The following is a 144,179-nucleotide window of genomic DNA, read 5'->3' on the forward strand; positions in this document are numbered from 1 at the left end:
TTTTATTAAAAAGTGTTTAAAAAAAGTGTAAACAAATTGTTAAAAAAAAAGTTTATAGTAATAAACAACCTGCAGTTTAATGTTTGCATTTCTTTCCCTTACTGTACCGAAAATATACCGAACCGTGACTTTAAAACCGAGGTACGTACCGAACCGTGATTTTTGTGTACCGTTACACCCCTAGTATATACATGTAGAAAAAATAAAAGATGAGCAAGACGAAATCTAAAGACAATATCTTACCTAAGAAATGTCAGGCCTCGCTTTGGAACGATATAAAAACTCTGCATTGGTGAAGCATCTGCCACACTCTGTCAATATCCATGTCTACTGACAGAAATCAAAGCAAATGTTTGAGTATTTCCACAAGCTTCGGCACAGTGTAAGCACCAAAGATAAATAAGATTTCTCATTCACAGAAGCTTAATTTGAATGCCGATTCTTGGGTAACTGCCTAAAACAGAGCTTATGTAGTAATTTCAAAACATTTCTGAAACATACAACCCCTGTTGCCATGGTGCAAAATCAATTATAATAGTATAATTAAAATATATAAATTATATATAAATAATATAATTTAGAGAGAAAGAGAGCGAGAGAACTTGGGTCTCCATTTCACCGTTTTCTTTTTCTTTTCTTTTTTCTTTTTTAGTTAAACAGCACAACTAGCTGGTGGTGGGTTTTAATTTCATACTCTGGTTGTTGTTTCTATAAAGGCTGTTTTTGAAATAAAACAAAGCAAATACATGTATTTGCCAAAACAAATCATTAATACTTCCATGATTTAAGTTTGCAAATGGCAAGAAATCTAAAAAATTGATTAAAATGATCCCTGCACACAAATTCTTTCTGTTCTGATGAACATGAAATAAACACTAGTAGCTCACAAAGCTCGCTTTCCTCTCAGTCCTCAACCTAATAGCTTTCTACAGACCCAAAATATTGTCGACAGGTAACATCACAGACTCTGGTCATTAAAAGCAGCACTCTCACCTACGTCCTTTTCAGGGTCACAATTGCGAGCCAGCTTCCCAGACAGTCTAATGAGGCTGTGCCTCTCTTCCTCCCTTTCTCATGTAATGACATATCTATCTTTGGCCCTTTCAATCCGTCCGTTTCATTATTTCTGTTATAACAACACCAATGTTCCCTCCAATTCCAAATGTGAGGACAATATCTTTTTGCCAAAAAAAAAAAAAAAATCTATCATTTACTCACATGCATGCCTTTTCCAAACCTGTGTGACTTCTGAAAATAAAATAAAAAAATGTTGTCCATACAATGAGTCAGTGGGGTCCAATGTTTTTTTTGTTTTTTTTTTGACCCCCTTGACTTTAACTGTATTGACAAGAACAGTTTATACATCAAAATATCTTCTTTTGTGTTCCACACAAGAAGTCATACAAGTTTGGAACAACATCATGTCAGAATTGTTATTTTTGGGTAAACTGGTATTCCTATTGGTATTTGACTTCGTAAAGCTTTTACATAATGGGTTTGTTCATATTCTGTAAATCAATATAAATGTGACTCAGAGCATGAATTTAGGAGATGACTGGCACATGTAAGAAGTAATATGTTCTAACAGGATTAGCCATTCAATCTGGAACATTTCTTGATTAATGCAGGTGGCTAGAGCACCTCTCCATAATTCAGCAAGGTAATTAACTTTCGAGACATGTCTAAACCAAAGCAACGGTATTAATTCCAACTCAGAGAAAGAGATAGAGCAGTTGAGCTGTGACATTTTGCCACCAAAACCAACTGGAATAAAGTCTGAGAGGAACAGATCCTGGTTGACAATTGACAGTGAATTACCACCATGACAGCAAAGTCCAATGACGTGGTGAAGCTTTCCTGAAGCTTTCTTGACACCCCTGTAGAGGAGGTAGGTTTATGGCATGTCCACTAGCAACAAATTAATCTCACCTGTACCTTCTCTTTCAAAGAGCCCACTATAGGAAACTGGGAAAAAAATGATGAAAGAACAGAGACTGGAATCAAAGACAGACAATTTGGTGACGACAGATGGACAAGTCCATGATTGTGGAGTATTGATTCCACTCAAAGACTGAGGATAATCTAAAAGATAGAGGCTGTTTTTGGTGTGATGAATGATGAATTAACTCTGTATTTGTCACTATTTTTCTGATCTTTCTCAATCCTAGAAGCTCTGAATGTGACTGCAGAGATGGCTCAGGTGGGGATTCAAAAAGGACCTGTGAGGTATTCACAGCCTGATCAATTCTTAATTAGACAGCACCAGCCAGCTGTCAGGGTATTTATAGAAAAACACTTTCCATCAGGTCAGAAGGTGGTGGTGAAAACAAGAGTTGCAGCAGAAGCAAAACTGAGTTATATGCAAGCTTGATAGTGAGATGAGTGTTGTGGAGGTTTATTGTGTTTGAAGGCCAAAGAGTTCCGTCATACCTGGAGAAATCTATATGCTGGTATTCCCATTTAGTTAATGGTATGTGACTAAAGGTGCAGTCACATTAGTGAAATTTCATGGGCAAAGAAGTTCTAATGTCTATTGTCAGTAGTGTGTAGAGATGTGAATCACAGCTTAGAAGTTTAAGCAGAAAAATCCCCCATTTTTTAATGGGATGCAGAATTGTTCCTCTAGAGCCACAGGAAAATTAGCCTACATTATGGCAAAGGTGATTGGCTGATGGCACACATACAGAACAGTCCCAAACTCTGCACTAGCAACTATCCTGAGCCACATCCTGTTTTTGTATTAAATTTATGATAGCTGTGACCTTGATTCTTTGAAGAGGAAGAAATCCAGTGAATAAAATGGTATGAGTGATTATCGTGCTGGTTTTGTTTTTGACCAGTGCTATATGACAAGGGTATGATGTAAAACAACTTTACAAAGTAACTAAATCAACCTTCTCAGGCAGCAAAATGCATTAAGCCTTCTTCAACTTTGAGTCTTTGTGCGATGAGGGAGAGAGCTGTAATTGACTTTTATTTGTTCCTTCTCTTATCATTGTCTTGCTTTCATGGATAACTTCAAACTAATTAATCAGGCCATGAGAATGGTGGAAACGGTCATTGTACCCTCTTCCCTTGTCTTTTTCTCTGAACATCTCTTGCAGTGCTGACAAAGGCCTTTTGAAAGACAGTGTTATGAGAAGATAAACTGTAGGGGGGAAAATGTGAATATTCAATAAATATATCTTTAGTAAAGATATTTAGTGTGTTCATTTCCACAACCACAGTTACATTCATGTTGTCTTGCGCTGATTTTGTTTTTATATTATCTCATCCAGGTCTCAAGCTGTCTAATTTTAAAGCACATTTTCACATTGTTTGAATTCCTTATCACAAGATTAAAATAAATTAATAAATGTTTAATTCTGTGAATTTAATTTTCTCATATTGTGCAGTGCAAATGCAGGGAAACAAAACATTATGATTTGGCCTCTCTGACTCAAGAATAATAAATAAAAAAATCCTAGGCCTAATTTGATTGCAGAACATAAGAGTGATTAAAAACATGCAACCCAATTAAACCGCCTTTGCTCTCCTCAATCAGCCACTCTCTTAAGAAAACATCAATGTAATATGCATGTTTGACACAAATGTAATGCCAAGGGATTCACGTTCAGATGTTAAGTACCCTAAATGACCAAAAGTAAGTGGACACCCTCTAATAAACAGATTTGGCTATGCCAGTAAGTCCAGTGTACTGTAGTGAGTAAAGAACTTCAATGGCAAGAAGTGTCTTTCTATTGAGTCGTCCTCACTCGCTGCACAAAAACAAACATGCAACATGACCAGTATAGTACGATTTTCAAATGAATGTCTCTTATAAACCAATTATATTTAAAGAATATAAAACATACGGCAAAAACAGTATAGCTTTATTCCTGAAACAAATTACTCTTATGTGCTGATTCAGAGAGAGAATTTCTTTTAGGCTAGGTGTCCAAAATATATATTATGACTGAAATATACCTAACTGAATCAGGAAATCTGTATCGATATCCAAAAGGCATCCTCAATGCTTTCGGCCATAGTAGTGCTAGTGCATGTCATATTGGCGTAATGTCCCAATGTGTGAAATTCATTACACAACTAGACAAATTTTAATTTTCCAATTCTGTAGGATTTTATTTTGCATGATATGATACAGATATCTTGGTATACTATAAATGGCTTGTGCTGTAACCAACATAACATATGACATACACTTACGTCATAAACAATCAAACATTCAAAATTAAACAAATCACAGAGAAATCTTCCGAAAAATAATTCAAGGGTGCTTTTATACTAGCACTGTTGCTGCACCCAGGATTGACTGACGTCAGAGTTCAGTTCATTTGAACGGGCAACAAGCTACTGCCTTGATGATGTAAACGTACCACAGTTCGGACTCAAATAATATAATGCGAACAGAACACAGTCCAGGGGGCAGGGGGGAGCACTCAAACTCGGGTTCGGACCAGGCAATGGAATCAAGTGTGAAATAACCCTAAATGTCACCACAATTAAAAACTGTGAGGAACCTAAGTATTTTGCCCTGAAAAATATTATAAAAGACATTTCGATTTCTCTGATCTGAGTGTGTGGTGGTCTCTTAAATGAGGCCTGCTTGCTGTCAAACTCTTAAGTGGATCTACGTGGGCTAACTTCAATGATTTAAAAATCCCAGACAAAAGTTGTCATTATCACAGCATAAATCTCTCATTTGATGCAGTCGCAGCAGGCTTTGAGACATAATGACTGCTGCTGGATTTACAGGCACTGCATGCTGCCCCTGTAAAGTGGCTTAACTGCTGGCTGCTTTTATAGCCCCAGTGGTTTATTTTAGCAGGATATTAAGGTAGCAAGAAAGGCACACAGGTCTAAAGCAATAACTCTTAAGTTTATAGCAGTGGACCATGACCACATAACCTAACAAAAGCTAGGACAGGTCTTCCACAAATCCACTGAGGAAAGAAAAGGCCATTTCATTGTGCCTTCTACAGTATGTTATTGAGTTCTCCTATTCATTTTACAAATCAGGGATACTGACTAAAATAGAATAGCAAATATTCAAATGAAACTTTGATTTGAATAAAAAAACAAGAAGGGCAAAATCACAAGAATGGATGTAACAATCTCAGACAACTAAAGCAAGTCAGGTGTTCATCTGCAAAACAATCTCTACAAATTCTCTGAGAGAGCATCTGTGAGACCGAACCCATTTGTTATGCTGTCTGAAATAACCAGGAGGTAAGTGATAACCTGTAACAGACTGCATGTGAAAACAGCTTTCTCTGGTTTCCCCGAGCTAAAATTTAGGAAACATCAGAGTGACTAAACGAGCAGCTTTTTACAGAGCTTTGCTTTCTCAATGGGGCTAAGAGTAGCAATGCTTGCAAGACCTCAGCAAAATGTCTGGATTTCTTGCTAGAAATAGCAGTATTCGATTCCAGAGGGTATAGTGCAGCTCATGTGCCCACTGACAAATGGCAAAAAAAAAACAAAAAAACACATTACAGAAGAAAAGCGAATATGGAGGACTCCAAATATCATGTGCATGTTGTTTTTACAATAAATGAATATACTTAAAAATATGACATGAGGCAATAAGACTAACAGATGAACATTGCTTGTCATGTACTTTAACACACTAATGCAGAGTTTGCAGTGAAAATCATTTTTGATTACTTTAAGCCAGCTTTATTTTTACAAGCATGGCAAGGGTGCAAGTTTGCTTCACATGACTGCGTAGTTTTCATGCATACATGATTAATGAATGTTTTTTTCTGCTGAAGTTAATATTCAACAATCAAATAGGCTTAATCAATTAGTATTTAGGGATGGCAGTGGCTCAGTGGTTCATGTAGGTTGTCTACAAACTGGAAGGTTGGTGGTTCAATCCCCGGTTCCACCTGACCAAGTGTCGAGGTGTCCATGAGCAAGACACCTAACCCCAGCTGCTCCTGACGAGCTGGATGGCGCCTTGCACGGCTGACACCACCGTCGGTGTGTGAATGAATGGGTGAATGTGAGGCAATATGTAAAGCGCTTTGGTGGCCATGGGTCTGTTGAAAGCACTATATAAATGCAGTCCATTTACCATTTACCAGTATTTAGATCAGTATTTAGAGATGCACCAATATAAAATTTCTGGTCAATACCGATAAGCAAATTATTATTTCCATGTTATGGCTGAAATTAAAATTTTATATTTTTTCTGTAAATGAAAAATAAAACACTTAAAACTAAAATTGCTAGAAGTGAATTCAGGCATCATCATTCTAATGTACGTTATGAAAAATGGATATTCATTTTGAAATTTGCCAAAGATTAGAATTAACAGTGACATTGCATTATTAAAAACTATAAACAGTTTAATTGATTAAGCATTGATTGTTAAATAATAGACTTATTCAACACAAATGCATTCAATAATCATACATTTTAAAGGTTAATTTTGAGTGTGTTAGATAACCAAAAGGGAATCTAAATGTAAAAATAAAGAAAATGACCGTGCACAATTAAATATCAAATAGACAAATTAAAAAACAAAACAATTAATCAATCATTGATAAATAACACATTTCTGTAGTGCACAAATGGCTCCAAAACATTCATTACAGAAGTTAATCAAGAACGCCGCATATAAAACAGGGGCTTGTTCTGTGTAAATAAGCAATAAAATTATTCTCTGTGTGATCAGACAGGAGAACTAATCAAGAAGGCCTGTCTTGTTTAATCTTTTAACTACATTTCAAGTTCAGTGGTCTATAAAGCCTGTGTTTCCCCAAATAATAAAGCAAAAAGGAATAAGGAACAACAAACATGAAAGTGATTTCACACTTCTTATCGATATGTGCCCAGAATTGGTGATGCATCCTAAATTTTAACCTTTAGTTTACAGCAGGGATGGGGAACGTCAGTTCTGAAGGACCGCTGTCCTGCAGAGTATAGCTTCAACCCTGAAAAAAAAGCAAAAAAAAATTAATGATCCTGAAGACATTGATTAGCTTGTTCAGGTGTGTTTGAGTAGGGTTGGAACTAAACTCGGCAGGACAGTGGCCCTCCACAACTGACGTTCCCCATCCCTGGTCTACAGGATACAGTATCTAGTGTTAAACCAGAAACATATAACAAAACTCCATTTAGAGCACAAGCTTCCACTAAAAAATCTACAGGGAAATTATCCCAGGGGTCTCATTAGTTTGGGTTTGGTATCGAGAGCTGAATATATCTGGGAAGGTCTGTGCTTTAGCCCACTTATCACTGAGTCTCACAGAAATTGAGGTCGAAGCCTGTGAGATGCAAGAAAATGTGTTTTTATTATAGTAAAAGCTGTAACCGTTTACAACGGCAAATCCGCATATCATGAAATATGACTAAGCACGTGTGCATTTAGATGCTTTCAAAAAAACATTTCCCTCTCAGTTTACTCCCTTTTGTTCACCAGTGATTCCTGTGGCCAAACCTCAGGGGACAATTAGTGCTAGGCTAACATTAAAATGTAATTATCACGGCAATAAATTATGATTAACTGCAGGGCTGTCATATTCTCAATGGACCTGCTACCATCTCAGAGTGGTGCTGGAGGTACACAGTCGTCCCTCAGAGGCTGCAGTCAGCAGTGCAGAGCTGAGGGCACAAAAGCTTTGAACAGCATTCATCCAACATCAGCCAAGCACTTCCTGTGTGAAAAGGACTGCAAAGTTTTTCAGTTTATTTTCAATCCAGCTACTGATTCATAAAATCACAGAATCTATGTGATCTATGTCACTTTTGAATGTCACTTTTATGTCAATTGAATGTCCTTGCGGAATTTAAATTCTTCACAAAAATAAAATCTTACTGACCCAAATCTTTTTTTCTGAATTCAATACAATTTAAACTGGAATCGAATCAAATTGAGAGCTTGTGAATCAAATCAGGAAATCTGTATCAATACCCAGTCCTACTTTTCTTGCATTCAAACAATCAAACATACACAGATCTGGAACCATCCAGGAAATGGTGTCAATGTCAATGCAGCCTGTATCGTAATTGCATACTGGATTAAATCCAATATAGTTGACGTGTGATTTCCTCCCAAACCAGTTAAGTTTAAGGGTTAGTAGTATTTGTTGTAGCATTGTGTAGGCCATCAGCACTTTGATTGACATCAGTAATGAAATCTTTTAAAATCAGCTGCGGGGCAGAGATTGCACTGAACTGCTTTGAGGAAAAAATTACACTATGTATTGGATTTAACCCACTACGTCATCACACTACAGGCTGCAGCAACAACAGTCTCCTTTGCTCACGCAAATCAGCTTGTAATAAAAACAGTGGCTATTACAGTGAATGTAGTGAACTCCATTTCTGCATGTGAATTTAGCATGCAAAAATTCTACGTTTTCCCACCCACTTCAAGGGTCCCACCCACCCATAGTCTCACAAAATTCTATAGATACTCTCCCAGTCTAGCAAGTCCGCCTGATAACTACCCATGTCCACAATGGCCTTTCCTCAGACATGCAGTCCACCCCGACTTACTCCCAAAATAAATTACTCGTGCTAAAATGTGCCATTCGTCCACAAGAATCAGATGCTGTATCGCCTGCCAGTGCTGCCAGCCATTGAAACCCAACTGCACAGCTCCAAATGAAGATGTGAAAAGCCAATCTATGTTCCAGCAGGAGAGGGAAGTAATTTTCTCTTCCCGCCTCTCTATTGATCTCAGCATGGCTGATTCAGAGCCCTGCTGCTTTCTGGGCACAGGAAGTAGAGAGAAAAGGCATCACTGGGAGGAGAGGGCAAACAATTGAAGAAAGACATTTTTGTCTTATCTTCAACGCACATTTAAAATCACATAAAGGACAAACAAGCCACAATAGACACCAGATCATGAGGTATCCATTGTATTACATGCCTCCCCTCACTGAGAGACCACCTCAGTGGGCACCAGACTACAAGATGAATGGCTTAATGTCCTGATACTTCGAGCGAAATCAAAGAACAAACTTGATGTGACATAACTTCGTACAAAATCAGGTTCGTTTTGGGAGTTCGAAACAGCTTGCAAAAGTTAACTTTCCAGAAAGGTTCGCTACAGCTGGTAAAGATCTTTGTACTACCATTGATACGTGGCGATTACATAATAGATGTGGAACATTAGGGGTGCGCCAAAATATCGATATGGCGATATCTCGCGATATTTTCTCCCGCGATCGATTCTCGATGCGCTCTTGCCAAGTATCGATATTAAAAGCTGTTTGGGCGGGCGTACACGGTGCGATTTCGGACACTCGGGAGGTCGTGAGATCAGTTTAACTGATAATCGCGTCAAAGCAGCTGGTACAAGGCACGACTGTCCTGCATGAATTTTATCCCAAGCCGGCAGCAATCACGTGGGCTTTCGCGCTAAACCGTCATGTTGCGAATGGGAGAGAGAGAGAGAGAAAAGTGTGTGTGTGTGTGTGTGTGTGTGACAGTGACAGTGTATGCGCACGCTGTATGGTTGCTGCCACTGAGGTAAAGCCCCATCGACGTGGTTGTGTATGATTTGGCAATAGGGGACAGCTGGTGAAAAAACATGTTTAAAAATTATCGGGAGGTGCTTGTAACGTGCTCGGCTCGGCTTGTAATTCCTCTCACACACTACGAGCCGCGACCATGCGAGCATCACCGATTCCACTCGATTTCTCCCGAGTGAAAAAAATCATCTGCAGCAAAACAAAAATAGTGTCTGTGACTGTTTTGTTGCAACTGATAAGACACAAGTTGTTTTTGTTATTGTGTTTCATCCAAAAACGAAATGGAGATTCATTTTCCTAATTAAAAAAAAAACTTTTTATTTCTTAAAACATGATATATTGTGAGTTATTACTGATAATATATCGATTATCGCAGTATCGCCATATCGTGATATTATCGGTATCGTGAACAATGTATCGCGTATCGTATCGTATCGTGAAGTACCCAGTGATTCCCAGCCCTATGGAACATGATGCGTATGTGGAAATCTTTACCCGTTCTTTTCTACTGTTCAGTCCGTCGAGGTCAGACGTCCGCGAGTGAAAACATGAACACACTGGAGAGCTGCTTTATAGTAGAAAGTTGTACGTCTGATGAAACAAGACACTGACACAGTTGTTTCATGTTTAATACAGTAAAGCTGCTTGATTTTAAGAAATTTAATGTATAAAGTGCTATATAAAGTAATGTGACGTGACTTTACTAGAGTGCCGAATTGCAGAGATCAGATGCTTTTATGCTTTATTAAAAAAATGCTTGCTGTTTTCTAATTTTTGTTGTGCGTTTAATTTGTTATTGAGAGGGAAGCGCGCAGCACATATTTACATATTCATCTAAACGGCGATCTCAGCAGTGTGGGCGGCATCGGATCTTCACTAACAGTATATCGCTGGTCACGTATTTCGAACTTTAACCCCTAAACAAAGAACGAAAAGAACTTTGCCGCAAGTATATCGGGGCCTTTATTGTTTAAGAGAATATCCTTGGTTGCTTTCTTAGGCATGTACAAAAGCCTTTGCTGGTTCCACAAAGCATAATGCGTTTTTATACATACTTAAGGAAAGTCATTTCAACTGCTACAGTAATTTCTGACTTCTGTGCTGAACTCTTAATCACAATGCACACAATGCAAAAGAAAAAAACCCAAGGCTGGAGCAACAGGTATACACATTAAGTAGCACTTTTTTAAAGTTTCGAAAGTACTTACTAACTTTCCTCCCAGAGATGACTGGAAGCACACAAACAGTCTTCACGTATCAGTGTGTAGCAGTAAATCTTCAGCTCACTGCCTGGGGGAAACAGCACCTTACCTCAGTGACAGATGTGTTGAATAACTTTGGTAAAATGAAGCGTAAACAGCCAATGGGCTGGTGCCACATTAGAGACGAATTATCAAGGTGCCAAGCTGCAGGGAAGTTAGTCCCCGATGAGAAACTGTTGATCCAGTCATAAGGGGTCAGTCTACATGCTTGAAAATAAAATCTATAATCTTTAGTTATTGCCACACAACCAGGGCTATGCGAATTGGCTTCTGTTTATCACATGGACAGACACCCTGGAACAACAAAGGGTGAAGTGCTTTGCTCAAAGGCACACGGTTATTGACTCTATGGGGCATGAATCTATGGGGTTAGAATTGTTGCTCTATTCCAAATAAATAGATTAAGATCCACAAATAAATGTAAAGAGTTTTACAAAAAATGATAAAATTCACGAATAAATAAAATGAGATTTGCAAATAAAAAAAAAATATATTTACAAATGTGTTTTATGTCACAAACACAACTCTGCCTGGCATTTATTTGTGAACCACTTTCTGTGCATTTGTAAATCGCTGCACACATTTGTAAATCCCCTCACGCATCTATGGATTTTGAAACACTTCTAGCGTTGACGTAAAGACAAATCCATAAATAAGTGGACTCCACCCACCGTTTACTCAAGCCAATCAGATAACGGCCACACTGAGCTGACCAATCGTAGCACATTCTCGCTACAACCAATCTTGACAGGGGCTATAATCTATGGGCGTTCATTCAAATTGATTTTCAAATCAAATTTGAAAATCAAATTCGATTTGATTGAGCTGTTCAAATAAAAAAATTTTGATGAGTGCCCGATGGCCAAGAGTTGTCCCAATCAGGCCAGTGCTGCATCGTCATGAAAGTTTATTATTTGCATGTGTTTTTAAGCCTTGCCAATTTAAACATTTATGCACAAGAAGATGAGAAAGAGAACCCAATTCCGTACTCACTGTGTTTTGTGTGCACACACATTTAAAGCATGTGCCCAAAAAATCAGCAAACAGCATGCAAATACTGAATTGAGTTCTTATCTCTTACGTCTTGTGCTTGAAAACTAAAGATTTTAAATGTTACTGTTAAATGCAATCAAAGACCCCACGACCAGTTTTTTAGTGATGTACTGGATAAGGATTAAGGATAAGGATTATTACAACAACAAAAAAATCTAAATTTTCAACACAATAAAATATTTAGAGCTTGGCATTATAAGATTAGATTTATGTACATTATTTAATTCAGGTATAGACATCTTATCACAAAATGAGGCTACCTCATCCATTCTGTTTTTTTCTGGAAAGTGGGAACCCTGGTGAATTAAAATAAGAAATATCTTGATTTTTCTTGATATTAGACTTATTTTAATGCTTGTTTTGTATTATTTTAATAATTTTAAGTCAACACTGGAAGTGTGCTGAGACCCCCTAATGGGCCTTTAGCCCTCTGGTTGAAAACCACTGAAAAATGGTACTGATATTGTGCATACCCATTTTTTTTTTTACCATGGAATAACATGAGGACTAATTTTAGAAAAACATATTCTTAGCACAAGCAAACAGCTTCAATCAAGTACCAGATACTGAAGTACACATTTGACTCTGCGGTACTCTGCCATCCCACTCACTCTCTATAAGAATAAAAGTGTGTCGAAGAGGGCATTTGTATACATGATCCATTAAATTATACATGGTGCCCCCCATCGAGCCAGGCAAAGTTAAGGTTTGTGTATCACTGCCTGAGGGTCTCTAGGATACTGATGGAGGTGAGGAAAGGGGTTATTTTGGCACCTGGGGAACTGTGAGATAGACTGGACTCATTTGCACCAACCCTTCAACGAACACTGTCGACTGCATTCCAAGTGGAGCTGTGCATCGGATGTGTCAATGTGAGCTCCCATATGACGACAGGCCTCTCTCTGTCCTGCCTCACACATTCAGAAACTCTCCCAATCCACGCTAAAGGAGCAAGTGTCAAACAGTGAAGCATGACCAACTGTGAAATTGTAACAGCTCATATTGATCTGAGAGTTGAGAGTGACCCAAAGTTGTGCAGGGCTCAATGCTGACACCTAGTCTTTCATTCCGCTTTAATGGTGCCTTTGGGTTTCTTGTTGAACCTGCACTTTTAAGTTAAAATGTTCAGTGCTAACAAATACACCTGTACTGTGCTTGTCGATATATTAATTTAAACTTGAGTGTTCCCAAAGTGTAACCATCTCACTGTGAGAGGTTACCAACAAAAATATATCTTTTTGTCTCCTCTCCGTATCTTCGGCAGCGATAACAGATAGGGACAAAAATATGCATCATTAAATTGATAATTTAGGCTAATAGAAAACAAAATGAAGTAGAACAGTAAAACTAAACTTTTAGAAGTAGTAAAATGTAGAACATACAATATATATATATTCAATTTCAAATAAATGATGTTCTTTTAGACTTTCTATTCATCAAAGAAAACTAATCATATTTTATGATATTACAGTTTTTTTACTGTATTGATCAAATAAATGCAGCCCTGGGAAGCATAAAATAGCCAAATAGCAATAATTGAATTTCATTCAAAAACATAAATGAAGTATGAAAATGTACTGAACCTTTGAACAATATAAATATAATGTATTGCTGCATATAAAGAACATTTTCTTCAAAAGACAAAAATTATGACTAAACCAGAAAACCTGAAGATTGCATTTGTATTGTTACACAGATGGGGCTTAGCTTACAGCAACAATCTATCAGACTGCCCATAGTAATAATGTACCTTGTCATTAGCATAAACAAAACCACCAATAGGACACACTATAATGAAAATATTCCACAGTATAGGCATTACAGATTCAGCAAAAGGCTTTGATGCTTTAAGAAGCTAAAGGCTCATTTAGATATCGCCGTGACCATTTTGCTGCACTCAGTATTTTTAAAGATACAGTTATATATCCTCCCACATCCCCTGCTCCCTCAGGCTGGCAGCACATAGATAGAAGAGGTTGTAGAAGTTGATTAAAAAGGCATAACCCAGGGAGAGTAGTGTGACTGCACTGTGACCCCTAGAGCTCAAACATGGCAAATTGAAAGCTGATAAACTCCAGCAGAGCCCCTCCACAATAACCAGCAATGGAAAAAGAGGGTCAGCGGTTATGATGGTGCCTGAAGTGGAATTAACTCCAAGTCTGGGTGGGTGTATGTCGAGGCATACGCATGAGATGCCACAGTTCACCTTACTCACCAATGAAAATGGATTCTGTTAAACCCAGATCCCAGTGGACCATTGACTGCCAGTATTACAATCAGAGGGATGAGAACTGAAACATGAAAAATGCCAAAATACTATTTCCTGAAATGACTTACTAAGATAATGGGTGATAATTAACTTAAATTCAATTTAAATAACCTCAGTTGAATCAGTCAGTAGCTCAGTACAAAAATGTTGGATATAGTATAAAGCGAAGGAATTAAAAGCTTTAGAGAATTGCTTAGGTACCCTTCAACTGTAAAACAAAGTGAAAGTTCAAATAAAAAGTTACAAGATTTGAAGGAGACCATGTAATTCCCTAGACAGAAAGTACAAGCTCGACGAGTGCCAACTAGTTTGGCAACAAACTGATTTAACATGCGGCTATACACTATGAAAGATGACAGGTGGAAAGGGAAGTGACAAGGAAATAATTCACCAAAGACATGGGGCAAATCCTGTATACCTTGCACACTGTATAAACAGCCTGGTTCTGTCCTAGTTCACTACACTGCATACTACCCTGCATGCTAAAGGCACAATATGAGAGTATCAAATGCATAATGTGAGGCTAACAAACAACTGAGACTTAATTTACTCCTTTGATAACTGATATGCATTATAAAACAGTCTGGAGTTTGATGGGTCACAATGTCCGTAAATCTACTTTTGAGATCATTAACGTTTGAACAGCTTAAGAAATAAGTTAACTGATGTGAGTGAATAGAGGCGAAAGGTGACTAATGGACTTCAGTCACAGCTAATTCACCTGCTGTGGCCTTAATCATTATTACCATAGCTACCAGCTAAAAAACCTAATTTAACAGTCATTTGAAATCACCATGGGTGATTCCCAGTCATGTCTGGTGCAGAAATGCAGTAGCATGTCACACCTGAGCCCACGAAAACATACTGCATGTTATATCATGAAGTATTTAAAGCTACAAGCCTAACCAAATGTCACTTTAAAGGTGACATACAGTATTATGCCCCTTTTCACAAGATGTAATATAAATCTTAGGTGTCCCCAGAATGTGTCTGTGAAATTTCAGCTCAAAATACCCCCTAGATCATTTATTATAGCTTGTCAAAGTTGCCCCTTTTTGGGGGTGAGTAAAACACGCTGTTTTTGTGTGTGTCCCTTTAAATGCAAATGAGTTGCGGCTCCCGCCCCCATTCAGAAGACAGCCGATCCTTTACACGAGCTTCGGATACAATATATATATATATATACACACTTTAACAACTGTGTCATGTGTCAATAGTTTAATAAAAATGGATGTTAATCAGGAAGAGAAGCTTCTTGAATGTGTCAAAGCAATTTTAAAGGTTCCTAATGTTGTTTTGATGGTCTCCTACAAAAAAACAACACTTTTCAGTCAAAAAACACTTTAATTTTCTCATAATATACATTACACATCCGCACATTTTTCATTGATTCTCTAACGATTTGTCCGAAGATTCAGTCTCAGATACTCTGCTCTGATTGGCCAGACGGCCCAGTCTGTTGTGATTGGTCTACCGCTTACAGTGCGTGTCGGAATCGAAATGCCCATTATTACCATAACTTCATTTCAGCGTCCGGAGGCTTCCTAAAGATCAGCGATTGTAAAGGCAGTAACAACTTTGCAGACCGTTTACATTCAGACAACTATATTACACACTGCATGAAAGGTAATATTCGAAAAAGCAGAATAGTGACACTCTAAGAGAGTTTGTCATTTGAACACCTTTTTGTTTTATTATTTTATTATTTAATTAACTCCCTCCCTCCAGCCCCTCTCTTTAGGTGGGAAAACATAAAAGATAGACATTCAGCATAGAAGAACAGGCTATCGATCTTTTTCAGTGGTGAAAAATGATGGTAATATATCATTCATTTAAAATGGGATTATCCCGGTTTATGTAACATTTGGTTCACAGGTCAGTGAAGATGTGCCAACATAGAGAATTTATCCAATTTAATGAATTTCTGCTCCAAAAATGGATCATAAATTCCAGTGTTGTGGCAAACAGTCAGTTAATTATAAATCAAAACCAGCAGATGCTGACAGGAGTAGTGTCGAAAAGCTCCCACTAGTGCTAGTCTGTCTCAGTTACCTTCAGTTGAAAATGTTGCTCAAACCACAGAACAACTCTCTCAAAATTTACCCTGTACACTACAGGCCCAAGAAAATGACTACTGCCATACTGACCAGTGGGGAAAGATCAAGACTAAAACTTGCAGTACAATTTAACACTAGCAATGGAAAAAGAGAGAAATAAACCAGTTCATCTAAATACTCAGATACTCTTATCTTGACTCTATTATAAAAAATGGCTAAGGCCAATTCCAAATACAACAACGAAGGTGAATGCTACATTTCTTTTGCATTTGACTCCATAGATTCTCTACAATACAGTCTAGCTTGTGTAGAGAAATATGTGAATTAGCTGAAAAAGCAATGGACATTGAAGTGCACAGCAACATTCTTCCTTTCAAAAATAAAGTCCACATTCTGTCATTTTTGGGGGGGAAATACAATTTCTAATGAAGAGAAGTTTTATAGTTTTTTTAAAAATAATAAATTACATTTAAATTACGATTTTATTCACATTTAAATTTTAAAAATAATCATTTATGTATTATTTAATAATTATTTTCAAAATATTATTTTGAAGAATTCATCAAATTTGAGAAAATATAAAATCTCCAATATAGGTTAGTTAGTATAAAATCTAACAATATACCATTAATATAATACAGAAAAAAAACACACAAACACAGTAAAATAATGGCATAGCCTACATAGCAAAATGTTAGTACTGATTGGTTTGTAATGTTTAACAAACATTGTTTTTACTTATGCTACCAAGACTAAAAACCTCACATGTAAAGGCCCTTGCACACTGAGTCCGAAATTCGCGTCCGAAATTATCGCATGTTAAAAAATAAATACGACCTCACGTTATGTCAGTCACGCTTGCGCACTGCCTCCGAAACTTTCGTCCGTCAAAAAAAAGTCAAATCAGGTTTGATTTTCTGCGTTTTTCGCATTCGTAGCAAGCATTTTGAATGGTGTTTTGACAATTCAGAGCCACCGAATCACGAATGCGATAATTTCGGACTCGGTGTGCAAGGGCCTTAAGCCAGTCAGATCATAGATCATGAACCCTGCTCCTGAAGACCCACTAAGTTCACTTCCAACCTGCTTCAACACATCTGCCAGCAAGTTTCAAGTCATCTTTCTGAACACCTTGATTAGCTGGTTTGGGCCTGTTTGATTTTGGTGCTAAACCCAGGAGCAGATTGAAGACCTCTGAGTTAGATCATTTTATCTACTGACTAAAACATTTTACAAGCAGAATTTACAACTAAAAGACAGGCATGAAATTAATGAACATGGCATGATCACGGCATGATCACAAATACGTAAGATATAGCACTGGCTCAAGTCAATACAGCAAGAGACAGTTCCATCAGCTGGCCCAAAACACTCTCACTAATGGTCTCCTGGCTATCCTCATTCACGCCCACTAAAATGTATTTAAAATAACTATCCATTTGCAGTGCAGTTTTTCTTTACACCCTGTTATGGTTCTCTTGCTATTGCTTAAACAAAACCACAAAATTATCCTTTGTCCTTCTCTTTCACCTCTTCTACAGCAGACAAAAGGCGACATGGCTTGTGACTGAGGATGCCTGCCTCTTAATCACAGAGGAGAGAGGCCATTAGGGAGGCGCAGCGGTGAGCAGGATTCCACAATGGAAGTCATTTGGTCATTATCAGGGATGAGGTTAAATGAGAGAGTTGGGTTTACTAATGAGGTGGTCTTATTACAGGAGAGACACGAGGCATTAGCATCCCATGGATGGAACTAGGTTTGCCAATCTCCCTCTTTCTTTCTCATCCTCAATCTAAAATGTATCCTGCCAAGACAGCCCATGCAGCCCCAAAGCAATCTCAGAGGTGTGCTGTCATATTTGCTGTCTGATGGAAAAATCTGTTTAACGCCATAAAACATTACATTTATGATATTTACAACCTTGCACAGAAGGCAAACAATTATTGCATGCATGGTAACAGAAATTCAGCTCCAGTGCTGTCTGTTTAGGTTATTTCACTGTAAGTGCCTCTGAGTGGCATAAATGAAAGATGACAGCAAACTGACTATCAAACGAGTTAATTATACACCTTAGATATGAAAAATGAAGTGCAGGGATCAAACAAATTTGTGCAAAAAGTTTGTCAATGCTTCTGAAAATATCAGGGCATCTGTCAGGATTCTCACATATATGCACATCACATGTTGTGTGCAGTACAACAAATTACTCAAAATGAGCAGGAGCAGAGCGCCATGTCTAATCTAGCAAAAGTGTGTGCAATTAGTCAGAGCTGACTGATCACCTCACACAAATTAAACAATTGTTAACACATAGTTAATAAAATCCCCGGTCATTCTGTTTGAATGCAGTGACATGATATGATCAAATCATTTTGTCTTATATGATGATGCATAAAAGGGATATCCAAAAGAAAAGATTGTCTGGACTAGGATTATCAATGGTTCATGACCCGTCCACCCCCTTTCTCGTCTTTTACCACCGTTTTAATGGCCTTACTAACTTGCAATTCAGTGCAGTTTTGACTCTACATTTAGCTGAGGTCCCAACTGTAACTGATTTTTCAAAGGTAGGCTACAGTCATTATGTTTTTGCTTAATGACTAGTTGAAGCCAGTGGTTTTGGACGATTTTTTTTTTTTTTATTATTTTTTTTTTTTACTTTTATGTTTGTATATAGCCTCGAAAGCACTTTACTAATCCAACCATATACAACCATACCACGACTGTCAATTTAAAATTAAATAAACACTGTGAACGTAAAAAATATAGCCTAAATGATTATGCTTACAAATTATAAATGGCAAGTGTTTACTTTGACGCCATTATAAAGAGTTATTTGAATATGTTTAGGTCAGACAAAACATTGCATCTTTCACGAAAAACAGACAAACTAGGTAAACCGGAAAATATCGTGAAAATTTACCTTTACTAACATTTTGATCAATTTAAGTATCAAACGTCACTAAATTTCAAATCAAAATAAAATAGGTAGCCTACCTTACTTTCTTTTAAGTGAAGGCGTCTTTTTTCTGAACTTCAGGCTTCAGCATCATCCGATCCGCGCTCATTTTTGCACTGACGTAGCTACCTTGCAGGTAGCGGAATAAGCTGATGTCAAACTGAAAGTCCCACCAAATGCTAAAAAACAAACTAAAAATATGAACAAAACAAATTATGTCACTAAATCACATAATCAAAAAATAAAAGATTAATTGAAGTAATTGTTTTCATGAGGTGTAGTTCATATCGGAACGCTTATAGCGACCAAACAAACTTGTAATGCGATCTGGGAAAACGGATGGTAGGCCTACGTTTTCAGTAAGGTCTAAAAAATAGGTCGAATGTCAGTTTTGTTTTTTGTTTTTTTGTGTCAAAATTGAGTTTTAATTAAATTATTATTCTATAACATCTTGTCTATCATCTCTGAATATATCTTGGCAAAATTCACTAGTTAAGTGCAGCGATTTATAGTGGCAAGCTGAAAATACTGTGTCTTTCTCTTTAAGAACACGCACGGCGGAGGTGCAAAAAATATATAATAATTCGCCCATAGCTCTCTTTCTCTTAACACAAAGACAGTTCACCTATCAAAATACACCACATAACATCTAGAATAAAGGTAGCCTATATCAATGCACATTTCCCGCCAGTCCTGTGTAAACTACAACTGCATGCAAGTTGTTGTTTTTTTGTTTTTTTATCCAACGTTATCGTGAGTTGCGGAGCGGAGCACAAGAGTCTGAAGCTACTTGCTTAAAATATCTTTTTTTTTTTTTTTTCATTTGATCTTGAATTTCAAAACGGTTTTCACAGGATGAATTTTGAGTTCGTAAGCTTTCGAATGATACCTAATCTATGATGATTACTAAAATATGTGATATGAAAAAAGCAGGCAATAAAAAAAGACTGCTAGCACGTGACTATTATGTTAATTAAACCTGTTTTTCTCAAAATTCCGTTCCTGAAAATCATAGCGATCAGCCGACTTCAGATAACCATAACTTTTGTTACCGACAAACGATAAAATAAATAAAAACAGATTTGGAAAGGGCTTGAAACCAGATTTATCATCCCAGCTAGCAGGGAACGTTCTCAGAACTTTCGCTAACATTCCCTACAAGTTTGGTTAATGTTCTAAAGAAAACATTTGAATGTAATGTTTACCGAACATTTTAAGGATGTTTTCTCATTTAAAAAAATGTTCCTATAACGTTATATGAAAACTAAGATATAACATTTTAACTGCAACATTCAAAAGATGTTTTGGGAATGTTTCTGAAATAACAAGTTGTACTATGATCTCAAAATATCATTGTCCCTATGTTTCATTATAACGAAAGAAGAACGTTCTCTCTGTCACGTTAGGAAAACGTTTTGAGGATATCATTGAGAGATGAGATGTTGAATGTTCTTTATAAAACGTTATTTTAATGTGACGAGTTAACAAAATTATAACATTTTATTTGCAACATTTTGAGAATATTTTGGGAATGTTGTTAAAGTTAAAGTTTGTACAATGATCTCAATATAACATTGTCCCAATGTTTCATAAAAACAAAAGAAGAACATTCTCTCTGTCACATTTATAGAATATTTTGAGGATATCATTGAGAGATGAGATGTTGAATGTTCTTTATAAAACGTTCTTCTAATGTGACGAGTTAACACAATTAGAACATTTTACTTGCAACATTTTGAGCATATTTTGGGAATGTTGTTAAAGTTAAAGTTTGTACAATGATCTCAAAATAACGTTGTCTTAATGTTTTGTCATAACAAAAGAAGAACGTTCTCTCTGTCACGTTAGGAAAATGTTTTGAGGATATCATTGAGAGATGAGATGTTTATTGTTCTTTATAAAACGTTCTTCTAATGTGACGAGTTAACACAATTAGAACATTTTACCTGCAACATTTTGAGGATATTTTGGGAATGTTGTTAAAGTTAAAGTTTGTACAATGATCTCAATATAACATTGTCCCAATGTTTTGTCATAACAAAAGAAGAACATTCTCTCTGTCACGTTAGGAAAATGTTTTGAGGATATCATTGAGAGATGAGATGTTGAATGTCCTTTATAAAACGTTCTTCTAATGTGACGAGTTAACACAATTAGAACATTTTACCTGCAACATTTTGAGCATATTTTGGGAATGTTGCTAAAGTTAAAGTTGTACAATGATCTCAATATAACATTGTCCCAATGTTTCATGATAACAAAAGAAGAACATTCTCTCTGTCACGTTAGGGAAATGTTTTGAGGATATCATTGAGAGATGAGAGGTTGAATGTTCTTTATAAAACGTTATTTTAATGTGACGAGTTAACACTATTAGAACATTTTACTTGCAACATTTTGAGCATATTTTGGGAATGTTGTTAAAGTTAAAGTTTGTACAATGATCTCAATATAACATTGTCCCAATGTTTCATGATAACAAAAGAAGAGCATTCCACTTGCAACATTTTGAGCATATTTTGGGAATGTTGTTAAAGTTAAAGTTTGTACAATGATCTCAAAATAACATTGTCCCAATGTTTCATAAAAACAAAAGAGGAACATTCTCTCTGTCACGTTAGGAAAATGTTTTGAGGATATCATTGAGAGATGAGAGGTTGAATGTTCTTTATAAAACGTTATTTTAATGTGACGAGTTAACACTATTAGAACATTTTACTTGCAACATTTTGAGCATATTTTGGGAATGTTGTTAATGTTAAAGTTTGTACAATGATCTCAAAATAACGTTGTCTTAATGTTTTGTCATAACAAAAGAAGAACGTTCTCTCTGTCACGTTAGGAAAATGTTTTGAGGATATCATTGAGAGATGAGATGTTGAATGTTCTTCATAAAACGTTCTTCTAATGTGACGAGTTAACACAATTAGAGCATTCTACTTGCAACATTTTGAGCATATTTTGGGAATGTTATTAAAGTTAAAGTTTGTACAATGATCTCAATATAACATTGTCCCAATGTTTCATAAAACCAAAAGAAGAACAATTCTCTCTGTCACATTAGGAAAATGTTTTGAGGATACCATTGAGAGATGAGATGTTTATTGTTCTTTATAAAACGTTCTTTTAATGTGACGAGTTAACACTATTAGAACATTTTATTTGCAACATTTTGAGCATATTTGGGAATGTTGTTTAAGTTAAAGTTTGTACAATGATCTCAAAATAACGTTGTCTTAATGTTTTGTCATAACAAAAGAAGAACGTTCTCTCTGTCACATTTGTAGAATGTTTTGAGGATATCATTGAGAGATGAGATGTTTATTGTTCTTTATAAAATGTTCTTCTAATGTGACGAGTTAACACAATTAGAACATTTTACTTGCAACATTTTGAGCATATTTTGGGAATGTTGCTAAAGTTAAAGTTTGTACAATGATCTCAATATAACATTGTCCCAATGTTTCATGATAACAAAAGAAGAACATTCTACTAGCAACATTTTGAGGATATTTTGGGAATGTTGTTAAAGTTAAAGTTTGTACAATGATCTCAATATAACATTGTCCCAATGTTTTGTCATAACAAAAGAAGAACATTCTCTCTGTCACATTAGGAAAATGTTTTGAGGATATCATTGAGAGATGAGATGTTGAATGTTCTTTATAAAACGTTCTTGTAATGTTATGTGTTAACACAATTAGAACATTTTAATTGCAACATTTTAAGGATGTTTTGAGGATGTTGTTGAGATAACAGATTATATAATGTTCTCAGTAAAACATTGGCACAATGTTCCATAATAACAGAGGAGGAACATTATCAAATCAACGTTCGTAAAATGTTTTGAGTATATCACTGAGACCTGAGATGATGAGTGTTTTTAAAAAAAAATCTTGTAATGTGACGTGTTAACAAAACTAGAACATTTTAAATGTAACATTTAGCAATCAAACTACACAATTATTGTTAAATTGAGCTTGCTGGTCAGACAGCAGGCCAACAGGGTTCACGATGGAACATATGGTGCATTTAAGTCCTCCTGGGAAGTTTGTATTCATGAGGTTTTACAATTTTGTTTAATGTTTTAAATTAATGAAGCCACTGTAAACTTTATCATCACATATTATACTGTTACATATTAATGCTATCATATTTTGTGCAGGCATTAGCTTACTTCATTGTCACTGCTGAATACCTAAGTATAGTGGTATCCCACAATGTTTCCCACTGACACACCCCTAACTCTTCAAGATCGGGGTTAAAGAAAATCCTGAGCTTCCTACTCATATTCTCATCATTGTGGTGGCGTTCAACTTGTAAATACGATCTTTATGACATGACTTGAATGCACCAATAGCTCTAGCTTAATTAGGGACAATCCATACAAACACTCTTTGCTAAAATACATTACAGACTGTCACAGTAAGAAGTTATTCGTCCTGTATCAACGCTAAAGGCCTAACCACTGCAGTCAACACCTTGGAGTATCCATGCTGTTAAATAAAAGTCTGTAGACAAGGGTTAGGGTTAGGGTTAACCTCAACCCTTAATTTCTAACCCAGACCCGGTTTCACAGAGTTTAGATTAAGCCAGGATTAGGCCTTAGTGCATTTAATTAGCTTTTAAAAATGTGCCTTAGAAAAAAGAAAAAGAAACATTACTGGTGTGCATCTTGAGACAAAACAATGGCACTGACATATTTTAAGATTTGTCAGTGCAAGTTGCTTTCAGGTAAAACAGCTCAAACGTGCATTTTAGTCTGGGACTACAGGCTTAAACCTTGCCTGTGAAACCCGGGGTATATGTTGTAACTTGTATAGAATTATGCCAATGTTACCAAAGTGTTGTGTTGGACAGAGGATTTACCCTAAACCAACAGGTTGTGTAACTGTGCCACACAGGGTGAAAAGCAAGTTGACATTATTAGGCATAAGAGTGTTTCTAAAGGAAAGGTCAATATTTTGTTAAAGTGCAAAAGGATCATTATGGGTCACATGAATGTAACTCTAATGTTACCATGATACCAATCCATTAGTTTTTCATGTAGGTAGGTATACAGAATTGTATATGAATAGCCTACATATGCAATGTTTGCTCTGTTTAATATATAATATGTTTGCTCTTTTAAACTGCTGTTTGGCAGAGCAGTGGTAAATATATGTTGTTATACATGGTATATATTATTTGTGTAATTTATTATTATTATTTATATGTTATTGTAAGTTTATTTTTTTTTTATCATGCACTGCAATGAAGACACCATTTAACCAATTGATTAAATATAACAGCCAGCTTACAAATACAACTAAATAAATAGCCGTGCACATTTTTTTCATATTCTTTCTTTTAAAACATGTAATCTTTTCCTGTAATTGCAATGTTACCACATTATTGGCTGTCTCTTCGAGTTGTTTTGAGCATGATTGGCTATTCAGACTGTCATCCAGGAATCTGGCCAATGGCAGCTATGCGCGCCTTTTACTGGTCAAGTTTGAAGTTTGAATATTCGTCTGTTAGAGTCTGTGTGTGTGTGCGCGCTGCTGCTGCTCGGGAGGATCTTCAGTACTAGCCTCCTTCGGTTCTGTGGCTTTTACATTGTTTAAAACATGGATTATTTTGCATCGTACTGTTACATTTTTATTTTGAGCGAGTTGCGGGATGTAAATGGACAACGAATTTTAACAACGTAGCCTACGTGTAACGGACATATTGCAATCTGCGGAAGGTAAATAACTTTATTTTATATAAAAATACATTCTGCTACATCAAAATATAGTGTGTTAAATTGAGAAGCTAATTTTAAATGCGACTAGAGCAATATCGATATTATGTCAATGTTTCAGGCTGCATGTGTAACGTTAGGCTAAATATTGTCAGCTAAGTTAGTTTTTGATAAAAATAAATAAAAATAAACCTCAGCATAGTCTGAGCTTTACAATGAGTGAACTGAGAACATTGTGTCTTTATACAGAGAGGAACTCGAACCACACTATGAAAACTAGGCTTTTGAATGATCGCGGGATATCGGCCTAACGTTACCGTCAAAATGATGAGTCATCATCATAATATGTTTTTGAGCTGGTGAGTAAAAATTTGCAAGCTTTTTATGTCTCTTTTAGTAAGTAAATACAAATAGCTAATAATATTGCTGTATGTGTGTGTTTCCCATTATCCAGGAATTTTGGGAATAAATTATCCAGCCACATGATCTTCAGTTGCGGTGAGTATTGTCATAGTAAAATACACGTGAAATAGAGGCAGAACATGTAAACTCTGCTCAAAGGCACACTGGTCCAAACCCTCCAGTCAAAATTGTACCTGTCTTCTTGATATGAGTTTTTATGGGCCTAGCTGACCCAAACATAAATGTCCTTTCAAAATGAAATTATTTTCAAACCTGTATGACTTCTGTGAAACACAAGAATGTTGGGAATAAAACAACATTGGAACCCATTTTATGGAAACAAATGTTCCCAATGTTTCATGATAACAAAAGAAGAACATTCTACTTGCAACATTTTGAGCATATTTTGGGAATGTTGCTAAAGTTAAAGTTGTACAATGATCTCAATATAACATTGTCCCAATGTTTCATGATAACAAAAGAAGAACATTCTCTCTGTCACGTTAGGGAAATGTTTTGAGGATATCATTGAGAGATGAGATGTTGAATGTTCTTCATAAAACGTTCTTCTAATGTGACAAGTTAACACAATTAGAACATTTTACTTGCAACATTTTGAAAAAATAAAATAAAATAAACCTCAGCATAGGAGCTTTACAATGAGTGAACTGAGAACATTGTGTCTTTATACATAACATAAATGTCCTTTCAAAATGAAATTATTTTCAAACCTGTATGACTTACTTCTCTGAAATACAAGAATGTTGGGAATTAAACAACATTGGAACCCATTTTATGAAAAAAAAAACAAAAAACAGCGAAGTCATTTCTCAAGATATCTTAATTAAGGTTATACAAAATAAATTCATACAGTTTTGGAACAACATGGAGTACCGGTAAATAACGATAGAGAGTCTATTTTTTGGATGAGCTGTTCTTTTTAGGACATGTTCCCAGGGTCCTTTGCTAAATTAACCATGGTTTTTATTATAGTAAAGTGTAGAAACAATATTTTTATGGTGGATTGATTACAATAATTTATTACCATTTAGTTAGTGTTGCAAAACCATGGTTAATGTTAGTAAGGGTTCTCCAGATTTATATAGCCTAACACTTAAGGAAAACATAAAAAATGGTCCTATGTCACCCAGATCAATAGTCTGTTAACACACATTAACACACTTTTTACATTTTCTTAAGATCAAGCATTGGACCAATGTTTACGGAGCAGAACAGGCACCAACAGAGAAACAAGTCCATCACTAGTAAGTATCCACTGCATTTTATAAAACCGTAGTCAATTTTAAACGCACAATGCACTCCAAAATAAAAATGATCTATTTTTTTCTCCCTCGTGCCAGATTTATATCTGACTTTCTTTCCACAGAGATTTTTAGAAAAATTATCATTAAAGAGAATCATATAAAGAGAAATGTGGGAGGAGCTTGAATTTATTGCCTAGCCCTGTTTGTTTGAACCGCGAGAGCCGTCAAAGCTTATGCTACTCCTATGTCATGCACCGACAAGAGCCTTTTATAGTCAACACGTCGGACGCAAGCAACTTGCACTTTTGCCCCCACCAACAACGCATAGTATTGCATACAACGGTGCGTCGCGTATCAAAAACTGGGACGACACATTTTTCTACTCATAGACGCATATGGCGGCCGAAGTGTAGCGATGCGTAGCCTTGCAGGCACATATGCGTATCGATGCGTTGACTAACTCTTTGGGCGTAATTTGACTTGCATATGGCTGTCTGCTGGAAGCTAGTTATTTAAGTCGATAAAATTATAAATATGGTAGGGCTGGGGGAATTAACACGTTAATCTTCGCGATTAATTTGAGATGCTTAACGAGTTTATAAAAAAAATGCAATTAACGCAGCACTTTTTTTGCCTCATTTTAATGACTTCCTGTTGCGGAAAAGGCTGCAAAATATGCCGTCCCGCCCCTCCGTGTTTGGCGATCAGGTTTTATTCTCGCGCAGCTTTCATGAGCGGGTCTTTTCCGCTCCGCGCTCTCCATTCCGTGTGTGTGTGTCGGCGCACTGACACACACACACAACACTGAGCAAACATTGAGCTCTTTGCTCAATGTTCTGCTCTGTCGTTAACGGCCCAAACGCTCCAATCATGTACCGATCACGCACTGGAAAAGCAAAGTCAAATAACGTGAAATTTCTCAGTAGTAGACTTCTGTGAAATAGCCCTACTGAGCTGGTATAGTCATGCTGACAACAATGGTAAAATTACCTGCTCTGATCACATGCTCTTGTAATAATAGCTTTGTAGGACTATGTTTTATTTTGATAATTAGAAAAAAAAATTTATAATAATAAATTGTTAAATTTATTATGTTGATTGATTATTGAAAATAATAATATATTGATATATTGATGTTTAATATTATTTTAATACAGGGCTATTTTCTGTTCCTTTTTTTCCTTTTTGTTGTTTAATTAGGTTATTCTAAGTTTAAATATTGATGATTACAAGCTTGGGGGAAATGCAATTAATTGCATTTAATTACAGCAAATTGTGTAAATAATCAGTTACTTTTTTTAATCGATTCCCAGCCCTAAAATATAAAATATGGATATGTTTCTTACACAAACGCATCACTTCGCTTCACCTTTCGCCTTTATTAACCTGCCAGAGCCGTGTGGAGTACTTTTATCATGGATGGATGCATTTTTATGGACTTGTCAAAAAAATCCCACAGGGAGCTACAGAATAAGAAATCTTTGAAGTCCACTGTTTTACTGTCTGTTTCAATCAGTAAAATTACAGTTGTTTTTTTTCTCTCAGAATTGTGAGGCAAGAACACACAATTGCAAGAAAATATCAGAATTGTGAGCTGTCTTTTTTACTCCCCTCAGAATTCACCCTTCGAGGGAGTTTGATTGACAGGTATTTTTTACATTTTTATTTTACCAAAAATATTTTTTTCTAAAAAAATTACACAAATTAAACGTTGAGACTTTGTTTCAACTTTCATATCAAAAGTAACCTGCTCTGTCTTGTCTCTGCGTTTAAACGTTTCAGCGTTTTTTCTGTGATCCGCAATGTATTTTTCATTGCGTGACAACATGATGTGTGGCGTGAGAGCGCCATGGCTTGTTGGACATAGCAACAGTAACTAAAGGGGGCGGGTCTTTGCAAATTGCATTAACCATGGCTGCCTGTTAATTATCACTGGACTACTTCGCTCTCGCATCTCCCAAAAGTAAATTTTTTTTTGTTTTCTTGATTCCATTTGAATGGTTTAATTAAATTGCTATAACCAATTATTTAAAATGTAATGATTTAAGCAAAACGTTCTTCAAAGGTTAAACCAAACTTTTATTTGACGGATTGCCGTGTAGACCTTTGAGTTTCTCTGTGTTTTATGATATGATGATAGTTTTTCTCAAATGAAGCTAAAATGCTGCTGAAGTGACTCTCAGAGCAGCTGTATTGATGAAGTGCATTAATGTTCTCATATAGAAACGACAGCAAAAAAAAAATAAGCCAGAATTGCTTTTTTTTCTCAGGTTTTACTAATTTATCCTGTGATTCTGACTTTCAAATGGCCAATTGCGAGTTTATATCTCGCACTTCTGAGAAAAAAAAGTTTGAATTGTGATTCGCAATTACCTTTTTTAAAAATTGTATTCCATGGCGGAAACAAGCTTTCATATGCACAGACAGTAGCTCACATTTAACATGCAGATTGTGCGCACACAGAAACCTACTGGAGCACAAAAAGTTAGTGTCAACACTGTCCTGTGATTTCTCAATAAGAAACAGAAGTTATAGCATATTTTTCTTTCTGCTTTTGAAGTAACTAAAACTTACAGCTTAGCTAATAGCAAAGAGACGATTCACAGGTATGATTAAATCACACTAGAAATTGTTCTATCTCAAATGCAGTACTACTTTATCTGTATCTGATTTAAAACAAGCAGAAATCTGTAAGAAATGTAACAATCCATAGACAATATAACTGATGAAAATGAGCTGTTACATCAGAGCAAAAGCATCGTGGGCAGTGCTGTGACATGCTGCAGCTGTGCTCAAGGCTACCTGAGTTCGAGGTTCACACTTCTCAAGCCAAGTTTGTAGTTTGTTAAAATAATTTAGCCTCTAGTTGTGTTATTAAAGGGATACTCCACTTTTTTTGGAAATAGGCTCATTTTACAACTCCCCCAGAGTTAAACAGTTGAGTTTTACCGTTTTCGAATCCATTCAGCCGAGTTTCTGATATTTGGAAGAATATCAGTAACCAGACAGTTTCTGGTCTCATTGACTTCCATAGTAGGAAAAAATATATACTATGGAAGTCAATGAGACCAGAAACTGTCTGGTTACTGACATTCTTCTAAATATCAGAAACTCGGCTGAATGGATTCGAAAACGGTAAAACTCAACTGTTTAACTCTGGGGGAGTTATAAAATGAGCCTATTTCCAAAAAAAGTGGAGTATCCCTTTAACATGTATATAATGGATTAAGTATATGTTTTAAATTACAGAAACAAAATAGATACTCATAAGGTATCATATTTATACTTTTAAATAAACTAATCTAATTAATTTCTGATTAATAATTAGGCTGGCTAATTTTGAAAGTTTTCAAAGTCAATATTGCTTGTGATCTTAATATGTAATATGTATTTGTATTATTTTTGTTTACACTGTTGCATGATCTTCTTTTATAGGCTATGAGGAAAAACTCTACCATGCACACAGAGAATGGAGCTCAATTCTGCTAACTGGGATAGCAGCTGAAAAAGAAGAAGAGAAGAACAGTAGAACACCTATTAATGCAGATGACTTTATTCTTTTTCTGCAAGAACCAAGACAACCAAAGACTGATGATGAGCGCTCTGAGCAAACAGCAGTCAAGACGTGTGATTGCACATTGGACTTTACTGAGTTCTTCATTTAATGTTGGGCATCTACTGTACGCAGAACTTCTAATAATTTATGTGAATGCCATTCATAAACCTGTTAGATTTTTGTTTTATTTTAGAGATTAATAAAATTGTATGTTTTAACAATGTTATAGCTAAGCATTTTTTATGTTTAAGAGAACATTTTGGGAACAAAAATAAAACTTCCCACTAAAAAATTTATAAGAATGTTAAGTAGTATTTTTAAGAGTATTTTTAGAGAATGTTATCCTAACTTTTAGAAGAACGTTCTAAGAATAAAAATAAAACTTCCTGCTAAAAACTTTATAAGAATAAAGGGATAATGTTCTAAAAATGTTATGATTAAACATTTATAGAAGGTCATCATCACAAAACATTTTTAGAGTGTTCTTAGAGAATGTTATCCTACCTTTTAGGAGAAATAATGTTCTAACAATATTATTATTAAACATTTTTATAATGTTGTAAAAAAAAATGTTATCTGAACTTTTAAAAGAACATTCTGGGAACAAAAATAAAAACACCCCCTGAAAACTTTCTAAGAACGTTAGAGAATAATGTTGTAAGAATGGTACACCTAAACATTTTAATAATGTTTTTAAATAATGTTATCCGAACATTTAAAAGAACATTCTGGGAACAAAAATAAAACTATCCGCTTACAACATTATAAGAACGTTAGAGAATAATGTTATAAGAATGTTATTACTAAACATTTTAATAATGTTTTTAGAAAATGTTCTCTAAACATTTAAAAAAACATTCTGGGAACAAAAATAAAACTACCCGCTGAAAACGTTCTATGAACATTAGAGAATAATGTTATAAGAACGTTATTACTAAACATTTTAATAATGTTTTTAAAAAAATGTTATCCGAACATTTATAAGAACATTCTGGGAACAAAAATAAAACTACACGCTAAAAACATTATAAGAACGTCAGAGAATAATGTTATAAAAATGTTACTACTAAACATTTTAATAATGTTTTTAGAAAATGTTCTCTAAACATTTAAAAAAACATTCTTGGAACACAAATAAAACTACCCGCTGAAAACGTTCTGAGAAAATTAGAGAATAATGTTAAAAGAATGTTACTACTAAACATTTTAATAATGTTTTTAAAGAATGTTCTCCAAACTTTTAAAAGAACATTCTGGGAACAAAACTAAAACTAGCCACTGAAAACTTTCTAAGAACGTTAGAGAATAATGTTAAAAGAATGTTACTACTAAACATTTTAATAATGTTTTTAAAGAATGTTCTCCAAACTTTTAAAAGAACATTCTGGGAACAAAACTAAAACTAGCCGCTGAAAACTTTCTAAGAACGTTAGAGAATAATGTTAAAAGAATGTTACTACTAAACATTTTAATAATGTTTTTAAAGAATGTTCTCCAAACTTTTAAAAGAACATTCTGAGAACAAAACTAAAACTAGCCGCTGAAAACATTTATAGAACAATACATGATAATGTTCTTAGAACATTTTTAGAACAAAAAATTTCTAGCTGGGATGATATCAAAACCTGTAATAGGTCAAATTTCACCATGTGATGGGTTTTCCCAGATCGGATCACAATTAATAATTTAATGTAATAATTTAAGAATCTATTGGGAAAAACAAACAAACATTTAGCCATGTAAACCACTACACTGAATACTAACACTGAATACAATTATAAATACTAACCTCTATTGATTTCGTATCTAAAAACTGTAGGCCTATGTGGCATTAAAAATGTGCATTTTGAATTGGAAGTAATAATATTCATTTATAACAAGTAATATGGGGAATTCCAGTAAGAGGTTGCAGAAAGGAGAACTCTGTAGCTCTAAAAAATAATAATGCTGCTCCTAAAAAAGCCCTCCACTGCCATCTAGTGCATCTGTACATAAAGGCATTCTCTTCTTCTGGATTTTATGCATGACGTGCAAAAACTGAAAAGAGGTTCACTGATTCAATCATATAAGTAAAAATGAAACCAGAAACAGGAAGAAAAGGTTATGCTCTAACTCTTATGAATTTTCTATCGTTTTCAATCGTTTTGGGGATGCTTATGAAGATCTGTTGTTCTTTTGATCTATCCATTAAAAAGGTGCAAATTCAAAACTGACTCACAGAGACGTGTTTATTTCTGCAGATTTCTGGCATCCATAAAGAAAAACACTCCTTAATTCTGATGCTCATCCCTGAATGCTTGGCCTGTCAATTATTTTCATGCTACTGTGAGGTAACACAGAAACACAAGACAAGACAGATATCACAATGTTGATGAATCACACATCACACCAGCAAGCTCTCTCACTCTCATTTGCCATTTTTTAAACCAATTACACATTGAGAAAAATGTCAAGCTGATAATTTAAACATGCAGGTGCAACTTTTACTGGGCCAATTTAAACAACAGTTTCTTCTCAAAGGCTGTTGGACTAAATTATCTGCCTAATCTGAAGTCAACATATTTATTTTCAGAATCAACCCCAGAGCATCTTTGTTCTCAACTCTAACAGAGATCTTTATTAACAAATTAACTCAACACTAGGTGGTAAAGTTTCTAATACTTTATAAACATTCACCTACAGAGAGAACAGTGGGCATAAACCATATTTTATTGCACAGAGCAATTGGTCTCATACATGAGATGCTCAACATGATTAAATGAACAAAATTCACAGCATTGTGCTCATCCAATTCAGCAAAATGATCCAAGGAGCACATTGTGAACTTGTGTAATTTTTTAGACAAGTTAACCCGAAAGTTATAGAACACCATAAACGTGAAGCTGAAAATAAAATAAAAAAATCAGCTAGGTAGTTGAAGAACACAATCTTCAGCAAACACTTCAATAGTATCAAGTCAGATTGTCAAATATTTACACCTTTAGCAGCAAGAAAACAAAAAAATACATGTGTGAACTGAATCATGGTCAAAAACAACGTGCAAAACCGCAACAATTCTATAACATTCAATTGTGAGAAATCCATTTTAAATTGGCCACAAAGTTTTCCCGAGCAGAGATCACATTCAATTGTCAGTATAAAAATATATATGTATAAAAGAAGAAATAAAGAACACTCCAATGTAAGAATTAAAATAATATACATTTTTGTTTAAGAAAATCCTCAACTGACTTTTTCAAATGGAAAATTATAGAATAAAACAAGTATAAAACAAAATAATAAAAATGAAAAAGACCCAAAAACAATTAAAAAGAAATAGACAAGAAAATAAAATGAACCTAATCAGACCTTAGAACTAATTTAAATTGTAAATACTTGGGGGTGGGGGTCAGAAGAGAGCCTGATAGTGTCTTTGAACTGCCTTTTGCCTGGGGGCCATCAGCACTTACTGTAGGTGGACACAAAGACTGTCTGATTTCACACACACGCAAATGTCCTTGAGCTAGAACCAAGTGGTCAAATAAAGGAAAAGGGCAAATAATTAAGATGCATGAACTGCAATTATGCGGGTGACTAAAAAAACAAAAAAACAAACAGTCAGTCTCAAAGAAACATTGCATTGTGAACTAAAAAAAAAATAGTGTCAGTTTTGGATGTAATTACTGGACTTTACAGTGGTGAAGAAAACAACAGCATTCAGCCATGAATTAATGGCACCCCGTGATGCAGAGCCCTTTTCCACATGTAGTAGGTGGAACGAGGAGTAAGAGGAAAGTAGGACCGGAACTCTTTGAATGTGGGAAAGGACTTCTCTTCAAAGCGTTGTTGCAAAAACAGCTTTGCTTGGGCCTTGAAATTAGCCAGTGCCACGACATCCATTACAAACATATGTTCATTATTGGACTGGTCAGGCAAAGTGTATTCAGGCAGTGTGAATTCAGAGGGACGAACTGTCTGTCCATTCAGGCAATCGATGTTCCCATCAAAAGTAAACATTCCTGGGGTTTTTATCTTTTCGAAGACCTCTGGTGAGACAGCCAAGCTCTGGGATTCCTCCGTCTCAGACATCATGACGGGCCTCTTGGTTTTCCCTTTCAAAGGATCTCTCCAGAGCCAGTAGAAAGAGGAGGAAACTGAAGGGAACTTGAGTTTGAATTTAATGAAGGACATCTTTGACCTCCGGATGTGCATTTTGGCTTCTTCCCTTAACATTTTCCTCTGGTGGTATGCCAGCCTCAGGTTCCTTTGTTTGCGTCTGGAGATCTTCACTCTTGGTGACAGTTTTTGTCTGTCTAACTTAGCAATGGACACTTGACTTCTGGGACTCTGGGTTTTATCAGCGTCTGAGCTTTCCTCGCTGCTACCTGAGAGCTCTTTGAAAGGTGTGAACAGCATGGCTTCCCTCCTCCAGTTGTAGTATGTGGATCTGGAGATGCCTGGAAACCTTCTTTTGAAAATTCTGTAGGGGAAGGAGGCGTTCGCAATGATACAGTTCTGCAAGCTCTTCTTCGCCTCCTGCATCAAGGCCACATTTTGGGCCCGTTCTCCTTCCAGTTTCTCGCACTTGAACGCCAACATGCTAGCAAAGCTCCCTTGGTTGGGTTTCTTCTTGACTTCCGGTGAGGACCAGTAGTCCTGTTCAGTGCTGTCTCCAGGACTCAGTTCCCCTGTGGAACCGCCCGAGATGCTGCAAGTAGACACAAGCTCTTGCTTCCACGCGTAATACGTGGATCTTGGAATTTCTGGGAAAAGCCCCTTAAAGTGGCTGAGGGGAATCAGCTTCCCTTGCTTGTAGGATGTCAGGAAAAAGTGTTTGGCCTCATACCTGGCCACCGATTTCTTGTGGTACTCGATGCTTTGCCTCTTCCAGCGGTAAAAGGTGCTCTTGGTGATATTGAACTTGTCTTTGAGGTTGGAGTACGACAGCTGGGCATCCTGATTCAGAAGCTCCAGGGACTTTACCGAGGGCATTCGCTGCTCGCTGTTGGGACTCCCAATTTTGAGGTCGCTAGCATGAATCAAAGCTACAAAGTTGAGGGGTTTGAAAACAGAGCCTGCCTCCAGGTCGCCCGACCACATGATGTGAAGGGTCAAGGGCTCAGAGTCTTTCAACCATGTCCTTGGGCGAATGAGTCGATTAAAATAGGGCCGAATCTTTAAATTGAACATGGGATAAACCGAATAAATGTTGCACTGCAGGACAGACGCCAGCGCATACACGTGCCACATGTTTGCAAACGAGCCAGGGAAGCAGGAGGCCTTGACATCTGCGTCGAAGATGGCCTCCAGCACCTGAATCGGCAGATTGAGCATGTCCTGAGACTCCTCGGTGCAGAGGGAAAACCTTACAGCCTGCAGCATCACCTTAGAGTCGATCATACCACACAGGTAGTATCTCTTCCAGAGAAGCATCTCCACCACTGTCCTGACCTGCAGCTCCAGACTCAGGCACGTAGAGCCCACTAGAAGCATGCTAGCTGCCTCAAACAGCATGTTTCCTTCTCCTTTGCAGACCAGAGGGAGCAAACCCGCCGGGGCGTCTGCCGGATACAGTCTGTGAGCTAGTGCGTCGATGCCAAGCCATGAGGAGATCTCAGAGCAGAGTGCTGAAGGAAGACAGAAAGAGGCCAGGGCCTGTTCCACCTCCACAGCAACTTTAGTGAGGGCATCAAGACCCATGCACTCTGTGGCCTCCTGCAGCTCCCCCAAGACTGAGAGCACCACCTCCATCCTCTGAATCATGCCTACACAGAAAACACATGAAGAAATAACAACAAGATTAACATTAGCAGATCTATATTTTGAGGGGTTGCAAAATGTGCATATGTTTTTTTATAGACAGATGTAAAATATCTATGAAGAGAGATGTCTACTTCAGCACTGTGATGAGAAAAAAAAATCTAAAACATTTGTATGAAATGAAATTTGTTTTTTGCATAATACAAATAGTAGTGATAATAACAGGAGGACCTATGAATCATAATAATATACGATTCAATTTGATCAAATGACTAGTCATTGCATCGTCATTTTAAAATATAATGCTGAGTAATGCGTAAAATGACGATGCGATGACTTGTAATTTGACAAAATTTAATCGTTAACCCATTTCTGTGACTTTTCGGTTTGAACTGTCTAAAATAATTACTAATAATTATTTCACACAGCATTGACAACTAATACTGTCTTGATTTCATGTGCACATTTTACATCATTGTTTAGTTCCAGTTTGCCCCTCTTAAAATTGCTGAAGCTCTAGAAAAAGTAGAAGCCTATTGCATATAACACTTATAGGGTGTATCTGTCTCATAGAAATAATGATACATGTACTCATGTCAGTAGTCACAGAGCCCCGTTTTGAATAAGAAACTGATTGATTCACATCATAAAATGGCATATTTATGTCTTGTTATGTTAACTGAAAAAGTAAATATGCATTTATTCTCGGTTTATCAATCCATTTTTCCACAGCTGTGTGGAAAATTAAATATTTAATTGTTAGTTTATTTGCAACTTTCCATTAAGTTTGATTTTTTTTTACTGTAGATTCCCATCCATACTTTCCCTGACTTATATGAAACCCTTGTTTTAAACAGAAATTTGTATGGAGGCCATCAAAAGAGTAGGCTAAAATAGATAGGTGAATATGTATTAAATGGAAACAAGAAACGGCAAGCCATTACACAGAGATTAGTAACAGATACACTTAACTAATAATACAGTGAAGCCTAAACTCAACAGAGACGAGCCTACGTTGACAAGGCGAAAAAACACAATTCAGTGCAAAACTTAGCACTTTCGTTACTTTTTAGCATGCACGGTAATGCATTAACTACATTTTGTCAATTTCCTTTGAAAACGACAATTAAGTTGGCCTAACTCAATTAAGTAAATGAGAAAATGAGATAAAATAGGCCTACACTTGAGAAAACAAAAGTGGATTAACTGAATTATTCCGAACAATTACAAACAATTTCGTTCAGAGTAAACTATTCAAACGGACAAAATTATCGCGCAAATAGGCTACCTTACCTAGCTTTTTACTGTTTCCTCCCTTGAGGTTTAAATCCGTTCGTAAAGCAGTCAGGAATTGCAAAACTGCGACCGTCTCACAACTCCAAGTTTAATCCATTGTGTGAGGTGGACAACGTGCTCATCATAGGTGACAACGAGCGCAATCTGAACCCACGCAGTGGAAATTTCACATGATAAGGGAGGGACCTCCCTCCAGGAAATTGTCAATCACTGAGTTGCGTTGTACACACACACACACACACACACACACATAATATAATGAGGACTTCTCTCTGACACAATGGTTTTTATACTAATGTTTATTATAGGCTACCCTATAAACTTCACAAAACGGTTAATAGCAGATTTAAAGTGAAACACAATTTGACTCATTTAGTGGCCTTACAAATAGTGAATTCCACACATTTCGCCACTTCGCTATATCTGTGAGGATGTTTTCCAAATAATGCTCTTACTGACATAGACAAACCTGTCCAAACACACAGGCCCCTGGAAGATCATTTTCAATGTGAAGTGTAAACAAAAGCCAACTTTTTTTTATATGGCTATCAGTACCACCAAAATTATGTAAAAGTGCTGCATTTTAAATTACATAATTTATTGAGTTTAATTATATATATATATAAAAAAGTATTGATCATTTATGGTAAAGCTGCATTGTTTGCAAATGTTGTCACGTTTTAATTGTATTCATTGTTACTTTAATCTGTTAAGTAATGTTACTTTAGAAAAGGCCTATACTAAAAATGAACAGTCTCTCTACACAAAGTTTGAATGAAAAGTTTGTTGCAAAGTTCAGCCATATATGTTTGCATTTTTATATTAGCAATAACACTTCAAAAATGAAAAGATTTTAAATGGACAACAAAGTTTGAATAGGGTCTATTGCTTCCTTAGTAATTAAAGTTAAGCTTCACTGCACTTTTGGAGTTAGCCAATTATCATTGAGGAATGCTGGAAATTTCCATTTCCATAGCTCAAAGTGAACTCCCTCAGACAATGGCTTTGAAGTATTTTCTTTCCATGCCAAAAGCCTGGGGTCCAGTTTCAATCAGATAGATTTTTCTGTATACCCGGGGATGTGTTTAGTTTAGTGTTCTCTTTTAATGGATTAGAAAGACCTTGTTTTCCATTTGAACCCCCTGAACACATTCTCAGGATTCCATAAATTCAGCAGGTATGCAATTTTCTAAAACCATTTCCCTTTTAGTCATAGTGCTGCTCCAGTTATCTCACTAAAAGACAAGTCAGACCAGCAGGAAACACAAGGTCAAGCTCACAAATTTGTTGATTGGAGTTGTGCTAGAGCAGACAGTATGTGCAAATGGCAGAGAGAGAGAGAGAGAGAGAGAGAGAGATCTGGGAAGGTGTATATCTGCCTCATGTTTCTTCAGGGTATCACTTTTAACACTTCTGCCTGTCCACCTTTTGCACCCTTTCACAGAACCTTTTGTTTCTACTCCTTCAGCCACACACCCCCTCCACATCAGCCTGACCTCATCTACCCCTACATCTCTCCCCCTGAATTTATCCTCTCCAGTCCAGTTTTTTGAGGGGAGAGAGCTTGGTGTCAGGCTTAAAACAATGCGGAAGATCCCTCTAGCGTGTATTTATTTATTATTATGCCGATTATTGGTTCAGTTGTCTTAAACGGCCAGTCCGAAAGTTGCAAGTCAAACAAACTTGAACTCTAAGTCAAGCATCATGCTGTTATGGTATATATGGGTGAATCGTGCCTGGAGTTGTAATGTAAAAACTCACTGAAATGCTGAAATGTTGATGAGCCGTTGTGTGCTACAACACCTCAAGTGTTCTCTTTCCATCCTGTGCTTAAAATGCAAATGGAGCAACATTGGGTCGGCTCCGGTAGTCTGCCTCATGCTGAGGTTGTATGTATGTGCTGGGGTATGGGCCGTGCTTGTATATGTTGGGGGGTTGAGGGGGGTCGTCAAAGATCTGTGGGACACAGACAAGGAGAGTCTTGCAACCCTTTGTTCTTGAGCTTGGCCGTGTGGACTCAGGCACAGTCAAGAGCAGGCCCTTGACACCTATTGGGGCATCTCAACATGGGTTCTGCTTTCGTGAAAGCACATGAAGTCAGTCAGAGTTTGCTTCTAAACAGCGTTTCACCTCATTAACTGACAAATACAAACTAAAGGTGCGTAGAGATAAAGGAAACACATTTTTAGATGCCATTGTTCCTTATTTTCTAAAATTCTGGTTAAGAACTTAAGTTTGCTCTGGCAATATTAAAATGTATTTATTTATTTGCATTTCAATGTGATTTTTTTTTTTCAAGGAAATAAACTATTAAGATTTTTTTTTCTTTTATGAAAATGTATCTGCACTTTCTTTACTTTTTTTTAGCAAGTAAAAAACGACAATTAAAGGGATAGTTCACCCAAAAATGAAAATTCTTTCATCATTGACTCACCCTCAAGTTATTCTAAACCTGTATGAGTTTCTTTCTTCTGTTGAACACAAAAGAAGATATTTTGAAGAATAATGGTAACCAAACAGATGATGGACCCCATTGGAAGAAAAAATACTATGGAAATAAATGATGACAGAATTTTCATTTTTGGGTGAACTATCCCTTTAAGTGACTTAATATCAATTGAGTTATTTGATAAAATAAGAGAAAACACACTAAAGAAAAGAAATGTACCCTTGTGCTAATAATGAATATAGTGCAAAGTAAACTATTCAAACAAACAAACAAGCTTAATTAAAATATCAATTGTTTTAAATTAATTTGCCGTTACTGTTTTATTTGTTGTCATCAGATTTACTCTTACATGTATAGGATGTTGGTCTAGTGTCTTTAACCCACACACAATGTCTTCACAGAGGTCATTATTTCCTGTAATGGGGGTTTGTTTTCACGCATATAAAGTACAAACAAAATAAAAACGTGTTTTAAGCCATAGAAATGAAGAACACCTTTTTGTGCAATTAAACCGTTTGTGAAGATTTTTTTGCATGTAGTATCACAACTTCACCCTGACCAAGACAGAAAGGCACACTTGCTAAATAAGGAATACCAAGGTGAGTTCATGCTCGAGGAATTGTAACTGCTTTAGTCCTTATTTAGCAACTTGCTAACAACTTACATTTAAAAAATAACAGCTTCAAAATCCCCAAGGAAGGAACCCAAATTTTTGCTCTTTTGGGTTAGCCTGCAATTTGACATCATGACTGGATGGCTCTAATGGGAAGTATGACACACTGCTGTTGTGAAAAGTTTAATGGTTGTGGTTACAAGGGTGTAGCTTCTAGCAAACTGAAAAATGGGTAATGTGACATAATTCTCCGTCTTCAGATTTTATCCCACACTTAGTGGCTTGCAACTAAGCATTTACATTTACTCAGCCGAGTCCACGTTACGGAGGTTATAGTCCTGAATACTTGTATAACACTAACTCGAAAAAATAGTCTGTTATTGTCCTGCATTGCTAAAAGTCAAGCCATCTAGTGGCAACACTTGTCCTCAGTTTTTCTCTATTGTCTGGTTACTGGAGAAAAAAAGAGAAAGAAAATCTCCTGTGTGAAAAACATGTTGAGAGGTGTCAAACGGACAGTAAGTAAAAATGACAAGCTTGCTTTGGGAGTACACAGAATGAGACGCATCAAATCTATCTTCTCTCCAAACATCTTATATTCAGACAATCAGATATATTGTATCATCACAATAACCAACAGCAATTATGGTGTACCTTGTTTGACCAATAAATTAAATATTGACTTGTAATATGCTGAACAAAAAGAAAAAAAAATCAGTAATAGTGCAGTGTAGCTGTTTGCCCAGCTGGTGGCATCAGTTCATTGATTAATATCCATGAATAATGTGCCAAAACAAAGGCACTCAGTACAACAAAAGCAGTATTTGACAGAAGTCATAAACCATTCTGTATCTGAAATGGCCAAAAAGTGTTTGTCCTTTAGACAGATCCGGTAAAACCTTTGACTAGTTTCTAAAAAAAAAAACCTCCAAATTAAACTATTCAATATAATAGCCTATATTTTTAAATATAGCCAATATGAAAACATCTGTCCTGCCCCAGGGTTTCTAAAACAGGATAGAAAACTATTAATCGAATCAAGACCGGTGACAAAGAACTGAAATTTGTAAAAATGTCTATTTGTTTACAGTTGTTGGTTTATAAAGTTGCTAGAAATGTGTGGTTGACGCTAAGTTTCAAGCAGAGACAGTGTCCTGCAAAAAACAGAATTGCCCTACCTATTATATAATTATTTATAAGCGAATTGATAAATGCAATACTGTTCAAATGTATTTGTGGTCCCTTTAAATGTAACTATGTCCTACTTGTCAGCTACCCAAACACAGTCAGGGGGATTCTGACAGGATGACGTTTAGCTGTGGGCAGCAACTTGTTAGTGCGCACTAGTAAGACCCACCTCCGTTCATTTTAGCTGTAGCATAAGGTCCCTTCAGTGCACAAACACAGAGGCTGTCTGGATGTCAGTTCTCATGTCATTTAGCAGATGAATCCCATCTCTGCTCTGGTTTAGACATAGTTAGATTGGTTTAGTTTACCGGTCATCTCTGCATGGAATAACGACCACACGCTACTGTCATGCTGGAAACATCTCGCTATTGGATCGGATTTGCAAGATTGGAGGAATGATGAATGAATAAAAAACAGCGACGTGGATAATCGACAAGCGCTGTGTTTTAAACCGTCAGCAGTTCTCTTGAATTAGTCGTCAATAACAAGCGTTCAAGACGGACGGCGTACTGGAGCACAGAGGGAGAATCCGCACGAACATGAGGGAACGGGACTTTATGCCCAACATGGAACGGGGCAAACCGGCTACATACACGGGAGATAAAAAAGCTAAAATGGCTGCTAAAACCAATAAAAAGTGGGTGAGACTGGCTACTGTATTCGCATATGTTTTGTCAGTGTCTTTAGCTGCTATAATACTGGCAATTTATTACAGTTTGATATGGAAACCGACGTCTGCCTCTGTGTCTGTACGGTCAGATGTGTTGGTGACGGCCGCAATGATGCCCATAAACACAAGTAATATCACAACAAGTGATGTACCAACAATTAACAAGATGAATAATACACCACCGGTGAGCTTGAGATCAACACAGACTCCCACCTATGCCCACTCCACTTCTCCACAGGGACAACTGCACTTGGTTGACAACAAAGGTCATGAAGGCCTTCCGAATATCCCCACAACAAAAACAGAGAAAACTGACCAAATAGGAACATTTGACCCAGTACACATTCACGAAAAACCATTTAGTTTCAGTACAGCAGAAGTTAGCGATGAGTCGAAGACTAGTATTCTAGTAGCAGGTGCATCAATTGAACCTCCTTCGGCGCATGGAGCCACATCTTCGACTAAACAAAACGTCTATGGCAGTTCTAGGCTCGGCACCCCTGTGAATCAGCCAAATATTTGGGATTCAGCCTCTCCCACAACTGACCACGCGTCTCGGACAAGCTACAGTACAAGACCTGACGTCTCGTCTTTGACAGAACATGGTCTAGAATTAATGGAGGGTTCGTCGCCGTTGCAAGAGGAGTTGGTTACCAAGGACACAGAGAATGCAGCTATTGGAGAGTGACACCAGATTATTTGTGTGGCATCACTGGCATGTAATTATATGACATTATCGGCGATGACTGTGCAGTGAGAGAAATAACAACTGTGAATGTCATACAGTTTCTATTCATTTTGTTTCTTTTTCAAGGACAGAAACTGTGTTGACCTACCTGTTCTATACCCGGAAAGCTCTTATAAAGGTTGTCACAATTATAGAGTGCAACAGTCAGGTTCCAGAAGTAAAAATCTTATTTATTTTCTCCAAAGGGGAATTCATTTTGAATTGAAACTAATAAACATATAAAGACAGACTGTGAGCTACGAGGTTGTTAATTAATGGTATGTGTTTTTATTTAAGCTACCAGCCCGCATTATTTATGATCACACATTATATATATTTTTAAATAATAGTGTTTAACAGCAGAATTCCTGTTGAAAAAACAACATTACTTTGGCAGATTCTGCTGTGTTTCATGAGATTGTATAGTTCTAAAAGCCATTAAGTACACAGTCATGTACCTTGATCTTTTTTTCTGATTTTCACATCATATTTAGCTTCAAATCAAAGTTTGTAATGTGATTATCTCATACCTGGTTTGGTTCATGGCTTACAACTCTTTAATGGAGTATATATATAATTTTTTAAATCCTATGCGAAAAATACATCCAGAACCATCCAAGCCGTTGAAAAAGTGGCCGGGCACTGCTGCACTCTATAATTCGTTTGCAGGTAATCACAGCCACGCTGATATTCAGAACAACAGAAGGATTATATTGCTTTTATACAACAGTTCTATAAACATGGAAATGAATATCCAGTAACTTACATGTTAGACAAAAATGTACCAGTTAGTTTGTATATTTCTTTCCAATGAAAATAGTTCCGAGAATAGTTCCAATAGTTTTTAGCATCCTTGTTAGTGCACCCGCCTCCCACGCCGGAGACCTCGGTTCGAATCCCGCTCAGAGCGGGTTGAGTAAGACCAGTTACATTTGGTGCCGTGACCCGGATGGAAGGGAGGTTTAGGGGGATGAGTGTAATGGACGTAGGTCAGTAAGAGTTGTGCATGTAAACCTCACTCCCCTGACTCCCCTCAAGAGATTGCGGTCTTTAGCGTCCTTGTTAGCACGCCTCCCAAACCTGAGACCCCGGTTCGAATTCCACTTGCAGCGGGTCGAGTAGGACCGGTAACACATGTCATGAAGCAGCACAGATTAAGCGCCGGTCTGGAGCAGCATACACAGATTTCCTAGCCCCGCTCCACATTCACTTCAGGTTTTCCAAACATAGACAAATTAAGTTAAATCATTTGAGAACAAGAACTAACTGTTTTATAGTGGATTATAAATCATAATAACAGCCTTTACATACAAAGAGCGACAGGATTATGGTTCCTTTGGAACAACATGATGATGTCCTTTGGAACAACAGGAAAATGAGCCATTCATATCACCAACATTGGACACACATCCTTCAGTAGCATCTATTTCATCGTGTAGTAATTGTGAGCAACACTGTTTAAAGCAAGTTAAAACACTTCGCCAATAGAGTTCAGGAATGCTCAGGAATGAAATATCTATCTGAATGCAAAATACCTGGCTAGTAGGAAGAATACACTGTGCAAACTCACCCATGTTGAAAGGGGTGTTTTATAAATCAGCGTGGGTTGAACAAGATAAGATGCAAAATATGATGTATGAATAAACAAATATTTTCCTTCAGTCCAATGTTTTTCAACTTGATTATAATGTGTCCACCTTATGAACTATAAAGTGATTAATTATCTTATAAACAAAATAGTCCTGCTTAAACACCAGATAACATTTATATATCAGTTACACTGTTTAAATATAAACCAATTTAAAAAAAAAAAAAAATTTTTTATGAGGTCTTTGTTTTAAACTGGCACATATTTGGGAATTAAGATCTTCCTGTAATTTTATTATTTTTTATTTAATAACATGATTAAATAAATAAAAATGTGCAGTCATCCTTATTGAATAAAAGACATTAAATTTAAATCTAGTTGTAGTACTAGTATTAAATGACTTTTTGGTCCATATTTTATACCAATATTTTTATATTTATATTTTATATAAACAATAAGACCAACTTGTCAGGTTTTATTTCTCTTAACTAGACTCTTAGCATAGAATTATTTTATAATTATTTAGTTTATATGTATTTAATCATTTTGGCTATAGATTTAACCCAGATAACTCTAACTTTGAAATATGTCAGACTCATCAAAAATGTCAGATTTATGTTTAGAACCATTCCGTTTAAAGCACTTGAAGATAGCAGCAGGACAGTAACCAGATGTCTGCACAAGTGTCCAATGCTCACAACTGAAGCTTATTGCCATCTCTGAATCATCAATCTCTCTGAGAATGCATGAAATGTAAACCAAACCCCACAGAGGAGTCTCAGATAACTATATATGCTTAGTCTGTACAAATACAAATAAGTTCATAGTAAGATGTCATATTGTATATGGGGAATTCAGTTCGTTTGTTACAGGAAATGAATGGATCAAGGGATAGTGCATTAGGGACATGATGCATTTAATCAGTGCAGTTCTGTCAAAAGGGAATGGTTTGCCTAATTAACACAGACTTTAACATCATACTCTTTCAACTATCTGGCATCAAACCAAAGTAGTCCAATAAACAAAAATCTAGAAACAGTTCTAGAAACAAATTCTTGAACTCCTGTTAGACAAGCCATTTGTTGCTGCTGGTTTTAAAGTGACCTGAAGTATCTCTCGCCTCCAGCCATCAGTTCTCCATGGGGACTTCTTCATCACATTAAGCCTCCAGTCGACCAAACTGCCTCTGAGCAGATTCCCATTAGCTTTAGATGAGCAAAGAGTGTTTACGCCATAGCAATATCAACTTAAAATGGGACCTCACTATTTTTTTTCCCACCTTTTGACCCATTTAAAACGCAAGGAACTGTATATTCCCTGCATTTAGATCCTGTGGGTAAACTTAATAAATAGAAACATACACTGAAACCATTAATGGAACACTTTTATGTAAAGGTTTATGGTGGATTTTGACAGTCTTTATCAAAAATATAAGTGGAGGAAATCTAGCACTATTTATAAAATCTAAATAGCAAATGGTCTTTTAAAATAGACTTAACAACTGAACAAAGATCATCTAACTACCTGGCAGTGGTTAAAACTGACACAGAAGTATAAATTGGGCTTCAGGCAGATCCATAGACCACAATGCAACATGACTGTGGTGACAGCAGATGGTGCTTAATTTACCCAGACCCCACACAATCTAGTGTATTATATTAGAGTTATTTTGACATTTAACCACATAATACTTGTAGCTACCTTAAGCTGACTGTTAAAGGCCTGCGCCCGGTTGCATAAAGCACCTTAAGTTTTTCCCTTAAGTATGATACTTAAGGGGCGATTTCCCCTTACCTAAGAGAATAACTTAAGGGTGTTGCAAATAATCTCTTAAACGGTTCTCCCTATCCCTAAAAATTATTCTTGGCACAATGATCTTCAGCTGGTTCCATAAATTCAGCCATGTCGTCTTATTTTTGTCCGCGTTACTCTTAAGGTTACGATTTCCAAACCTTAAGTTATACTTAGGGAAATGACCGTTAAGGGGTTTTATGCAACACTTGACGCTTTTTAAGGGATTACTTAAGTGAAAAAACAGCGTTTAAGGGAAATTCTAAGTGTTTATGACGTTTCACTTAAAGAAACCCTTAAGTAACACTTAAGGGTTTTTTCTGCAACACCCTTAGGTTTAAGGGAAACATAAGGGAGAACTTAAGGGAAAATTACACTTAAGGTGCTTTATGCAACCGGGCTATTGCAGGCCTATTTTTATCATTTTCGTTTGTGTATTTTTTTTTATTTTGTCCAACAGCCCAAGCATACATACAGTTCTATAGAATGGTGTAAAACAAATTCATATTTAAAAAACTAAAAAGAAACTATAAATAATAAATCAGCTTCATTGCGGATTTCAAGTCATCAAGGGTTTGGGGCGTTCCATTTAAAAACATTGCAAGGGATCCGCCTGTAGTGGGCACTCGTGCAACGTAAGCAATGACGCACATCCAAGTAAGCAAGATGAAGGGAAGTTAGTGAGGGAAGGGCCTCAAAAATTGGACTTAAACAAGGCCACTGATGAGCCAAAACATTCTGACCAGTCTAAGGTGAAGTGAATATCGTTGATAATCTCCTAACAAGGCCACATAAGGTCTGGGTATTTTAGATGCTAATCAAACAATCAGTTCTTGTAATCAAAGTGTAGAGTGCAGGAGAAATGGGCAGGAATAAAGTTCTGATTGACTTTAACAAGGGCCAGATTGTTATGGCAAGGCACTGGTCTGAGCCAACAGAAGGTCACACACAATTTTAATGATGGTTATGGGAGGAATGTGTCACAACACAGTGCATTGCACTTTGTATGGGGCTGTGTAGCCGTAGACCAATCAGAGTGTCTATGATGACCCCTGTCCACTGCTGAAAGTGTCGGAACTGGACCTTGGAGCAGTGGAAGAAGTTCGCCTGGTCCGATGAGTCCTGTTTTCTTTTACATCACATGGACGGTGTATGTGTGCCCTGTTTACCTGCAGAAGTGATAGTACCAGGATGCACTGTGGGACGAAGGCAACCTGGTGGAGGAAGTGTGTGATGTTCTGGGCAATGATCTGCTGGGAAACCCTGGGTCCGGCAATTCATGTGGATGAAAAGTTTTCCAAGTGCCACCTACCTAAACATTGCTGCAGACCAAGTACACCCCTTCATGACAATGGTGTGGAAGTGGCTTCTTTCAGCAGGATAATGCACACTGCACACATTGTTCAGGAATGGTTTGAGGAAAATGATAAAGAGTTCAAGGTGTTGATCTGGCCTCCAAATTCCCCAAATCTTAATCCAATTGAGCATCTGTGGGATGTCCTGGACCTATACAAGTTTGATCCATGGCGGCTCCACCTCACACCCTACAGAACTTGAAGGATCTGCTGCTAACGTCTTGGTGCCAGATACCACAGGACACCTTCAGGGGTCAGCTTCATGCCTCAGATGAGTCGGCAGCACGCAGAGGACCAACAGCATATTAGGCAGGTGGTCATAATGTTTTGGCTCATCAGTGTATATTTAAAAGTGTAAAGTGTAACCACTAGGGGCAGTAAACATGATATTGTACTTTAGATTACAATCTACACTGAAACTTCAGTCTTAATAGGCAATCAGATTGTTTTTGCTAAGAAAAAATAACATGCCACACAGATATACAGTAATGTACAGAAGATGCACATTGTTGACCATTCAAATGTTTGGGGTCTGTAATATATATATATTTATTTTTAAAGGATGCATTAAATTGATCAAACGTGACAGTAAAGACATTTATAATGCTACAGAAGATTTCTATTTCAAATAAATGCTATTCTTTTAAACTTTCTGGAGGATCACGTGATACTGAAGACTGGAGTAATGGGTGCTGAAAACTCAGCTTTGTCATTACAGGAATAAATTACATTTTAAAATATATTAAAATAGAAACTGTTATTTTAAATGGAAATAATATACATTTTACCGTTTTACTGGATTTACAATCAAATAAACGAAGCCTTGTGAGCATACGAGACTTATTTCAAAAACATTACAAAATAATACCAACTCCAAAATTTTGAACTGTCATGAAATTGATTGTCCAATTTAATTTATACTCCTATAAGGCATGTATAGTGTATCAGGGTGACATTGTGTATGAAATCTCTGTGGCATCAATCATGTTGATCAATGTCACTGTGTGTAATTTCACCTGCAGCAACATTCTGTCCATCCTCTTCAAAGATTAAAGTCTTTTTAATCTCAAAGATTAAAATGATTTGTTCTTTGAGTCATAATTCTATTATGGTATATGTTCCAAGAGTTTGGACTGTGAAAGTATTAGTTCACCTTGATTGGCCTCTTTTATCTTTTGTGGATTAACTGAAGTTCCTGAGGATTCGTTGTCTCTGGTTTCTATCTGACATTTCACAGGGGTCCTCACAGGACAAACCACACAAATACCGTGGGTGTTTGAAACACTAGGGGAGCAAGACAGGTGCCCTCAAACGAAAGCATTTGTATATCACCCATAGGGCTAGAATAACTGACATATGTCACCTCAACATAATTAATATTAATTATTATTATTTGAATAACAGAAAAGGAAATGAGGGCGAAAGGTAGCAGAGAACCCATTTTGCGGTTGGCTTCATCTCTGCATGTATATCTTTCAAAACAAATACATCCACCTTACCCTTCAAAGGTTTTGTAACACTTGGAAACTAGTGTCCCAATCTGACCTTAAATCATACAGAGATTGAGAAATATAGAGACAGAACTGTGCACGTCACATAACCAGGATTTGCAGGATCCAACCTGCATTTGGTGATCAAAAGTAATTGTGTTAACAATTTTTAGTCAAGGTTATTCACAAAGGGGAGGAATTGATTTGGTGACGCACACATTTAATCTTATCAAATACCATCAAGAGCCAACCTTGATTAATATCTACACTCGTTAAGCAGGCCAAAATACAGTTTTAACACTTTTTCCTCTGCCAAAAACTGATACAGTGGATGACTGTGAAGATGTCATTAAATAAACACACAGCCAACATGTGCTGTCTCTTTCCCTACATCATTACGGAATAAATTTATAGCCCACGTTTTTTTTCATCATGTATATTGTTTCCCCAGCAGCTGAGGTTCTTGGCAAATAATGTCAGCCACATTTTTAACCAGCATGCAGATTTAAGGGACCTATGGGTCAGTTGTCATTTTGAAATATTTCAAGTCCTTTTACGGCATGAGGCTCTAAAAGCTATATCTCACATATACAGAAGCACAGAAGCTATCTGTAAACATTCACGGCCAAAAAGTGTGTCAAGAAAAAAAAAAAAGACAAGTTAACTCGACATACAGTAGGCTATATTTTTATTTTATTTTATCTAAAGGCCATTGAGTACATGACTCAGCTACATGAGTCCAGTCACAGCTTTTCACTCTAAGTATTTTCAACTGCCTCTTGTGTGAAAGGACAGACGGTGGGAGTAACAGATAAGGAGAAAGTGGAAAAAGCCAAATAAAAAGTGAACCTATTTGGGGGTTTTCTAGCATCACATGCAATTGGTGTAAATAAATAAATAAAAAGTTGTGTTTTTCCTTAGTCATTTGACATGATGACCTGGGTGCCTGTCTTAAATATATCCACACATGACACATTAGAGCGTGGGTGGACTGGAATAAGGAATCAGCAAGAAAACTAAAGATTTTATAAGGTCAGCCCAGATCGAACGAACAAACCATAGTCGATGAACTCATCAAAGTTCAATCTTAAGTCACTCTGGACAGAGGCATCTGTTGAATGCCTAACAAAATGGCTAACTAGAAGTGTCCTGTGGTTTATCTGAGCCTATAATACTCATGAAAGATTAATTCGGTAAAGAGGAGTGACAGCCAATGTCTGTGCTAAATGACAAGTAATGAAGCAACTACAAAAGGACCAGGTGGCTGTAAAGTGCACCTTCAAGAGGACCATGCCTGTAAACATATGACTGGAGTGGGTGGATGATGTGTTATGGAAACTCTCCATTACTGAAGTCGGCATGACCAGCTCCCATGAGGACCAGACACCCACAGTCGTGACAAACAGACCTGCCTTAAAAGGACATCATGAAAACCAGACTAAATCAGAGGGGCACGAAATGAGACGGGCTCTCTGGGTCCGTGATCCAAGGCAGAACTCTGCTGTTTTGGAACATATAATTAGGGATAATGGAGAAGAAATTCAATTAGCTGGGTGTAACGGAAACAGACTGCGGCGTCAAAGATAAGAAAAAATCATTATGTAGTTTAAGTCATTTCTGGTTTTAAGCAATTCTAAAGAAAGTTTTCTGAAGAAAGTCTTCATGTTATAAGGGTTGAAATATACTTTACGCAAGAATAAAAACCAGTAATCATTTATTTGTCATTCTGTCATTAATCTGGATGTATTTTCTTAGTTAAGTTGCAATAAACATACGGTTCCTACTGACTTTCTCAGCAAGGTTCTCTTCAACCTGTTGCTCTGCCATGTTTACCTGATACTAGAGAAACTCAGAGGCGGCGTCCGAAATCACATACTTCCCTATAAAATAGTAGACGAAAACTTGAAAAAATAAGTATGTCCGAATTCACAGTAGGCTACTCATAAAAAAGTGGGCAAAAAACTACCCGGATGACCTAATTCTTCCGGCGAGATTCTGAAGTGTGCATACGAAGGACACTTTACTATCCCATGAGGCCACGGGAGGGGATTTATTAATGGCAGTGAAGTGACGCAACTGACGCTGGGATGCAGGGTTGGGGGTTACTCATTACAAGTAACTTGAGTTACGTAATCAGATTACTTTTTCAAGTAACTAAAGTAACGCATTACTTTTTCAATTTACAACAAAATATCTAAATTACTTTTTCAAATAAGTAACGCTAGTTACTTTTACACATTTATTGACTGACAGCTCTCCTGTCATCCCCATGTTGAGAGAAATAGTGAGGAGGTGTTGTGTGCGCTGTGTAAACATGATGGTTATTTTAGTTCTAAACTAATTGTGAACATTCATTTACTCATCTCACTTGCACGAAAACATTCAGTATTCCTCAAAATGAATAAAACCAGTAACATGCAATCTCAGAATTGTACGCAAAACTTTTATAATTAACTATATTAAAGCTGCATTCCGTAACTTTTTTGGGTTAAACATTATCCAAAATAAATTTTTGAGCAAGTACTTAACCAGCCAGTCTTCAAAACGATCTGTTTGCCTTAGCTTGATTCAAAACGGTAAGCTTGTAATAATGTTTTTAATTCCAGTGGTACTGGTGGATTTCCGCAGGAAATTCGAGCATGTCTTTGCGTCATTACGTCACATCTGTACACATAAGAAGGTGTCCCGGCTAGTATGCTGTATTGTGTGTGAGGATGTTGGAGGTGGAGGTGGACATAGCCTTTTCTCACAGCACTTGATATAATTAAACTTCGGATCCAGAAAGGTTCAAACGACAATCACCAGTGACAACTGGAGATTCACCCGTTGTAAAATGCAAAAGACTTCGTTCAGACTTCGGAGTGGCTACAGAAAAAAAGAGACTGCAACCGGGCCCATGCGAAAACAAGGTTAATATCGGCATTAGGGCATATAAGGGCATTAAATTTAGTCAGGCAATGCTAATGTTGTTAACATTGACAGTTTGAGAACAAGTAGAATTTGCACGGTTTGACTTGATATGATAAGCGATCGTTAGATTTAATCAGCGCGATTTACTGCAATGCTTTTTTTCCCTTAGTTGGTCAGAACAGAAATGGATGTTACTTACTTGTTCAGATGACATTTTCCGGTGAAAATTCTTATGATGGTCATACTTCCAAAAAGTAGAATCTGTGATTCCGATTGACCAAGTGTCCACACCGGCACGGTGACTGACAGCCGCACATTCTCCTCAAAACATTGGATTCATCCGTGCTGTGCCATGCCGAGGCACAACCGACAAAGTTGATTATACTGCGAATAACTGTAATTGCAGATTTCGAACAGAGATGGCGACAAAGAGGAAAAACTACAGACTGCAGCTTTAAATTACACAAATATACTTTATGTATTTAATCTCACTTTATTAACCAATGTCTTTGCTGCTGACCTTCAATGATCTAATTCAACCATAGTAATAACGAAAAATTACTAGTTCTTTAATCCAGAATGGCAGCACAGCTGAAATGTTTGTTTGAGCTGCGCCCTCTACTCTTCAGGCATAAATATGCATTTCCTTCAGCCTGAGGCTTATTCATTTCACTTTTGGTGTGAAAGGGCCTCAACAATTGCCAAAAATAGAACTAGTTTTTTTTTGTTATTATTAAAAAGCAAACAAGCAAGCCCAGCCCAGGTGAGAAAAAGTAACACAAAAGTAATGTAACACACAGAATAGTACAGTATACTAATGTAGAATAGTATAGTATACTAATGTAACACATTACTTTTCATAAAAAGTAACTAGGCCCTGTTTACACGAGAACGCTTGCGGGTGAAAACGTAAAAATATTTTATCAGATGTGCCTTTCGTTTAGACGGCGACGGCATTTTTGGGGCTTAAAAACGCAAAAAAGTGAAACCACCCTCCAGAGTGGAAATCTTAAAAACGCTCTACTGTCGCATTCCCGTCTAAAGGGTAAAAACGCAAAAGTCTGCTAGACAGTGAAGGCACCGATCTGCTCACAATCTGCTTCACATTGCCACCTAGCCGCCTGGAGTGCATACTACATCGAATTTCACACACTTTTGCGTCACCATTTGCACGCAGATTTTGCGTTTTCTCTTCAGATCGTTTCCGTGTAAACATAGCCTAAGTAACGCATTTAGCTACTTTTTAGGGGAGTAATGCAATATTGTAATGCATTAGCCTACTTTTAAAAGTAACTTTCCCCAACACAGCTGGTAGGTCACATGATAATGACGAATGTAGTATGTCCAAATTATATTCATACTATATAGAACGTACTCTTTTAGCGGTCGTGAAATAATGGTTAATTAATTCATTAAATAACTTTAAGTATTGTGGTATACCGCCATGTTTCTTCCCACTCGTATTTACGACATTGTGGTGGCGTTCATGTGCATTACTCGTAAATACGATACGAGATGACTTGAACGCACCATATTTACTTATTAAAATATGTACCTACTCAAGAGAGTATGCGATTTGGGACGCAGCCGCTGTAAAAGAAAACAGTCACTCTATAGCGCCCCTTGCGGCAATGCTAAGAAAGCATAGCTCATTTAAATGCGTCTGTGTTTACGTTTGTTCACGTAACAGTGAATACCGCTGTTACCCGGTTAAATATTACAGATAATGTTTTGTCTGCCAATAAAGAGATTATAGTAAACTGACCTGAAAATCGTTTATAGATTTAAATAGAAAAATAATATTCCAGCAATCATGTCATGATTATTTGATTTCTAGTTCAGAATCAAAATTAGATTCATTCAGACAGTTCACTCACGCACTGAATCGTTTGCAGCGGCACTCCGAAATAATAACGGGTTTCTTTGACAGAAAACAAAAATAACATTGAACGAGGTGAATCCATGTAGGAAACAAAAATGTTTGTCAACGATGAAGCAGCTCTTAATTGCGCATGCAGCTTGTGAACGACTCTGAATTTCAGCAGTTCTATGACAGTATAAAAAAAAGAATGTCAAATATTGAAATTTTGTTTTGTTTTTTGATGGAGGGCTTGTGCCCTTGACTGTAGCCTACTGTTGAAAGGCTAGAAATGGAGGCTTTAAGCTAGAGGCTTTTAACTCACTCACAATATATAATGTAATCTGAATACACACAGCCAAGACTTGTAATATATTACTTATTTAGTAGACTGAATTGTGTCAGCCAAGCAGACACAATAAGCTGCTTAAATGCACTCATTGGGCATGAGTACATAACCTGTTCATAATGTGGTATAAAAGTTACAAACGCATTGATAAGAATAAACAGTGCCACCAAGTGGATAATAAAAGAATAACATGAAAACACATAAACAAAAGCAGACAGCGTGTGCTTTGTGCTTCCACTAAACAAACATACTGAGGAAATACAAGCTAAGCTACATGATGACAGGGACAAAAGACATTAGGTTCACTTGCCACTTGCCAAAAATGTCTCTTAATTAAGAATTTGAAGGTAAGCCTATAATACAAAGAGTAGAGTTAATAGAAAAGTAGCACATTACATTAATTTACATTAAATACAAAAGGCAATATACTTTGAATCCTTCACATTTGTTTGGTCTGAAATATAGAAGAATTCCACATCTCTAATCAAGGGTCTTTTTATTAAACACATTCTGCCATCTTAGGTATTTCCCCAAAGAGAACCAAAAGTTCCTTTCCATGCTACACTAATTTGGTTGGACAAATACAGAGTTTGTATGCGTCACAGTGAGCACCGCAAGGCATCTAGAGATGGTTTCCAAAACCACAAGCTCATTGGCTGTAAAGGCAGTCAAAAGCTGTTGGGGGAACATGTAGGCATTAAAAGGCTTTTAACCAGACATAAACTCATTTGAAAGCCTGAGATAGGGCCTGTTTTTATGCAGATAATTATAGCAAAATACAGGCTATGTATGCGAGGGATGGTTTTGTGCTTATCTAGAATTTGGGATAGAAGTGGCCTAATAACATTTAGGATTACAACCCAAAAGGAGATGTCTAAGATGATTTTAAAAGATAATTTAAAAGCCTTTTAATTCCTCCATGTTGTAACAGCTTGACTGCCTGTGCAGCCAATGAGCTTGTGGTTTTGGAAACCATCACTAGACTGCCAAAAAAGATTGTAATTCAGCTGTATAAAATCCCTAAGATCATCTCCCCTAAACCTAACCTGTAGATTGTGGTAGGCTATATGTATAAAAAGCACCTCTAGAACGTCAGGCCGAATATTATGACAGAAATGTCACCATCTAGAGGTTAGTGATGGCACTACCCTCCTGGAAACAAACAAACACTGTAAATGCTCGTTCAATTTGACCCGTGTGTTTGATTAGTTCAATATGTTTTTACTTTACATACCTACACAGATCACTCCTTGTTTCAACTTTGCACCTTAATTTCAAAATAAGAGTCGTGACTTTCTACTTTTCTTTTGGACACACTTTTAGATGACACGGGTAGGGTGATTGGTATCAATGCTAATGCACATGAGCTAATGGTGCGTTCAAGTCATCTCGTGAGTTGTGGGCGTATCACTGAGAAACATGGCACATGCAACATGTAAGGATTTGGCAATGGCTTCATAAATTAATTGAAAACATAAAAAACAAAGTAGGCCTACACCTGATGCACATTTATTTGTTCTTCATTTTCTAGAACAAGAGTTCAAGAACCTTACTGTATATTTGTGTAATTAATTAAGAGAATGTACTCTTACTCATCTTACTCCGACGAAAGTGACTTGACCTGCCGTCGTAAACACGACTTCCTTCCCACCTCGTAAGTACGAACTTCCCAGGAGGACTTGAACGCACCATAATACACGACTTATAATGATATATTCCATTGTCACTGCAGACAATGTAGCCAAAAGAAATCAGCAAAGCAAGCCATTGACATACACAATCCAGAAAAGTGATATGTAATCTAAAATGCATGTTGTTGATCTCGTATGTTAAATTTAACAAATGAAGCTTGCAGTTGTAAACAAAGTTACATAAATCTCACAGCAAATAATGCACCAAATTATAATTCGACCCTTTTAAAACAATTTTGTGGATTTATCTTTGCAAGTTATTGTGTTTGATATGGTTGGTTAAATAAAGGGATAAAATATCCCAGATGGGTTTGGAGTGATAATTTGCATGGCAAATATTACACTGCCATTGTTCAACAGTCAGACGGCTATAATAATTCAGCAGTCAGCCTGTATCTGTCTACAGTAAATACTTAATATGATAAATGAATCATTGTCAAATAAAACAGTAAATACATCCTATACAAATATGTTTTGCATTCCTGTTTGCTATAATTTCATGTCAATTACATCAAACAAATCACCAATTTTTAAACTTTTATTTAAATCCATCCTTTTTAATCCAAGAAAGTATGAAACACTGAAGGGAAATTTTAAAATATTAACAAAAACCAGTATTTGCATATATTCCTTTTAATATTTCTACCACATTTTCTCACCATAAGCTTAGATCACAACACAACTCAAATACACAGCTGAAAAGCCTGTGCAAATGTTTGAGCTGTTTGTCTGTACATGTATATTACTTGCTTGCTTTGGTCCTTATACTCTATTTGTTTGATAACCCTTCACAAACGTGACTACTGATGAAGAATAGATGTGATCTGCATAAACCCCACTGTAACACAGTCTTGATATACTTTTACAAAATCAATACATCACGTCATTAATTTACCTTAGCCTGAAGAATAGGCCAGTTGACTTGAATGTGGCAACTTATTTCAAACAGAAGCATGGAGCACCAACTGTCCAAAATTATCCAGACTACCTGCTCTTAATCCAATCATTTACTGCTCCTAGATTAATCTGTATAATCTCATGGCCACGTTGATGGTTCTCATTGATCGCAGCTCCAAAAATCTGCACTGTGGCCTGTATGAACGCCATGTAATTCAACTTTTAAAAACACAAAAACAAACCAACCTGGTTATTTCATAGGACATTTCAGACAAGATAACGATTGCAGAAGTGCTTGTTTATTAATACAAACATGTAATAATTTACCCTACACCCTTGTGCAAGCATTATATTGCATTTTCACATACTTCACATCAAGCCACAATAACTCTACAAGGTGTGAAATATTTGAAATGTTAAGACCTCTTATAAGCCGAGTTAAGCTTTATCTGGACCCTAAACAAAACCACATAGCTCAATTGCTCTGAACAATAGTCACATAGTCCTTATTAGAAACAGATACTGTAGTTTGCGTAAAAACTGAGAGACTTTATAAATCTGTTTATATGAATATTACATGAATATCTTTGGGATACTGAAATAACTACACACAATAAATGTTGATTTAATCCATTAAACTCTGTTCACATCAACTCTGTGAATGCACAATAAATTAGGGTTGAACTTACAATAGTTTGCATAGATTCCTGGGTTTTGTATGAGTGACGATTAAGCATGGACAGCTAGCTGAAAGGCATCAACAAGAGTGTTTTTCTTTGCTTTTTTATAGTATTTTTAGTGTTCTGGTGCAAGGAAGGAAAAGTGCCCGCATACTATTAGCAATCTATTCTCCTTATTAAATCTGTGCTTTAAAGGGATAGTTAGCCAAAAATTTAAATTCTGTGATCATTTACTCACCCTTGAGTTGTTCAAAACCTGTGTGACTTTTTTTCTTTTGCAGAACACAGAAGATATTCTTAACAATGTTTTCATCCACACAATGAAAGTCAATGGGGTCCAAAACAAGATTAGACCCTGTTGACAAAAGCCGTCTGTAAAAAGCAGACATTTTTCAAGCTAAACTATCTTTTTAAGGGCAATTGTATATGGAGCATTATGACAGGTAATGGCACCAGAGCTATTTGAAATAATGATGAAATGGTAGCAGTATGTGCTTGAATCTATGCATTCACAAAAAAATAAAGAGCACCACCAATAACATAAAAAAAAACAAATGACCCCTTTGACAAAAGTTATCAAATACTAAAGTTAAAATGTTGGTAAACTTTAAACTTTAACAAGCCAATGTGCACCATCATTAAAGCTTTATGAACAGATATTATTAATTGGATGTAAAACTAATAGCCATGGGTTTCCTAAGTACAAACCTATATAGCATTTTCAACTGAAACACCACTGATAGTGTGATTTAGTCGATATCTAGACTTAACTAGTGTCTGGATATCCATCCTTAAGTATAAGAAAAGGAAAACAAAAGCTTGAGGCACTATATCCCACCAAAAACATTGAGCAAGACATCCAGAATTTGCATACACATAGAAAGTGCAGTTGTAAAGGTTACAATTGGTGTCTAAGTGCATAGATTTGTTCTCACATTTACAGTATGGCTTATTTCAAAGATTCAATGGTTGCAGAGAGAGGCCTCTCATTGTCTCTTGGTGTGCTTGGAGTTGTAGTGGCTCCGCATGTCTTTCCGGAGGCGGAACTTCTCTCCGCAAACGCCACAGATGTACAGATGCACATCCATGTGCTTCTCCAAATGCTCGGCGCTGGGGAAAATCTGGAAACACACCTGGCAGATAGTCTCTCCGGCAGATAGGTGAGAGATCATGTGTCGCACATGATCATGTTTAAGGAACGTACCTTGATCGCACACAGGGCAGACGTACCGCGCCATTCCCTTGTGCATGTCAGTGTGCAACCGAAGCTGTCGTTCGCGCAGGAACTGTTTCCCGCAGGTCTGACAGGTGAACTGCTTTTCCTTGGTGTGCACGGTGTAGTGCTCTCGTAGGTGACACCTTTGGTAAAAGCCTTTGCCACAAATTGCACAGAAATGCTTGCGCCGATGGTCTGGCTCGCCGCTGTCTTCCAACAGAACGGGCCGGAAGGGCTCCTGTTCCGGACAAGACAACGTATGCTCCACTGCAAGACTTTCACTTTCAAATATCAACCCACAGAGCGGACACCGAAAGCCCAGGTCGGCTCCTTCCAGCAAGCTTTCATCCATAGCCTCGGCATCTTCAAGTAGAAGTGAATCCTCACCTGGGGAGTCCGTCTCGGCTCCTTGGGGTTCACCACAGCGCTCTGCGTGCTCCTGCAGCTGCCTGCCTTTAATGAGCACTTGGCCGCACCTTCCACAGGCACAGATATGTCCCATGTGGCTGGAGATGTAATGAGCAGACTGATTCTCCTCCGTCAACAGGGTTCCGCACAACTCGCATGGAATGGACGCACCATCTTGCTTTTCCTCTTTGATCCGCTGCACCTTTGGATCCGTCTCTAACCCTGTGCTTTGGCCCTCCAAAGCATCCATGGCGGATACTCCAGCCTCTTCCTCGCTGTCAAACTTGATCTGGTCTGCAAGATTGTCTTTGTATGCCCTGGTACGAAATTTGCAGCTCCCTACGTTATGGTTCCCTACCTTCACGACTTTTATAGTTTCCAAATCGCTCTCGGAGTCATTGTCTCGTTCCACTTTAATGGTTATATTCCTGGAGAAGGCAGCTTCACTGTCCATGCCAGTGGCGACAGACCTAATCACGGTCTCTGCATCCAGCTTGTGGTCTGTCCAGTCCTCTTCGCCCTTGCAAACTGCTCGGTGTTCATCCGTACCCTCGGAGTTCGAACTCTCGGCTTTGCCAGCATCACCGTTACCATCTTTGCCGACTTTGGGCGTCTGGAAAGCTTTGCGATTGGTGCATGTGAGGATGTGTTCGATGAGCAGCTTTTCACAGCTGAACACAAAGCCGCAATCGTCGCATGTGTATGTGCGTCCAAACCGAGGACGTTCTTTCATGGCAGAGCTTCGGCCTGAAGTTCTCTTCCTCAAGTCACACGGCTGGTCTACAACAGTCTCTGAGTGTGGCTGAGGGTGTGGAATTGCCACATCTTCAGAAGGCCTGACAGTTGAGATGTTAATGGTTTGACGAGCAGTTGTGGTTAAGGCTTTTGCTGTGCGTTCATTCTCAGAAGGGCTTGGTCGCTGCTGCTCAAACATTCGAACGCCAAACATCATCTTGCCTCCAACCACACTGGATGAGGACGAGGAACTGGACGATGAAGAGGACGACGCAGATGACGAGGGAGTCAAATTGGACGTTCGGATGTCTCGGAGGTCCTCGAGAGAGTCTGGGATGTAGTACATTTGTAGGTAGGTCATAGATGATTTCAGCTCCTCAAACTCATAGTGATCCACAACGATTCGGCCAAGGTACATGAGCTGCAGGATGAGATCGAAGCACTCTGCGCTGATATGCATGTTGCTGAGATCAAACCGCGCAGTCCCCTGCTGATCCCGGATGAACATCATTCTGAAGTAAGAGCTGCAGGCTGCCAGCACGGCCTTGTGGGCCCTGAAATAAATGTCCCCTATGGCAATGCAGCAGTCACAGAGGAAGCCCCATTCCCTTTGGTTGTTGAGCTGCTGCAGGACATGCTCACTGTGGCTTGGCCTTGCCATTACCCTGTGAACAATCATAAAGAAACACATAGTAATTAGTAAGACCCAAGTTTGAGGAATCTTCTTTTTCACAGGTGCCCTTTGGCCATGACCATCATGATAATGTATTGATTTGCAAACTAATTGTGGATGTTCAAAACAGAGAATGAAACATGGAGTTCAGGTGTCTCTAGATACGTTTTTAAAAGTTGAACTATTTTTAACTTGAAATGTCATGCTGTCAAAAAATTATAACACTCATCATGACAAGACACCCAAAAACATACAAAGACAAGTGAATGCGTATGCCTGCTTAAAAACAGGAAGAAAAATAGAAAACAACTTCTATGAGAGGGTTTTATTATGCATATTTTCAGCTGAAGAACAGCACACTAATTCAAGCACCGACACTAAAAAAAGCTTTTTAATGGTTTTGAAATGTATTTGATCAAAAACAGAGTAAAACATTTTAAATTATGAATAATTATTGCAATTTAAGATAACTGTTTTGATTTTAATATATTTTAAAATGTAATTTATTCCTGTGATGGCAAAGCTGAATTATCAGCATCATTACTCTTTAGTGTCACATGATCCTTTAGAAATTATTCTAATATGCTGATTTGGTACTGACCCCTAACTTTTGAACAGTAGTGAATATAAGAAAAATATAGATAAAATAGTCAAACTCACTAATCAACTAGATACATAGTCAGTATCGAACACCTAGTCGACATTAGTCACTCACACCTAGATGTAAAACTAAAGTAATGGCCATTTGGCAACATTAAACAAATATTTGCACTATATTGTAACCAAATGGACAACTCACCAGGTAAAAATTCCCTAAAAGGAGCAAACTTGGTCAATAAACTCAATTGACCTGGCTATAATAATTAATGGAATCTACAGTATAATTAATTAGCTTCAAATTTAGCTCGTTTCCGTCGTTCAGCTCCATCATAAAGCCAACAGAGAGGTTTACATCCCGCCCCCGCGTTCTCATTGGCCCATTTTAGAGACAGAATCATGCGGGCGTTGTGGCTGTCAATCATACACCGCACTTAAAAGTAAAATCAAACTACTTGGACAACACATAAAAGATCTGACCATACGATTGCCCATAGTGTCAACATTAAGTTTTAAAAGGATCTGTTACTACAGAGACAGCAGAACAGAATATATCTGACCGTTGTCGTAGGGAGATCTCTCACGCAAGCATGCAGTGCCACCCCCGCGCAGCTTCCCGCACATACGCTATGAGCTTCACATTACTGCAGCTCGTGTTTACACGCAAAACACACGGAAAATACTCACCGACGGTAATGGGCGCTAACTTGTAGCGAACGACAGAATTCAAGTTAAAACACAGAGCGAAGAAGTTCCACCTCTTCTGCCTTCGTCCAAGCGAAAACTTGGGACGAGAATAGCTAATCTCGAGGGCGAAGCCCCTTCTGTGCAGCGCGGATGAAAGAACTTCCGCACAGCCGCTCTGCGAGCTCTATCACCGCACTGAGATCCGGCCCCGCTCACGCAAATCCAGCCCGCCCCAGCACGCGCAGCACAGTGAAAATGCAACCAAACCATGTATGAAAATATGCTCTTCAGGACGAATGCGTTAACACTTGTGTTGAAACCGAAAACGAAATAATGATGTAATATATCTTACATTTTGCAATTTTTTTAGCAAGAACTAGCCTACTTATTTGGTAGTAGTTTTATATAATGCAATTTTTATATAAACAATAAAAATCGCTACCACCATGCCAAGCATTTTGGGGAACTGAATTTCTTCAGAATAAGTTTTTATTTGATTATAATTGAAATGAGAAATATAACTATTTTTGTAAGCCTACATTCATTTAACATCACATAGCTTTTTAGGTTATTTATAAACATGTTGTTTACATTTTTACATTTGATATAATTAAAATTCTCAAAAATTTAAAAATATAGGCAAATAAAATATTTGTATTCTAGCTATTGTGTTGTTAAGTCTGTGTGCTACGTTTTTACACAGATGAGTTTAAAGATGTAGGCTATGATTTTTCAAGTAGGCTATTTAAGTTGTTAGAAGTGTCCCTATGTATGTGTGTTAAACTAAAACAATTTCATGAGCGCCTTATGAGCGCTGTCACTTTTTTGCTAACCTGCATTTGCTCTCTCGTCCATGCAGGGATTCAAATGTTTATTCTTTACGCATTTTCGTTTAGCGAGCTCACCACACTAGACTAGCATTGTCTATAGTTATACCTGGCCTGAGTGATCTTTCGACATAAAAGAACAAAAATGTAACGAACGAGCATTTAAATACAAGCATATAGCGTCTGCTTTATGTTTTCACTATGCGTGCGTCTGGATCAGTTAATGTACAGTACGGTCACGTGACGGATAACAAGCTAAGCCGTCAATCGCATGAAGAACCGCGAGACCATAAGATAATTTTCCTGCTGCAACAAACACGAAATTATTATCCGTTTCTCTCTTATAGTTGGTAAGATTGCATTTTTTGACCGCGTGAATGCATTTTGTCTGTGCTTTGGTTAATGCATGTTTTGTTGGCCAAGGTGCATGAAAACGGACACCTTTTCTTCGACAACACTTGATCGGTGTAGACTAGACGTGTAAAAAAACCCATGATTCTATCGCGGGCAAATCTGCTGGGAGTCAGACCATGCATGTTACAGAAGCATGAACTAAATAGCTCCTACACGATATTTTGTGTTATATCCATTCGTTGACATTTTCCTATGCGACGTTTGCTGTTTGAAAACGTCCTTTTGTGCAATGAAATAGGCTATAATAATCACTGTCAGGTATTGTCTGGTCAGGTCTGCATGCAAAGATTTTAAAATGTTGCACTAGTCTGTAACCGTTAAATACAATCCAGTCGTTGCTGCTTATCCTTAGGAATTACGTAGGCTATAATTGATACAATGATTCAAGATGTCATTCTTCGATTAAGTTATAGCTTATATTAAGAAGAACGTGCCGCTTCAGAAGAAAATTCTTCCTATAAAATCCCCAAATAGTAGCCTACCTATAAATTATGTAAGAATGTAATTTACACATGCGTTTCAATGTAAAAAACAAAAAAGCCAAACCTCTCCAGATGTAAACATCTGGTATGTCTCAAAATTTGTTAAAATAATATGGCCATTTTGATCGATAGAGGTCGCCAGTTACTCAGTAAACTCAGGCTAAGAGACTCTTCATTGCTTGTTTCTGGCACTGGTCTATCATGTATAACTATGCATCTGCGGGACAAGGAAAAAATTGAAAAAGAAATATAGTTTAAAAGTATGTGCTGAGTCCTTTCACATGTAATCTTTGTATTTCTGTTGGAGTCGTGCATTTTGAAAATATTTTTCATGCATTTTTTTATTTTTTTTTACATTTTTCAAATATTTTGTATGATATTCGTTAATATAAAAAAGTTTTCTTAAGGTTGCTGTATTTGACATGACAACCCCCCCCCCCCCCCCCCAGCTTTTCATAAAAAATCAAAATAAGTGATAAAAAAAAAATTGACTTAAAAATTGACTTGACTTTTTTATATTTGTAAAGACATGAGACAGAAAATAGATGTAAAATATTACTCAGTAAATACAAAAGATACAACATTTATGTTGCTAGAAATGTTGACTAAATACACTATATTAATATAGGTAAAAGCCATTATTACTGATCCCATCATAACAGTAGGCTATTCAAGTTATGCATAGGGATTTATTTGGTTGAAATCTGTCTTCTACATATGTCTGTTCTATGTAACAGGTTGAGATGGACGTGTCTGGTCATAGTCTGTTCCTCCTGCAGCAGCTGAACGTCCAAAGGGAGTTTGGCTTTCTGTGTGATTGCACTGTTGCCATTGGCAATGTATACTTCAAGGCTCATCGTGCAGTCCTCGCTGCCTTCTCAAACTACTTCAAAATGATCTTTATCCACCAGTCCAGGTTAACTAAAGCTCTAAAACTACCACTTTTTGAAACTACCACCTGTTGACTTTATCTTGAACTGTACCAACATAACAGTACTGAATTGAAGGGTCACCCATCATGCTTAATAGTCTGATAATCAAATAAGAATGTGGAGGAAGTCAAGATAACTTGATTGATAAACAATAAAAGTTGTTGCATGTTAATAATAATATTAAATATAGACCAAATGACAATTATTAAACAATTAGTAGAAAATGAATACATTGCTTATTGTGTTTTTAATTGACTGTCTTGCTTTTTTCAGTGAGTGCATCAAGATCCAGCCCACAGATATCCAACCAGATGTCTTCAGCTACCTGTTACACATCATGTACACAGGCATGGGTCCAAAACAACCTGTAGACCAGGGCAGACTTCAGGAAGGCATCAAGTTCCTCCATGCATACCAGCTCTGCCGTAAAACAGGCGAGGGTGGCCCCGATGCATCCTCTGACCCCATCCGTATGTCCAATCTGTATGGCATCCAAATCTCTTCGCAGCTAGCCAGTAAAGAGAACTCAGGCCTGAAGGCTGGTGGTTCACGGGACCCTGAGGACAGCTGCTCCAGCACTAGGGCTGATCGCACACATGGCCGTTTAGCTCTCGCTGTAGGGCTGGAGGGCATCGCATCTGAGCGACAGCCTCAAAGCTTCCGTGCCGCGTCCTCGGTGGCCTCGGGGGATGAATCTGACATTTCGGCACGGATCAAACAGGAACGGGTAGAGGAGGAAGAACAACAGGACGGCGACAAGGAGCTTTGCTCTCTCTCCCCAGCCCAGGTGAGCCCCTGTCAAGCCAGTCTATTCAAAGATGGCCCTCTAGCGCTTTTGTGCCCCCGGTGTGGTGAACGATGTCTGTCACCCGAAGGCCTACAAGAGCACCTTTTTACCCATACAGCCTGTGCCCTCGAGACTAGCGGTCTGATGGAAGGCCCTTCAGAGGACAAAACTGGGGAGCACACGTCCCTGGAGGAGAGGCGGCTTCATAAGGAGCGCATAGACTCTGGCAGTCTGGAGGAGGCCCTACGGCAGAGCCAGGCCCTGGCAGATGAGCTGGCTGTGGAACTCAGGCGAGGCGGCGGGACCGGACGGAGCGGAAGCCCATTGGGAGCCTTCACGCGAAAGCGCAAGATGGCCTGTGCCGTCTGCAATCTTCGTTTCTCGCAGAAGAGCCAGCTGCAGGAGCACATGTTCTCCCACGTGGGCAAGCCACTGCGATACCATCGCTACAGCCGCTTCTGCGGGCAGCTGCTCCATGGCTGCGAGGGCCAGCCTGATATTACCGCAGCCACGGGAGAGGACGCAGCCAAAGACACTCAGGATAATGGCAGCTCCTGCTACTCACTGGACTCTGAGGTCTCTCAGGAGAGCGTGGACGCAGTGACTGTGGAATGACGTCGTGTTTGACATGTATTCATGTGAACACACAATGTAAGGTAAAGGAACGTTCTGGGTTCAGGACGTTAAGCTCGATCGACAGCTTTTGTGTTATAATTTTGATGACCACAAAAATACATTTCCACCTGTCTCTCCTTTACTCAAAAACAAAAGAGCAAAAATCTGGGTTAGAGTGAGACACTTTGGAAGTGAATTGGGTAAATCGCTAAAATGTTTAAATGAGCACTGTTTCAATAGTACAGCCACAAGACGTAAAATCTTTAGTTTGAAAACAAAATCACTTACTATCCTTTTCTGTGTAAAGTTATACTATATCCAGGCCATTTGTTTTAAAGTCGACAACAACAGGCGCACATGTTGACGAGCGCTTGTGTGGGGTTAAGAAATACCTGCAACCCAAATTAATTTTTTTTTACCAGTCATAACTTCTGGAAAGAAATAGCGCAGACACTGGAGGGATAACATTTTCTAGTATCCTTAGAAAGGCTGTGTTCAGCTTTATATATACTCTAGTGAAAAAAACAATACCAAAATGTATTTAAAATACATTTATTTCACACTTAGTACAAACCATTAACATATTTACTGACATATCACTTGATACTTGCTGATATAAATATTATAATTAAACTTTATTTGGAGTACTTCTTTATTGCACAATGCACATTTCTTAATACTAAGCCTAAAAAATGTGTTTTAATATCACTATTAGTAAGGATAGTATGATCTCTGTATAATAACAGTCTTTAAATGCAAGATATAAAGTGTACTTAAAGTATACTTGCAATGATTCCACTTTAGTACAATCAAATATACTTAAGAATATCTAAAGTTGGACCTGTTTCCAGATAACTGAAGTGTATTAAGTACAAAATTAGTTGTTCCAATTTAGCAGACCATAAGTATATCAATTTAGTAGACCAACAGTACAATTGCAGGGTATTTATATTAAGTATGTGATGTATTTGTAGTATACTTAGCAAAAATACAGTTTGGTATATTTAGTTTTCACTAGGCTATACTTTGTGCTTAATGCTGTAAACCCTAAAACTTTCAAACAACTTTCAAGTTTCATTCCAAGTGCCTTACCATAATGTAGATTTTTGCTTTTTTAAACATGGACAAGTCGGAATTATGGCTTGTGCAAAATGCCATAAATGCTGTCGATTGAGTTTAACTTGTATTGAACACAGAATATTCTCAGACTCAGCACTTCTGTCCTGTCCCAAAAGTGTCTGTCAGTGTTAAAACATAAAATAATTTTGTTTAAAACTTAAGTGTTGATGATTGTAGTGTTGATATATAATGATGTTGCTGACTCTTGGATGACTGAACACTGTTGGATCAATTATATAGTCAAAGAAAGTATTAAATCGACAAGCACATACGCAGGAAATTCAAATATCATTATAAAGTGGCACATCTGACAAATGACCGTAATCGTAATATTTGTTTTTAGAGGCCAGTTTAAGCTAATATAATATGTTATTATTTCTTGTTTATTTTTGGGTTGGGTGGCCTAATGAGTGAAACTGACTGTGCAAAGAGTCTAAATGATTTCTTCCCTAAATCGAATTTCCTACAAAACGGGTTCAGTGCCTTAGAATATATTTTGCCAAACATCTCTGTAAAGAAAAGCACTTAAACTATTGCTCAGCCTGTTGAACCAAATCCAGTTGTTTTTCATTTTCAAGTTAACAGTGAACAGTGCCTATTTGTGCAAAGTTGTCCAAGACTTCTACACAATCAGAATAATCTATCAAATGAATGTGAGCAACTGGTGCTTTTCTAAAAGCTTTTTGATGCTGAAGGACTTTCATGATTATATTGTGTATGAAACAGAGTATAATCCAAGTTTGCTAACAATCTTACTACATAAACTGGGGCAGTGCATAACTAAGATGGGACAATGCCACTGTAAATGTCTAACATAACAATTCTGGACAAAAACAGCAATGGCACATAGTTTCCAGTCACGTTTCAAACACCGAGACATGACAAAACGTTTTATTTAGAATGATTGATCAACTTTAAGACATCACTGATGGTAGACATGGTTTCTTTGTGCTGTATTTGAGCTGTCAAAATCACCACTTTTTGCAGTTATATTAATTGAATACTCAAATTGAGGCTGGTGTACTGTGATGAGTATTTTAAATCAGCAAAACTTGCATTTGTGTTATTTGTGTGACTTGTGTAGTGCATTTAAACAGGCCATTTAGTTTTATTCATCATCAGCACTCAGTGCCATTGTGTGATAATGTGTTTGGTTATTTATTTATTTTTTTTTTTAAATAAATGGCACATTGAATAAACTGTGATTTATAATGCATCTGCTTTGTCATTGGTTTTAATGGTTCACCTCTAAAATGAAGATTCTATCATCACTTACTCATCCTCAAACCCTATTATAATAAACCTCCTGCATGACTTTATTCTATTACTTTTAACACAAAAGCCGCGTTTCCAATGAAATTACCCGGAACAATTCGTCCAGGAACTTTTCCCCCCAGACCTGTTGCTGTCTGCGTGTCAGTACCGTTAATATTAGGCAAATTAGTCCGGCGACGAAGTAGGACTACAGGCGACTTTCCAGTTCCTGCTGGATTCAGCGCCCAAGTCCCACCCCCGAAAGTTCCTGAAATTTGAAAAAGCTACTACCTTTCGAGCAGGGACTTTCTGAGGGGGACATTTTTATCCAGAACTTCATTTAGACCCTGGTCCCTGCGGTCGAAACACCCCGAATACCACCCCAAAGTCCCTATAGTTCCCATGGGGAAAGTTCCTGCGGTGGAAATGCGGCTAAACATTTTGGACCCCATTGACTTTCATTGCATGGACAAAACAATTGAAACATTGTTCAAAATATTTTCTCTTTTGTTTCGCTGATGAAAGAAAGTCATACAGGTGTGCAACAACATGAGGGTGAGTAAATGATGACTGAACTATCCTGAAACTGACCATCTTGTAGTAGCATCTTAGTGCCACAAGAGAGTAGCATGTAGTCACAAAAGCAAACATCTTCCCTGCTGCCAAGCTTGTCATGTATACAGTCACTTATAACATCTAACAACTTCAGTGTAGGCTTCAGTCAGGGCTTCATTTAAATATGAATTGAGCAACCGATACACACACCTGGGTTCTTAGACCAATTATTATCATAAAAACCTTTCCTTTACTTTTACACAACATAAACATATGGCTCAGTGCCTTCTTGGAATCATGTGTGAGATATTCATTGCTATAGAAACTAGACTGCAGTAACATCGGAAATAATATTGCAGTATAAAAAATATGAACAATAAAAGGCAACATTAAATACAAAGTGTAAATAATCATAAAAAGAGGTTAATCATGCAAACAAAATTACAGCATTTAAATCACACAGTGAATACAAACTTTTCCACAATCTGATATCAATCACATTTTCAATGTGTTTATACATGCGTCATCTTACATTTAATGAAATTCCTCTCCTCTTTTATGCAGCTTGTTTATACCATCTCAGAGAAATATTCACTCGCTAAATAAAGAATGTGAATATGTGTGGTTACACATGGTCCAAACTTATCTGATTGTGCTGCTGCTCGACTGTGAGCTGTTCCACAGCGCCACGGATGGCTGCTCGCACCATTGAAATTGCCGTCTGAATCAGTAAGGTCTCATTACATTGGCCATGGTCGTGTTCAGTAGATACATTTAGGTCAGAAGGATGTAGTGTGTTTGTTATTTTTAAATGTTGCCAGGACCCATTCATTGTAAGACCATCAAACTGTGGTGCCTCATACATGTTCTCTTCCTCTGATAAGTATGCATGCTCTATAGTAATCACTGGCCTGCATTTTGTATCATTCTCTATAGTCTCCTTATTTAAGACTAGCAGATCTGATGTTGTGGCCTGAAACTCAGAGTCGAAACTACAGCCACTGCAACATGACAGAGGAACCGCAGAATCCAAAATACCACTAGTTTGTAACACCTGATGATCTTCATTCATACTCGCATCTTGGTCAGGACACATTTCCTGCTCTTCATCCATGTCAGACTCCATATTTATGTTAATGCTCACATCTGCACTGAATGTAAATGTCTCTGGAATGCTTTCTGCTTGTATTTCTTGTTCTTCCTTTTGGTTCTCTTCTTTCTTGATACCGGGAATGTCCATAACAGCTGCAGGGGATTGATTCAGTTGATCAGCTAGGCCTACTTCTTTTTGTGTGGGATTGTGAGCACTACACTCAAACTGATCAATAGGAGGTGCTTTCTTCCTTCTTGGAAAGATGCGATAGATCTTTTTAAATGTCAAATCTTTTGGTGCCGTTATCTCCTGAAGAACCATGCCACCGCCTTGCTCTTTACATCCCCTTCCTAGACTGACATTGGATGTGGCTGATCTCTTAGAAATGGGCCACACTGTGAAGAAAACTCTCTTTTTACTTTTTCCATTAGGAACTTCCTTATTGTTTGCATTACTCAGTTTATTCTCACACACAGAGTTGCACATGTTGTGTTGAGAGTTGTTTTTGTCTGATTCCTTCCTCTTGCCACACCTGAGGAGTGAGGAAAATGTCCTTTTAATGGATGTTTTTGAAGTGCTTCTGGTCATGTCCATTTTACTTTCCATATTTTCATCTTTGCTTTCACTCTCCTCCAGTGTTACACGAATTCCTGAGGTATCTCCTGGAGCATCTGGCTGGGGTACCCTCTCCTCTGAGGCTTTTTGAGGGCTGTGGTGGGTAATAAGTGAGGATTCATGGTCTTTGCCATCACTGTTCTCTTGATCATTATTCTCCACTGTGCCATCACAACATTTTGCTTGTCTTTGCCTCCTCTGTGATTTACCTTCCAATCTCTCCTTTGATTTTGACTTCCCCAGCAAAAGCCTGGGTGGACCCGTGAGTTTTCTCTTTAAGCCCCCCTTCTCCTGACAGTCTGGTAATTCAGTCTCTTGTGTGGACATGGTTAATCAAACAGTAGCCTACAACAGTCAATAATAGTTCTCACTGGCAATATTGGATCAATTACATGAACGGGTGGTTTCTCCACTTAAATATCTGTCTGCTTAAAGATGTGGAAATGCTGCAAACCAACACAAAAACATTGTATTACTGAAGTTAAAGGCTGTATTTCACTTGTTGGTTGAATCATATTCAGTGACTCATTTGTCTTTTTATATATCACGCATTTAAAATGTGTATTAAATGCGTTCAGAGACGACACGGTGCAATGTTTACAGCACAAACAACAAACTCGCATACTGGGTGTGACACCAATGCGAAGTCTCTTTATATGAAAACATCTTAAATAATTCAGGCTAGGCGTTTTGCTAACCGGTTCTAACAGTAAAAGTTAACTATAAAAATATCATTAATGGCAAATAACAACTTTATTTATTCATGTCGCATATAATTTAAAGAGATAAAGATATCTCAGTATAATGTCACAACTCGACGACTAACGTTACTCCGATTAAAAAAGTATTTTTGTTTGTGACAAATGTAAACGGTCATTACTTTTGCATCTTAATCTTTATGATGACAGATATAACTCATGCGAAGAAAAACATGTGCTAACTTAGATTTAAAAAGTGGTACAACAACGTACTCATTATTAATGTTAAATTAAAACACCTACCTCAGGCTACCTGCAAAGTGAAGAGCACGACTTAAACTTGTCACTGTTGTGGCGTTTATAAATCCACTCGCAGAGTCTGTTGATCTGCCGCGCGCAGAGACTTGCGCTGACACTCAGCACAGCAGGTTACACGCCTATCGGTTTCCATAACGACCAGCTGATTGACGCTTTATGTGCGCGTGCCCCTCATCCATCCAATCAACACGGCGGAGGCTCGGCTAATGTGAAGATTGATATCCATCATTCCGACCACATACACAATTTCCTGAAACAATTACTATTTTGCCATTTTTGTCCACACTTAAACGTCGAAAATACACTAAACTGTTTATTTATTCAACTATTTTTGGCCCTTGAAACACTACTTTTAATTGATCTACTAACAATGTCAATGATAGTAGACATTATTTTAACACTTTTTGAATATCTGATAAAATTACAACTTCATTGGAAACGATAAATTAAATATTTTATTCATGTGATAAGTTGATAAGTTGTTTTTCACACATCCAATGTCTTTATTTCATCTGATCAATTTTGTCTCCTTGGTAACCAAGTACCAAGATTTGATTACTTATTTTATGGGCAATGGTCTTGATTAGATGAGATGATTGTAAAACTGAGGGACAGTTTTAATCTCTCTCTCTCTCTCTCTCTCTCTCTCTCTCTCTCTCTCTCTCTCTCTCTCTCTCTCTCTCTCTCTTTTAAATTCAATTAGGTTAATAATGACATTGGCTCACCTTGGACTATATACTGTTAAAAATAGGCAATATTCACTTTATCAGTTCAGTGACCCTCAAATGATCACAAACAAAAATCTTTAATCTGGCATTTAAATGAAACGTGCAGATGGCAGATGAGCAGATGGCACACAGAAATTAATTCTCATTTGGAAGCTCGCTTGATGTTTGCAAAAGACATGTGCAAATATGACCACCGGTTATCTCATTTTCCCAGGGTCTTCTTTATAATTATGTCTGTAGCAGACATTTCCATTTTTTTTTTTAATCATTCAGGCATGTTTTAAACTTTGTTCAGAAGAGGGATTGCCTCTTTTATTCAGGATATATGACATAAATCTTGATATCTCATTCATGAAATGTTATTTCAGACTCAAAGCCACCAATGCTAATACACAGTGACTTGAGGTCCTAGAGGTCTGAGGAAAATACGCCCTTGGAAGCCTGTGTATGCATGTCGGTTTTCCATGAAACCTATAACATTTTAAAACATGAAAACAAGAAGGCAACAATTTGTTAAAATAAGCCCATAAAACTTTGGGTTTAGCTTTAGATTATCTCATTTATTCAACAGTTTCAACAAAACAATTAATGGAACCGTTTTTTTGGCTGTTAATGGGCAGATACAATGCATGGAATGTATATAAATATGTACTGTGTACACACACACCAGCATACACACACAGTGCTGGGTAGTAACTGATTACATATAATCTGGATTAAGTAATCAGATCCCTTTGTATTTTAATATTGATATTGTCCAATACTATCCTAATTCAATTAAATATGTTAAATATTTAAAAAAAATAATCAAAAAGTCAGATTATATTACCTAAAAATGTGTAATGTAATGGATTACATTACTAACTACATTTTTTGTCATGTAATTTGGAATCAGTAACAAACAATTTGTAAGTAATCTACCCAGCACACTACCGTTCAAATGTTTGGGGGGTCAGTATGATATTTTTGGACAGAAATGAATACTTATTTTCAGAAAGGATGACTTAAATTAATCAAAAGTGACAGTAAAGCCATTGATAATGTTACAAAAGCTTTCTATTTCAAATAAATGCTTTTCTTTTGAACGTTTTATTTTTCAAAGAATCAAAATGTATCACAGTTTCCACAAAATATTAAGCAGCAGAACGGTTCTCAACATTGATAATTTCTTCATAATAATAAACTAAATAATAATAGTTTCTTGAGCCCCAAATCAGCATATTGGAATGATTTCTGAAGGATCATGTGACACTGAAGACTGGACTAATGAGCTTTACCATCTCAGGAATACATTACATTATAAAATAGATTAAAATAGATAGATATTTCATATTATTATAGTATTTTACTGTATTTTTTATCAAATAAATGCAGCCTTGGTGAGAATAAGAGACTTTAAAAAAATATATTTTAAAGTATCATACCGACCTCAAACTTTTGAACGGTATACAGTATAGTTTCATCTAATAAAAACTGAATGCTTTGCTAGCCACACAGAACCAGATAACTGGAGACATATGTGATCCTTGAATACTGGACAGCAGCAATGGCTGCTGGGTAACATGTATAAGTGGACTAACAAGCTGGACAAATATACAATATATATATAGTTTACAATCAGGCTGTCAGCTTAGTATATATAGCAACTGGAAACTTCATTAAAGGCCAAGCCAAGACTTTATTTAAGTCATATAAGATAACAATGTGTAGACATGGAAGCTATCTCATAAAATCAATGTGTCAACTATAAAATCAAATGGGACTTTCAATAATACTGGCAAACTGCAGCGTAAACGTGCTAAGAACAATACTGACAGACAATTGGTTATATGCTCAGTCATGGCTAAATATATCTTATGGTTCAAGGAGCCAAGTGTATTAACTGTGAAATCTGGAGTGAATTAAAATACTGTACACAGCAACATCATTTGTCAGTTTACAAGTAATATGCAATGATTTGACTGTCTTTGTAGGTTTTAAAAATAATTTAGCCATGTTAAAAAGAAAAGTGTCTCTTTCTTTGCAGTTATTAAAAGTTTGATTGACCATTAATTAAACCAATTTAACAAAACCAATTACTTGCTAAGGCTTTCCCACCTTAGCAAGTAACCACTGAGCTACTTGCTGTCATGGTAAAGGTTGTTGCCATGGAAACAGGGCCACATGGGATCATCCATTTCTGCATTTGTCTGTTGGAGAGTTCGAAGAAATTAGTCAATCTGGAAGGAGACTATCTTAATAACACACCCCATTATGTTTTGTTTTCCAGAAAAAAAAGGGAAAAAAAAGAAAAAAAAACCTAGCTCAAACAATGAACAGAAAAAATAAAAACTGTCCGACAAGCTAAAGAAAACCATCCTGAGCCAAGTTAACTAAAAATGGAGAGCAGTTCAACAAATTGACTTGCATTTGTAATCTGTAATGAACATAAACGTTGGATAAGGTCACTTGGACCACCAGTGGATTTTGTTGAACAGCTCATGTTCAGCACAGCATGCAGCCTAGCAACGTGTCTGGATAAAAATATCCACAACAAGTGTGACCAAATATTCTCTCTTTCTTTTCTGCAATGTAGACTCACCCGATGAGCGACTGACTAAAGGGGACAGAAATGAGTCAATGACATTATCTGACTAGAGGTTAACCACCCTAGTGTTCATGTAATCTCATCATTTAATCTTCCATTAGTATGTTCAGCCAGTTATCATAAACACGGTTGACGACAACACTTTCTGTCACAGACAATCACTTTACTGTTGTGTTTTTTCCTTCTTCAGGCATGGGAAGATAGTTTAATGTGACTGGGCTCATTTGATGTAGTGTTTTAATGTACACCACCAAGGTGTGAGAAATATAGCCTTTACATACATTACCATTCAAAAGTTGGGGGTTGTTAAGATTTTTTACACCAGTATGAACGTGATCCTTCGGAAATCATTCTAATATGCTGATTTGGTGCTCAAGAAACATTTCTTATGTTGAAAACATTTGTCCTACTTAATTACTACTACTTAAATTTTAGGTTTCTGATATATTTTTAAAGGAATCTTTGATGAATAGAAAGTTCAAAAATATATATTTTTTGTAACATTATAATGTATACATGTCTTTACTGTCACTTTTGAGCAATGTAATGCGTCCTTGCTGAATAAAAGTATTAATTTCTTTAAAAAAAACAAAAAAAAACCTTGCTGACCCCAACATTTTGAACGGTAGTGTGTATATATAATATTGCTGCAGATAGATAAAGTACTATAACGCTCACCGAGTTAGTCAGACAAGAGAGGAAACCTGCTCCAGCATTGGCCTTGATATCAATTATGGGAAGCGTGAAGTTGGTGGGTTCTTCCTTCATCATGGGGTCATTACTCAAGGACAGGTGTGTTTTGGCTATGCAAACAGGCAAATTCCCAAAGCCCTTTAAGAGAGATTAAAGAGATAAGTCGAATAAGAGAGAATGTTACACTCCCTCAGGCAGACAGGGATACATACATTAAATACTGTAATGCAAGTTTAGAGCTTCTGGAAGTAGAATGAGTATGTGTTAAAGAACACATTGAAATTTCCCAAAAGTCCAATAATTCCCCAAAATAACAAGAACCCCCTTCTTTTTATACACACAAAATACAACACACACAAATTCACAACAGTCCAACCTATCTCTTCAACAATCTGGTACACAACATTTTCCACTTAAAGTATCCACAATATGTCATACCATATGTTTTTAAACCTCTCATTAACTTTCAACAGCTGCTTCCACTAATTATAACCAACCCACATTAATTAACCAACAGTATTAGTATATATTGCATTTGATGGAGAACTTCTCATTAATCCAGTTCGTTCTATAACTAAGCAAATATCTTAGAAATGTATGTGAATCACTGCATGTATATGTAATTAAACACCCTTTTTTGCTCTGAAAAATGTGAGATCAAGGCAATGAAATTGGGGAAAACACGCAAGGTCTCGAGACAAGTTTTTTTTAAAGTTGAACTGATTTTAACATGAGCGCCACGTTTTTAGAATGCTATGTCATGCGTGAGACGCTGCAAAAGATGCAAGACGCGAAGTGCAACGGTTATACACGTCCGTCTAGCACGTTTACATAGAAAAACAATGGAAAAGTAGCGCATTGGAATGGAAAAACATGTTCTGTGTGAACGGCCCCTGAAAGCTCACCTGTTTTGTATAAAGTGCAAGCTTTTCCTTTGCTTTTGGAGAGAGCTCGATATCTTTCGCTCTGTACATCTTCTGTGCCACAGTCCTTAAATTACCAGCAGCTGGAATCTGGAGGAAAAACAACAACATTTATTTGTGTTTAATAATGCATTAGTTTGAGTAATGGATTTTGGCTTCATTCCATCAGTGGAATCTTTCTGTACTTAATACACACAGGCATCTTTCTAGCCTTAATTACTGTAATGTGTGATGAACAGTTTTTATACTGGTTATATTTAGACCTTGTCAATTAAAAAGATTTCATGCGTGATAAAGTAATTGGCTGGTAATGAAACAGCTCTATATATAAAGTGTTAATTGATCTCAGAATATGTGTGGGAAAGAACTTCACAAGGACCGTGGGTAGTGAAAAAAAACTGTACTGTATACTTGTATAAGGCATTTAATGATGCCGCTAACAGATATCATTTCAGTGGTAAAATTAGTGGATGTTCCCTTGTGGGATTTAAACCTTGGTTACCTTATTTGTATTTTATGTTCTTCTTTGGATAAAAGCGCCTGCTAAATGCATAAATGTAAATGTATCAGAGCAAATTTTACCCACTCTGCCACTTCTTACCTGCGAGTCGTACAGGAACCTAAACCGTCCAGGTAGTTTTGCTGCTCTCTGAACAGCTTCGGCCAGAGCCAACGCTCCAGCGCCCCCCTTAGACCAGTTAGTGCACTTCACTGCATCAAAGGCACCAGCCTGCCTCGCCTGGCCACACACCAGCTCCAGCTCAGCGTCAGTATCAGAGCTGTGCCAAATACAATCAGAGGCCATATTCACACACATTCACTCAGAGTGGGAGGGCTGTGTGTGGTTCAGATTGGCTCGTGAGCATACGATTAGTGTACAATGGATAAAAACCTAAGAGACTATTTGAATATAATTAGTGATATTAGCGATAAAATGGTACATATTTATAATGTATGAATAGTTGCAAATATCTTGACGAGAAGAGGCACAGACAACACTTTTTTGTTGGCTGCTTGATGTCGTACCTGAATTTGTTGACAGCTACGATCACTGGCAAACCAAAAGCTTGTGCACATTCCACCTGTCTCCTCAAGTGACAACAGCCTCTCTCCAGCTGCTTGAGGTTCTGCATTGGAGAAAACACCATGTGTCATGTGGTATATAAACTCATCTAATCATAGGCATGCATATAATTACCTGACTGGTAATTTTACTTCCACCTGACTGACGATCATCAAAATTTAGAGCTGAATATTAAATGGTTGTCAGTAAATTATAGCTTATAAACATATTTAAAATATTAAGAGATTAAAAATATGCCAGAAAGTGGCAGCTGAAAGATTGCACTACCTCCTGTGAATACTCTTTTGGAAGGGGCAAACCTGCTTGGACCTATAAACAAGAAAGAATAGAAGCATAAAGACAATGTGAGCTATTGCCTCTGTCACCAGCACAAGATAGATCATTTAATAAACAGTTGATGTGTTATTGGTTCAATTGAACCCATAATGGAAATCTATCTATAGATTTGTGGATATGACTCACAGAGGGGGCGCCGCCATGCATCTTCAAGGTCCGAACAGTGGCCACCATCACTACCACATCTGGCTGCAGGCCAGAGTAGCGGCATTTAATGTCAAAGAACTTCTCCAAGCCAATGTTAGCCCCATGACCAGACTCAGTAACTGAAAAGACAGGAAAGTAGCTTCAGATTAGCCAGAGTTTGAATATTGTGACAGTTTTATTTGTGCTTGCCATTTATTTTCCAGAAACCTAGACCATGTGAATCATTGTACATTAACGTTGAAAGACGTCTCTTATCCTCACTATAGGCTGCATTTATAAGATGATAAATTCAGTAAAAACAGTGATATTGTGAAATATTATTACAATTTAAAATAACTGTTTTCTAATTTAAAAAATATATTAAATTATATTTTTAAAATGTAATGTATTCTGGTGATGGCAAAGCTGAATTCCAGTCTTCAGTGTCACATGATCCTTCAGAATTCAGTCTTATATGAGGACTTGGTGCTCAAGAAACATTTATTATTGTTATCAATGTTGAAAACAGTTGTGCTCCTTAGGATTTTTGTGGAAAACAAATGTGATGTTTTTTTTTTTCAGGATTCTTTGTTGAATATAAAATTGAACAGCATTTAAATAGAAATCCTTTGAACATTATAAATGTCTTTTTTGATAAATTGAATGCGTCCTTATTGGGAAAAAAAAAAATTTCTTTAAAAAACTTATACTAGCCCAAACTTTTGATTGGTAGTGTATTTGTGCAGTATTTTTTCTAACATGAGTGCACAGCATTTAAAAATTAAGAATGATAAAAAAAAAACTTTTTAATTAATCATATAAAGTGTATTTCTTCTTCACCTACAAATCCTTTGGATCCGACCATTTTTAAAGCCATTTTGTCTGCCAGAATGGAAGGACTGCCTTGGGCAATGTCAACTAATGGGCTGGTGTGAAGAAACACCGGTGTACCCTAGAGAGAAAGATGTGCTAAGACAGAATCTGACAGAGCTGAAATAAATAAGAATGATTCTGTGTGCAGTGATTCTAAAATATTTATTCTGAAAAATGACATTGACATTTTCATGGTCATGCAACATTTTTCACTATTAAATCTTACCTCTACAGTTTGCATCAAGACAGGTTTAAGGGCATCTTTCAATAGCATGGCCAATGGACCACTGACATTCTGTGATGACAAAGTTGTGTGCATTAGATCACACGCATAATACAGACACACACAAACACATGAACACATACTGACTAAATCCTCTGTGGTGACAGGATCTCCAGATTTGTTTGTAGCCACTACTATCTTGGCCAGTCTCTGCTGCATCTCCTCTTCACTGCTGCTGAGTGACAGTATAGCCATGATCTCGTTTTCCAAAGAGTCAGAATCCTGAACAGCACAGATACTTAAAGTAAACAAATCACCCTCCAATTTTTTTTTATGTGTACAAAAAAACACTATGTATATATATATATATATATATATATATATATATATATATATACACACACACAACATAATACAATGTGAATTACATTATCAAGAAAGGCACTAGGTCAAATATAGTGACAAAATGACATTGTGATACTGATACATACTGCTGTAGTTTCTGGGTCAATGTCCAATCGGACAAAACGTCTTATCTCGGTCCCTGTGAAGGTCAAGGGGTCAGATTTCTCAATGCCCAGTTTCTACAGGTCATAAAGGACAAAGTGACCATGTCATCATACTTCTGCAGTGGTTTTGAAATTAATATTTGACTCTAGACTGTGTTTTCTATGACTTACCTTCAGCCGGCTAAGCTGGGCTGGGGAGACAGATCTTTGACCCTCTTTGAGAGGAACCAATAAGTCAAACAAAGCCTGGAAGATACAAGCATATGAGATCATACCAAATACAAGCCATTCAAACACATGAGTATAACCACACACATATCAAACACAAACCTGACCTTCTCAGAAAGCTTGGTCTCATAGTGAGCATGTGCTTTAATAGTGTCCATCACAACTCTACTGGCAGCAGAGATGAGCTCATTCTGGCCTGAAGGCTGAAGGCTGACCTGGGATCAATGTGTTAGAAGATATTCACGTTCCATTTGATCAAATATGCTATCGAATCTGCGCTTCAAGAGGAACTCAAACATACCTCCTCCAATGGGATAATCTGAGAGTATCCACCTCCAACAGCAACCCCTGTAAACAAGAAGCAACCAATAAATCTTTTGAGCCACTTAAGCTATAAAAGCCTGTTTTTTTTTGTCTCAGAGTCTAAATTAAAATGGGTAATTGTGAGTTCTGTAAATTAAAATAAGAAGTAAGCCACACTGTGAGACATTATGTTGCATGGCAAGAAATTATGAGAAATGTTTGTAATCAATTTGCAATTGTGAGATATTAAGGGATATTGGTGACTTTTAATGTCATAATTATAACTTTTAGTTTTATTTTGTCAATTTCGACTTGAGTCATAGTTGACTTTATATTTCATAATTTCAACTTTGTATGACTTTGTCATAATTGTAACGTTTTATCTCAATTTGATTTATGACATAAGTCAAAATTATTAGATAAGTCATAATAACATAAAAAGTCAAAATTATGTAATTATCATAATTATACATTTATTTAATAATTAAAACTTTTTGTTATTATTCACTTTATTCACATCTTCATTTTTTATCTCATAATTATGATTTACCAAAGCATGATTTTTTTTCTTATGTTGCGGAAATGAGCTTCTACAGTAGTTATCTTGGAAACTTCAGAGAAAACAAATGTTTGTCCCTCACCCCTAGCACCAAAACAGGATCCTGGGGAAGGCTCTTGCACACAAGCAAAAGCGTTGATATTCAGGAGGGCCCCGAAAGCCTGAGCCAGTCCGAGAGCGGTGGTGCGCTTTCCCTCGCCCAATGGAGTAGAAGTAATTCTGGTCACAGTAACACAGAATGGATTGACTTTGAAAGCAATGCATTTAGTTTGTTTGGCGAATTGCTCAGAGACAGAGGTTAAGCTGGATGTGAATGCATTGTGTGACCCAGGCTTAATGGAGTGTTGCAAGATCCCATTTGGTGCTTGTGGAAAGTTACTACCCTATAAGATTATGCTTATGTTCATAATTCTATTTCAAGATGCATCTTACCCAGTGACAACCACATATTTCCCATCAGGCTGTTTCTTCATGCGTTTCAGAACATCTAGTCGTATCTTAGCCCTACTTCTGCTATATGGCTCCACTTCCTCAGAAAACAGGCCCACCTCTCTTGCAAGCTGACCGACTGGTTTGCTTTGGCATGAACGTGAGATTACAGCATCACTAGGAAATGCAATAGGCATCACATGGATCAGCAAGAGTCATGATGCACTTCACAGAATATGCTTAAATTAAACAATCTTTATAATAATAAGCAGGCAAGCCATGACAGTACCTCGGCTGAGGGTCTTGGGGTTTCTTCTTTGTGAACACTATGTTCCACTTCCCTGGAGTGTATGCCTGCAGAAACCGCTTTGCACTTTCAACTGTATTCTGATCCAAATCCAAATGAGAATAACAAACAAATAAACAAATAAAATCAGTTATCGGCCGATATTACACTTTAAAAAAATGTATTTCCATTAGTCAATATTTAACTCAGCAAGCTCACTTCCCCATATTTTTAAATGTAGATGACATTTTGTCATCAAATGTTTACTTAAAGCTCCACTTTAAAAATGTAATCTTTAGCTCCATTTTCATACTTTACACTACTGTTCAAAAGTTTGGGGTCATTAAGATTTAATGTTTTTGGAAGAAGCCTCTCAAGCAGTCATTACTCCTGTCTTCAGTGTCACATGACCCACAGAAATCATTCTAAAATGCTGATTTGGTGCTCAAAAACATTTCTGATTATCATAGATGTTTAAAACAGATGTACTACTTGATTATTTATTTTTTTAACGGAAACACATTTTTTCTTTTCAGGGTTCTTTGATGAATAGAATGTTCAAAATAACAACATTTATTTGAAATAGAAATCTTTTGCAACATCATAAATGTCTATACTGACACTTTTGATCTATTTATTGCTGCTAACATTTTGAACAGTAGTGTTTTTATAATGTTGTGATTCCCTTGGTTTTAATTTTTAGTCAATGATTTTCATTTTGTTATTTATTTAAGAAGAATTTCAATATCAGCCATAAAATAAAAAATAATTATAAGTTTATTATTACTGGGCAGAATTTGAATAATGACTCATCTCTAATACAGTATCTACGGAGCCCCTAAAGGGACATGGTGAAAATATTATTTGCGTTCTCTCGCAAATTTTCTGCTTTCCCTGAGAAACTTTGCATTCGCTCAACAACAAAAAGAACAAGAACAAAAAAAGTTTTGCGAGTGAACGCAAAGTTTCTGGGGGAGCGCAATACATTTTTGAGAGAACGCCAAAGCAGTGACTTATTATTTTTCTTTCCATCTCAGATTTTTTTCCACCACCATGTCCCCTTAGGGGCTCCAGAAACATCAACTATAAACTTTTAATTTGTGACATATTGTTCAGTACTTTACGGAAAGCTTGTTCAAGGAAAGCAGGTCCAACTTTCCACTAATTTTAACAAGTGAGCATGAAATAAACAAGACTCAAAGTGACAGTCTTTTTCAGTTACATGACTCAGCTGATTGCAATAAATACTCTCTCCAAAAATCTCTCTAGTCTTTGCATTTGTTTGGGAAAATGCAGAGTAGGCCTACATCTTACTGCATTTATTTGTCTGTACTAGTAATTGTCGTTGGCACAATTGCTGTTCACTTTACAAACAAGTCAAACAGAGTCATTTGCTCCTGAAATGATACCTTCATCAGCATAGCTACAGTCATGGGTCCGACTCCACCAGGCACTGGGGTGATGTATCCAGCTCGCTCTTTAGCTGAGGAGTAGTGTACATCCCCCACCACTCGTTTCCCACTGGCTTTACTGCGGTCTGTGTGTGAGTTAAATGTAAACACGTGAGCTAAAACCAGTAGCTATTTAATATTCCGTAACTGCTTTAGACAAGTAGATACAGTCAAGCAGAGAGACCTGGTATATGATTGATACCGCAGTCTATGACCACCGCCCCCTCCTTCACCCACTCTCCTTTCACCATCTCAGCTCTGCCAGCACCCACAACCAAGATATCTGCTCTGCCCACCTAAAGAAAACAAGACACTGAAAGTTACTCCAGCATTCACTTCAGCTCTCCATTCATTACACCAAACTGCACAACAAGTAAAGGTCTGTACTCAACAACGATAAAGCAAACGATAAATACATCTCACTATTTTGTAAAACCAAGAACCGAGTCATGAGCTATTCTTTGTTGTAGAATCTAGATGAAGAAAGTTTAAGATTATGCATGTAACCATGGTTCCCTGAGGAGGGGAAGAAGACACTGCATCCTCTAGAGGACACTTCAGGGAATGCCTCCAGCGTGACTGGTGTCTGAAGCATGTGTTTAAACGGGACAATGTCATTGGCCGGCGACAGTCTGTGATGTCACAACTGGTGTGACAGTGAGTATATAAGGGCACCTGTTATAGACATCATCAACTTCTTTGTCTTAAGGAGACGTAGACAGGCAGACCCGACGCATGGCAGAGAGACGCAGTGTCTCATTCCCCTTCTCAGGGAACCATGGTTACATGCGTAAACTGAGACGTTCCCTTTTGAATTGGAACTCGTCCTCTAGAGGACGCAGTGCGAGTTCCCATTCGAAAAGGAATTGCTCATATTCAAAACTGTAATGGGAAAAGGCATATAAAATAGAGCGTGAGAGAAGCAAATGAAACCAACATGTTCAGCAATGTCGAGGGTCTTTGAATGACAGGTGGTCACTGTGGCGTGGTTCCACAAGAGCAGATCGTGCATTGGAGCTCCAACGATCTTACTGCGGCCGATCACGACAGCATTCTTTCCCATCACACTCACACCTGCACACATGAATCACACTTGCAGAGAGGCAGCATTTTCTGAAAATTCTAAAAGCTCTTATCTTAATTGTCCTGCCTTGTTTGAGTCAAATTATAAAGCAGCAACACATGTATCCTTTGTGGAGAAGGCAGAATGCATTGCAATATGTTATTTGTTGCACATAAAAGTGTACACTACCGGGCAAACGTTTGAGGTCAATACGGGGTTTTTTTCCAGCAATTAAGTGACAGTAAAGACATTTATTATGCTACAAAATTTCTATTTCAAATAAATGCTGTTAATTTTCACTTGTTTCACATTTTCACATGTTCACTTTCTATTTATCAAAAAATCCTGAAAAAATGTATCATGGTTTCCACAAAAATATAAAACTGTACAACTGGGCAACAAAGGGCATTTGTAAAGTAATGGATCTATATAAGGAAAGTAAACTAGCTTCATTTGAGGAACTTAGAAATGAATATGATATACCTCGGACGCACTTATTTAAATATTTACAGTTAAGGAGTTTTGTTTATTCACAGACACATTCCTATATTATATACAACCCCGCTTGTCCATGTTAGAAAACCTAGCTGTGAATAATTGTACTGGCAAGGGTCAGATATCTTTACTCTATAACATCCTGGTGAAAAACCATAAAGACTCTACTGAGCATAAGAGAACTCAAACTGATTCAATATAATTGGATTATGAGGACTTATGTTACTCCCGAAAGACTGAATAAGATGAATCCTAATATTCCTGATATCTGTGTTAAATGTAATGTCGAAAAGGGCACTTTATTTCATTGTCTGTGGGACTGCTCAGAGATACGAAAGTTCTGGAATGAAGTTATAAAATGTATTTCTAAGATTACCTTAAATCCAGTGCCTGACAATCCTGCACTTTGCATTCTTAATTTGTATCCAAAGGACTGTATGTTAAACCGCAAAGAGAAGAAAATTACAGACTTATGTTTAGTACAAGCTAGACGCTTGATTTCTCTCTGTTGGAAAGATGTCAAGAGCCCTTCTGTTGGTCGCTGGATGAAAGAACTATCAGCATGCCTTATCCTTGAAAAGTTAACATACACAATGAAAAAGAAATCAGCCGAATTCAGAGAGATTTGGAATCCTTTTCTTGCAATCTTGGAGAACTTCCTCGAGAACAGTCGAGGAAACTCTGGAAACTTGAAGGCTATATGTCCCTAACTGTTGATACCTCCTAAGCTGTGTATGATTATATAATGTCGTTACCCAGTTTATTTTGTTGTTTTTTTCGTTTGGGGTGGGGGGAGTGGATTCTTTTATAGTTTGACTGTTATATGTTTTTGTAAACTGTTAAAATTCAATAAAAACATGTCTATAAAAAAAAACTGTACAACTGTTTTCAACATGGATACTAAATAAGAAATGTTTCTTAAGCAGTAAAGCAGCATATTAGAGTGATTTCTGAAGGATCATGTGACACTGAAGACTGGGATAATTGGCTGCTGAAAATTCCTTGCCATCACAGGAATAAATTACATTTCAAAATATATTAAAAAAGTGTAATAACATTTCAGGACATTACTGTTTTTACTGTATATTTGATCAAGTAAATGCAGCCTCGTTGAGGATTAGACTCTTCTTTTAAAAATATTACATTTTACCGACCCTAAACTTTTGAACGGTGGTGTATATTTTATTAAAGACTGCAAAACACCAATCGATCTGTATAATTAAAATGGAATATTTTACTAAATATTTTTGGAGTATTTTTAAGCTTATCATTGGAGATGCTGTCCATGTAGACAGTAGATAATAAGGAAGCTCACTAGGTTTTGGATCAGAGCTCCTTTCTGACTCATCTAGATGTGATGCAAAAAAAGATTGTTCTGGATCCTTCGTTCCTTTCCTTAGGGTGACAGCTCATTTCACCACCCAGTCATCAGACGGCATTGCTCTCTGTGTGTATATATAGATCTCACACCTATCCAATGACACTGCACACTGATTGTGCTGTAGAATGAAGGCCCCTTAGACAATCATGCTATGATTCTGACTGATGAGAGCTAGAGCTCATGGGTAAAGGTTCACAAGATTTCCACCCACCGGTCTGACTGATTAGCTCCATGCAGCCATTAGGAGTGCAAGGGATGAAACAGTCGCCCAGGTCTCCACGAGACAGCTTCCCCGCATTTACACTGGTCAAGCTGGAGGGGAAGACAAATCAAATAATATACAGTTACAATGTTCTGTGGAGGGTTTGTTTTTTAAAGATACCATGCATTAAGGAAGTTTTTCTGAAAATGTATATCGAGCAGGCATGAATATTTGCTGCGCAATGCATACAAAATACACTATTTTACAGTGTGAAAAAAGCTACATTTATGATACCATTGTTGTGAGTTTGTATTATTGATTTGAACTATAAAATCTTGACAAACGGTTTTGAAGATTTCTGTCTTACTACATCCCCTTTTCTCCCTCACCAAGGTATTGAAAAGATTATTTTTGAGCCCAAAAAGCTCAATATAGCTCAGTTCTCCTGTCAGTAATCACAGTAAACACTGTGAGGAACACATTTGAAATCACATACGGTAACACAACTGATCTATGCTTGAGGCTGATGAAACTATCATGAGGATGTGTAAAGATCCTGCAGGTGGATATTGCTTATTTGTGCAGATTTTAGACTCAGCTGCCCCTCAAACTTTACTCAGAGATAACTCATCTGAAATCAGTAAAAAAAAAAGGCCAATATTCACAGACATCTACAAAGAGGACATTCGCTCTCTGACTTTGGGTGGAAAAATACAGATAAGAGAGCAAAGTGATTAGACCTGGAAACTAGAACTAGCAGTGGCTTAATAAATCAACTACCTGTCTATTCCAGTTAGTTTAATAATAATAAAATCCACTATTTCCCCCATACTCTACTCTACATACTGTACTCCTCAAACAAACATTTCAAGCATGTCAGTTTGACAGCTGCACCGTATCTTTCTTGAAAAAAAAAAAAAGACTTCACCTACCCATCAACATCTTTCTCTGGGGCCACAGCATTGGTCACTTTCTCTGTGTTTATTGGGTTGATGGAGTCAAGAGGTAGTTGTACGATGAGACCATGAACCGCAGGGTTCTCATTCACTGCAACTATGCTTTGTAGGACCTTAAGAAAATCAGTGGGATCAGCCTTCAAAATACTACTCACAAAATGAAGTTTCATTTGCTGTGTGCCACATTTTATAAACAGTTTAGAATGCTGTTGATCTATGACCAAAACAAGATGAGATTGAACTGCATGGCTCAAAGTTGATATGAACAGAAGATTTCCCACAGCTCTAATTTTCTTTCTAATGAATTGTGAGCAATGGCGCATGTATATATGAAAGGAGAAAGGATAGAAAATGAGATGAGGTGAATCACACATTTGTTATTGTTTGAGGCCCGTTTCTCTTACTTCATCTTCTGTGGCTGTTTCGGGAAGCCTAATGTGGTTTGCATTGATTCCAATCTATGTAAGGGAGAGAGACAGTGTCAGCGAGAGGTTTATGTTAAAAATTATTTCTGTTTATTAAATCAGCTCACTGAACCTCAGCCGCTGCCTTGAGCTTCATGCTAATGTAGAGGTTTGAGTCATCTCTGTCCCCGACCTAGAACAAACCATAGGCTACATGAGAGTGCACAGAGGATAGTAAAATATATATATATATATATATATATATATATGCGTGTTTATGTCCTTAAAAACAGAATCAGCAAACTCACTGATCTAAAATGTCTAATATATCTATGATCTCTCACAATACTGGTAAAAATGTTGCTAAATAATGCTGTATTATCTGAATATTTTAATATTTCTGAGAAAATGTTTTTATTTTTGCTTAATATTCTATACTAATTTATAATACGAATATATAAATATAATGAAAAAATATTCAAATACATTAAAGTATAACTATTTTGCATGTTTTTTTTTTTCATTTATTACATTGAATATTTGTGAAATTACTGTATATGAATATTTAAACAAAAATATTTATAATATATACATCTTGATCCTGAAATTTAAATGTATTTTATTTATTTATTGTTTTAAATATAGTTATTTGCATATAATGGTCAAATGCATTTATCAAAACAGACCGCAAATATTTAAAAGAACAACAAAACAACGTACAGCAAGCAGTGAAGTTATTATGAATCAAGACATGAGTCACACACCATATCAATGTTATCTTATCCCAAAGACTTTAAACTAACACACCTTTCTTTCACATTGCACACTTTTGCATTTATCAGCGCATGACCATGAAGCCATAGAGAGATTATCTATTTTAACAAAACACCCACAACCGTGAGAGAGAAGAAAATGGCACATTACCAAATGACCATCTGGAGTAGAGTGAGAGAAAAAGAAGAAAGATGAGTCAGAATATCAAGAGAGATGAAATTATAAAGCTAGCTATCACCACAAGGTGTATTATATGGACCAAAATAATGAGCAAGAGGTTCAGAATGACCTGCAGCACAACCAGGCCGGGCCTGAAGCCTGGGAACTGAGTCTTCATCTCTGCTACCTCCTTCTTCAGCCGCTCCTTCACCTGTCTGGACATACAGAGAAGAATGGCATTTGATCTACCTCCAGGGTCTTAAAAAGGGGGATTTTTTCATATATTGTTCGATCAAATTATTGATCAAATGATATAATTTTTAATATTGTTTTATATTTTTAAAATGTCATTTATTCCTGTGATGGAGATTTTCAGCATCATTACTTAATACATAAATACATTGTTTTTGTATTTATACTGTATGTGGACTTGGGGTTGGTAAGAAGTCTTTTATGCTTACCAAGACTCCATTTATTTAAAATAACTGTTTTCTATATCTTAATTTATTTTAAAGTGCAATTTAAAAGCTGGATTTTCAGCATCATTACTCCAGTCTTCAGTGTCTCTAATATGATGATTTGATGCTCAAGAAACATTTCTTATTATTATCAATGTTGTGATGCTTAATAATGTTGTAGAAACTGTGATAGGCCTACATTTTTTTCAGGATTCTTTGGTGAATTTAAATTTCAAAAGAACAACATTTATTTGAAATATAATTTTTGTGTAATAATGTTTTATCACATTTCAAAAATGTAATGCATCCATACATTAAATCTTGCAAATAAATCTTACTGACCCAAAATTTCCGAACGATTGTGTATATCTATAAATAACAATAAATGAATATATTAATTATTATATTACTTACTATTAATACCTGCATGTAGTAATTCAATTATTATATTATGAGCGTATGGTCTGGCTTAAAATGCAATAATTGTGTATATCTAAATAACAATAAATACATACATTAATTATTATATTACTTAATATTAATATGTCTATAGATATATTAATATTAAGTAATATAATAATTAATGTATTTATTTATTGTTATTAGGGTTAGGGTTAGGGTTAGTTGCACAATTATTGCATTTTAAGCCAGGCCATACGCTCATAATATAAAAATTGTATTATTACATAACGATATTAATATTAAGTAATATAATGTAATAATTAAATTATTATATTATGAGCATATGGCTACCCTTACGAAAAAGAAGTATACTTCAAGTTCATTTTATGAAGTATACTTAATGTTCAAGTATATTTTTAAGTATACTTTATGTAGTAAGTATACTAATATCAATGTGTACTTGTAGTAAATTGTAATTGTACTATTTCAATACTGCTTGGAACTAAATTGGCCCACTTTTAGTATATAAAAGTATACATTTAAGTGTACTATAAGTGTAAAGAGTAGTAAACTACTTAGTTTACTATTTTAATACAAGTAGTACATTTTTTGTTTATGAAAGTACACACTGAAGTGTACTCTCAGTAAACTACTAGTTTAGTAGTTTATACTGCAAGAAGTATACTTGCAAGTTTTCTTTAAGTGAACATAACATTATAATTATAGTTTACTATTTATATATTATTTTTGCACTTGCAGTATACTACTATGTTCAAATGTAGATATTACTTTTTATACTTGAAAAATACCTTTAACTGTACTTTAATTTTAAAAACATTTTATTAGCTTCATGCATCCTTTTTTAATCAACACTTGAATGTTGGGGGGTCTTTGAGCATGAAAATGATTTAAAAAAAGGGGGGGTCTTTGGCCTGAAAATGATTAAAGACCCCTGATCTACCTGAAGGGCCCCTTAAACACACTCAAACTTACTGCGAGGTCTTGTTTCCGGACACAATGGTTGCCATGGTGCATTGGCTGTCCCGGTACCTCAAAGCTCCTCGCCGGAGCACAGAGGCAGTGAGGGCAAACATATCCAGCTGCTACTGAGCAAAACACAGAGGCAAAGTTAGTAGGAAAACACTATAGAGAGAGAAAAAAACACCTAAAAATCAAGCTGCTTCGGTATTCTACAGATATCAACACCTGTCCTGTGTGAAAACGGAGCCTGCACACCCACTTCTGCGCGCTTCTCCTCTCCTCTGCTGTCACGGGACACTGTGCAGTGCGCAGCTCCCAAACCAGAGTGTTATCACTGGGTCCAGCTGCGGCATTCCACACTATTCCAGTATGAGTGGGGAAGTAAGCTGATAAAGGAGCCCTGTCAAGGCTGCAAAGCTTAGACAAGCTCAAACAAACAAATAATCACATGGTGTGCGGAAAAAGCTTGCACAGGGCCAAAGAGGTTAAAATACAACTGCTGGGCTGTAAAGGAAGTGGGATGTTTCATAGAAAGAGCCAGGCAGCCAATCAGGGATCCTTTGAGCTGGGAGAGGAGCATTCTTGGAACTCTGAGCTCTGTTCCCCTCCTCTTCTTTCTTGCCTGCGAAAAAACTGCAGCATGTGATCTCCAAATCAGAGCCCCCCCCTCCTCACGTCTCTGTAAGCTTCAAAACAGCTGTCAATCATACGGTTTCTGGGAGGAGTCGAGTGCAGAGAAGTCTAACACTTGTTTTTTGTGTTCACAGTTTGTGCTGCCTGCAAACTCGTAGAAGTATTTGTTTGTTTTAAGGCATATCTGCCACGATGCTGAAAATGATATAGATGAGGTGTGTCTTAAACTTTCACTTAGTAAGTTTGAAGTGCTACAGATTTCAAGGGCAGGCTAGTCTTTAAAAAAATGCATTTATGGCACAACCAAAGAAAAAATAAATTGATTTGAAACATATGCATATGATATCACATGATATGTCACATACCTTGTTCGATTAAATAAATTGTTGACAACAGAAAACTTGAGAACATCATGACACGTTTCTTGGTTAACTTTAGCGCCCACTGGTGAGAAACTGTTGCATAACAACTTTGAGACGCTTGCTCTGTAGACTCAATCATTTATTTTTTTAATTTTAGATTTTAGACTCAACCATTTACATTTAGTCTAAACATATGGTATTCATTATTTGGGTGTTTATTCAAGGCATTTTTGGCAGATTATTCTCTTTTTGTTAGGGGGTCTATATATGGGGTGTATATATATATATATATATATATATATATATATATATATATATATATATATATATATATATTATTCTTTTTTTTTGTCTATATATGGGGGTCACTCTTTTAAAAAAAAAAAACATGCCTTCATACTTCAAATGTACAAATACATAATTTAATTTAAAAATATATATGACAGTTGCCCAGATGTGGTGTAATTTGTACGTCAAACGAACAATTTTATCTCTAATTCATAAGTAATAATAATAATAATAATAATAATAATAATTTCAATTAATTGAAATTCAAACCATGTATTTGACATAAATGTGGAAAATAAAGGGAAAAAAATCCCCTGAAAATTATGATTTTGAACTGCTACTCAAAGAATCATGAAAAATGTATCACCATGTAATCATGTAAGCAGCACAACTGTTTATAACACTGATAATAAGAAAGGTGAATTGATCACCAAATCAGCATAGAATGATTTCTTAAGGATTATGTGACACTGAAGACAAAATTCAGCAAAAATATGTATTTTTTAAACTGTAATGTCACAATGTGTTTTTAAATAGTTTGAAAATAAATAGACAAGTTTGTAAATAAATAAAAAAATCTTCCAAAACATTAGTTGTGAGAGCAAAGATTGCCTTTTAATAAAAATAATAAAAAGTTAATTTCTGCTCCTGCCACCACTTAAACTAAAGCTAAAATGTATATGACCACTAGGAGGCAATATTGTGTTAGCTTTCAATGTAGCCTAAGTGACCTCACAAACGAGTCAGGTGGTTATCAGCTCTAGAGTCAGTGCAAGTTCAGTTTTGACAGCTCAAACACTTTAGTCTAGGACTATGCTTAAGCCTTGTCTGTGAAACTGGTCAATAGTGATGAAATATAAAATACAATAAAACAGTCATATAACAGTCAGTTTTAGTAAAACAGTCAGCAATGAAACACTGACGAACAAAACACTGCAGTCTACACAGAAAAACAGTCTGATGAATGTTAAACTTTTAAACCGCAACTATGCTTTTCTCATGTACACAGTCCAATCTCTGGTGAATCCCCACAAATGAACAGTCTGGCTATTCACCATGCAGATCCGCCAGGCTCTCTCCAGAACACCATTAGTGTCCTATAAGCATTAAAATCATTAGGATTATTTCCTGCTTAAGGGACATTAGAGTGTAATTGCTCTGGTCTGACTGGGCTTGTTAGCTAACTAATATAAGCCCGACTTCCTTCTGGTGCCGGGGAGAAAATGTTTGAAGAGTGATTTTACATTTACACACATTGCCAGAAGTAGGTCCATTACATCATGCCACATGAGTCACTGAGACGCCACTGACCCAGAACTCCTGGCTGATGATCAAACCAGAGGTGGATACTGGGCATTCAAATATTATTAATATACAGTTAAATACAAACACACAGTTAATCTAAAGCTAGAGGTGTAGAAGCAGTAGTCCCTTTGCATTGGCTAGCTGGTATCAGAACTCATTGAAATGGTTTGTATTGATTTTGTACTCCTTGTTTGTCTTCAAAACCTGCTGAACAGCCTGATCAAATCCCTAAAGACTCACACAAGTTCACTGGCATTGGTAGGTTATCAGTTTATAAAAGGAGGACAAAATATGTCTTGCGGCTATAAGTTACAGTACATACAGTAAATACAGCTTCCTTTAAACTTAAAGTGTCATGAAAGCCCCGTTTTATCACTGGTCGTTCACACTGTCGCTTGTATCTGATGACATCAAATTTCTCAAACCTTGTTGCTTTCGCTCTTATTTTGGAAAAGCACTTTCAACTTTTATTGTGTCTGGCTGGCTCGTGAGCTTTATGCTTCTATTTCTGTCCACAATCTAAAGTGAAAATTATATCTGTAAAAATCAAATAAATTCAGTTCTTTTAAAATTCAGCAAAATCAAGCAGCACGAAAATGACAATAAATAAATAAATAAAAAATCAGCATGATTGTGTCAGAATGATTTCTGAAGAATCATGTGACACTGAAGACCGGAGTAATGATGCTGAACATTTTCTGTCTTAGTGAGCATGAGACTCTTAAAGCATTAAAGATTCTTACCGACCCCTGTATGTGATCTTGATGCATAAATCATCAACTGAGACTGCGTTACTGTCGGTCACAGAAGCCTTACGGATCGCAAAATCTGCTTCCAAATCTTCAGTTCTCATTCTCCTGGATCTGTCTGCTGCCTTCGACACTGTGAATCATCAGATCCTTATGTCCACCCTCTCATCACTGGACATCACAGGAACTTCCCTCCACTGGTTCGAGTCCTATCTCACAGGTAGGTCCTTCAGGGTCGCATGGAGAGGCGAGGTATCCAAAGCACATCAACTGACCACAGGGGTTCCTCAGGGTTCAGTTCTTGGACCCCTCTTCTTCTCCATCTACACCACATCACTGGGACACATCATACAGGCACATGGTTTCTCCTACCACTGCTATGCTGATGATACACAGCTCTTCCTCTCATTTCAACCAGATGATTCCACAGTAGCTGCACGGATCTCAAGCTGTCTGGCGGACATCTCGGCATGGATGAAGGAACATCACCTGCAGCTCAACCTGGCAAAGACTGAGCTTCTCGTCCTCCCTGCCAATCCGTCTCTACAGCACGACTTCACTATCCAGCTAGATTCATCATCAATCACCCCATCAAGGTCGGTCAGAAATCTTAGAGTAATATTTGATGACCAGCTGAACTTCACAGACCACATTTCAAAGACAGCTCGATCATGCAGGTTTACACTGCACAACATCAGGAAGATCAGGCCTTTCCTAACTAAGCATGCAACACAACTTCTCGTCCAGGCCCTGGTCATATAGGCTTGATTACTGCAATGCTCTTCTGGCTGGACTTCCATCATGCGCAACTAAACCTCTACAAATGATTCAGAATGCTGCAGCTCGTCTTGTCTTCAACGAGCCAAAAAGGGCCCACGTCACTCCTCTGTTCATCTCTCTGCACTGGCTACCACTCGCTGCTCGCATCAAGTTCAAGGCATTGACGCTTGCTTACAGATCTATCACAGGCTCAGCTCCAATCCTATTTTCACTCACTCCTACGAGTCTACATCCCTACCAGAAGCCTACGATCGGTCAACGAGCAACGGCTCGTGGTTCCATCACAGAAAGCCACAAAACCACTTTCCAGAACATTCTCATTCACGGTTCCATGCTGGTGGAATGCTGTCCCCACCCTCATCCGGAATGCAGAATCCCTGGCAACATTCAAAAGACAACTGAAAACTCATCTCTTCCGTGAGCACTTAACCTCAAAAAAATCTTTCCTTTTCCTTTAATCCTCCCTTATCGGGCTTATGCTACTCTGAACAATGCCTGAACTTCGTATTTTGAGCACTTCTTGCGTTGTTTTTGCCTCTTCACCATGACTCACTTAATTTAGTCCTAAATTGTAAGTCGCTTCGGACAAAAGCATCTGCTAAATGACTAAATGCAAATGTCAATGTAAATTAATAGGAAATATTTATAATTATTTATAACTTTTTATTGGATATATCTAGTCTAGTGTGTTATAATGATGTGTGTCTTCAAATAAACCTTGAGTCTGACAATTAAAGTTGATCTGAACAGATTTCTCACAAAGTTCTTGAAATTCTTTTCTCAGTATAATTATACATCTGTTGACGTGGCTGACTGAGAAAAGCCCTGTCTTCCTGATGCACAACATGAAATCTGAGGGCACATCATGTGATCTTGATTTACAAAGGGACTTCCTTTGCCCATGACGATGACGCCTTCCTTTGCCCTCCTCCTCCACCACCTCTTCCTCTAGAGCCTTAACATTCCTTCTTTGCTGACAAGCTCAAACTTGCATGACATTACACTAATAGTACTAAGAACTGTGTGGGAGTATATGTGGGTGTCTTGCTTGTTAAACAGATTGGCCCGTATGAAAATGATGTCCTTATCAGGGTTGATGCATTCCCTGGAGAAACATGAGCTAGCCAAAACAAACAGAGAGAAAGTAAAAGGGATTGGTACATGTTTTGCATATATATAGCAGTTAATTTAATTATAATACTTGGAGACACATGCATATACTCATTGCAATATGCAAAGATGGTCCAATTATCTCTCCTTTTCTGAGTTCTTTTGACCTTTCGTCACTTTTTTTCCTTTTCCTTTCTTCTAGTCTAAAGTAATGGACTGGAAATCACAGAGTGCTCCATTTGCACTCTGCTTTTACATTTTAATTCACTAAGGACAGAGAATTTTGTGACTCAGATTGCTAATAGGGGTGTGAAAGCAAATTTACTTTGTGCTTGTTTCTGGGGAAGTGAAAATCACATGAATTCCTGAGTATGGACGGTCACCTCTGTCCCACTTATGTCCTCAAAAAACAGAGTAAGCAAGACAGCGCGATAAATCAGCTATGGTGATCACCAGTGTAAAAATGAAGAGATGAGACATGGTGATTTAGGGGCAGCGCTGTGCTTTTTTTTCTCCCTGGATGCCAGCCTGGACTCACTTGTGTCAAAACGCGCATGTAAAGGTAGGATGCACATCCCTAAATGGGTCATTGAACTGGGACAGTGTGGGATATTTGCATTCGAGATCAACCTAAATGCAGATTCACGTAAATTAGACTTATGCTTATGAGAGGCTTAATAGTTTGGGGTGCAAACTGTTTGGTTGTTGACTTTTTGTGGAACAAAATGCTTTTATTGCTGATCCTATACTGTGCATAGAAATTAAACTTTAACAGTCAAGAAGGTTTACAGTTATTGTACAGAGACAGCGTTCATTATCGCTAAATAAACAGCGACAGATCAAGAACAAGATGAACACAGCAACAATATTACAGTAATATTAATTCTGAAGTGGTGCAAGCTTATTTCCCCCACAATCGATAACTGAGAGACACAATGGTGCCAGTTGCATTGAGTTAATGACGAATCATAAATGTATTGGATTATTTGCTTGGATTATTATTGGACTATTTGGATTATTACAGAAAATCCATATTAAATCCATTTATCTGATAAAGGTGTGTTTTTTCAACTTTTTCAATGCAATAGCATTCACTCAAAAACATTTGCAAAGACATTGTCTATCCCATAGACCAGGGATGGGCAACTTCGGTCCTGGAGGCCCACTGTCCTGCAGAGTTTAGCTCCAACCCTACTCAAACACACCTGAACAAGCTAATCAGCTTGTTAGGATAATTAGAAAGCTACAGGCAGGTGAGTTTTATCAGGGTTGGAGCTAAACCCTGCAGGACAGTGGCCCTCCAGGACTGAAGTTGCCCATCCCTGCCATAGACAGTATATAAACTGGACACAGCGACCCCATAGGTTTCAACGGAGAAAAGTCAATTAGAAGCACTCACTTCTTGATGGCTGAGCGCACTGCGCAGACTCAAACTGAGCTTGACGACGTAGATGTGACGTGAGCAACCCGTCTGTCTTCTAGTAGCTGTGCCAAGAGAAATCTGAATCATTCCCTTCCGAAACTTGCAGAGACGGAGAGTGTGAGTAGGAGGTGTCCATGAGCTAGGAGGAGGAGCAACTTTTGCTAAGTATTCTGATTAATTACTTTGTCATTTTGCCTCCACATCCCCCCGATTGCCCGCGAGCTTCTCCTCCTGTCCATACGGTAATTTCTTTACTGTGCGACAGAGAGTCGCATGGTTATGATGCAATTGTTAGCATATTTTTACAAAAACAGCTTCTACGGGGCCATAACGTAAGATACAAGGTAATGGAGCCTTTTATACATTTTTTTGTTTCTTTAGAAATAAATAATGGACAAAAGTCTTTAAACGCCTCAGATGTAAAGTTATTCGCTGTCAAAGTGACGCCAAAATGAATGGGAGTCAATGGAATGCTAACAGCAGGTGATGGTCCGCTAATCAATGGCGGCACCCGGGGAAGCTTCACTGTTTTCCGGAACATTGCCCCCCTGGTCTATCCTTTTTTTTTTTTTTTAAGTTGCCAGCCACTGCCAGGATTTTTAATCATTTTTCAAAACATTTCATGGCCCCAGAATAATTATTCCAAGATTAACATGGCTTCCAGTTAGACTTCGTCCATGAGTGTTCCTTCAAGTGATGAGGTTACTTTAGAAAACTATTACAAAGTGCATTTAGTTATTTAGTCAGTTAACATGTAATACGTCTAATAACAATAATACGTCTAAAATGAATAAAACTACAGGACAGATGTCAGGAGGTAAACGTCACCCTTGGAATCGGCTATCCAGCATAATCAGATTAGGCTAACGTTACATTGTGTACAAAGTAAAAGCAATTAAAAATAACTAAAATTTACAGTGTCCTTTTTTTATATAGCTTTAAAAATTGCGCCTTTAAAACTATTCATCACCTGTGATCCGTCGCAGCACAGATTTATGTTACAAGGTAAACAATACTTTTTCACCATTGACGCGAGGAAAAGTAACGCAAGTTATACTAGAGGTCGTTCTGGCGTTATGCATAACCATGCTATGGTTAGACAAGCAACTATTAAACTTAGGCTAAATTACCTGTCGAGAAGAAAGCAGGCAACTTCGGCGTCCTTTTTAAAATCTTTGCTCCTCATGAGCTCTTTCTATCTGGGAAAAGTTACTCTAATATTGACTTTGGTCTTGCTGATTTGCCTGTCGCGTTGACGTTTTAATACTCTCTTTCGCTTCCTTGGCGACTCTGCTACATGTCCTCAAAAATAGGCGTGATCCTCCATCTTCAGCAATCTTTCAAATCTGCCGGCAGTCGCGAGTAATCTACCCCTCGCATTCGTCACGGTGTCACTGAGTGTAAAACGCGAAAGGCGAAGCTTGAATTTCCAGGTATGTCCCTCTTTGGCGAAGGTATTTTCAAGATGGAGGCGCAACATGGCTGCCGCCATTCGAGCGACTCGCTCGTATGTATTATAAATGGCAGATTTTACGCTTACGGGAATACTTGATTAGTTGGTAGAAGTAATTACACATTAATGAGCACATATACTTTTGATAGAACAAAGTGTTTTTTGCTAAGAATCAACTTAAAAAGTTACACAGTGTAGCTTTAAAGGTAAGGTAGGGGTTTCATGAGATCCTACCCTCCCGTCAGAGCGCTCTCCAAAGCCTCACCTTCCTCAAAACACATGAACGCGACACACAGTTTGCAAAGCGTCTTGCACGAGACAAGAGACGCTATTACATGTCTCAAAGCACATAACATTACAATAATAATGAACATAACTTACAGAGCACTGACCTGTACCATCCGTGACCTACTGCTGCTGATTCATTTTGGCGTTGATAGTGTTGCCATTGAAACGCATAAATTGGAGTCATGAACCGCTCCGAGTATAACGGATTTCCATCTCTTCCAAATTACAGTAGTTGTGTGAACACTGCATAAGCAGGAGGAACTGTAAAACGTGGCTGCTGCTGTTTGCGGTGCTCGGGTGACTGACTTCTGTCTGGTGACTGTGCGAGTAGCAAGTGTTGAGGTATGGAAATACATACGCTGACAGGCAGGTAGGACATCGAACCATAATGCCTTCCACAGATGATATATATACAAATAAATACATTTAGACCACTTAACTTATGATTGCTATATCAGGATGTGAAGAGACTTTCAACCAGCATAACAAAAATGTTTCTGGAACAAATGACCTATACCCTGACTTACCTTTTGTGACGTATATACAAGTGATTGTTACGATCTCACTTGAGTGACTGGTTGCAGGAGAGGTGAGATTATTGTCCTTCCCTCAAACCAATGTACACATAGCCTAATCAGAGAAGAGATGTTGTTGCCAGGGGGAGGAGATCGTGTTTTTGATTAAAGATTATGAGGGCACATTGATTTTTCAAAAATAATAATGTACACGGATAAATAACTTATTTGTAAACTCTGCAATATTCTATAACAAATAAGAACTGTCAATTTTGATTTCGTGGTCATTAAGTAATAGCCATTTAACTCCCATTTTAATTTTCCATTAAAATAAACTGCCTGTCCAGCAGATGGCGCTAAAGTTAATTACATTAGTGAGCTGTGGAAAGCCTAGCAAGCTCCATAAGAAGGAAAACGTTGAGCACCACAGGTTTCCTTCAGCAGGCTTTAATGTGACAATACAAAATTAGATATTGCACTAAAACTGTATAACCAATGATATATACACCTAAAACAATGAAAATCCAAGCGTCAACCCCATTTGAAGTGTAACGAGCCATTGGCTGACAGTAAATGGGCTGAAAAACATTTGAGGCCTGACTCACACTGTGTGTGAATAAATCACCCACTGAGCACAGCAAAACATGGGAATGTTCATTTTAGCGGACAGTACTGTGTGTCTGCCGATTAAAATTTCTTTCAGATTTCCGACAACAATCTGGTTTAACCTGTAAATGAATGGGTAGAATTACAGTTGTAATCGAAATTATCCAACCCCCATTGAAAATCAGGTTTATTGGCAAAATTTACAGACTTTCAGCTGTTTGCAATTAACAAATCAAACAAAAGTGACTGAAATCGCTCAACACAACAAATGTTTAAAGTGGTTTTCCCAAATTCAACTGAAAATGTATCTTTCAATGACTTCTGTAGTCTCAAAATTATTCAACACCCCTGAATAGAATCTCTCACAAAAACACAAATCAGCAAAACAGGTGTTGTCTCAAGCACAACCGATGCAACTTATCAAGGGCTTCATTGTTGAGCTAGAACACATGAAATATCGGAACTGGCTAGGTTTGTTGAGTGTCACGTTTTACTGCATGTTAGAAATATGACTAAGTCAAAAGAATGTTCCAAAAATTTAAGAGAAGATATCATCGCCCTTCACAAACATAGCAAAGGCACTAAATGTTCCTAGAGACACAGTTGGAAACATAGTTCGCAAGTTCAAAGTTAAAGGAACAGTGGTTACACTTCCTGAACGGGGCAGAAAAATAAAGCTATCAGTGGCTGCCACCAGATTTATGAAAAGTTCAGAAAAACCCTTGAGTGATTGCAAAATATTTTTGGTGGCAACAGACACTGAGGTTTCAGTGTGCACAGCAAGGCGCATACTAAAAGTAGAAGTTTCCATGCCAGAACTGCAAGACGTACACCACTACTGACCCAAAAAAAGTCAGCTCCAATTTGCTCAAAATCACATATATATAAGCCACAGAAGTTTTGGGATTCTGTTCTGTGGAACTTTTCGGCCCTATGAATCAGTGGTATGTCTTGAGTAAGAAGAATGAAGTATATGCTGAAATGAACACTCGGTCTATATAGTTAAGCATGGTGGTGCTCGATGATGCTCTGGTGCTGCTTTGCATCCTCTGGCACTGGAAACCTGCAGCGTGTGGAAGGCAAGATGGATTAATTTTTGTATATCAGGAAATCCTAGGAGAAAACATGCCGTCAGTGAGGAAGCTTAAGCTTGGGCATCATTGGACCTTCCAACAGGACAATGATCCCAAGCATACCTCAAAATCCACCAAGGTTTGGTTGCAGAAGAAGTCCTGGAACAGTGGCAATCACAGTCACCTGACTCGAACCCCATAGAAAATCTCTGGTGGGATTTAAAGAAGGCTATTGCAGCACGCAAACCCAAGAATATTACTGAACTGGAGGCCATTGCTCATGAGGAATGGGCTAAGATTCCTCAGAAATGCTGCCAGAAGCTGGTGTCTGGTTATTCATCTCATTTGCAGCAGGTCATAACAGCAAAATAGTGATCTATTAAGTACTAAAGATGCTTGCCATGAAGGGGTTGAATAATTTTGAGACTGCAGAAGTCATTAAAAATTGCATTTTCAGTAGAATTTGGGAAAACAACTTGAAACGTGTGTTTAGCTATTGCAATTACTTTTGTTTGATTTGTTCATTGCAAACAGCTGAAAGTCTGTAAATTTGCCAATAAACCTGATTTGCAATGGGGGGGTTGAATAATTTCGATTACAACTGTTGCTGCATTAGCGAATTATTTGCGATCTTTGCAGGTGAGACCAAATAATTTGATCCCCTGCTTGACAGAAATTGATGCTTGGTTTATTTAAGCTTTTTATACTCTTTTAAAATGAAAAAAAGGTCTGTTGCTAAATTACATTAAGAAAAAAATAATAATAATAATAAGTAGCCTACAAACCAGATATAAGATGAAGTCAAAAATAAAATCTGATCATATAAAGCTTGATATTATTTCACTTATAGAGTGAAATCAGTGGGGAATCATGGATTGGTAACGCGTTATTATATCACATTATAGAATCACCTTTATTAGATACAGCCACAATTCTTCTATTAAACCAGCGAAACTTTGTTATTTTTTCATTTTCTTCAAAAATATAAAAAGTAGAGGCTCAAGAGGCACTGGGGAGACAGACAAAGCCTGAAAGAATTGCCCAAAGCTGTTTGAAGCCATTGCACTTTAAAACCTTAAAGGTCTTCTTGCCGTTTTAAATAAGAGCTTCAGTTTGTGAGGAGTGGGATAAAATCCCTGAATACATTTAGGACACTTATGCATCTCTCTGTCCATTTTCTACCATTTTTCTGGTGGGGGAAGGGGTAATGTGCTCTTTCCTTTCTTCTTTAATGACATCTTTTACTTGATAATCCCTTGATGCAGAGGAGCTTTTGAAACCCAGTGGAGAAGAGGGTCATTGGGTGGTCCTTTACCCATTAGCACAGAATTAATTAATTGACAATCTAAGAAAAAACGGCTTTCTGTTCAGATGTGAAGCGAGACGAACATGATGAGGTCTGATTTCCATCAGCTCAGTTTCTTTTTACTTATATTTATTTTTTTGCTCAGAGACATAGCACTCACTGTATGAGGGATCATCTCTGTGTCGTCAAGCAGAAGAGCATTAGATATGCAGGTCAGATACAAGTCAGGGCTATCCCGAGGCCAATAATGTAGAGTAGTAGAAAAAGACAAACAACAGTAAACACATTATGAGCATCTGATGGGACAAAACAAACAATTTAGACTGATTAATTTATGCCAATGTCACATTTAAGACACACAAAACAAAGGCTCATATTAGAGCCAAAAAGTCAATATAATAAATTCATGTAGCCTAATAAACATGGCAAAGCATGACTTTCAATGTAGCAAAAACAATATAACTTTAACTATTTTAAAATCATCCAATATCAGACTTGGCTTGTAACTTAAGACAAAATTATTGGAAAGCTATTGGCTAGTAGATGCACCATTACCAAACTTGCCTGGTATGCTCAAATCATAGTGGAAATAATGTCTACTTAGTTAAGTTACGTTTTAATTGGTCAAAAAGCACTGTCGACACACCACCAGACTTCCAGTTCCAAAATTCTCAATTATGTTGGGGTGTAACTTGGTAAAGGTTGTGAAAATCCAAAATTCATGCTTTCATTTTTGTGAGACGTGGTCTGATGTTCATATGAGGCAAATATGCTGAAAAGTGGACAAGATTAGGATATTTACGATATTGGGTTACAAATACAATCCCTACTAACAGCAATGTCTGTGTAGTATTTTTCTGCATAATAAAATTGTGTGTTTGCTGTATGTGAATACAGAGAATAATTTTTATAAACTCTATTTTCCACAGAGACCAATAAAAACTACCTGCTTACTATATGGTGTCGGAGCAAAATCCCATTACTTATCAGGCTTTCACATGCTTTTAGCATTACCTGATAATATTAGACAGACTGAAGCTTCTTTTGCAATTGTAAATCTTGAAGATTTTGTCTAAAACGACAAACATTTATTTACTCTTTGAAACACCTGATGGTACTACCTTATAAAGAGGTTTTTTTAAATATAAAGATTATCAAATTAGCCTTTACGTGCAGTGTCTATATCAGATAATATGGCTGTCTGAATGAAGCTTCCCACTTGAGAGTAAAAGCATGATATCAGGACTAGATGCAATACCTCTGACTATCTCAGAGGGAAAAGGAAATGTCTTTTTTTTAAATGAATTTTTTTTTAAATGGATTTTTTTTAGATACCCTGCTACTGAATAAACTGGCATTTTTGCCCATCACAGAGACAAAATTACACATAATATAATCAAATATCCTCTCACAGAAAGGGGTATAAATGGATGAATCTTATAACACATGCATGAAGTTCTCACATCTATTCCATTGCGATTATTATGGATTCCCTTGCTAATGGACAGGCACTTTACTTTACCCCAGTATCCTCATCTGCAGTGATTGCAAAGGTGATTGACTAAAAATGGATGTAATTCCTAATGATTTAGCTATCAAGTTCTCAATGCATTATGCAGGAATAAACAGTACAGCAATTTTGGTCACCTAGATTCTATGAATATATCCATATACAAAAAGAGGATGAATGTTTTCTACACTAGCTTATTCCAATGCAGTTTCTATTCTGGAAGCAGGTTCATTTTAAGTTTAGCTCTAAAAATAATGAACACCTCATGCAGCTCTCTGTATTTATGAATTCTTGAAAATGTGTCAAGTAGCAACAGAGACAGCATTAAGTTCAAAGATTTGATCTATAACGTAGAGACGCTGAGTGACAATGTGAGCACCAGACCCCAGTAAAGGTTTTTCCCATGAGCCTATGTACTGCAAAATTCAGGAACAGAGAATTATTGAAAATAAAGACTATTCATAACCATAAGCATGAAAAGAAGATCACTGACACCAGTGGAGGCTATCCTGAAGCACTGGCAAGTCTGTTCTCATTTAATTGGATATGAATTGTTAATATCATTTTGGTGAAGGTGAGCTAGGGAGCAAAGTGGTGAAAGGATTTCGTCAATATTGCATGTCAGGTCTCAAGAGGTTAAAAGAATGGAAAGAAACTCAATGAATTAGGGAACAAGTGATGGAGTCCTTCACAACCTCTATATGAAAGGGACAGAATGTATACAGCAAATAGTCTGTTTTGTTTTAACAAAATACTTGTATTCAACATTTTAAAAGTAATAATAAGTGCGAACAATGCACAATAAATCATGCTTTAGGTGTTATGTGCTAGACATACTCATTAATAAAATAATAAAATGCCATAGGTGAACATGCTAAAACAAAGATAAAACAACAGTTTTGCTCTGGGCAGAGTTACAATGCATGAAATCCACTAATTAGTACAATGCTGAAATTAATTATTGCATGATAACAGTAAGACAACAGGGCCTTAACATCTATAATTCAAAGCTAGAACATTAAAGTCTCCATTTTAATATATTGACTAACAAAATACAAATCTGACTTTTTGCCAAATGTGTTGTCAAAAGTATGATTCAGTAACAGTGGATACAGCCCATGTTTATACCTGCATCTCACATGTTTGGAATACTTGATACTGATTGGTCAGATGCTCACAGAAACACTGGTGCCATCTTGCCGTTAGTTTTATTATTATGTAATAATGTTCAACTTGTTACTATGCTGATTGTTTTAGTTTATTTTGTAATGGATTTTTTTTTCTTAACAAAAGCTATAAGAATGTATACATGTAAAATATTAAAATGTTAACTCCAATCAATACTTCATGTCCACATATTTATTTATTTGGCAAGTAGATATACTTTTATATAAAATATACTTCTATTTACAACTAAATATAGAAATATACTTGAATGACTTTCACACTCAGGTGCATTGTTCACAAATAACAATAAAAGTGTTTTAATAGGGACATTAATTTCAACCTGTAGAGCTAGATCAATATTTTAAAATGAATTCACAGAATACAACAAAGTAGTTGTTTGTAAAGGGTCTCCTGAAGGGAATTATTGACTGTTGTGTTGCAGCAAATAGCAATGCTTGGGACTGCGGGTAAGAACAGCCTATGAAAACCTCGATCCTTAGATTTCTGCACCTAATGAAGAATTCATGAATGTACCCATTGGAGCAGGACAGAAGTCAAGTGTAAGAACACACAATACTACTGCCATTTCAGAGGCTGAGCACTTAATATTCTCAGTCTATTATCACACATGGGCTCTGAACTACTTTCTATTGAGCTCAAGTTCCTCATCTCGTATGACTTTGACCCCACTGAATAATGCAGGAGGTTCTTCTAGTTATATCCAGAGGTGGACACATACTTTGACCCAGAGACTGCTATATTATCTCAACATCTTCAGACCTGACTGTGTTTGTTTGCTCATGTGTATTTTTGATATCCCTGTTCTCTTTTTGATCTCTCCCGATTTCTCATGCCATGCCTTGGATAAAGACTGACAGAAATACTCGCTCCATTTCCATAATTCCTCCATTTGCGGGAGAACTTAGACTATTTGGTAGAAAATTGCTTTTAAAGGTGCCAGTGCTCAAAGGGCAGCTCACAATTTTACTTTGATTCTGTAATGGCCCCTGCCACATACACTATGATACAGACACATCCACTAAGGTTTTCACAGTTTCATGTTCACTTACCCCTCTGTCTTCAAAATCAATACCTTGCCATACTCGGACTAGGGGACCTTGATATTCTGCTGTCATTTTAAAGTTCGGTTCACATCTTTTTCTCACAGCTCCTGGGAAGTCTGTTGGAGTCTGATAATGGTTATTATTTCAGTGCTGAGAAAAATGCAGCCAATCTGTTCAACTTCAAGGGCTACAGAAAAAAAACATATGGATCAGTGACAGAGTGTTCACGATAAAGAAAAGGAAAATCTTTTTAATCTTTGAAATGAAAATCTTTAAGAAGATTTCAGATATTTCAGATTTAAAGATTTAAGATATTTTAGATTTAAAACACGTGACAAATTCTTAGAAATTAATCATTTGTGTTCATGTTGATTTAATTTAATATGCTTTCGAAATAACATATCATTTTCAATAAAAGTTTATGTTACACATTTATTTCGATGGACCACTTTAGAAATTCTACTAAATGTAAGTAATTATGTCAACGAACACTCAGAGAATTAGAAGACTGTAGTAGACCATAAGGTAATGTTTAGGTGTTAGGGTTCGGGTTTGTAGAATTAGTTGACATGTAGTTGCAAAGTTACTTATAGTTAGTCCAATGTCTAAAGTGGACCACAAAATAAAGTGTTAAAGTTTAAAATTAAAATGTCATATGGTCTATCAAGTAGAAAGCAATAACATGTTTCTTACACCTCAAATACATGTATGTAAGTGTACACATCTATATTATTTTCATTTTCAAGTTTTTAAATATAGATATGTATAGATGGACAGACAGATATAGACAGATGAGTCACTTTAAGTGACAGCAAAGACATTAATTGTCACGTGTCAGTGCTTGTTTGGACTTTCAGTTTGTGTTTTGATTGGTTCCTGTTTTCCTTTGTTCTTTTCCTCCTTGTTTCAATAGTTACTGTCATTATCAGTTCAGTTGTATCACCTGTTTAGTCATCATTGTCATTTGTATCACCTGTGTTCTGTTAATTAGTGTCATCTGTGTTTGTATTTAAGTTCAAAGTCAAAGATCTCCGTTACATTTAGTGTGTGTTGCTAGTACCTGTTCTGCTGTTCTGTGTTTTTTTACATTAAACCTTCGTTTTGGAAAATATATCCTCGTCTCCGTCTGCCTTCCTGCAACCACCCGTGACATTAATAATGTTACAAAATATTTCTATTTCAAATAAATTATAAACAAATATATATTTTCCAATGTTAAGCAGCACTGTTTTCAACATTAATAATAATAATTGTTTCTTGAGCACCAAATCAGCATATTAGAATGATTTCTGAAGGATCATGTGACTCTGAAGACTGGACTAATGATGCTGAAAATGCCATCACAGGAATAAATTACGTTTTAAATGATATAAAAATGTATTTATTTTATATTTTATTAATTATTAATTAATAAATGTCATTCGCCTTTACCACATGGCATTTTACAACTTGAACTAACCTTAAATTTCACAGAAGACAAAAGATGTATTCAAGTCATTAAATGTATGCATTTTCAGAATTGTAATAGATCTAATCTAAAAAAAAAAAACCAAAAAACATGTCATTGACCCATACTTTGCATATATGCTGGCATTTAAAGTAATAAAATGCACACAATCAACCACACAGCAAGTGATGAGTAGTAATGAGTGGTGACACTGACACTGATGCTTGTAATGGCTTAGTTCAATCGTGTCTACATTAACCGTCTATTGACCCTTTGTCTTTGATTAAGTTCATACACTATAAGAAAATCATCCAATCAAAATGATAGTGCTAAATACTGAATATGTGGGTTACTGTACATTCATAATAAACCTATTAATATTTGCATGTATGACAGAGGAATCAATAGAAGATTCATCTGCACACCCATTGGCTGTCAAATATCAGCTTGTAAATGATAGCAAGAGAGGCCGAGTGCAAAGCACAAAAGAATAAACCAGACATGATCAGGTCAACACAGGCTGTTTGAATCATTGATCTCTACACACTCATGCAGTAACATGTATTTTCTGCAAATATCAAATTGTCATTACTCAAAATCTTATTCACACTGGTCAATGGAAATATCACGTTCATAAAGCGTGCCTTTCTCATTTATTTCTATCTTTCTTGGATTCAGCTCATTTCATTGGGCATTTCAAAGCATGTCCAACATAAAAAAGGACACATAATCAATGTGTTGGACATGGCATAGTGCACATCAATAGCTGTATGTGATAATGTATTGCTCTTCGAGTAAGTAAAACAACATGGCTGTAAGAAAGAAAATTCTGTGTATAGATGGTTCCAGCATGGCATTTTACAATCCTCATACCCTTTTCCACTGGAAATTGAAGCAAACTACACAAACTCAAAGCATTTTAATTTCAGCCTGAAAAAACGCAGCGTTCGTCTAATTGTTGTCTGACTAAAAGGCAGAAAATCTCTCCCGAATGTGAAAGTCTCACCGCCTGAGGCAGCTTCACACAGCTCGCATAGCACGCAAGTTATTTAGCCTCTATCTCTCTGTTACTCTGTCAAGGCTGATAAACATTGAAAAATGAGGCAATGTTGGCACTTTTATGCCTATCCTCACTTTCCTGAAAGTATGTGTGGTCTCTGATGACTGCAGGTACTTATGTCAGCTATATTTAGAGCTGCATAGATAGACCGCAGACATCCAGCGCAGTCAATCTAAAGACAGATGTGAGAAAAATCCCTCCAAGCACGTGTTTTTATTTATTTATGAGAGCTGGCTGTTTTTGTGCTGTGCCATGGTTGGATTATTGACCCGGAGAGTCAAGTTGATCACATTGTTCTTAGATTAACAAGAATAAGACAATAAACCTAAAGCTAAAGTATGTTGCTAATATTCAAATGATAATAAAATAATTGGGGTAAGTGGGGGGGGGGGGTCACCCTGTATATAGCAGCTGAGGGAATAGCTGAACCTGTGACCCTATGATCAATTTTAATGAGGATATTAGTAGTTTGTGTCTCCACCCACAAACCTGCCATCCCTGCTGGAAAAAATCCACCTTAAGCTGATAGCTGCGTTTTCGAACATTGTTCACTGGTCTAAACTGGTTATTGGTTGGTCCAAGCTGGTCATTAACTGTCTAAACTGGTCATTAGCTGATTATTACTCGGTAAACCATGTTAGCCCAGAAGTAAAGCAACTGCTAGCTGATGATGATACCAATTTAAGGTAGTCAAGCTGTCTTTTAAAACATGGAGACTTGGTTACCAGTCTAAACTGGTCATTGGCTGATCACCCAGTCACCATGTTCTAAAAAAAAAAAAAACAGCCTGACCAGTTGTTTGTTGCTGGTCTAAGGTGATCTGCCAGTTAATGACCACCTTGTAGCACTTTATGACCACCATAGACCAGGGGTGCCCAATCCTGCTCCTGCACAGTTCATCTCCAACCCTAATCAAACACACCTAAAGCAACCAATTAAGGTCTTTAGGATCACTTGAAAAGTAAAGGCAGGTGTGTTTGATTAGGGTTGGAGATGAACTGTGCAGGACAGTCGATCGGCAGGAGCAGGATTGGGTACCCCTGCCATAGACCATCTGAGGACAAGTTACAATGCTGTTCCAAAACACAGTTACCATTTTTAACTGGAAATTCCAGCAGTATTCTCATTTTCAGAATAATGATAGTAAAATTCTATATTTCAGGATATGAATTAAGACTTTGAAATGGTAAAATACAATTTGTCCACGAATGCCATTTAGAAAATCAGCACAGTATTTCCTTATTTAGTCAATCATATTATTTAATAGTTTTATGTTACTTTTGAATCCAATTTTAAAGTTTAGTAGAGTTTAGATGATTCCTAGCAATGAACGGTTTAATTTTCAAGACTTCTAACTAGATAAGATTGATTTTCACAGAAACACTGATTAACACACAATTTACTTACTTCAGTCATAAGTAATGAATCTTTTTGCCTCTCTGACCTTACTCTTCTTCATCACCATTTCGTTCTCCATGGGGTGGTTGCACTCGGTAATTAGAGAAAATGGGGCTATTATTATCGTTACACCTTGATGAGTAAGGACGAAGCATATGTATTCTCCCGTGCTCTTTCTATCACTCCCGCTCTCATCTCGGAGCTGCAGGGATTAATGCCATGCTGTCAGTGTTCTGTTTGGTATTTGGACTGCGTCTGCGTTTACCTGACTAGCATGACGATGCATCTACTTACTAACATGGGGCTTTAAAAAGAGTTTAAGAGGCCATGTACAAAACAACTGCTTTTCACCATAGCTGATTCTCATAATATAATCACATTAGCTCACTTCAATGACAAAACAATTATATTCTAAGTGCAAAGGGCACTGATGCTCATGAATGTCTTAGGCTTCATGTTCTATCCAACAAAAACAACAAAAAAAAAAAAAAAAACAGGAGAGCTGCTTATTCCCTTCTTTTCAATTCAATGTCAGCTTTCATCATGTGTTCGTTTGTAGGGTGGCATAAAAAAAATTGCAGGCCGTTCTCATTATTCATTGCCTTAAAGCAACCGCAACACCATCCTGGCAATCAAGACGCCCATAAACAGCTGCCCATGCATATATACATGCACAACTGTAGGAAAGTAACAACTAGGACCGTTTCCCCGGGTGCACCGAAGCCCAGGATTTGTTACTATACCCCTGGGCAATCAGCATTGCAAATGGTTGGGGGAGTGTCAACAATAGATGATGGCCAATGCGCTGGTAAGGTCGGCAGATCAATATCTCTTCCATTGATTCATGTGTTTGAGAATGCAAAACAGGTGGTAATCATGGGCGGCACCTATAAAGCTTGGTGAAAAGCACAATTAAAGGCAGTGGAAATGTTTGGTGAGGGGGTTGGGTTATTCAGATTTACTGAGGCTTTTGTTCTGACAGAGTGTTACTAATGTGCAAAGCTATCATGTAAATCTCTTTTGACCTGTAGAAGAGAGAGATAGTACCAAGGCACTCATTACTGACAGAGCTGTAGCGGGGATGTGATGTGACATTATCAATACGCCATCCCACGTTCATTTGTGTGGCTTTGTCATATTTGTTTGGGGCTAATTTTAAACAGGTACAGAGCTGAGAGGGTCAGAGGAGAAAGGGCTATTGTATACACACAATTGAATTTAATCAGACTTGATTTTAATCAGAACTGTAACATTTTGTGAAGGCTGAAAGGCTCTATGAGTAGAAACATTTTTACCAAAGTACAGACATGGCAAGTGAGAAGGGAAGATGGGATTTCAAATCCTGCATTATTTTCAGATTTTTAGAAATGAATTATAAATTACTAAACACTAAAACATTTTTTTGCTGCTTGTTCAAATTACTTAATTAAAATAAGTTAACCAACACAATTGCAATGCATTTTGTCCTAACTTAATTTTATTGTCTTCGATCCACTTAAAAATGTTTGAAATTTAAGTTTACTTAATCCATTTGTGTTGGACTAGACATGAATGATTTTCTACTTGCATTGTGCTGCAGAATGTCTTTAGGCGTACTACATAAATAAATGTAAAACTTTTACGGTTCTTTACTCAAAATCACAGACTTAAATATATTGAAATATACTCAATATAATTGAGCTGATTTAACAAAACACTAATTTATAAAACATATGTAAAAATATGTTTAAAATGATGATACATTAATTTTGTGTAACCACTTGCCTACATTTTTTTTAGTAAAAAATAAAAAACAAAAAACAAATTATGAATTAATAAATTATTAATTTAATAATGTATTATTAATATACTATTATGAAATAATTATTGTTATGTTTTACTTTATCTTTTTAATTTGCTTATTATTGAAAATATTTGAAATAGCTTATTAAATGTTGTGATTGCCGTTATTATAATTATATTTATTAAAGCTGAAGTATAATGAATAACAAATATGATATGCCTATATTCATCATTTTAAAAATTATTTTATAAATTTGTAATTGTTGCTATTATTATTATTATTATCATTATAGGAATCGTCGATATAGGGATTTTATCAAATAGATTTTATTTAAAAAAAAGAAAATCCCCCAGCTGAAACTGAAGGTGATTCAGGACAAACTCTTACTGTGTATTCCTCTGTAAGTCTTCAAATGTTCTGTGTCTTATATCTGTCATGACAGAAACACGGAAGCAATATTGCAAAAGAAACTCAGAATGTATTTATTAAAGATATAAAGAAGAATGTCCCGGAGAAACAGGATTGTGACGCAGGGACTTCGATGGTCAGATGTACAGATGAGTGCAGAGATGAGGTGCGCTGGTGAAGGTGAAGACAAACTCTTGACACGAACCAATCCACAGGAACACCGAGAGTGTAAAATCAAAACGACCGAAAAAAAGTGCCCACTGAGCCTGCCTGGAGTTCAATCTTTTGGCGGTTCTAATGTATTCCAGATTCTTGTGATCAGTCCAGACGATAAAAGGTACCCCCGACCCTTCTAACCAGTGGCGCCACTCCTCCAATGCTAACTTGACTGCCAACAATTCTCTGTTACCAATGTCATAATTACGTTTGGCAGGGGATAAACGATGAGACAAAAACGCGCAGGGATGCATCCTGTCGTCTGTGGGAGAGCGTTGGGATAGAACTACACCTACACCTACCTCTGACGCGTCGACCTCCACCACGAACTGACGTGAAGGATCAGGGGCGATTAAGATGGGGGCTGAAACAAAGCAACCTTTCAGTTTGGCAAACACAGCCTCGGCTGTGTCTGACCACCTGAACGTAGTTCTGGGGGAGGTCAAAGCGGTCAGAGGCGCGGCTAGTTGGCTGAAGTTGCGAATAAAACGCCGGTAGAAATTGGCGAATCCCAGAAACCTCTGTAGGGCCTTGCGGGAATCTGGACTTGGCCACTCTACCACAACCTTAATCTCAGGATCCATACGCATTCCCTCAGCCGAAACAATGTACCCTAGGAAAGGAACAGACTGTGCATGAAAAGCGCATTTCTCCGCCTTGACAAAAAGCCCATTCTCTAGCAACCTCTGAAGCACTCGTCGGACGTGCTGCACGTGTTCCTGGAGAGACGAGGAAAAAAATCAATATGTCATCCAGGTAAACATATATGAACTGGTCGATCATGTCTCGCAGCACGTCGTTGACGAGTCCCTGGAAAACCGCTGGGGAGTTGGACAGTCCAAACGGCATGACCAAATATTCAAAGTGCCCCCTGGGGGTGTTAAAAGCGGTTTTCCATTCATCCCCTTTCCTAATGCGGACCAAATGATAAGCATTACGTAAGTCCAATTTCGTGAAGATCGACGCTCCCTGCAACCTCTCGAAGGCAGAAGACATCAACGGCAAAGGATAAGTATTCTTTACCGTTATGTTGTTCAGCCCCCGGTAATCAATACAAGGTCGCAGAGATCCCCACAAAAAAGAACCCCGCCCCCGCTGGAGAAGAGGAATGGCGAATGAACCCCGTTGCTAGAGAATCAGAAATATATTTCTCCATAGCCTCCCTTTCTGGAGCAGAAAGCGAATAAATCTTGCCTTTAGGCGGAGACTTACCTGGCAGTAAATCTATAGCACAGTCATAGGGACGATGCGGAGGAAGAGAAGCAGCACGAGACTTACTGAACACCTCCTTCAGGTCGCGGTACTCTGCGGGCACGTTAGATAAATCCATCGTCTCCTCCTGAAACACAGAGACAGAAACAGACGGACAGGCAGACACTAGACAAGACTCATGACATTTACTGCTCCAAGCTGAGATAGTTTTAAGTTGCCAGTCCACTCGAGGGTTGTGACGGTTAAACCAGGGGTGACCAAGAACAATGGGTGTCAGGGGAGAGTCCAGGACATAAAAGGAGATGGTTTCGTTGTGGTTGCCTGATGTGACGAGGGTGATGTTCTCTGTGGCTAATGAGATGGTGGGTAATATTTGTCCATTGAGGGCGTGTACCGCGATCTTCTGTGTGAGGGGTCTGAGTGGAACTTGAAGTTTAAGTGCAAAAGTGTGATCCATGAAGTTACCCTCGGCCCCAGAGTCCAGAAGAGCTTGACAGACGTGATCGTGAGTTGACCATCTCAGTCTTACCGGGAGGAGCGTAGATGTGGATGAGGTCTTTTGGGCGGAGATCCCACCCGATAGTAGCCTCATACTTACTATCGGGCTTGAACTTTTACCGGGCAGTTGTAGGCGTAATGACCTGCCCCCCCCCGCAGTAAAGGCAAAGGCCCTGGGATCTCCGTCTCTCCTTCTCCTCCCGGGAAAGCCGAGCTCGCCCTTCCTGCATGGGCTCGGGATCGTAGACAGGGCTGACCGCGTCCGTGCCGCTGGACCGTTGAGTCTCAGCTCCTCCAAAACGTTGGTTGGGCAGGCTCCGTCGCTCGACTCGGGACAGACGAGCATCTACCCTCAAGGCCAACTCAATGAGTCCGTTGAGTGAAGTTGGTAGGTCCAGGGCGTAGATCTCCCTCTGGACGCGGTCAGCCAGCCCATGCAGGAACATGTCCCACTGCGCCTCCTCGTTCCATTGACACTCCGCCGCCAGGGTCTTGAACTCGATCGAAAAGTCGGAAACCGATCTTTCTCCTTGACGAAGGTCCGCAAGCATTCTGGCAGCTTCTCTCCCTGCGACGGCTCTATCGAAAACTAGCAAGCGGTACAGCAAGCGTCCTGGTTCTCCCACACCGCCGTCCCCCAAAGCGCCGCTCTCCCAGTCAGCAGTGTGAGCACAAAGGCGACCTTGGCTTGCTCATTGTTGAAAGTTCTGGGTTGAAGAGAAAAATGCATGCTGCAACGTGTTAAAAATGCTCTGCAGAAATTCGGTTCACCTGAATAAGGTTCCGGAGTAGGTAGGCGTGGCTCCGACTGGGAGAGGGTCTCTGGTGGTGTGGGGGGAACGGCCGGTGTGGGCGGTGCAGTGGAACCTCGTAGTTGTTGGAATCGCTGGGTGAGCTCGGACACCTGCGTCACAAGAGCCTGAACCGCACGAGCCGTATCGTTGATATTTCTCTCCTGGGAATCCAATCGGCTGATGCTGCTACTGACAAAGGCTTCCAGTGATGTTGACGGATTACTCGCTGCTTCCATTGGTAGGTCAGATCGTTCTGTCATGACAGAAACACGGAAGCAATGTTGCAAGTAACTCAGAATGTATTTATTAAAGATATAAAGAAGAATGTCCCGGAGAAACAGTATTGTGACGCAGGGACTTCGATGGTCAGATGTACAGATGAGTGCAGAGACGAGGTGCGCTGGTGAAGGTGAAGACAAACTCTTGACACGAACCAATCCACAGGAACACCGAACAGGAACACGGAACACGAACTGGAACATGAACTGGAACACCGAGCAGGAACAGGACCAAACACACAGAGAACCTCATACAACGATCTGACAAGTGAGAGGAGAAAACTGTGAGTATATATAGGAGAGTAGATTGGCTGCAGCTGGCGTGAGTGAGTGAAATCAGCTGGAGACTGATCAGAGCTGAATGGGTCGGTCACGCCCATCCACACACACCCACACACATATAACAACATAACACGAGACAAGAAGGAAACAATGAATTCATGAACCGTGACAATATCTAATAGAGTGCGGATTGATATTCCGCTTTCGCTGACCTGCTTTTCGAATGAGGTCATAATTGCTGATGCAGTTGTACTTTGATCTGACAAGTTAGAAGTGAAAATTACTTTAAGTGACCCATACAGTAATGAAGAAGAATAAATCCAGTCATAGCCAAAGGTGTTTAGATATCCCAGCCTTTCTGAATTTCAGATTTACTGTATGATTTTTCATTTATCATCGTGTTTTATATACAACTACATGAACAAATTATAAGCCCTAGTTTTTGTAATTCCGTAATGCTTACCTTCCATTCGCATAACTCAGATGATTCATTGTAATCACCAAAGGCCAGTCGCTTCATATTTGCTGGTGCTATTCGTCAATGATTGGGTGAAGGGAAGCGATTAGTGAGATTAATCAACCATATGGTGTTTCAAACATATGTTGAGCCGACATTCTGTTTACCGTTCCCCATCGATCACCTCTACAAATGCAGTGCACAAGTCCTATGACAGCCTGCAAGTGTGTGTTCATGAAGACGAAGCCAATAACATGTCGATGAGGAAATGGGGCTTATAGGGATTTGAGGGGCAGATGGAAAGTTAAGTTCTTTAGACAAAAAATGGCTCACAGTCTGCGAGTCTGTTTTCTCTCAATTATTTTCAACCCTCCAGTGCATGGGAAATTTAAATTCTGTATAATTTTCTACAAAATACCATACACACCTCTCACACACCTAAACAGTTAGGCAGGTGCGTCGGGTGCAGGAAATTAGTGATGTCCAATTCTTGAACAAATCATTCTTTTGAGCCGGTTCTTTTGAGCAACTGGTCAAAAAGAACCGAATGAGCTGGTTCAACCAACTGTCGAAGTTTGCAGAAGATTACAGAGGAGTTTGAAGAGTGAGTTGACGATACTATGCAAGCCTAAGGCACGTTCTGGAAATATTTTTATCATGACTACTATTATTAAATAACATTTTATTAAAACCTTTCTGTCGAGAGATGTTAATACATTTTACTATACTTTATTGTGCATGCAGATTATATTTTATGCAGAGGATTACAGAGGAATTGCAATGCATTTACTTTACAGTAGTTAATAAAACATTTACAAAAAACTTGTTTCTGTGTTACTTTTGAATTTCGCAGGTACCGGGACTTAAGTTAGTCTTTTACTTTTAGTTTGTCGAGGCAAACTAAACACAGGTCAAACACAGGCAAAACAGGCAAAAGACAGGTCAGTTGGAGCATAGCCATGAGCTTCATGAGCTTTGGAGTCCGCGCCAAAGGGCATCAGGTCATGAAATAAAGACTTTCCCACTGGATAGTGGAGGAAATTGCACTAGCTTATGCTTCGATGGGTCCATACAGTGCCCCATCGGAGTAAAAGCACACTCTACCAGAGGCATGGCCTCATCCTGGGCATGGTCCAGCGGAGTGTCCATCTGTGCGGCGGCCGGCTGGTCCTCGTCATCCATCTTCGTCAGATTTATAACTTTGAAGTCCTTGCTCTACAGGCAGGGGCCCTATCTGTGTAGCGGGGCTTTGACCTCTACATGAGCTCAACCCACTAGAACCCTTCCTTGTGGCTCCGACATACGGTCTGAGTCTCTTAGTGTTGGGCGGTTACCTCGCTCTAACTAGCCTCGGTACCCTCTGGGCCCTTATTCAAGTGTCCTGGACCAAGGCCGTAGAACGATTGTCAATCCGCAGTTATAAGCACAGAGCGATTGGACTGATTCCCCAATCCGGAGTGAACCGTATCGATAGAGAACGTACGCGGATACTATAACGTAACCTCAGTTCCATGAGATAACGGGAATGAGTACTGCTAACCTTGGCTGGAGACTTGCCTTAAAGCAGTTTTGACTGTGTTTTGCTTCAGGGGAGTTGGACGGAATTGACAGAACAGCAGTTTCAGTTTTTTCCCTCCATTTGTGTTTGTGAACACTGAGTTCGTAGTCATCCAGTTTGAAATGTTGACCAGAAAAATACGTTTTTCAGATTTTCTGACACTGTGTTCTCTCTGTATTTACGATTCTTTGCAGCCTTTAGCTACTGCCTACAACGTGGCGGACACTTTACTGGAAAGTGGAAGCGAAAGTAACTCACTCCCACTAAACGTTTTTTTTTATTTTTTATTCTTGCACACTAGAACAATACAAGTCGACCCCATTATGACTAAAAGTTAAGAAATGCTAAGAAATATTTCCTACTAAAGCAAGGCGGTATTTGACTCTGGAAAGCAGACTGGTGGGAGTGGCCTTGGACAGGGACATGCCCAGTGCATTATGGGTGTTGAAGTTTTCCTACCTATTTGGCAAAAGGGAAGACAACAGACTTTTTTTCTCTAGTCAGTTAACACAGATTTCAATTTATTTTTGCCTTTCTACTGTATAGGCAGCCAAGTTTTATTGTAAGCCCATTTTGCCAGCGGTGAAGTACCCCTTTAAGTTAAACTAAAACTATTAAAAACATTTTTGTTAGGCTAATTGAAAATTGAATAAACTAAAATACAAAATTACAAAACTAAACTAATGAATAAAATTAGATTTGTTGCTTTGGCAACTTACAGGTTTTACTTTACTTAACTAAAGCTATAAAACTGAAATAAAAGTTAAAAAAAAAAATCAACCTAAATTATAATATTAATAATATTAATATAAATAATAGTATTTATTACTATTAAAAAACTTTAAAAAAAAAAAACTAAAATTGAAATGAAAACTGAAAATATAAATGCAAATTCAGAATATTCATAATAATAAATAATAGTATATAAATAATACTAAAATAACAGTACCTTGAGAACAATATTTTGCTTGTGAAAAACCAAGCAGTGAAATTCAAAAGTTGGAAATATTGTCGCTAACCCAATTAAAAGGTTAAATTTATTGCTTTCAACAATCATATTAAAGTTAATGTGGAAGTATGTTATTTCTGCACTAGTGTCATCAAATGGAAATAATCATTTCCCAACTGGTTTCCCTAAATGCAAGTGTTTCAATAGTAAATGGTGATTCACTAATAAAAAATACTAAATACAAAATACATACAGCTTTTGATCACTACTGAAATACTGAAATACTAGTGGATGTAGTTGGCTCTCAAATTAGTACTTTTATGTTGCTTTACTATATTTGGCTCTAATGATACTTTGTTCAAGACAACTGCATAATTAAGGGCTGTCATTAATCTCTTGTTTTTGGACACGCGTCCATTGCGGCGGGACACAACAAAAGGGGAAGCAGTAATTGGCAAAGAAACTGTTGGGATAGTGGCAATCACCCTCGCGTTCTGTCTCTCTGGCTTTGTATGATGTGTGATTAAATCCCTCTTTGTCTCTTCATAGCCTCTCACTCACTCACTCACTCACTCACTCACTTACACACACACTTATACACATGGCCCCGTTCCATAGCAACACAAAATTGAATTAGATCTCCTGGACCCAATCTGAAAATGATTAAAGCAATCTCTGGAAGGCCGGAAATAACATTTTATTCTAACGCACCTGGCACAAGCGCATAATCTCTCTCTTGAATCACAGAGTGAGGAACTAACATTTCCCCCCTCTCAGGCTTTCAATATGTATGCTTTGTATTAATCCATTACAGGTTAATTTATCGGTCACAGTTTCTATACCTTTCTAGATTTTTCAAAGAGCGTTTGAATTTTTTTTTAAAGATTTTCCTGAAATGTCAAAAAAGCCTTATGTTTATAAATGACTTCAGAGTCTATCATGAGTGAAAAAGATAAGAAAATGTGTTTTTCCAAGTGCCTGCAATTGCAACAATATTACAGTAGCCTGCCTAATATTAATATACAAGTCCTCAGCGGTCATTTACACTACAAGTGTAAACTATAACTATAACTATAGTTTTAATAACCATTCTAATTTGATCAGAATATCAAAGTCCACACTACAACTAAGAATAATGACACAGATTAACAATATTGTTGTAATCACTTTCAGAATAATATTTTCCAGCTGATGAACAATAAAAACCACCGACAACCAATCAGAATCCATCCAGCTTTAAAGCTGATGTTTTGATGGTCCCTTTAACACATTCTGTTGATTATAAGTAACGTTGCACCTAAATGTCTATAACTCTCATTAGATTGTTAGTAGTATTAGTAGACTGGTAGGGTTAGGGTTAGACTGTTGACATGAGTGCAAAGTTACTTATAGTCAGTAGAATGTCTGTTGGGGGACCATCACAATAAAGAGTAAGCAGATATTAAGCAGACAGTCGACTGATACTCTAATGAGAGTTAGTTGACGTAGTTGCAAAGTTACTTCTGGACTGGTAACAGAATGTTCAAAAGGGACCTGTAGTGTTCTCTATGGTGGTTGATTGATTGGTTATCAGAGAGAAGTGTTTTATTGGTTAAGTCTGGGTCTGTGAGTCAAGTCTGTTCTGTTATGAAAGTGAATAATACTGATCTTGAGTAAACGAATAAGCACGAAGTTGCTAAAAAAAAAAAGAACTCTCTGTTTCCTGGTCTTCTGTACACACCAGAGGACCATCAAAACAAAGTGTTACCTTAAAAAGCTTAAGAATTTAAAGCAGCAGATGACGTCTGTAGCATGTGCATATGATAAACAGCATTATTGTCTATTAGTGTGGATGCTAATTAGTTACCATTATAATTGTCATTCTTTATATGAACTAGCCTTATCCCAGAAAGTAATATTTAAAATGTTCAGCCATTTAGAAGTTTTGTAGGATATAATACAAAATCCTCCTTCTTTATAGCCATGGAATATACATATATTAATAAAAGAAAGAGAATGAAAACTGAAGAGATGAAGAATGTTTCTTACTAACAGTGTACCTCTAGTGCAATTTAGCAGTCATCTCAGCTTTGAGGAAATAATGTGACCATACACAAATATCAGGGAAAAAGGAGAAACTATACCAGACTCAATTATCTCTTGAAGCGATACAGCCACTCCAGGGACTCCAGTAGAGCCTCTTAGCAAACTGTCTATATCAATATGACGCCCCTGTTTGTTTCCACTACAGTCTTCCATGAATAAAAATTACAAATTTTCATGGACTTCATGCATAATCTTTTATTGGTGCCTTTTTCCTCTCTGAATACCTGAAGCCATGTACGTCCTCTTCGTGGTTCTCTTTTCAAGCCTTCCTCATGTTTTAAATTGTATGCAGGGGCGAGACGGTGCCTCTCATCCTAGTGTGTGTATCATCCCAGAAGGGCATCAGGCATCCATATCATTACATGTATGAGACCACTTTTACATTGTATATTCGCACAATGGCTCTCTGGTGCATAGACTGCAGAAGGATGCAAATTAAGGGTACAAAGTGTATCTGATTCTTGTCCTCAATGACATTGCTAAAGTGTAAAAGGTTTACAGAGGCAGTGGCTTTACATTTATGATGGTGCAAGCAGTTCACCATTTCCTTCACTCAGAGTTCAAATGAGCTTGTACCAGATACCTTCTCTCTCTCTATTGTCTCTCTCAATCTCGCTTTATGTAGCTGCTTTGTGCTGACCAGTGGCCGTGCTGTATTAATAGTGGCTGACATGGCTTCAGCCTCTTACCCGCAATGCTCTATTTCTGTCACAGTTGCTGCTTTCATGCATAACATGATTGCTGCTAACTGATCTTCTTTACACTCAATGTTCCATTGGGATCCAGACTGCCATTTCTTTCATACACTGCCATTTTTATGCACAACACACACACACACACGCACGCACGCACGCACGCACGCACGCACGCACGCACACACACACACGCGCATGCATGCACGCACACACACAAAACAACTAAAGAGTCATTTTGACCAGCAAGTCTCTTCACATAATACAAAAAAAAGTGCTGATGCCATTAGAGTTAATTTACTTTTGATATGGATATTTGCTGCATTAACATCTTAAATCTCTTCCGTTATTGCTGATAGCATTTTAATTAGTTTCTATGTTTCAACTCGTTAAGCTCTGTAGATCAATGGTGACTCCTGTTTTGGACCATTTAAGTCTGCATTGCAGTATCAGTGGTGCTGGTCAATAGTGCTCTGTTTGTTTTACATCCTTTGTTTTGATTAACTTGAATTTGTATGCCTCCATACAATCTGTCAGGTAGGATGAATTCAGGTAAATTGGGACACTTTTTGCCACTGAGATGACTGGGGAAAAATGTAATACATTTGCTACAAATACAAATGCTCTTACATTTTTCTGTGTATCTCACATCAGTAAATATTTCTGTAATTGATGGAGTATTTAAAAAAAAAAGTATAAAGTAGATATACACACTGATGTGATGTGATATACTATCTATCTCGGGGTCAGATTTTTTTTATACTTTCATTCAGCAAGGATGCATTAAATTGTCAAAGTGACAGTAGAGACTTTTATATCATTACAAAAACATATTTCAGCAAAAATATCAGCATTGTAGAATGATTTCTGAAAAATCTTGTGACACTGAAAACTGGAGTTATGATGCTGAAAATGTGAATAAATACACAGAAATAAATTACATTTTTAAGATACAGTATATTAAAATAGAAGTGATCAATTAAATGCAGTATTGGTGAGCATAAGAGACTTTCTTCAAAAACTTAATTATATATGTACATATATACATGTATATATAAGTTTTGGGGTGCGTACACTTTTTTTTTTACGTTAAACTACAGGACTAATTGATCCAGTGCTTCAACAAACGTATTTTAGAACATGCATACATTATGCCAAATGAATTAATTACCAACATGTTCAGGCATCCATAAAGTGAAGTAATGATGGAGTTGATGCCGCAGATAATCCTAGAGTAATCTGGTACATATTGATTTAGCAAGCGCTTGATAAAAACACAATCAAGTGGGCGGTAGAGTGTGTTCTGCTTGGACAGCTGAGATGGATGTCTTTACACCCTAATGACAGATCCCCTGCAGAAATATTAGGCTGATACTTTTTCATCATTTTATTGCATTAATATTATTGATGTTATTTTCAGAGCAAGTTTGCTAAATAAGCTGTAGATCAGGGGTGCCACTCACTTTGTTGATTTAACTGTAATAGAGTATGGACATTTTAAAGGGTTAGTTCACCCAAAAATGAAAATTCAAAGTGGTAGTTGCGTGGCCTGTCAATTGAGGGACAAACATCTCAGATTTCATTAAAATATCTTCATTTGTGTTCCAGAGATGAACAAAAGTCTTACAGGTTTGGAACGACATGAGGGTGAGTAAATGATGACGCTTCAAAAAGTTCATAAAGAGAATGTAAAACTAATCCATATGAATCGAGTGGTTTAGTCAAAATATTCTGAAGAGACACGATTGCTTTATAGGATCGAATTTAGGCATTGATCAGCAAACATAAACAGAAGCTAAACCGTACTTGTTTGACGCGCGAGAACAAACCTCATTGGTTCTTGCGGAAGCTCAAATGTTCTGCATAACACATGAGAATGAACCTCATTGGTTCTCACACGTCAAGCAAACATGCTTGATCTTCCATTTACCATTACTGATGTGTGCAAAGATGAATGTTTATATGTGAAAAAAGCCTATATTAAATCTGTTCATAAAGTGATAAACTCTCTTCAGAAAATTTGGACTTAAATTTCTATGTATTAGTTTTATGATCTCTATTAACTTTTTGAAGCGACAAAGTGGTAGTTGCGTAGCTGACAACAGAAATATCTTCATTTGTGTTTTGAAGATGAACACAAGTGTTTTGGGTTTGGAACAACATGAGGGTGAGTAAATGATGAACTAACCCTTTAAGTATTTTCATCGCATGAATGTAATAATTATAAACAAACTGTGCACAAACTTGACTTCTTAAATGTAAACTAAATATGTTAAGAATTGGTATTGCTCATTACTTTACCTTCAGGATACTAATAACACTAAAAAAACACTACAGCACCAGGAGAGCTTGATTTATGAAAAGTCGACTCCATATCTGTTCCCTAAAATGTGCTTATATAACCAGTAAAGATATAAGTGCTAAGTCATTTTCAATGAGAAAATGATAAGAGAAACCTCATCTGTGAGTACTAGATAGAAATGATCTGCACTGGATTATCTGCGCTGGAAACAGATATTAAGAAGGTTATGGATGAAAGGCTTGTTCTGGGAAGGATATTAAATATTTAGCGTTCTGAGCCAGGAAAACCTAAACTACTCCATAAAACAAAATGTTGTGTTTTTCATTCTTAATTGTTACCCAGAACGCTTCATCTTGGGTCTGGATTAATGGTTATGAATAAATGAAAAATAAAATAAATCACAGAATGTGCATGTGTTTGTATATGTGAACACCGTAGGTGTAATTTTCCTGGACTATTCTCTTATGTATACAGTTACATGTGGATATAGGCCCCCTGGTTCCCATTGAGGCAGGTGAGTAATGTTTTAACATTGGCAATGGACCGATCAACTTTATTGCATGCTGTAAGGTGCTTAGCATTTGTGGGCACTTACTGCTTGCAACATGAATAATGCAAACTGGTTATCATTTTAGTAAAACGTTGTGTGGGAGCACTTCAGATGATTCACGTACTGAAAGAATGTGCAGTCATGGCACAAGATCTGACTGCCTGATGAATACTTGCGAGACTGAAAAGAAAAGGGATTTCTATGATATTTTAGGTGGTATTGTAGACTAATATTCAACTTGCAGGGTTAGAATCTAATCACAAAATAGAGATGCATTCTAGTACAGTTCACATGAAGTATGGAGTAATTGATGCTCTGCTTTGATAACACACATCATATACAACTAAACTAAGCAAAAAAGAAATGTCCCCTTTTCAGGATAGTGTGTTTTAAAGATCATTTTGTAAATTCCAGCTTTATAGATCTTTTCATGCTTATTCAATGAACCATAAACTATTATTGCTCATGAACCTGAAGAACGTCCTTAAGACACTAACAGTTTACAGGTGGTAGACATTTAAGGACACAGGACACTTAAGAGACCTTTCTACTGACTCAACAGGAGAAAGGTGCCCAGGGAACCTGATCACCTGCGTGAAAATACCATAGTCCTGCTGCAGGGAGGCACGAGGACTGCAGATGTGGCCAGAGCAATAAACTGCAATATCCGAAATGTTAGACACCTAAGACAGTGCTACAGGGAGACAGGAAGGACAGCTGATCGTCCTTGCAGTGCCAAACCACGTGTAACCATGTGTCCCCAAAGACGTGTTCGAGAACAGATGCCTTTGTGGAAAACTGGAGAAACGTCTCACAGCAAGAACTGGCAAATCTGTTGCAGTCCATGAGGATGAGATGTACTGTAGTACTTAAAGCAGCTGGTGTCACACCAGATTCTTTTGAAATGGACCCCCTCCCTTTGTTCAGGGACTCATTACTCAGAATGAGTTCAGTTTATGTCTCAGTTGTTGAAAATATTTATCATAAAAATAGTTACACATTAAGAAATTTGATGGGAAAAAAAGGCTTCTCCAGAAGTATTATAATTTTCTTCATTGTGATTTTAAAAAAAAATCTTCACTAAAGCATTCTAAGCCATGAAGAAAACCAAGCAGCTCCTTAAACATCACAAACTTGGAAGCAAAAAAGAAAAGAAAAACAACAGTACAAGACTTTTAAGACACACTGACCATTGCATCTTAAAGCCAGTGAAACGTTGTGAATTACAGTCGAATACATTTTTTTTATTACAAATAATTAAAATGCTAAATATTTGAAGTTTATTGCAAAATAGTCAAACATAAACAAATGTGTACAAATATGTACACTGGTGTACACTGGGTGCTGCAGGATTCTTCTGTTCGTTGTATTATATTATACATTTCACACAGTGTTTTGACTTATGGCTTATACTGCAACATTCAGAGCTCATTGTAAGTCAATAATGAAAGGTTTATGTTATTGTTAAAAATCTATTTCTCTATGGAGAATGCGAATGGGATTTTATACTTCTGTGTTCAAAATTAATTTTAATGTTTTAATTGATTTATATGTAGTAAAATTACAAAATTATAACATTTTACTCTATTCAAAAATATGTTTTGTCTGAATGAATTTTTCAGCATTGAAGAAGTGATTGGCATAGTGTTAATAAATAAAAAAACAAAACAAAAAACCCATTCCTTATATTGTACAACAACCAAGCGTGATGAGAAAGCACACACCATATCCCAGAGGACTGAATGAAGTATAAATGCCTATGCTTACAAACAACCCTCAGAAATGTCATGGGTGTTTTTAAAAAATAATAATTTACTGTATCACATTTGTATCACATCAGATTTTGTGATGGGATATCACACAGTGTTACAGAGATAAAAAAAAAAAGTAAGTTAAAATGCATCTATTCATCTATTTACAGTCTTAAAGAAGAACTGGACCTCAATCAGTCCTCCTTAAATTGATCAAATAAACAACACTACATCATCTTTCTCTTTCTATATTGACTAGATCATCATTTATTTGTGTGTATGTGAAAATCATTTACGGAGACATCTCATTAAATAAAGAAGAAAAAACTCACAGGGTAGCTCTTCAGAGAGAAAGCAAAGCAAGCCTGCACATGGATCAATGAGAATGATTGGAGTGGTTGGAGCAGCAGGGAGGTGTCCATCCTGCTGATCTAAGCACTGTCCACACCAGGACCATCCATCTCTGCTCGGCTGCAGATTTGTCCGTAACTCCTCTATCCTAACTACCTGCTGTTCTGCCCCTGCTCAACGCATCCTCTTGGAGGTCCCAAAGTCGAGTCCCAAAGTTCAAATCAAAAAGCCCAATGCATATTTAATTTAATTTATTCATTATGAATAATTGAAATTAATTTAAAAAGGAATACAACTTTTTTGAGACCTATGAAAATAAACATTAGCTGAGGGATACAGGACACAACAGTCTCTACAGGCTTAATGTAATTTACACTGTTACAGGACATGTTCTAACATGAACAGCTTTTGTTTTTCCTGCTATGATTAGCTGGGAGAAATGTTGGATGTTGACCCAGGAACATGTCCTTCTTGGATACATCTTAAGGTCCAATAAAGGGAAAATATCATTAAGGATGCACCAATATTAAAACTGAATTCAATACCTTCAATAATTCAATATTTCTTTTGTTTTACAGATTACATTTAAGAGTGTTATTCATTATTTTTCATTTAAGATTAACTTAGCTGTCATCTAACACTCACTTAATATTAATCTAAATATTAGGGGAGGTGAAGTATGGGAAATGTGCATGCATAATTACATTTTCAGTATCCTATAATATCCAATTTTTGTCTGATTCTGGTAGGGAAAAATTTTAGGAAAAAGGTGCCACTGGCAAAATTTACTTCAGTAGTACAATAGTTTTGAGTTATCCTCTCCTGACTTTGACCTTTCAGCTCCTGAGTTTGGCATTTTGTACTGTTTTCTTAGTCACTTGTGTTACAGTATATGTGCAGGCGCTGGGGCCTATAAAGACAGTGTTCACAGCCTGTCAGGCTGTTTATTCTAAATGCCACTTGCTTGTTCAGGAACATATACCCCATAGCAAGAGGAGAACTTTATGAATGACGTCGGTCTTCTTCATGCAGATTCTGATGGGCTGCTTCTCTCTCATATTAACAAACGTGAACAATGTTATTGGAATGAAGTAGCATATTACTAGTCTAATGGTATACTGCAACAATGCTTTCCCCCATTCAGATCACTTACAATTTATTTTAGCCATTTATGGTTTGGCTTTTGCTGTGTCTGTAAATCTTAAAAGCCTCCCAGATGCCTCACGATTCAGGCTTGTTCAAATTTTACAAGCTATAACTGTCAGAGGCTCAGTTTCAGTGGCAGTATTTCAATGGCTCTTTTGGGTGAAAGCAGATTTTCTTGACTGGGGTGGTCCATATTGGACTCTCTCTCAAAGGGTGAAAAAGCATCATCTGTCAAAGTTTATAGACCCCCCCCCCCCCCCCCCCCCCAGGGGGGTTATAAAGTATAACTTTGCATGAGTTTGGTATTTTTTAAACAAGACAAAAAAATAATCCATGCCAATAAGTGAAAATGTTTTTCTAATTACCTATTATTAGGGGAGATGATCTCACCCAGGAGAAGCTCCATTAAAGAATGAAGAGTAAGTAATAAGCATTTCAGAGGTTCCCGTCTATGAGAGATTTCTCTAATTGCCTGCTGAAAGACAAATATATTGAATTCAAATGATAAATGCCACTGCCAGTCCCTTTCAGGGAGAAGGGATAGTGCTTTTTTTCTGCTGAATGAGTTATTTCTCCACATCTATGTTAATGGATCTTTTAGGTGGGGAAAAAACAGCAGACTTATATATCATGTAGTGAAGATGTTGCGTGAACCTGAATGGGTTGAGAGATAGATTTTATGAACATTAGAATGCAGCTAAGCTGATTGGAGCTCTCTCTCTCTCTCTCCATCCCTCTCTCTCTCTCTCTCTCTCTCTCTCTCTCTCGCTCTCTTGGCACACCCTTTGCAGCTATAACAGCTTCAACTCTTCTGGGAAGGCTTTCCACAAGGTTTAGGTGTGTGTTTATGGGAATTTTTGACCATTCTTCTAGAAGTGCATTTGTGAGGTCAGGCACTGATGTTGGACGAGAAGGCCTGTTCTATCGGGTTGAGGTCAGGACTCTGTGCAGGCCAGTCAAGTTCCTCCACACCAAACTCGTTCATCCATGTCTTTATGGACCTTGCTTTTGTGCACTGATTCACATTCACAGTCATGTTGGAACAGGAAGGGGCCGTCCCCAAACTGTTCCCACAAAGTTGGGAGCATGAAATTGTCCAAAATGTCTTGGTATGCTGAAGCATTAAGATTTCCTTTCACTAGAACTAAGTGGCCAAGCCCAACCTCTTAGAAACAACCCCACACCATAATCCCCCCTCCACCAAACTGTACACTTGGCACAAAGTAGTCAGGCAAGTACCGTTCTCCTGGCAACCGCCTAACCCAGTCTCGTCCACAGAGAAGCGTGATTCGTCACTCCAGAGAACACATCTCCACTGCTCTAGAGTCCAGTGGCGGCGCTGCATCCGATGCTTTGCACTGCACTTGATGTAAGGCTTGGATGCAGCTGCTCGGCCATAGAAACCCATTCCATGAAGCTCTCTGCACACTGTTCTTGAGCTAATCTGAAGGCCACACAAAGTTTGGAGGTCTGTAGCTATTGACTGCAGAAAGTTGGCGACTTCTGCGCACTATGTGCCTCAGCATGCGCTGAGACCGCTCTGTGATTTTACATGGCCTACCAGTTCGTGGCTGAGTTGCTGTTGTTCCCAATTGCTTCCACTTTGTTATAATACTACTTACAGTTGACCGTGGAATATTTAGTAGTGAGGAAATTTCACGAATGGACTTATTGCACAGGTGACAACCTATCACGGTACCACGCTTGAATTCACTGAACTCCTGAGAGCGACCCATTCTTTCACAAATGTTTGTAGAAGCAGTCTGCATGCCTATGTGGTGGATTTTATACAACTGTGGCCATGAAACAACTGAATTCAATGATTTGGAGTGGTGTCCCAAAACTTTTGTCAATTTACTATATATATATATATATATATATATATATATATATATATATATATCATTTTATATCAAATATATAAATATCAAATATATAAAATAAGATTTTTTTATACTGTTATATAAAATAGTACAATTTGCAGATTTCAGAACACATTTTCTTGGCTATTTGACCAGGTCTCGTCAGACTCCCTCCTAGGTTGTGCATAGAATAACCCTCATGTTTACAGATTGTTTGGAGCCGGAGGTTGTACTCCCTTGGGTAAAGTATGCACAGCGTGTCACGTCTGTTCTAGCCCTGCGTGTGTCTCGGTGGACCCTACTTCAAGGACACTGCTCCATCAGCCCTGCTCACAGAAACACCAGCACAACACATTAGCATAATTGGGTGTGAAAATTGCAACTCAAATGCCTGCATCTCCTCCCTCACATTCTCCAACACATGAACCAATCAGGAATAAGATCTCAATGTAACTAGCGGAGTAAAGCACTCTTGAGGAAGAGCAGGATTGAAATGAAAATCTTCTATGAGATTTATAAGCAAGCCGTTCATAAGCAAGAGTGTGTATCTGTGTCTTCACTTTGTCAGTGTGTCTGCCAGTGTGTCATTCTGTGGCAAAGAATCAGTAAACTGTGGGGAATCTGCAGTCCCAGCAGGAGGCTGTTGAACTGAACAAACCCATGGTGTTATGACAGACTGAAATTAATGTGGACTCGCTTCTGTGGTCATTTACAGAAACGTCCTCATCCTGGAGATATAAAGGGGAAAAATGGAAGATAGTGCCTTGACTTATCACTGATCATTTTAACTTAAAAATAACTGATGTTTTACAAATGATACACTTTTCAACACAGATTTTTTTTAAAAAACAATTTTTACAGAAAAGTATAGTAAAAATGCTAAAAACCAGTAGGTTAAATAGGTCACTATGTAAATGGTAAGTTACCTGACCATATATGATGAATAATGAAAAAATGGTTTAATCCCATTCATTTTACTGTAAAAGTGTCAAATTTTAGTTTTTTTACAAGTAAAAATCAGACAATTTAGAGGAAAAAAAATGAAAAGGACATTATCAGAAATCTACTGTAAGGGGATTTACAGTCAAAGACCCAGAACCAGATATGATGAATGAAGAATTATAATATTTTCTTTATTAATTATAGTCAGAATTATAATAAATTGAAGAATTTTTTTACTGAATATAATTTGCAGTTTCATCACCAGAAGTCAGCTTCAAGACTTACAAGTGTCACGGTGGGTTGCAGGGAGGCAGATGGAAACGAGGATATAATTCCAAACGAAAGTTTATTAGTAATAAAAGACAGGAAAACAGAACAGGTAGCAACACACTAAATATAACAAAGATCGGACAATCACTGACTGAATAGACGGAACTTAAATACAAAAACAGATGACACTGATTAACAGAACACAGGTGATACAGATAACGATGATTGACTAAACCGGTGATACAACTGAACTGATAATGACAGTAACCATGGAAACGAAGGAGTGGCGGGAAAAGAACAAAGGAAAACAGGAACCAATCAAAACACAAAATGAAAGTCCAAACATTCACCAACACGTGACAGTACTCCCCCATCCAGGTAGGTGCGTTCTTGTGCCATAGACAGACCAACTGCGGAGGGAGGGAGGGGGCTCAGGAGGAGGACGAAGAGCGGGTGAAGGGCAGACAGAAAGCAGGAGGGACCAGGGCGGAGCAGGCTGTGCACTGGCCCAGGGCGGAGATGACCATGCAGGCGGCCTTGGAGGAGACGACGGAGGGAGGAGCCATGGTGGAGAAAGGGCTGACAACTCCAGGGGGCTGACTGACGGAGGCGGAGCAGGTGGAAGTGGAGACCCGGATGGAGCCTGGAAAGCCGACGAGCCAGGGCAATGCAGAGAATCCCGAGGGACATGCCGATGTTGACGGTTCTGGCGACCAAGGCGCAGGTGGGGATCCAGAAGGCCGCGGTGGAGCCGGAGCGACAGAGGACCAAGGTGGAATAGTAGACACCTCCTTAGAAGGAAAAATATTGATTACTACCTTGATTATCACTCATTAGATATACATTGAAGCAGCAGTGGATTCCAGAATCCACCCCCTTCACTACCTTAAAGGGCACATATTCTGCAAAATTCACTTTTACATGGTGTTTGAACATAAATGTGTGTTGGCAGTGTGTGTACACAAACACCCTATAATGATAAAAATCCACCCAGTACTTTTTAAAAAAATCCCTATAAATCTTAAGCACTGTCTCAGAACAACCCATACTCAGATTCGGGGCAATGTGATGTACTTTTGCACAGGCCCATCCCACGACTGTGGACTGACACTGCAGTTTTAGAATAGACCCGCCCTGAGTGAGCTGCACACAAGACAAGAATGTCTCCTAAGCGATTGAGGTGCTGTTGTTGTAAGAATGAACATAGCAGTCTTAATTTATTCCCATTTTTACAGTAGGATAGATGTACGAACTGTTCGTGATCCAGTTTGCATTATTGTCCGACTCCGGGTCGAAATGAACACCGCTAATGAGAGTTTCTGTTTTGATATTATCATTCTGTGAGATGAGATTGTCCAGCCACTGAGCGCGAGCTCTTGAAGCTCCGCCCCCTGTGCGGCAGCAGCAGCTCATTTGCAATTAAAGGGAGACACACAAAAACGGTGTGTTTTTCTTAGCCCCAAAAAGTGACAATTTAAACATGCTGTAAAAAATGATCTGTTGGGTATTTTGAGCTAAAACTTCACATACACACTGGGGACATCAGAGACTTGTTTTAAATATTGTGAAAAGGGGCATAATCGGTGCCCTTTAAGTATATTGGTATATTAACATCACATTACTTAATGACATATAGGCTCATAAGTTGTAAAATAAACTTTCTGTAACACCTGAAACATTGTTAGCGTATTTTATGGTGAATTTTGCCATACCTGAAACATTGTCAGTATATATTTTAAAGTGATTTTTTACTGTAAATTTAAGATTTTTTTTACAGTGTACAAAACAAATCCTCCGCATGTGACATGCAATTCTATATGTCAATCATAAATGGTGATAGAGAAGCCAGAATTTCATAATGTACCTTTTAATGACCATTGTGGAAGTCCTGCTTATGTGCAACAATTTCATTCCATTCTCTAAATCAAGTACTTTGCAATTTAGCACCATTATGTAATATCTCTAATGTCCTTGGAGTCAATAATTAAATAAAATGAATTTTGAAAATGAAATTTCATCATTGCAGTTAACTCAATTTAACACCATAAACATGTGAATTGGTTAGTCTATTCCAGTTGATTCGTTCATGTAACAAATGCAAACAATGTAAGTATTAACACATCAACCTGTTCTCCATTTAACAGGGTTAACACACAAATCCATCTGCTGGAAGTCAGCGTTGTTGCCATTGGTGTTTGTAAACTAGCTTTACTGGCATCTATGATGGATGAAATCTTTAAAAGCAAACATTAAATCTAACTATAGTTTAAATTCTAGTGTGGTGTGTATTTCCTTGCTAATATCTAATTCCTACAGTATTTAACTGCATAATAAGATAGCTAAACCACAGTGTTTAGAGTGGGATTGGTCTGCCATTTCTTTTTCCTGCAGCAAGGGGAAACTGCACACCCAGTAGTTCTACAAGACAGGTACATCAGTTCACATCACTCAGACTGTGGACTAACACTCAGCAACACCTCTGGACGTTTCTAGTGGCATGTCTCGCCATGGCCTGTGGTTTAGAATGTGAATTTGATTCACCTCTCACAACTTCTGTGTCAGCCTCATTCTTTCTCCTTGTTTCTATATATTCACTTCTCATTTTCAATTTTACATATGCTCTTCTCATGCAGTTTTCTCAGATTTTATTAAACATGCTCACACGTTCATTTCCGGCCTGCATAATTTCCTGACCCCATTTAACTTTCTCTCTCCTTCCACTTTTCTTTCAATCTCAACTGTCCTCAGGACTGGAGCTCATGGTACTACTAACAGAAAGAGACAAAAAAGCAAAAAATAAATAAAAATAAAATAAAAAACTACTTTACTGAACTTTGCACCATGGTTGAACTTTGAACTTTACATGAACTTTGCACAGTGATTGTAAATGATCTTCCCAAGTCCATGAGTAGCTGAATCCCTTCCATCTTCAAAGAAATGTCTGAATCTGCACTTATTCTTAAACCATTTATGGGATATTACCCTAAAGTTAAAGTCCCTTAGTACTTCATCATGTTTTAAACTTACATGACTCTCTGAAGAACTAAAAGGGTGAAATTCCTCTTTTCCATGAATTTACAATAAATTGGGTCTGGAGCTTCTAAGCTTAAAAAAAAGACACAAAAATACCATAAGACTTATGTTCTGTATTTAAGAATTTTCGCTAGTACTTATGTTGAGGCATTGCTCATTTCTATCTATCTGTTAAGCCAATATGAAACTATAACACTGTTTCAGGATCAGGTGCTTAGGTGCTGTGAGAGTAATTTTCTACACAGTTCATGAATTCTGTGAAAATTCCAGGAGTCCTGTTAAATAAATTCAGTATTCCCCTCAGCTCAAACACAGCTGCACATGACAGGTTTACACAGCAACTGAATGCCAATATGCCCTAAACATTCTTCTCCACACACACGGCGATCATAAACGCAATGTAACATGTCTCCTGAGAGTGATATTGCCTGCCATTTCAAGTGTTGCCATAAAACTACTGATGCTACAACATAAACACAACATTGTAAAGCCTTAAGTGAATTTACAGCATGAACACGCACCCTGCCGTGCTGTACCAGGTGTTTAAAGCAATCAATCAAGATTACCGACACTGTTAAATGGTGTGACTGCTAGTATTGCATATCTGTGGACTGTAATACCTACTGCAGGTGGTTAAAAATATCATCCTGTTTCTTTACTGCAGGTTAAATTTAGTTTAAATATTAAAGATTTCTCTATTTTTCTTGCATATGGTTCAAATGGTAAATCATGCAAGCTGAGTCAATTTGTGAGTTTTGAGTTTTCTTATTATTGCCTAAGACTGAGATTCATGAATATTCAAAGGTTGACTGCACACATAGGCCTATAAACTATTTTAAAGAGTACAACTGCTAATTACTGCCTCTTAGCAAACAAAGATCACATCTTCTCCTCTGTCTCACACCTTCCAAACACTAATTAAGCCAGTAATGTTTTCTACATATACATTACTGTAACAAGAACAGTTAATTGGATTCTGAAATAGAGCAGACAAACTCTTTCATGATGACTTACAGTATATTGCATCAAGCAACAAAGCAGGATGGCATTTCACTTTTATGTGACAGATTTGTGTGGATTTAAAATCTAAAAGTTAACTTTATTACAGTAAACAGAAAGTATAGAATAATCCCTCTTAAATAATTATTCCGCAATCATTTACTTCTCAAATCACGTTTGCTATGACTTCCTGACAAATTCCTTTATTCCGTCTTTCAGCAGTGTGATTGTTTGCTGCCTTTGTGTGCTAAAAAGATAAATGACCTTCAAAGGCATAAATAAATGCCAGCAATAAAAAAACAATAAATGAATGAGTTCCATTGTTATGTCCACATCCAGGTTTTTAATCAGGATTTGCTGTTGTTCCTAGAGGCAGATCATCCATAGATGCATTGTTGTGTGTGATGCTAATGCCTTGATTTATTTACACTTGAGAATTAGCTGGTTTCTGCTTGAACTTTTCATCGTTCATTATAATTTTTATCCATTTCTTTTTTCTTTCTTTTTTTATCCATTTCTTACCCTGATGACAACACTGTGTTTTTGTCTGGTCAAAGAATCTTTGACTTATTTCTCACCAAGTTGTATTTAAAGAAACATTCAAATTGATTTTGAGGTCAAGCACAGACTACAATGTTTATTACCGTTTATTACAGGGGAGTGAATATTTAGCCTGATAACATAATCTGTCATTTTCAGAGGTGGACAAAGTACACAACTTCCTTACTTGAGTGAAAGTACATTTACTACTGGTCAAATATTACTCCTTTACAAGTTAAAGTTGTAAAGAACGATTTTTACTTAAGTAAAAGAACAGAAGTACTTGTTTTTAAAAGTACTTAAGTATCAAAAGTAAAAAGTAATCCAACGCCAGATTGAAATTAATCTTCAACGTCGGACAGACGTTGTATTGTGGTTGAAAATGAAAATCGGGTTGACGTCAGAAACAAACATCAGTCGGGTTCTGACGTCAACCCGACTTTCATTTTCAACCACAATTGTCCGACGTTGGATGTTGACGTCAATCTTATGTCGGGTTCTGACATCAAACTGATGTCGGGGTCTGACGTCAACCCGACTTTCATTTCCAACCAAAATGCAACCCCTGCAAAACGATAATTATTTTTGCAATTCTGTTTTGGTGCTTCTAGTGGTGCAGATATTACACACTTCACCTTTAAGACAAATAAACTATAAGAACAACTACATGACAGAAATGGTTTATTTAACACTAGGTATAAATGGTGCTGAATTAATAAAGTGATTGTGTTACATTATTATTTCATATGGCTGTAATCGCAAAGCGACAGAGAATATTAAAAGGTCTTTAATAATAAATCCAACTGGGAACACGCAGGAGATCACAACCACGCAACGTAAACTAATGTTTTTGAAAACGATACCATTAACGTCTCTGTGTAAAAAACAAAAATCTAACAGTCTATAGGCACGTAGTAGTTCTTTACAAAGTGACATCGCCAACTACTGGCCTGGCATGCATAACACATCACTTTTAGTCTTTTTAGATCCGTGTGAACGGGGATCGTTTTCACAACGTTGTCGTCTGTATGTGGAAAACACATAGGCAAAATGTTTCCGTTTTTAGTACATCACTAATGGAACTAAACATAACCCTGAGAAATGACAATATAGATATGCACTGTATGAAAATTACTACATTGAAAATAAACAAAAATTATTTTATTTTATTTTATGAACTTGAACAGAACTATTTATTTCCTCAGCAACCATAACAATCAATTTTGAACTGTTTCTGTAAATAGTTAGACTTCATAGTGATGTTTACAGTCAGCGGAGACAGAGGAAACACAGCCGGATGGTGCAATGCAATTAGTATACTGGTCCAGCCAGCAGCAATCAGCAGAACCTAACCTCATTACTGTCTATGAACTACACGATCTGTTTCACTGAGAGGGGAATTAATTACACCAAATTAACCTTGCCGGCAATACGAGACATGTTCAGCTTGAAAATACACAGAATATTCCATTTCAATGCAAACGAATGAGAACCTTTGGACATATTATACTGCATCCAAAAGCGAGAATTGAAACTGACAGGCAAGAAATATTTTGCCTTTCCTGTGTAATGTCAAAGTGAAGAGAAAAACCATGTGAACAAAATAATTAAACATGCCAGTTCCTAGATGCTGATTATCTCGTAACACCATTATACTGGATTAATCAGTGGTAAATCATATTTCCAATGACTGGCTTTGAAGAGACTTGCATGAGAATAGATATTGGCTCTACTGTTTAACCCAGGGGTCAGATTTTTTCATACACACACTGCAATAGTTTATAAGAAAGGGCTTTGATTAGATTCTCCTATCCAATTACTCTCCATGTCATTATCATTACCTCATCCTGCTCTGGACTCAATATAAAGCAGCTTACCGTCATGTGGTCTTTCTATTAGAATGAATTAAAGCGTTTATGTGAACCATCTATGAAAACTTCAGTTAACAATGGTTTAAAAATAAGTTATCTATGTTTCTAAGGAGGAATCATAGTCCAGAACATAATAGGATGTTTTAGAAATCTATAAGCTTTATAATGTCCAAAACATTGTGAAAACAAAATCACAATTCATATTCAATGTTATCATCAAATAATGGCTTACTGTATGGAATTATACAGCATAACGAAACATGCCCTAGAGTGACGAATAGTGGCAGTAACTTACACCCGCCATCACATTCTATTAACCTCTTCCTCTCCACAAAGAGTCAGTGTGTCTCCTCAATTTAACTCTCTTGAGCTAGATGACCAGTGTCATATTGACCACGACACATACATTCCTCCATCTGAAACCTGAATGTTATCCAGACATGAAGTCCCAGACTAAAGGAATTAAAGTCATTCAACCCTGAATATAATGGAAATGCATGTGCCGATATCATGTATTTATAAATAATGTAATTACAGAAGAGCAAGTAAATTGAAGCAAACAAATCAATTCTAGACTTCATTTAGAGTCTGTAGTTGTCTGACAGTAAATTAAACTGAGTTATATGGGCTGTATCTGAGATAAGAGGGAATGTGGCCCTCATACGTTTTTCTAGGCTATTTTGTAGGTTCCTCTTTTGCCAAATGTGTGTGTATGCACAGTGCCAAAAAATAATTTAGCACCAATTTGAGGATAAGTAAAATAGAGCATTATGAGATATTAAGTGTCCCGGCAGTCCACAAAATGAGAAAAAAAAGTTAACTAAAATGAAATATATGCACAAGTTTCTATAAATTTCAGGCCATTTGATTAAATTATTGAATTTAACTTTTTTCTATTAAAAACAAAGCACGTAAGACAAGTTTAATTTAGCTTTTTGCAAGTTTTACAATTTTAAGTATATTTCAATAAAATAAAAAAAGTAATTCAATTGAATATTGAATAAAGTGAATTAATGACTAAATCTAATGTAAAACCTTTAAATTAAACACCAGCATCATAAAGTTATCTAGATTTTACTTATACTTTTGAATATTTAATCAAAATTGTCTATACATATTACAGGGTTTGTCTCCTTTGGCCTCCTACTTACTCCAAATTAAACAAACAATCCTAAGTAATATTTACTTTAAAACTTTTTTGCTGTAACTGTATGAAAAAATACATATACAGCATGAATTTCTGTGAATACATCCTGTTCTACCTCAATTCAAATCCCTGAACTGAAGTGGAATGTAGAAGGCATTCTCCATCCAATTCTGAATGGTGCACAATCCAGGCCCACATTGCAAATTCTACTCAAACTGCACTAACATGTTTTTTTGCAACAACATGCTTTCTTAAATATGTTCAGAAACGGGTGTGAAAAAGGTTGGATAAATCCTCATACAGAGCTTGTGGGCAGATATACATGCACTCCTAACCTTCCCAAGCATCAAAATCACTTCTGCTTCATATGAACCGACAGGGCATGAAGACAAACGACTGAGATTGTGTGAGCTTGTATCGCCACACTCTGTGTTGTACGATCCTGTACCAAAGCTATATGAGTCAAATACTGCAGTTGTGGATGTGACGTCCACTGGAACCACTCTAAAAGCAAATGCTCTCACTCCAACTCAGGAGCTAAAATACAGTCTATTACATTATGCTATAGCATGTACTGTATATTTCGTAACACCAGTAATGGATCCTCTTGAAAAAAAACATTTTCTTTGCATGCTCATAACTCAGAATGAAATGAGACATTTTAATACAGTGGCCTCAAAGAGTATTTGTACACTTAAGTGACACATAGAAAAATGTCTGAATGTCACTGCATTAGAAACAAAATATCAAACCAAGCGAGATCTGGAAAAAAAAATGCTAACGCTTTTCTTAAGTCACTTTTTTTGTAAACCTTTACAATTACATGGTCATAAAGTCATTTTGAATGGATGTGGTCAGTACCCTCTAAAGGGGACCTATTATGCAAAATTCACTTTTAGAAAGTTTTTGGACATATTTATGTGTCCGCCGTACACCCAGCAACCCTATTGTGGTAAAAATCCATCGTCTTTTCCCCCATAAATCTGAAACGGTGTCTCAAAATTTCTTTTGTTGTTTGATTCATATTAACAGCATATACAGCTGTAGGCTATATTACGCTGCCTTCACTTTAATACCCAGATCTAACAAACACATGTGATTTCTTTCCCTGCGGTTCATGTTCACAGACATAACCGACTGTGTTTATGTGAAGCTTGTGTGTTTTTGACATAACGTTGAGTGTATTTTATCTATTTAAGTGCAATAAGATGTGAAAGAGAACTCATGGGATGTGCCGTCTGACAGCCAGCTTTCTGTGCGCGTGCCTCAGAAAACCATATATCAGAAGTTGAAGCTGAAATGCCTTTAAAACGCATGTAAATAATAAACTTCTGTGATGTCGAAGAACAGCAATCTCATGTAAGCTTGACCACAATAGAGACGATAATCAAAATCAAACAGATGTTTTGTTCGTTTTTGAGTATCTGAGGCATGAGCTGTAAAGGTACAGCATTCTGGATGAGGCGGTGAGCAGTAGCTCATTTGCATTTAAAGATATACACACAAAAACAACATGTTTTGTTGATTGTTTACAGTTTATTACTCACAGTGTCTTGGGATGTAGGAAATAATGCAAATTCCATTTGTAATTTTGGTATCAATGTCCAAATACTTTTTGGAGTGACTTTTTGAGGCCACTATATGTCAGAAGCTTATTAATTTCAGGCCCCAGCTCTCATTGATTTTGATACTGAAAGACCTCAACTGTTTCATAAATTATTTCTCCTTTGCTCTTCAAACCGTTTGCTCATGCTACAGTTGAGCAGCACATGCAAGCCTCACTAAAGCTGTCTTGGCAATTGACAGGCCTGCCCTATGTGAGAACATGCTGTCTGAGAGACTTGGAGAGCACCCAGGATTGATCTGAGCTCAAGGCAGCAGCTGAATCTTTCAGGGGATAGTGTGTATGAAAACTCTGCTTTTCTCTTCTCTCTTTTCATCGGCACCATCCTCCTCGCAGTGGTTAATTGAGGTGCAGGGGGATGGAGACAGGGGAATCTATTTCAGCACAACATCGGGCGAAAAGGACGGTTGAATGGATAGCCAGCCGTGTCCTGAATGCAAAAGCCTCATGGCTCGGTGGATCGTGGCGGGTAATGGTTGCCTTATCTTCTTAGTCACAGCTCCTTTGTGCCCGTAAGAGTGACTTCTGAGGCAATACAGACGCAAACAAAATGAGACGGGAATTGTTTGGGTCACACTAGTAGGACAGAGTCAATGCAGGTACAGCGGCATTTCCACATTGTTCATTGTCCAGTTGCTTCGACTGACAACGTAAAGATTATAATAAATGCTTCTCGGGCTGGATGTCAAGAAGATTGTTAACATGGACCTGGACTGAAGTTTCTTAGCAAAAAACGCCAAAAAAAGGTCAAATATCACTCGCAGCTTCATTGCAAGATACACCCAGTGACCGAGCCATTTACCGGGGATAATGATGAGGCCCCAAATCAATATGGTGTCGAGACAGCCCGAGCATGAAGGGGACTGAGTGACAGTACACCTATCAGAAGACACAGCTGCTTCAGAAAGCTGTCATTTCTGATCATATATTTACTCGCCCTCGTGTCATTTTTGGGTCCTGCCCCATCAAAGTCAGCAACGGTGTACAGGTTCTAATCAAAAAATAGCTTCTTGTCATTCAGAGCAGCACTCAGAACAGCAAACCCTTATCGATTTTCTTGCTGTGCTAGGAGGCAGCACCAAGAATGCTGTCAGTCTAGAACATTTCTCATATTACAGTTACTCTGTTTTTTTAAAGGGGTCATGACTTGGATTTTTTTGTTATTATTATTCTAATATGTTACTTGAGGTTCACTTATTTACATTTACATTTAATCAGCAGACTTATCCAAAGTGACTTAATGAGGAGAACAATATAAGCAATCAGACTAGTCCTGTAACAAGTCTCAGTTAGTCTAACACAGTACACATAGCAAGTTTTTTGTTTGTTTTTTTTTATCAGAAAAACAAAACAAAACAAATAGTATAGAATAGAAAAGGTAAGTGCTATTAATTGGTCAGGTACTGACGAAAAATATGTCTTTAGACATTCATTCAAGCTTCATCTTTCAACTAAAGTTTCTTTGCGAACTCCATTACACTGTTTGGAACATTTTGTTTGGTAAATGAGGCACAATCATATAATCCTCCAACACTATCCAGGACGCCATTAAAATAAACCATCCACTTGTTTCCGATGCTGGGATCCTTCTTTAGTCTGTACAAAGTTGTAAACAAGTGGTTTGAACTGTGTGACTAAGTGACTGAATGCCAGTGGGTGGGGCCTATGGTGCGATGATGTAAAACTTTATGTTGATGTCTTGCTCTGGAGGCAGTCATATGCAAATGTATTTGCCTGTGTAATATCAAAACTAGCTGTTTTTGGAGCTTGATTAAATAAATGCATTTTTTATAATGAGGATGTTTTAAGCTATGAAAATTGCAGGATGTTTTAATGGTTTAAATACCTCTTATATGACAAAAGATCAAGGCAAATTTGATTTCTCAAGTCATTGAAATCAATGGAATGAAAAGTGTAAATACAAACCAAGAATCAATTGGGAGACAAATGTAAAGTTGTATATTGTTAATTTTTTTAAGTAAGTGATGGATTTGTTAACAAATTATCGATTAGCACCAATGGACACCAAATATGATTAGGTTTGTGTGTGTAACCAGTCCTACTCGACTCGCTCCGAGTGGAATTGGACCCGAGGTGTCGGGAGGCGGGCGCGCTAACATGAACGCTAAAGTTCGCAGCCGCTAGCGTGCCTCTTGAGGCCAGGGGAGTGAGGTTTACATGCACAGCTCTTACTGGCCTACGTGTGTTACACTGAGTTTTGATACTAGGCAGTCCGTTCCGTAGGTGAAAGAAAGTGAAAGAAAAAAAGCAGTTTAGTGATGCACTCCAAACTAACAAAAGAGGTCATGTCATTGCCAAGGAGGCCAACAACAGAAGAAGAAAAAAAAATAGGAAGGAAAAGGCAAATTCCACTTCCCACATTGTCCTCAACCCCTTTCCTGTCGCAGTTTAGCCTCCATTTCCATCTGCCATGTCTTATAAATATAACATGCTTTCAAGGTCTTTGAATAGAAACAAAGACTTCTTTCTGGAAGCAGGAACACACAGACCCCTGCAGAGAAAGTTCATTTGAACTTTGAGATGGAAGAGACATTGGACAGCTTCTTAAAAAGCTGGGTTTAGGAGGCTGTGATGCTCTAGACCCTTGGATGGTGACAGGCCCCGCAGACTCCTTAGATCCAGGGCTCTGTTTGATATCTGAGGCAGAAGTCTGTCTTTTGACTCCAGGCACAGAAATTATGCCTTGATTTTACAAAAACATTACTCCAGGATTTTTGCTAAAATTCTTATTTTAAAGGTGCACTCAGTAGTTTTAAACATAAATAAATGAATAAAACTAAATAAAACATAACATAAAATTATCCAATCTTCTAGAAAGATTTACACAGAGCAGGTCAAGGCACTTTACAAAACAAAAAAATGACATTGAAACAAAATAAGCAATCCTACAGTATATAACAACAAACAAAACATTAAAGACACAATTATACAAGACCAGAAATAAAGCCAAGTAATCAGTCCACATGAGCCAGCTATAACACAAACAAAGCATTTGGGACTGGAAAAGGACGAATGACAACTGAATAAAAAAGAGGATATTAATAAAAAGGAAAGATGAAAAGCACACGAGATGAACTTGGGACATTCAGCATTCGGATTTGACCTTGTTCTGTCTCAGATGGAGCCGCGTTTTCCACCTTGAGGATCCCAAGAGCCATTTGAGGGATTTTCTCCCTGCATGTGTCTGTCCAAGCATGTTTATTCCTTGAGGATCCCAGTGGGCTTCAATGTGAGAGCAGCTTTTTCCATTCCAATACGAAAGACATTATCATGGTAAATGGGCTGGAACAAGAAATGGCTCAATGTGGGAATCGTCCGCGGATTTAAAACTGCAAACTCAAAAGCCTATCTTCATTTTACAGCAAAGGATGAAGGAAAGCAAAATCAAAGCTGGTGCATGGGCACGTGTTCACAATGCATCTTGATTCTAACATAGGTTTGTGCTTCTGAAATGCAGCTCTTTGTTTTAATTTGGAGTTCATAATAAAATAAAAATAAAAATAAAACGAGGAGCTCTGTAAAATATTTATCTCAGAGTGATTCCCAAACAGGAGTATGTGTAAACATATATATATATATTTTTTGCTATTTATGATTTCAGGACTTTTTAAAGTTCTAAAAGTATAAGAAAAAAAATAAAATAAATAAATAAATAAAAATAAAACGAGGAGCTCTGTAAATTATTTATCTCAGAGTGATTCCCAAACAGGAGTATGTGTAAACATATATTTTTTTTTTTGCTATTTATGATATCAGGACTTTTTAAAGTTCTAAAAGTATAATAAAAATAAAAATAAAAATAAATAAAAATAAAAATAAAACGAGGAGCTCTGTAAATTATTTATCTCAGAGTGATTCCCAAACAGGAGTATGTGTAAACATATATATATTTTTTTTTGCTATTTATGATTTCAGGACTTTTTAAAGTTCTAAAAGTATAAGAAAAAAAAAAAAAAGAAAAAAAAAGAAAAAAAAGAGGAGCTCTGTAAATTATTTATCTCAGAGTGATTCCCAAACAGGAGTATGTGTAAACATATTTTTTTTTTTTTTTTTTTGCTATTTATGATTTCAGGACTTTTTAAAGTTCTAAAAGTATAAGAACAAATAAAATGTTAATAATGATACATTTGTGTGGATGACACTCATAGCAGATTATATGTGCTGCTTCTTTTTTACTTTAATACTATTTCAAATAAATGCTGTTATTTTTAACTTTAAGATTCATCACAAAATGTTGAATATATATATATCATGGTTTCCACAAAAATTATTAAGCAGCACAATCGACAATAAGAAGAAATGTTCCTTGAGCACAGCATATAAGAAAGGTATCCAAAAAGTAATGCAACAAACTATTACTATTACTTTTTTTTTTCTTTTTTTTTTTTACTGTATTTTTGATCAAATAAATGGGCTTGTATACGGGTATGAAGACTGGCAAGCTTTTCTGTCATGCTTGCCTGTTGCCTGTATTTGCATTGAAGCAACACAAGCTCAGATATGCTGAACATTTCCTTCAGATCTTGACCTGAACGAACTGTACCATTAAAGCAGCTGACAGCTAATTGACACAGACAGTTTGGCAGTGGTCATATGACAAAGTTTAATTAAGATTAAACGTAAAGGGAATCTGCACAAGTACTCTGTTTGAGGAAGGGAAAACAAAACAGATCGCCCCAGGCTGTCTTCAGAGCAAAGGCTAATTTGCACTGAAATGAGTCAATAAACACATTTCATCTGAGCTGGCAAGGCACGCCAAACAGTAAAAATGATATATAGTCTCCTCTCCTGGGATGAGAAAATATCTATTTCAAACTGTAAAGGCACAAACAGCTTTCTGTGATCTATATGCATCACGTAATCTACCTTTCTGACATTGAGATTTTTTGAGTTTATTGTTTGTACAATATTGTTATTTTGCAGGGTGCTCCTCATTTTACTCAGTACAGCTGGCAGCCCAAAAGGTCTCTTATTTCACAAAGTGATATACATGTACAAAGAATGGAAATATCCGAGCCCAGTCTACACCTCAACTAAAAATGGCTAGGCAAGGCT

The 144,179-nt window shown here is 37.3% G+C and overlaps 6 protein-coding genes and 1 long non-coding RNA gene across 9 annotated transcripts; 3 read left to right on the forward strand and 4 right to left on the reverse strand.

Moving 5' to 3' along the window:
• The first annotated feature begins 24,607 nt into the window (after window positions 1-24,607).
• Window positions 24,608-30,263, forward strand: LOC311068062. Of its 2 annotated transcripts, XR_014603331.1 has the most exons (6): window positions 24,608-24,817; window positions 25,064-25,173; window positions 25,269-25,312; window positions 26,417-26,481; window positions 28,027-28,128; window positions 29,917-30,263. It is a non-coding gene; the product is annotated as an uncharacterized lncRNA (long non-coding RNA). The 2 variants fall into 2 exon arrangements; XR_014603332.1 differs by lacking the exon at window positions 28,027-28,128 and having other exon boundaries at window positions 24,614-24,817.
• Window positions 30,264-32,727: 2,464 nt separating this feature from the next.
• On the reverse strand, window positions 32,728-37,208 carry vrtn (vertebrae development associated). Its single transcript, XM_084090264.1, has 2 exons — window positions 37,070-37,208; window positions 32,728-35,781 (listed from the first exon to the last, which is right to left on the reverse strand). Exon 2 carries the CDS (start codon window positions 35,777-35,779, stop codon window positions 33,734-33,736), a length of 2,046 nt encoding a protein of 681 aa, XP_083946390.1. The 5' UTR covers window positions 35,780-35,781; window positions 37,070-37,208; the 3' UTR covers window positions 32,728-33,733.
• A 4,278-nt stretch (window positions 37,209-41,486) lies between these two features.
• On the forward strand, window positions 41,487-42,970 carry LOC311068170 (uncharacterized protein). Its single transcript, XM_084090456.1, has one exon. It carries the CDS (start codon window positions 41,862-41,864, stop codon window positions 42,678-42,680), a length of 819 nt encoding a protein of 272 aa, XP_083946582.1. The 5' UTR covers window positions 41,487-41,861; the 3' UTR covers window positions 42,681-42,970.
• Window positions 42,971-56,925: 13,955 nt separating this feature from the next.
• Window positions 56,926-61,932, reverse strand: zbtb1 (zinc finger and BTB domain containing 1). Its single transcript, XM_084090924.1, has 2 exons — window positions 61,645-61,932; window positions 56,926-60,352 (listed from the first exon to the last, which is right to left on the reverse strand). Exon 2 carries the CDS (start codon window positions 60,346-60,348, stop codon window positions 58,315-58,317), a length of 2,034 nt encoding a protein of 677 aa, XP_083947050.1. The 5' UTR covers window positions 60,349-60,352; window positions 61,645-61,932; the 3' UTR covers window positions 56,926-58,314.
• Window positions 61,933-62,708: 776 nt separating this feature from the next.
• Window positions 62,709-68,036, forward strand: zbtb25 (zinc finger and BTB domain containing 25). Its single transcript, XM_084091044.1, has 3 exons — window positions 62,709-62,821; window positions 64,105-64,283; window positions 64,573-68,036. Exons 2-3 carry the CDS (start codon window positions 64,111-64,113, stop codon window positions 65,699-65,701), a joined length of 1,302 nt encoding a protein of 433 aa, XP_083947170.1. The 5' UTR covers window positions 62,709-62,821; window positions 64,105-64,110; the 3' UTR covers window positions 65,702-68,036.
• Window positions 67,696-71,450, reverse strand: LOC311068540 (uncharacterized protein). Its single transcript, XM_084091043.1, has 2 exons — window positions 71,339-71,450; window positions 67,696-70,783 (listed from the first exon to the last, which is right to left on the reverse strand). Exon 2 carries the CDS (start codon window positions 70,662-70,664, stop codon window positions 69,255-69,257), a length of 1,410 nt encoding a protein of 469 aa, XP_083947169.1. The 5' UTR covers window positions 70,665-70,783; window positions 71,339-71,450; the 3' UTR covers window positions 67,696-69,254.
• Window positions 71,451-72,620: 1,170 nt separating this feature from the next.
• On the reverse strand, window positions 72,621-90,467 carry mthfd1a (methylenetetrahydrofolate dehydrogenase (NADP+ dependent) 1a, methenyltetrahydrofolate cyclohydrolase, formyltetrahydrofolate synthetase). Of its 2 annotated transcripts, none has more exons than XM_084090978.1 (27): window positions 90,192-90,467; window positions 89,979-90,088; window positions 88,256-88,340; window positions 87,326-87,385; window positions 87,193-87,246; window positions 86,765-86,901; window positions 85,842-85,942; window positions 83,629-83,765; window positions 82,876-82,987; window positions 82,650-82,777; window positions 81,244-81,341; window positions 80,958-81,131; window positions 80,608-80,744; window positions 79,965-80,011; window positions 79,771-79,878; window positions 79,607-79,681; window positions 79,418-79,510; window positions 79,074-79,208; window positions 78,930-78,998; window positions 78,671-78,782; window positions 77,831-77,970; window positions 77,636-77,677; window positions 77,311-77,411; window positions 76,886-77,063; window positions 76,267-76,374; window positions 75,347-75,499; window positions 72,621-74,270 (listed from the first exon to the last, which is right to left on the reverse strand). In XM_084090978.1, the coding sequence occupies exons 2-27, from the start codon at window positions 90,077-90,079 to the stop codon at window positions 74,199-74,201; spliced, it is 2,757 nt and encodes a 918-aa protein (XP_083947104.1). In that variant the 5' UTR covers window positions 90,080-90,088; window positions 90,192-90,467; the 3' UTR covers window positions 72,621-74,198. The 2 variants fall into 2 exon arrangements, with proteins under 2 accessions (XP_083947104.1, XP_083947105.1); XM_084090979.1 differs by having other exon boundaries at window positions 89,979-90,091; window positions 90,192-90,333.
• Between the last annotated feature and the right edge of the window lie 53,712 nt (window positions 90,468-144,179).

The sequence above is a fragment of the Abramis brama genome, assembly GCF_963993115.1.
Source record: "Abramis brama genome assembly, chromosome: 18".
Lineage (NCBI taxonomy): Eukaryota > Metazoa > Chordata > Actinopteri > Cypriniformes > Leuciscidae > Abramis > Abramis brama.

Coding starts and splice junctions, on each gene's coding strand:
- vrtn (XM_084090264.1), bottom strand. CDS start 35,779: ATGATTCAGAGGATGGAGGTGGTGCTCTCAGTCTTGGGGGAGCTGCAG.
- LOC311068170 (XM_084090456.1), top strand. CDS start 41,862: ATGAGGGAACGGGACTTTATGCCCAACATGGAACGGGGCAAACCGGCT.
- zbtb1 (XM_084090924.1), bottom strand. CDS start 60,348: ATGGCAAGGCCAAGCCACAGTGAGCATGTCCTGCAGCAGCTCAACAAC.
- zbtb25 (XM_084091044.1), top strand. CDS start 64,111: ATGGACGTGTCTGGTCATAGTCTGTTCCTCCTGCAGCAGCTGAACGTC. Junction 64,284..64,572: donor ATCTTTATCCACCAGTCCAG/GTTAACTAAAGC, acceptor TGCTTTTTTCAG/TGAGTGCATCAAGATCCAGC.
- LOC311068540 (XM_084091043.1), bottom strand. CDS start 70,664: ATGTCCACACAAGAGACTGAATTACCAGACTGTCAGGAGAAGGGGGGC.
- mthfd1a (XM_084090978.1), bottom strand. CDS start 90,079: ATGTTTGCCCTCACTGCCTCTGTGCTCCGGCGAGGAGCTTTGAGGTAC. Junction 82,778..82,875: donor CGGTATCAATCATATACCAG/GTCTCTCTGCTT, acceptor ACTCACACACAG/ACCGCAGTAAAGCCAGTGGG. Junction 80,012..80,607: donor ATCCTGTTTTGGTGCTAGGG/GTGAGGGACAAA, acceptor TCTTGTTTACAG/GGGTTGCTGTTGGAGGTGGA.